The sequence below is a fragment of the Dryobates pubescens genome, chromosome 17 (assembly GCF_014839835.1).
Source record: "Dryobates pubescens isolate bDryPub1 chromosome 17, bDryPub1.pri, whole genome shotgun sequence".
NCBI classification, from domain to species: Eukaryota; Metazoa; Chordata; class Aves; order Piciformes; family Picidae; genus Dryobates; species Dryobates pubescens.
The window spans coordinates 12,781,225-12,915,270 of NC_071628.1; the positions used below are offsets into that span (position 1 = coordinate 12,781,225).

The 134,046-nt window shown below is 39.6% G+C and overlaps 4 protein-coding genes across 6 annotated transcripts; 1 reads left to right on the plus strand and 3 right to left on the minus strand.

The window, feature by feature from the left end:
• Window positions 1–1,031: 1,031 nt before the first annotated feature.
• On the minus strand, window positions 1,032–46,235 carry SLC12A1 (solute carrier family 12 member 1). Of its 2 annotated transcripts, none has more exons than XM_009897251.2 (26): window positions 45,750–46,235; window positions 40,406–40,540; window positions 40,122–40,197; window positions 34,689–34,784; window positions 33,887–34,026; window positions 33,285–33,395; window positions 32,270–32,381; window positions 31,664–31,791; window positions 28,890–28,974; window positions 27,123–27,271; window positions 25,191–25,298; window positions 24,641–24,764; window positions 23,684–23,785; window positions 21,719–21,874; window positions 19,923–20,022; window positions 19,722–19,833; window positions 15,845–15,985; window positions 13,877–13,983; window positions 13,019–13,101; window positions 11,237–11,380; window positions 9,411–9,542; window positions 9,082–9,193; window positions 7,202–7,288; window positions 4,484–4,619; window positions 2,325–2,392; window positions 1,032–1,167 (listed from the first exon to the last, which is right to left on the minus strand). In XM_009897251.2, exons 1-26 carry the CDS (start codon window positions 46,158–46,160, stop codon window positions 1,032–1,034), a joined length of 3,291 nt encoding a protein of 1,096 aa, XP_009895553.1. In that variant the 5' UTR covers window positions 46,161–46,235. The 2 variants fall into 2 exon arrangements, with proteins under 2 accessions (XP_009895553.1, XP_009895552.1); XM_009897250.2 differs by lacking the exon at window positions 34,689–34,784 and adding an exon at window positions 35,400–35,495.
• Window positions 46,236–52,337: 6,102 nt separating this feature from the next.
• Window positions 52,338–57,250, minus strand: CTXN2 (cortexin 2). Its single transcript, XM_009897249.2, has 2 exons — window positions 57,078–57,250; window positions 52,338–52,784 (listed from the first exon to the last, which is right to left on the minus strand). The coding sequence occupies exon 2, from the start codon at window positions 52,728–52,730 to the stop codon at window positions 52,482–52,484; it is 249 nt and encodes an 82-aa protein (XP_009895551.1). The 5' UTR covers window positions 52,731–52,784; window positions 57,078–57,250; the 3' UTR covers window positions 52,338–52,481.
• An 8,122-nt stretch (window positions 57,251–65,372) lies between these two features.
• On the plus strand, window positions 65,373–82,905 carry MYEF2 (myelin expression factor 2). 2 transcript variants are annotated; one of them, XM_054168743.1, is made up of 17 exons: window positions 65,373–65,581; window positions 69,847–70,076; window positions 71,285–71,337; window positions 72,648–72,655; window positions 72,776–72,869; window positions 73,704–73,895; window positions 74,498–74,651; window positions 75,027–75,076; window positions 75,177–75,240; window positions 75,392–75,493; window positions 75,693–75,743; window positions 75,819–75,887; window positions 76,170–76,268; window positions 78,976–79,047; window positions 80,246–80,448; window positions 80,570–80,621; window positions 82,339–82,905. In XM_054168743.1, exons 1-17 carry the CDS (start codon window positions 65,376–65,378, stop codon window positions 82,500–82,502), a joined length of 1,863 nt encoding a protein of 620 aa, XP_054024718.1. In that variant the 5' UTR covers window positions 65,373–65,375; the 3' UTR covers window positions 82,503–82,905. The 2 variants fall into 2 exon arrangements, with proteins under 2 accessions (XP_054024718.1, XP_054024719.1); XM_054168744.1 differs by lacking the exon at window positions 78,976–79,047.
• A 132-nt stretch (window positions 82,906–83,037) lies between these two features.
• Window positions 83,038–91,346, minus strand: SLC24A5 (solute carrier family 24 member 5). The gene is made up of 8 exons (XM_009897248.2): window positions 91,180–91,346; window positions 89,839–89,922; window positions 89,646–89,749; window positions 89,227–89,327; window positions 88,183–88,466; window positions 87,212–87,418; window positions 84,112–84,213; window positions 83,038–83,561 (listed from the first exon to the last, which is right to left on the minus strand). Exons 1-8 carry the CDS (start codon window positions 91,244–91,246, stop codon window positions 83,239–83,241), a joined length of 1,272 nt encoding a protein of 423 aa, XP_009895550.1. The 5' UTR covers window positions 91,247–91,346; the 3' UTR covers window positions 83,038–83,238.
• Between the last annotated feature and the right edge of the window lie 42,700 nt (window positions 91,347–134,046).

Genomic DNA, 134,046 nt, shown 5'->3' on the forward strand with positions numbered 1-134,046 from the left:
ACTAACAGCTGAAATTATGAAGTACTATAATGTTGCAGAATAGAAAATGGAAACATAACACAATGTAATGGATTGCTTTTATTTTAAGTTAGTGTATAATGAATACTATTTAGCAAGTCAGTGAAATATTTCTCTTATTTTTAGAAATCAAAATACAAGGCATTCAACTCAGCTAATGGAGTTTTTGTTGTTTTCTAATCACATAATCACTGTCTGTGTTATCCCAAAGTACGATGTCAGATTAGTTTAACCTCAACATTCATAGCAAAAATTGTCTGAAAATTATTTTACTAATTTCTTTGTGAAATTTGCTTAACATTTTTAATTGTTGCAATCATGCATTCCATGTCAGAGCTTGAAACTTCATTATCAAGTCTTGTCATATAAAGTCCGTATTTATATATATGTAACCTTTTTTTGGCACTTAATTAGAAGCATTTTAATTAATATAAATAGCAGGACAATTTAAGTAAAAGCATCTGCTGTATAATTTGGCAATATTATAATTAAAAAGCATCACTTACATTATATCAGTTAATGATTTTGACATGATAGATACCATGCAGGGGTTTTTTCCCCCTCTTCCAAGTTGATGCATTTTATTGCAATCCTCCTGTGTGTCTGTTAGCAACTATGACTGCAATTTGAGAGAAGTATTTATTTACAGATTTAATACATTTGGTATTATAGCAGTTAATTAGGATTTCCTAGATAAATAGAAGAGGCATTTTCAGTATCTTCTAGAATTGGTGGAATTTTTTCTTTGTGTGTTCAAAATATTTACTGTCTCATGATGTGTACATATATATAAGTAGATTTTCCTGCTTTGGCCTGTTCTGGAGTATAACATCAGCAGGTACCACTTGCATATTTTTGTGTAACTCTTCACTGTGTTGCTTTGGAATTTTGAACAATTTTCTGTCAGTTAAGTTTTAGTTGTGTATTAGATAAGTGTGTCTTTAATAAATCATTGCCATTATAAATGTAGATGTTGAAATCAAGCAAGGGATATTCTAGGCAGTGATGTTTTCCTAAGAATAGAAAGTCAGTACATTTTTGTGGTTGCCCCTGACCATTAAGGTTGGAGGAAGGTTCTTGGAGAGAATTTCTAGCCAAGCCATATAGAGGTAGTCAGACACTACTCCTTTTCTTGCCACTGGGAGGCTCCTGTTGAGGCAGAACAAAAAATATAAAATTCACATTATGAAGTCCTGATAACACACATCTCACTAACTGCAGTTTGGCCATCCATCAGCTTATTTTCTGATCTCTAATTACTGGGACATTAGACTTTTAACATATGGGCACGTGGATCAATTTATGGTAAATGTTACCTGATGACTTCTTTTTTGGAGACTGAGCTAATAGAGCTAAAGAGGTTTATCTGCACATCACAAATACTAACTAAAAGTTTATTCTGATAATGGCTTATCTTTTATTTTCTTTTCATTGTTCTTTGTTGTCTCTGTAGCTAGTAAGACTAGCCTGCATCAGGAACAGTGTGGCCAGCAGGAGCAGGGAGGTCATTCTGCCCCTGTACAATGCACTGGTTAGGCTGCACCTTGAGTACTGTGTCCAGTTCTGGGCCCCTCAGTTTAGGAAGGATGTTGACTTGCTGGAGCGTGTCCAGAAAAGGGCAACAAGGTTGGTGAGGGGCTTGGAGCACAAGCCCTATGAGGAGAGATTGAGGGAGCTGGGGTTGCTTAGTCTGGAGAAGAGGAGACTCAGGGGTGACCTTATTGCTCTCTACAACTACCTGAAGGGGGGTTGTAGTGAGGCGGAGGTTGGTCTCTTTTCCCAGGCAACCAGTACCAGACCAAGAGGACACAGTCTCAGGCTGCGTCAGGGGAGGTTTAGGCTGGAGGTTAGGAGGAAGTTTTACACAGAGAGAGTGATTGCCCACTGGAATGGGCTGCCTGAGGAGGTGGTGGGGTCGCCGTCGCTGGGGGTCTTCAGGGCGAGGCTTGACAGGATGCTTGGTTGTATGGTTTAGTTGATTGGGTAGTGTTGGATGATAGGTTGGACATGATGATCTTGAAGGTCTCTTCCAACCTGGTTAATACTATTCTATTCTATTCTATTCTATTCTATTCTATTCTATTCTATTCTATTCTATTCTATTCTATTCTATTCTATTCTATTCTATTTTCAGTGTAGTCCCAGAGAGCCATCAGTCCAGATGCAAGTCCTTCAAACAGTACTTTAAAAAATACTGTAAAGATTTTCCCTAAATGGATTAACACAGGTTTTTCTGAAGCTCTAATCCAGAATCCCTTTACACATTAGATTATTCTCTACAGTAGAACCAAGATCTTGCAACTCACAGGACAATGAGGTTAGCTGCCCTCGAATGCTCCTGTAAGAGTTCATTCAGCCGGACTTGGCGGTAACTCTGATTAAAACAAAACAGAGGGAAAAGAAGAAAAATCAGGTAAGTCAGTGATACTCAGTTCTGGTGCCTTGTGGATGTTATACACTTACCCACTGCCCACAAGATTTTCTGCTGTTGCTTTGGCAGTATTGAAAGCCATGCCTGTTCTGTGGGCCAAAGTGATAAAAGATGGTGAAACAGGAGGCTAAGCCATGCTTCTTGATTACTGTAGTTATGTGGGGGCCAGAGATGTTCACTGCTGTGTAAGATTTCCTGGGGATGGGCATTGTTTTTTGTACTGACAGTACCTAAGATGGCTTAGACATAGTTTTAAACTATTTATTTGGTAATGGAATATAGGAACTGTATGGAGCCTCCTTTGCTCCATAGTGTAAGTATATTAATTAATCTGTTTTCTAAATGTCTGGCTGACATACCAGTAGGGCTGAATGTCAGTGGCTGTGTACATATATGAGCACCTTGCCAGAAATTCACCCCTTAAAGAAAAGAGAGGAGTCTGGAGTAAGACTTAGCTGCTTTATGTATTGTGTATATGTATGGACTTACACAAATTAAATGACTGACTGTTATTTTGAAATTCAGCCAAGGCTACTTTGTAGTGAGCTTCAGGCCCTCAAGGCTTTTATAATTTAGCACAAATCATAGAAAACAAGAGACCAGCGCAGGTTTGTGTAGAGGGAGATCGCAGCATGGGAAATAGATGTGTCTTAACTGGTCTTATAAATTATTCTCTCCCTGGAGAAGATAACAAGCTATTTTTTCTTCATTCACACCTTAAATTTTCCTTCTCTACAAACATTTCACTGTTCTTTTATGCATTTTATATAGGTAAGAATCCTCATAATTTAGCCAGTTGTTATCTCACGAGAGTCATCCTGTAACATCACCCTTTATCTGTACTGCCAGGTTTTCCTCTTTTGAATTTTAAATGTGTTCTAATGTCCTCTGTAAAATTCCCAGAACTGCTTTACTTCTGAAGTCAAGGGGCATGCCTTTCCAGGTGTGTAAGCTAAACTTTTTGTTGCTGTCTCTTGATGTATAGAGAGATTCAGCATTTTCATATTGCTGACTGCTTTCAGCCTGTGTGGTGGTTTTTCGTGGTTCCTTAGTTAGTGACCTAGACAAGGCAGCTGACTATCATCACTTTATGTTGGTTATCAAATCTATGAGAAGGGTAATACAGTGAGCAGTCTGTGTTATCTTAAATCACCATTGATTTCAGCTTATGTTAGTATGTCAGACTGTGAACTTTAATGGCTCTGAGATCAGGCTCACAATCCTTGCATTGCTGGGGAAGTTAGTGGCACCATAAAGTGTAGATAACCAAACTCTCAGTGCACTCAGCTTGATCCAACAGGAACCATAAATAAAATTGCTAGATTAACTCTCTGTGAGTTACAGGACAACTTGTCTCTTAAGGGTGGAAGAGTTTGCAGTATCTTTTCAGCACTGACCTGGTGCTGAAGCCTGGTGGTACATTGCTTCAAAGTTACAGTCCCAACAAAATTAAAGGGCAGCTTAGGCTCTAATTCACCTGTTGAACCAGCCAACATCAGCCTTAGAGTGTCCCTAAACTTCAGGAGAGCTCCTGCCATTGTAGCCAGGTGTAGTCTTCACTCTGCCATTGAAGTAAGTATCTGTGTTGGATCTTGTCATTGGAAAATTTCCTAGAGCCAGGATGTGTATTCAGGTCTAAAATTTCCCAAAGTTGTCAATGTCTGGAGCTGCACTTCTTAAGAAGCTGAAGTTCTAAAACAGTGGAGCCATTTAAGAAACCTCTCAGCTCAGGCTCAGCACAGTACTGTGTGGCTTTTGGTTCAGAGGTGGTTTTCATCTGTCTGGCTCTGATGTGGGCTGAGGCTGGAAAATACTGTGTAAAGTTGCCAAGGTCTTAGGGAGGGCTGAATAATGCAATCACAGCACACCTCTGCAGTGTTTAAAATATAAATCCCATTTGTAAATATCAAACACAGGTTTCTACATGTCATGTTCCTAATTCTGTATCTGCTATTTCACATTTTCTTCCTAATCACTTCAAACATCTGGAGTGTCAGAAAAGGTGCAGATGTAAAAAGGAAGGCAAGGCTTTACCTTCTCCTTGAATGCTTCCAGCTCTGCATCTGTAATTTTCCATGGAGTCTCTCGCTTTAATTTCTCAGCAGTTGTTATATCTTTGCAGCTTTCATGGAGGCGATATGGTTCAATCATCTCTTCAAAGAATTTCCAGCTGAAACAGGAATTACAAAGGAGGGCTTGCTGCAGGGTATGAACTCACTAACTTATTGCACAGACACTGTGTATGGCAGGCCTCACTGACTATAATTGTAGCTGAAAACCACACAAAATCCTTAACTATTCTTTGCTACGTTATGCCCCAAGTTATATCTGTACCACTTCAGTTTTGGGGAGGTTATTTGAGGATAATTAAACATTGCCTTTGGCCTGTTACAGTTGCAGAGAATTGTCTGCAGTTTCCTGGTTGTAGCAAAAATATTGAAATGAGTTCTACAGTAACTCCAAACTGCAGTATATTGATTAATAATGTTAACAATTAATATGGGTCTCCTCATAGGCAGTGAGCTTTTATTGCTGTTTTAACTTGAGGTGGAGCAATTATCTGACTGATAGTTTAACTATTACAGTTTTGATGAAGCGGAGAAACAGGTGATGTAGATTTCCTGTGGTAAGAGGCTGAAGGAAAGGCTGCAGGGTTTTTTCCTATGTGAGGGCTCAGATTTGTGTTCATTTCCCAACTGTTCTACAGATTTTTCTCTTGAAATTTCAATTTGTTCCTTGAAGCTTTTGGCTGTCATCTGGAGAAGCTTATCATCCTTCTGTACTTCTCTGCCTGCTCCTTTGTTGAAAGTTCCTACCATCCCACAGAGACCTCAGGGAGTTTCTGTTGTATTAATATAAATGTATTTCTATCAACACTTTATGCTTCAGTCCTCATGGTGAAGTGAAATGGGAAGCTGGGCACCAGCTGGACTTCGTTATAAGGTCAGGAAGTCAAGAGCCTGGTTAAAGGCTGTGACATGCAGCATTTCATGTTGCTGTTGCTAGGTTGCCAGAGTTTGTCAACATCCTTAGTGTCTGTTTCAGTATGTAAAATAATGATAATCCTTTTATTATTAGTGAAAGAAATGGAATGCCAGCTGGGAAAGAGATACAGTGGTCTAGCAAGTGTCTGGCACAGTATTCACTTGTTCTGTTAGATGGAGCTGATGTAGCAAACATGTTTAGTTTTATGTTGATGCCAGATATTTGGGTTTTATATATAGCTTTTATTTATGTTAAAAAAAAAATACATACTACTGAGGAAAAAAAGGTTAACAAGAGAAGTATTCTGGACAGTTCTTAGTGTTTTTTAAATTATGTATCTGAAAGATCAAGGTAGCCCTAGTAAGTGACTTTAGGTATATAGTAATAAAATCTTGATATTCCTTGCTCTATATTCTTTGTTACATATCCTATGTAAAAATCTCCAATGAACTGTAGAAACACTGGTGAGTCTAACATTGCTTTTGCAAAATTATGTGTGCTTGGAGAAATGTGATACAGGAGGATTAAGAGACTAACTTGAGATTGTACCTGAAGGGAGGTTGTAGCCAGGTAGGGGTTGGTCTCTCCTCCCAGGCAACCAGCCCCAGAACAAGAGTCTCAAGCTGTGCCAGGGGAGGTTTAGGCTGGATGTTAGGAAGAAGTTCTTCACAGAAAGAGTGATTAGCCATTGGAATGGGCTGCCCAGGGAGATGGTGGAGTCACCATCACTGGAGGTGTTTAAGAAGAGACTGGATGAGGCACTTGGTGCCATGGTTTAGTTGATTAGATGGTGTTGGGTGATAGGTTGAACTTGATGATTTTGATGGTCTTTTCCAACCTGTTTTATTCTGTTCTGTTCTATTGAACTCAGAGGAAAGGCTTTGGGAGGAGAAGAGGAGCCCTTTGAGTTTGAAGTAGCTATGGACCTAGCAGGAGGGCAGTAAGGGGTAGGATGGAAGAAAGCATAGCAAGGTTGAGAATTGAGTGAGTTGTGAATGGAGTTAGGATTTTGTTACTCCCTGAGCAACCTGCTATATGCTTTTTTCTACACAAAGTAGAAGAAATCGGTGATTTCTACAGAGATAGGTTTTAGAAAGCAAGGGCTTGAATGTGTGTTTTGGGAATTTTGGGGGTGGTGGTGTTTTTTTTTTGGTTGGTTGGGTTTTGTACCTAATACAATTGGAGGTGAAGCTTCCTGAACACTGTCTTATGATCTTCCTAACCTCTACCTAGGTTCTGTAGATAAGTTATTTTTTACAAATGTTGAGCTTCATTATCTTTGAGTGATAGGGGAGTACTGTAATACCACGCTCGGGTGACACGAGCGGTATGCCTATGTCTGCCCAGAAAAATGTTCAATTTATGAATTCATGGTAAAACCCAGAAGGCTGACTTGGCAGAGATGGTGAGTTTACAAGAGAACTAGATTGACTAACAGGATGAAATGAAGTCTGTTGCAATCTAAATAGATTTGAAAAGTCATCATGAAATGCCTGTTAAATTCAGTGGCTCATAATTATGGTGTCTAATTAGTCTTTACAACACAAAGAAATAGACTGCCTATAGTTTTGACTCTGAGTTGTAATTGTAAAAAAGGTTCTTTTCTTTTTCCTGCTCTAGGTAGTTTGAAAATTATTGCAATAATATGGCAGTGTTATCCTTTGTGGTGTTGTCTGTCTTTCTGTCTGTCTTTCTTTCCAACATAGAAGAAACAAGCTCGTGACAAAGGCCAGCTGCCAAGTAATGGATTTTGGCAATGTTTCTTACCTCTCTTTGTTGGGCTTTACATTGATATCACAAATGATATTGATATCAGCAAATTTTATTCTGAATTTGCTTAGAAGTGAAGCCATCCTGAAAACAAAAGAGAGAACATTTTATCACTATATTTGAGTGCCTTGCATCAAAGAGCACTCATAAATAAGTTAAGATATCAAATGCAGTTGCCTCATTATCTCTAACTATATGACAAATTGCACTAAATGCTTTAGTGTTTCAGTTTCCAATTACAGAATTGAACTGATGTGATTGCTGTGGAGTAATTCATTTCACTGATGATCAATGAAAATCACAAAAAAAATGAATAGCAGACAGAAGGAAGGGTGTTTACATTTGGGGGAAGAGGTACTACAAATATTTGCATAGGCTTGAATTACAAAGGAAAAATATTCAAAATGCAGTAGGACAGAATCCTCCAGTATTTACAGAGGGCTTCTGTTATTCTCTTATTATCAGATTTCTGTGCATGGAGTATGTACAGGTGTGCGCCTTGCCAAAAAATTAGGTCTGGAAGGTTGATGTGGAAAGGAATATTTTTCATTTGTGAATTTATATTGACCTACTCAAATGTTAACCACTGTGGATTTTCATAAAAGAAAATATTTTGCTTTTCTGTCCAGCTGGCAGGAGGAGTAGTTTATAGCATTGTGTGTATTTGTTTTGAGATTAGAGAGGTTTAGTTAGGTCAGTTTCAGTTCTGGCTTTGGTTGAAGCATGGCTGTGAACTTACATATTTTATCTACAAGCAGTGTATACAGGTACCAGAACTGCCTCTGAAGGTCTGTCATGGTTTGACAAGTCTCATTTGATGTCAAAACCTCCTGCTTCCTCTGAACAAGATTTGGTGACTTGAGTGCTTAGGTCAGGGAGCGATTTGCAGTCCTGACCAGTCAAACTTTGGTAGAGTCTCTAGACATTGCAGAAATAGTTCCCTGCAGGTCCTTGAGCAGCTGTAAACCTTTTTTTACCCAGTGATAAGAATAGCTTGTACAAACACTTGTGACCTTCTTCTACAGAAATATGTTAATTCAAGGGTAGAACCACAGAGGGGTAAGCTTTCCCTTATGTAAAAGCAAAACCCTAAGACAGCATCCTTATGGTAACTGTCTTTTCAAAGCACTGTGTCATAATCCTAGGGATGCTAAATTCTAACTCTTGTTCTTATATCCATGTTGCTTGTTTTTCACTGGAGTTTTGGTGGGATTTTTTTTAACTAGCTATGTGCTGCTGCACTTTATTAAGCATTTAGTGACTTCCATCCCAAATTGGCCTGAGTGGTAAAATGGCTGTGCCTCTAATGTGTAAAGTACTTTGGAAGGAAAGGTCCTATGTGCAGTGATGATAAAAATAAGTTTATAGTAGTACCTTTCATTTGCTTGAAGGGGAATGGTGATTATGAGATCTAGACTTTCTTTTTTTAAAGTCCAATCAACTTGGTCTTAAAGTTGATAAGCTTGCACTTCAACTTCTTTGCATTTTACCACGGTCAATGACATTTATGTGAGCTATCTGTCTATGGTATTTGCATATGAGAAGCTTCATATGCAGTTTCACTTACTGTTAACTGGACAATCTCATGTAAATCCCATAAAACTAATTATATTCTCATTACAGAGTGCAGACTGCTCTTCTTGGAAAAGGGAATATGAGCTGTTAATGGGGGAGAACTGTTGGCTGTGAATTCCTTTGATCCATTTACGCTGAGCCTTGAGGGCTGTGCTATAAGCTCAACACCTCAACAGAATTTTTGTTTATGCTGCCCACAGTACAAGCCAGTTGTGTAGAGATTTTCACAGCTTCCTGGTGCATATGCATTATATTATCAATTCAAACTCTTTAAACAGTGAGACAAGTATAGTTATATTTACACTAGTTTTTCTTCTTCGATCCTATTGACTTTTCCTCCAGTGAAGATCCTTAATTTGCAATTTTTCCACTTCTTCCTTAATGTTAGAATGTAAGGAATTAGGATTGTTAGACCTAGAAGAACATATAAAATTGCAGGAAGATCAAGTTAGTGCATGGTGTGGTAAAAATCCAGTCCTTCACTTTGGCAGTGTTGGACATAAGTTAATGTTAAAACATGTAAGCCAGACAGAAAAATTACTCTGTTATCCTAAAAGAAAACAGCTTGTGCCTGTCTTTGTATTTGGTAACACAAAAATCTCTCCCTGCAGTTCTCACTTGAATTCCTTACCTCCATCGTCAAACAGCCACCAAATGTCAATTGTGCCTTTCCCTTGCTTCTTTTTAAATTGAGTGCTGGCTTCTAGCAGCTTCTGATTGAATTCACCCACATGCATTGACTGCATTGTGTTAATGGTGCTCTCTGTAATGAAAAAGCAAAAATGTGGAAGGATTTCTGACAAGTGAGGCAACAAGTAGCTTTAGGGAACCAAGGGGAAAGCAAGCTTCAGGAAAATGTTTCTGACACAATTTCTGATGTTTAAATCTTTCTAAAAATACAGTACAGATGCTATGTACTTTAATATACCAACTTACACAGAAACCAAAGCTTGTGTAATACTTTGTCACTAGATTACAATATCCTGAAAAGGGTTATCTGATGATGATGATTATTATTAATAATAATAGTTGTTCCTTGGTTCCTTTTAGTAAAAAAAGTAAATTTGGGAAGCATCTGATAGATTTTAGAAGTAAATAAGCATTGTTTTGCATTGTTTACAAGCTTGGCTGTGTGTTGTAAAATACAGAGCTCCCTGAAATGACAGTAACGGTGGACAAATTCCTAGTGGGGTACAGCAAAAGCATGAGTGAAGCTAAGACTAGAAGGCAGTAAGTGTATGTGGCAACTTCACTATGCTTGTCAGGGTCATTGTTAATTGAAAATAAACTTTGATTCTTGCCATTTGCTTGGCTGGCTTTAAAAAGTACAGTCTTGCCTGTGTCTTGCCTGTATACTAACAGTGTCTTCTCTCATTCTATCTTTTGAAGCCTGTGGCTTTATTACTGCTTCTCTTTCAATGATTTCAAAGAGATGGTGTCAGAGCACGATTATAAATGGAGCAGACAGGCTTCTTTAGAGGTTTTACTCTGATCTGTTAGGTTCTGAAAATTCTTTGTTTGGTTTTCCTGTATTTCTAGAGTGTGGACAGGATAGTTCTAAGGCAGTTAGAGCTTTTCCTTTACAGTCCCAGCATCTGTGCTGGAAGATGCAATAATTCTGGGGAGCATGTATAAGCAAAGCAGAGAAGCAGGGCTATTTATTAACACCATCTATCTTGTATATAGAGCCAAAGTGTGTAATATATATTTCCTCTATATGTCTGAACTAAATCAAAAAGGGTAGTTGAAACAGGGGGGTGTGCTCTTGTGGTATTTGTTACAAAAATATATGCTGCTGAAGCCTGCGAAATGAACTGAAGTCTGCCAAGTAAAGAATAATGGCATTTTGTGTTTTTAGTCTGTAGATCTTCTTGATACCTGTGAGAGTTGCATGCACAGCCAGATGTAATAGCCTCTGCTGGTGAAAATTCTGAAAAGACTTGTATGTGTTCAAACCTAGCTTCAGGTGGGTCTTGGGTTAACAGAGCCTGCTCTCACAAGCTCCCTCTCTCCCCACGCAGATGGGAGGGAAAGTAACATACAAAAAAACCCCTTCTGTGCTGACGTGAAGGGTTGAGATAGAGTTTTCTTTAAGAAGCGGGGGGAAGGGCCTCTGTTTAAAAACAGAGTACACCATATCAAAGAACCCAACAAATAAAACCCCAGCTTGTTGTGTATTCTTCAGACTTTAAAACTGTCTGCAGTTTTTGACAAATAGAATTCAGTGTAAGCTAAGCTGAGAAGTTCATCTAGCAAAGGGGGAAGGAAGTTTTATTTGTGTTTTTGAAGATAGGTATCCTACTAGCAGAGGATGGTCACTTTGCACAGGGTAGGTCTGGTTCCAGGGCTTTCTGTTTGACTCTAAGGTGAACATTCCTGAGGAAAAGTCCAGTTTGCATATTGGTGAAAATGTGATTCATTAAGGGGTCAGGAAGAAGTTGTTATTTTGGAACTTACCCTTCTTTGTTTCGTGTCTTGAGATACTGAGTGTGCCAGCTTTTCTGAAGAATCCACAGATGCCACGTTTTCCTTCTTCAAAATCATTTTCTTTAATGGTAGCTTCCAGTGCCAATCTCTCCTGCTCCAGCTTCTCTAATTCCTCTGCATATTTGGAAAAATAAAAGAACTGATAACACATCACTTTCTATTGGTAAATTAACTCACTTACTGAAGTAATGTTGGTGATGCAATTGCTGTTGTGGTACTTTGTACACAGTGTAAAGCTTCTGAGATCAAAAATTCTTTTAAAATGATTTTTCCTTGCAAACCAATAGGGAGAAGGAAGCTGAATTTATCTCTGGAGGCTCTGACTTAGGGTGCCTGTGCCTGCAGCAGTGATGTGTACTAAAGCACTGCTCTCAGATTTCCTTTCCCACATCTAATTCAGTATTACTATATTTTATAGTTACATGAGATGCTATTTATTGAGTTATGTTTGTGAATTTGGTTGGTAGGTTTCTTTCCCAAGAATTTGAAAACACATTAGAAAAGCTGTTTTCTTAAAGTGAGAAAGCTGAAGCATTAAGTTCTAGCCCTTGAGTCCCTATTTTAAGAATCATAGAATTGTTAGGGTTGGAAGGGACCTCAAGGATCATCTAGTTCCAGCCCTGCCAGGGACACCTCACACTAGATCAGGTTGCCCAGAGCCCTGTCCTAGAATCCAGCCTGGCCTTAAAAACCTCCAGGGATGGGGCTTCTACCACTTCCCTGGGCAACCTGTTCCAGTGTCTCACCACCCCCATGCTGAAGAGTTTCTTCCTAACATCCAATCTGAATCTACCCATTTCTATTTTTGCTCCATTCCCCCTAGACCTATCACTAGTTCACATCCTAAAAAGTCCCTCACCAGCTTTCCTGTAGGCCCCCTTAAGATAGTAGAAGGCCACAATAAGGTCTCCTCGGAGCCTTCTCTTCTCCAGACTGAATAGCCCCAAGTCTCTAGCTGTTCTTCCCACCAGTTCTGAGCGCAGTTTGTCTGCGAAACTGGGGAGACGCTGAAGGCAGATTTACAGCAGGCGGCAGCAAAGAGTTGCTCGTCTTTTTATGCCTGCTTGTGTTCCTAGTCTACGTAACACAAAACATCTATCCGGTGGGGAGTGTGAGGTACGCTAGAAGTAGTGTCCGGGTTTAGGCTGTATCTCTCTGGTCAGGTGGACAAACTTACAAGAATTGGAAAAATTATTGTGCTTAAAATGTAGAGAATTATTTTGATGGGGTTTTTACATGGAATCATTCCCTCCACAGGGTACCTGAGGAACCAGTAAGAACTCTGTGTCCTCAAGAATTAAAAATGAAGGCCACCGTTTATGTGGCTTCTGGAACCCCTTTCTTCAGGTGCAGCTGCCTTCGTGCGCTGTCTCCCTGCACCTTTTCTACCCAGATGGCATATCTGCCTGAATGGTTGTGGTATGGTGGAAGATTTTCCCTTTGAGATATGCACAGCTAATCTAAGGCAGAATGAACAAGGATGTACAGAAAGAGAGCTCATGTTTCCTGTGAGTACCAGATTTTTTTCAGGGCTGGGAACTTTATGGGCCCCAGCATTCCACAGAGGTGGTACTAGAAGTGCAGCTGGTCTCCTCCTGTCACTGCTTCAGCAAGGATTTCAGACACGATTGAAGCTGCAGAAGCAGGGAGGAACTGTAGCAGTTACAGGTGTAGAAACCAGTGACTTTAAGATTCCTTCTTGTGCTGAGCATATGACCAGCACAGACACGCAGCTATTGGGTCACCACATACCTTGAACCTGAAGGACCTGAGATATATCAAATCCTTGGCTAATTCGAACAATAATCATGCCGAGCTCAAAGTCAAAGGCATCACTGAAAAGAAAGAAAAAGAACAATAAATATAATTTGCGTTATGCATGTCAATAAGGAAAGCTATTTTGAGAAGATCAGTGAAAGCATTAGTGCTTGCAGGGAGGTATTGCAGCCAAGTACTAGATTGTTCTAGGTAAAATCACAGAAGGAATTGCCCAAGAATAAGTAAAGTACTATCAGCTTTCTTCCCTCATTTGAAAAAGAGGCTATGCCTGAAATGGGTCTTTCTGACAATACTGGGGTGGGGTTTGTTGTTCTTTAACTTGCTTCGGCTTTACAGGTGAATTTTGAGCCAGAATCTATGGAAAGCCTGTTTCTAAATAACTGTTTCCTAGCTAAATCTCAACCCACAATGCTGCTGAGCCTTAGGCACACACGGGATTTGAAGCAAGGCTCTTCCTCTATCTCCTAGGCTTAGAAGAAGAATTCCATGATGTTCTCTTATTCCCTAAGTATATGTATTATGGTTGTTTGTTCTCCTGCCCACTAAAAACGGAAAAATGCAGTTCTGCAAAAACACTGCTGAGAACAGTGCTGCTTCTTTGTATATATAGCATTGTCAAGCCACATCAACTCTGACAGTGCCAGATGTTTGCTAAGCAGATCTTGCTAGGTGTGTGAAGCCAAGGACATCTTTTTAACAGGCAGAAATTCCTATCACAGAGCTAGCATGTGTGAAGCTAGATTTGTACGTATTTTCTACACATAAAGTTCTGTGTGAAATACTGTATTAATCTAAGAGGAGTAAAAAGGGAGATGCTGAGCTGTGACTTACTGTATAATGCCCACATAGTTTTCAACTTGTGTGGCAGTGGCACTTCTCCAGTCCTTCTTAAACCCAATCACCAAGGTATTTGGTTTCATTCTGCCCAAGCCTGAGGCCTAATAATATTAAAACACTGCTTGAGAAGGTACACATAGATGCTTTTACTGTAAATGAAAAGTAATGGCAAAAGATAACTGAAGTAATGTTCTGGAGACACTTACAGCTAGATTGCATTTCATGAATGTCCTTCATGCTCACACCCATGCAGAAAGCAGAAAAATTGGCTCTAAATCATTCCAACTAAAACTTTTTAGATGACAGAAATGCAGTTTTGTTAAATTAGCATTCACTTGCATTTATTCTGACATGCTCTCATTAAAATGGTTCAGTAACTTGGAATCAAGACAGACTTCAAACAGTGTTTGTATGCTCGTTCTAACATAATAGTGTAAAGCTTTTATCAGATTTGGAGTACTTAATAGACAAGCCGAGTCTGAAGTCTCTAAAAACACCTCAGATACGTATATCCTCTTAAGACTAATTTTATTTTGCCTTGAAGTTAGAAACTGTTGCTGTTCTGATTGCTGTATTCTTTCCAGAATATTATCCAGAATGACCTGAATATGCTTTATAGATAAGCTTACAGTTTATAAACAGGATGAACAAATGATTTGTCAGGATACTAGATTACCTACAGACCAGGGCCTGGATACTAAAACCTGAACATGTAAAGGTTGTCAGCTCTAGATTCAGCTAACCTAATTTTTATAGACATTTAAATACTCATTGTATTGGGAATCTTCAAGAGGAGAGCCACAAATACACCAGCTTGTCAAGTGCTTACACTTTCCAAGTTTTACTACTAGCAATAAGAAATAGGTAAAAATTGTTGGAACCTTGGGGTGTGTGTTTTTGAGTAACGCTGATCCAACTGCACTATTGACATTGAAATGAGTAGTTGATTGGCAAAGTGATGCAGACATCCTTAGGTTAGAATAATGATGATGTGGTTATCCTTCTGTTTGCTGGAGGGGAATTATGTGTGGTCTGGTAATTGTCTTTGGCAATAGTGTTTAAGCAGTAATGGAAAGGAAGAGATGTTGAGACTGCAAGAGTTCTCAAAGACATTAAAAGAATCTCCTGCTGAGACAATGCATAAACCCAAGATGATGTGTCCTTGTGAGACTTTGATAGAACAAAGGGATATTTATTGATAATATTTTATCTTGCTCCATTCAGCAAGTGTACAAAAAGCCCTGATAGGCTACCAGCGAGTGACTGTTACCCAGAGTATTTTAGTCAATTCCGTAGTGTCTCAGTTTGCATTCATGTATTTTCTGCAGTGTATTTTGTGAAAATGATGGGAGTTTTTTTCCTATGTTTTGCCTCAGTACCTGTATGTTTAAATATTTATATATGTGTGAGAGAGAGCGAGATGGCAAATATGAAAACAGGGCCTCTGTGCCTTCATTAAGGCCATTTTAAATGGACTGTTGGAAATGATCTGCTGTATTTTTACAGTAATAGGAAAATATTGCAGACTATTTAGATGGCCTTCTCTTTGCAGGAAATGTATATGGAGCATTTCAGTTTTCAATTAATGCAAAAATATTCTGAGATACTAAACATGCTTTGTAATAACAGACAATAGAATTGATTTTGAGTGTATCAAGTGTTGGCTGTGCAGACAATCATATGTTGCCCTATAGATGCCTCTCTTTTTTTGACAATAGTGTCTTGTTTGTTTAGGAGAGAATCAGTCTGACTTGTCTCATAATTCCACAGCCCAGAACTAGATCTCTTTATGAAATAACCTGTAATGTAATATACACGTACCCCCAGAATGCCCTTTCTGTGTATAACATCATCCATATATGCAGAGGACTCTTTAAGAAGTAAACAGTAATGGTAATGCTTTACATAAAGGGAAGCTTTGATGTAACAGTCTTCTGTGTGTTGTGTAAACAAAAAGCTTACTTGAAGTAGACTTTTGACTCCATCTCTGAAGCTGTCAGCTGCCACTGCTGCATAAAAGGCTTTTCTTTTGTTCTTTGTGAGCCAGGCCTGTTTTTTTGCCATGCCACTGTTCATCTCCTTAACACACAGCTTGCGTGGTCCCTGCATGATACAATAAAATATTCTTAAGAAGGCTTTGTATTATATATCACACAATGATTTTTCAAGGAGTTATCTAGTCTGCTGTGGGAGCAAATAGAGAGAGTCAGAAAAATGCATTTCCAAAAAGGTTCACATAGATTCAGCCCTTTGGAAAGAACTGTGCTACTAACATAATTCACATTCTGTTTGAGAGCTGAGGCTGTTAATGCTACTTAAATACAGTGATTCTGACAGAAAGAAGGACTACTATGGATTGCAGCATCTTAGAAAAATATCTAAGGTATGCTGAAGTATCTCAGAGTGAATAAAGTTCCTCTGTGACTTGACTACCCAAACAAGTCTCAGCAGATCTAAATATACATAGTTAAGCTCCTGTCTAATAAGAAGAGAAAACAGTTGTTGCCATACGATTAACAATGAAAATGCCTTTGTCACCAGGTTATTCAGGTGATCATCTGCTAATTTAATGAAATAAAAATCCATGACTTGGCAGCAGAGAATAGTGTGGCAGTGGGTGGCCAAAAGAGTAAACTTAGGAAAGCCATCATGTCTGCAAGCACAGCCTTTAAAAAGATTGGGATAAATTTAGGAAGCATGTATTTGGTATTTAATTGATTATAAACATCTCTGCTCTTAAATTTGAGTTTAAGGTTTGCTAGATTTTGTTTATTCCCTTTCATGTTGTCTTTAGGAAGCTAAATCAGTAGTCCAGATTTTCTTCAGCAGTGAAGGTGAAACTCTGAGGGGGTCCCTCAGGAGTCTCAAATATTGGTTTTAGTGTTACCAGCCTGGACAGGTAGTCTTTGGTTTCCAATGCAGAATAGAAGAGCAGAATTTTAAACTGTGGGAGCTTGTCCAGCAGCACCAGAGACAGAAGCAGTAATTAGACTAGACATGCCAGGATAGAAGTGCTTGGAATCCAATTAGTATTTTCCTGTGCCTAACTTGGGAAGTGGTATCAGTCTGGTCTGTTATGAAAAAATCATTTGAACTTAATGGTTTTTGGAAGTTTCATTTTGTACAGAAGTAATTCCTTTATGCTTTTAAAACTGTCGTGTGGTCTTGAGGGTGCTGACAAGTTGCAATTGTGGTTCTAAGAGAACAAATAACTAGAGGAATTGGTAGAAGTTTCCTATATGATATAAAACTAGGAAGGCTTGATAAACTCATGCTGGGGAGACTGTATTTCAATATTCGCATCTGAAGCTTTCACATTTCAATTAAGTTAGTGTATGGTAGGTTTTTGTTTGTTTGTGTTTGGGGTTTATTTTTCCTAAACTGGGAAAATGGTAAAATAATGCTAAGGGAGATTTGATTTATTTTTTTATCCATAGCTGGAAATCTGTTCCCTATTCAAGAACAGTGTAAAACTTGACCATTACAAAATGAAATGTACTTATTTAAAAATCAAATTCTAAACAGTGGTGGTGGATGTAAGGCCCAAATATCCTTTTTTTTTTTTCAACACTTTTCAGCCCTACTGAACCTTTTTTTCTTTTTTTTTAATTGAAAAAAAATGGGATATACTATACATTTATATAGATGCAGAAATAACTGCAATACATTTACTTTCAGTGGACTGGTATTGGCTGAGAGAAAAGGAGACAAGGTCTTCAAAAATGAGCTTTCCAGCTAGTTCATCTAAAACACAGGAAAAAGTAAAGCTGTGAAATAACCTGGCAGATTTCATATGTCATGTTTTCATCTCTGCCCTTTATTTATTTATTTATTTTTATTTAGCATGGTATGTAGATTAAAAAGTGATTTTTGACCTAATCAAAAATAAGCCAAGTTGATGCTCACTCAGGGATTCTCCGTCATGTGTGTTTCTGAGCTCTGTATAAGAAGTACAGAGGGAAAAACGGCAGGGGGGGTTGTGTGTGATCTTCCTTTAATGAGGTCATGCTGCATTCTTGGGTGGTAGTAAATTTACTGGAGTTTGTTGGATTTATTGGATGTAACTTGAGAAGAGTTTAATCATGGTGGTTGGAAGTTCCCTTGCAGGTAAGGACTGAAGTTCCCTTGCAGGTAAGGAAAGGAGGAAAAGGTGTTTTCTGCCTTCCCAGCTTCTTTAAAGAGAGACAGTTTCACAACTGGCTTGCACAATATATTTTTTCTGGCCAAAGGGACAGTCCCACCCTTCTGTGAGGTGATAGCCCTACTCCTCCTTTCTATCAGTGTCAATGTTTGTGCAATTGTACAAGGAGTCCAGCAAATTTGCAGACTGAAGACTAGCCTTGCAAAAATACTTCATGTGAAGGCAGGGAGTAAAATAACAATGCCCCTTTCTACCAGAAACTCAGCCTGTTGAAGCCAACATGTACCCATCACCTCAGAGGCTAATAACTTTTAAATTTTTATGTTCAGTTACCATATTTGTTTTACCTCTCTCTGAACCATCTATCACCATGTTCCGGGGAACATTCTTGCTGCTCTTTGGAGTTAGGAGATGTTCTGCCTGGCATGGTGTCTCAAAACTTCATGCATAGTCAGTTTTTGAGGCAAAATATGCTGGGCATTACATTTAAGACTAAGTAGTCTTGCTGTGCTTGATATATATTGTAGGCTGCTCTTCAGCATGCTCTCTGGGAATTTTACTGTCCACATTTTACCAAAATTTTACAAATCACAAAGGTTCATTACATCATGTTTTTATTACTAACCAGATTAAATTTAGCTGAAGTTGAAGAAATTAGAAAAAAAAGTTGGGAAAATCCTTACACTAGCCAAATAGATTTATTGTTTTGTATGGACAGGAACAAAATCTCAGAAACTTGCTGAATCAACTTTAGGAAGCTGCACAGTCTCAGCACAAACTAACTAGGACCATTCAATCAAATCTATTGATTCATTTGATTTGAGAACAATCACTCTCAGATCTTCTGTACTCCCTTTCTGCAGTGTGGCAGCATCAAATGAATTATTCTTGCACTTCTGTAGAAGGACACATTATCTTGCCTGGACTGACTCTACTTGTTCAATTCTTGCTATGAGCTAGGTTTGGGTTTTGTTTTTCAGTCTCAAAATTAAAAGGTCATTGTAATATTTAAAATACCTTTTCTCCTCTACATCAGAAACCCATCTTATTTTTATTCTGTCCTAATGAGAGACTAGATCTTCATCCTTTCAGTTACATTGTTTCCTGTGTATTTATCACTGGAAATATAGTTTGGTCCTCTCTTTAGATCTCAGAGGAGCATGTTTATCCTCAAAATTAGCATTGTTGCAGCTTTGGAGAAACCACTGCAAAGAGAGCTGAAGTACTCACCAAGACCCAACAACGCAAATCGGTGACAAAGCTGAAAATAGAGCCTGGGTAATATGACATTTGCACTCTGATCCTTCAGGTTTTGGTTCTTTGGTTCTGGGTTGGTGTGGGTTTGTGGGGTTTTTGTTTGTTTTGTTTTGTTTTGTTTTTAAGCCTTGCTGTGTTCATTTAAAAAAACCAAAATTCCTTGTAATGCTTTATTATTTTTTTCAAAACAATTTTTGGTCTGTCTACTGTGAACTCTGAAATGCATCTCAATGAGGCATTTACCAGCAGGCTCTATATCAACCGATAGCTTTCTTGTCAAGACTTATGACAAAATTCATTCTCGGTGCGAATCTCTTTCATGGTGTGCACAGACGCCCATCAGCACCAATGGGAACATTGTGTGCTGAGTGAGAGTGGAATGTGTAATGGAGATCTGCAGCACTGGTGCTGAATTTTCAGATTTATACAAGTTGACCTTACCATGTACACTTCACAACAGATGCACAGCCCGTTGTTCTTTGTGAAAGCATGTGTGATGTCTAGCAGAGCAGGCCTGATCATAGGAGCTCCTGTTAATGCTATGCACTGCGGTCTGTTAGGAGGAGAAGAGAGGTTGTATTTAATTGAGTCAAGTACTTATTCAAAGTAAGCCATTTCACTAAAGGTCACTGAAAACCTTACCTGAAGTTTTTCACATGGTCTTCCACTGTAGTTAATGCCAGAGCGCTGTCTAAGGCATTAACATAGTAAAGAGCCTGTGTAGAAGAGCCCCAGTTTACTTCTGCATAGAAAAAAGATAAAGAATGCATATTAAAACACGGGCTTTTCTCGCTGTTTTATTGTAAAGCTCAGCAACCATGTTGTCTGTGAGCCAAAACATGGTATGTTCTCTCATGCTTCATAGATACAGAGCTATCATTCTTTGTGCCTCACACACAACAAAATGGGCTTTGCTTTTGTGATTAAAAGAAATTAATTTTAAAAATGTAGAGAATGTTCTTCCCTTGCTCACAAATAGTTTTCCTCTCTGATCCATTAACTCTGTATCCTTGTGTGTAAAATGGACAGCCCTGAGTCATGTACTGGGTGTGGAATTTCAGGAAGCTCAAATTAAACCATCAGGAAGGAACACTGCTAGCTCCAATTAGCTCTGTTCTATTATTTAGGTCAAAAGTTGTTCTCAAAAGCCAATTTTGGCATATATAGCTTTTCTCATTATTGTGCAGCTGTTTGGTGGACGGAGGCAGATTAGAAAAGAAAAGGAAAAAGGCTTTCCAGGCTTTCAGATCTGCGCCAATGCTGATCAAGTTCCATTTTACCAAGATACAAAGTTAATACTCAGTGCAACTAAGTGGAGTTTTGTGTAACTATCTTGTGTACCCGTCCAGTCAAAATCAGATGGCTGGCACTAAGATCCAGACCTAGGTTGGTTTAATCCTCAATGTGAATAACCAGTTTGTCTACTCTAGTAGTGGTGCTGTACTGTACGTGTCCAGAGAAGGGCAACAGGGCTGGGGAGAGGCCTTGAGCACAAGCCCTACGAGGAGAGGCTGAGGGAGCTGGGATTGTTTAGCTTGGAGAGGAGACCTCATTGCTGTCTACAACTACCTGAAAGGTGGTTGTAGCCAGGAAGGGGTTGGTCTCTTCTCTCTAGCATCCAGCACCAGAACAAGAGGATGCAGTCTCAAGCTGTGCCAGGGGAAGTTTAGGCTCAAGGTGAGGAGAAAGTTCTTCACTGAGAGAGTCGTTAGCCATTGGAGTGGGCTGCCCAGGAGGAGGTGGAGTCACTATTCCTGGAGGTGTTCAAGAGGGGATTGGACATGGCACTTGGTGCCATGGTCTAGTCATGAGGTCTGTGGAGACAGGTTGGACTTGATGATCTTTGAGGTTTCTTCCAACCTTGGTGATACTGTGATACTGTGATTTCTGAGGACAGGTCCTATGACTTGCTGAGCTACTAAGCAGTTTTGTTTCCAGCAGTAAAGTGTGCTTATCTTTCTTGATCTAATGAGGAATTATAGAGGAATGCTAAAGGATGATCAGTTCATGAGTAGTTCAGTTTGCATTTTTGTTGTGTAGTGGGCAGCAGGTTTACATCCTGAGTGAGGACCCCAGATGAGTCAGCTAAGAGCATAACAAAATTCAGGCAAGGTTTTGCATGTGGATGGAAAAAAATAATCAGTTGTGCTCAAATAAAAGTGCAAATGTAGTAAAGACATGATAGGAATCAAGCAGTGTGCTGGAATGTTTACACAAAACCCCGAACCTCACTTAAAATGCTTGTTAAGCAGGCAAAAATTCACCAGATTATCATCTTTTTTATATAAAGTGAGACTGAATGGGATGCTTCAAACTTCCCTCTAAATAAAAAAGCATTCAATAAAAAATAATGTCTACTTCCGTAAGCAGAATTCATTCCTGTAAAATCAGGCCTAGCTGCATAACATATCCACAGAATAATAGTGTTGTGGCCTTACCTGGCTTCTTATATGTTACATAAATATAGAGAAAGAACTCAATGGCATAAGTGATGAGGGCTGCCCACCAGTTGATGACAAACATGACGCCGCAGCACAAAAGGGCTCCAAAAAGCGACACCCACATGTTATAATATCTGAATGCAGGTCTCCAACCTGTTTAGAAAGAATTGAGGAAACTGGAAGATCACAAAGTACACTGATCAAAGGGTGAGCCGCTGATTTTTATGCATACAATTCCATGTGAAGTTTATTTCAGACTGTCAGAAGGGGTGGTAGTGATATGTACAAATCCTGTCATTGTGATTATCAGCAGATACTTAGCTGACATATCTCTATATGTATAGAGTACTGGGTCTTACAAACTTTGTTTTCTACAAACCCTTTCCCACTACTTTATCCAGCATGGCTTTGAGTAGCCATTTTGTTTATATGTATTTTTGTCAAATTAATGTTTCTTGGTTCACAACTGAGAACTGATTTTCCTGCAACTGCAGGTAATTGGCTACTGTGTCCTTTTGATCCATACACATAGAACTCATTAATGGGAGCTAAACACTTGCTGAGAGTAAATGCACCTGTCTGAAACTTGGAAATTGCCTTGTCTCACTGTGGAAAAATAAAATCATTTACAATTGACTTCAAAAAGAGATGATTCCTGCTGCTCTTCAGCTGTGGTACTGAATCCATCCCCTGCTAGCAATGAAAATGATGAGGCAAGCAGAGAACCTCCATGGTTTGCTGGTCTCTGCCAGGTGTTCTACAGAGCAGACTCTTTGGAGATGGAAAAAACATGGAAAATACAAGAAGAGGCTGAGCAACCCTGTTTTGGATCATGTTTGTAACTAGGGAATGGGAAATACCTGCTGTGAAGAAATTTGCTGTCCTACAGCCTTGCAATTATTATAATCTGTCATTATGAATTGGTTGAAATTAACTGGAGGAAATGAGAAAAGAAAAACGACTGCAGTTTTATGTGAAATGTTAAGTAGTGGCAGAGTAGAGTCAGATGCACGCACGTGAAGTCTATAGAGGTAATTTTTACTTGGCTCCAAGGCCATGTAGAGCAGATCTGCATTTGTTCAGCTGTGCAGATAATTAGTAGCAATGCTAATCTTTTCTGCCCTCTGAACAAACGGCCCCATGTAGATCCATAGGAAGGAAGTTGATGTAGGCATTTATGTCACTATTGCAGTTTCTTCACACTGGAAATCAAAAATTTATTCCTCGCTTCTTGAATTGAATAATTGATTCACAGTGGCAGGAAATTCTTTCCTGTGTGACAAAACCAGTGTTGCTCAGCTCATTGGCTTTAGTTCTTAAGGTGTCACCCCTTCATTCATGGAGATGATGAGAATTATTCTGCTGTGGCAATACGCAAGCCTGAAAGCCAGTAGTAGGTTCCTTTGCTGCACAAAATGTGGGGAGGGACTCTTGAGTTGCACCTGAACAGGACCTCAGTGCATTTCATGTTACAATTCTGCTACTAACCACTGAAGAGCTGTGCTGATGCTGTTGGGTGGACCTGTTCTTGTTCTACATGTTTGCTTCCAGCAGCATAATTTCTAGTGCAAACAATGTTCTTTTGAACATTTGTGGAAGTTTCACTACATTTGGAGGAGAAGGGCATAGTGGCTACCCACTATACCCTGCTTGCTTTACGTGGCTAGAGTTGGCATAGGTTTTTATCCACCTATATTGTGAGAGAGCGAGGGGAAACAAATACCCTGAGGATCCACCAAAGCCTTTTTCATCCAGTACAGCTGTAGGGAATGTAAGAACTAGAGCCATTATTTTTATCTTTTGGAGATAAAATGCCATCATATTCGATGAAAGCAGTAAAGCCTCAGAGGACATAATTTCGATGTTTTACAGGTACCGCAGCTTTCTCTGACATACAGTCAAAAACTTGCAGAGATCAGAATGTGAAGTCCCCATTTAAATCACTGGCAAATGTAGACTCACCTGGAGATTTTGCATACGAGGCATGAAAGCAGGAGAAATTAATCAAAGCATATGAAGCCAGGAAGAAATTGGAGATGATGGGAGCAATGGTATTCAGTTCAGCTGCAAGACACACACAAACAAGTCAGAATAGGCACCAATTTCCTAGACTGTTGGATAGCTTTTTCCTGATGGTGAATTAAATCTGGATGCTGTCTGAATTTGTCATCCAGGGAGATCTTGGGTATTTTCCTGTGGTACTCTTTTAACGCCACCTTGACGTACCTTCAGTCATATTAAGTAGTGTCTGCAAGGTTATACTCAATACTCTGATTTTACAGATTGGCTCTTAATGATGTAGATCTGGCATAAATTTCAGATTTTTTAATGTAGTAAACCCATAATGTTTTGCTTTTTAAATGGCAATCTGAATTTTCTTTACTAAACTTCCCATTTTCTTAGTGTCAGAGTTTGGATCTTGGAAACACTAATTTAAAAATCCCAGTGCCCCTAAATATGGTAGCTGGGTCTTTTTACCACTGCTGCTGGCAAACTGGGATTTGCTTTGGAGCTGGCTGTGGGGAAAGCCTGGCGGAGTAGGCTTCCTAATCATCTCAGAATTATCTCATAGCTACGTGCAATAGAAATTGGAAAGTTGTTTTGAAAGTGATGACTTTGCTATGTTTGGTATAGTTCTAAGCACTGCCATCTTCCAGCAGAGGGAACAGGAATTTCACCTGCTTTTCCTCTTTGAAAATGATGCTGTGGTGGCCTTAGAATGTTACCAGAGTCCTTGTTGGCCTCTTACTGCCTTCTGGTCTCGTTTTGTCTTCTTTAGGAGTAATATAATTGCTTGGGCTTATGTCAGAGTTTGCCTGACTGGAAATTTTTCTAACCACAGCTAATCATTGTGTTAAAATACCAGTTTATATGATTTCAGAACATGAGATTGTAGCAGTTGTGTAGTGATATACAAACCAATCAAAATGAATGCCATAGCAATCACAAAAGTGAGAACATATCCCCTGATGGGTTCATTGTTCTTTCCATATCCTTTGGCAAAGAAGTGGAGTCCTTTGTAGACGTTGTCCTTGCAAAGAGCCTAGTAGACAAATCAGAACTTTAAGCACATCTGCTGCTATAGCACATAAACATTCAACTAAGGTGATAAGTCAGTATGGCACATAAACATTTAAACACAGTGATAAGCCAATATCCTACTACAATGGGAGTCCATATCACACTACAGTGAGAAAATAGAATCACAGGCATATAATACATATTGAGTGCTTTAAAAAGGGATTAACCAGATAGCTAAATAGACTCTAATTTGGAGGAAACTGAAGAGCAAATCAGTGGCATAGTCTAAGCCGTAGAGAGTATCTTTTGGGCCTGTTTTCCTTGCCTCTTCCTCCCATGTGTCACTGCTCTTTAAATATATATCACATTTGGCATGTAGAATTCAACTAAATTTTGTATCTTTGAAGTAAAACCAGAGTATAAGGAAATGTATAAGGTTTAGTTTTACCTGGAAAACTTTGGGTGCGCTTACAAGAGATGCTAGAGCTGATGACAGAGTAGCAGAAAAGATGCCAGCTGTGATGAGAGGACCAAAGCCAGACACCATGCTCATCACCTTTAGGGGAAAAAAAAGCGGGAGGGGGGAAGGGAGGGAAGAATGAGGTGGCTTGTATTTGGATACACTTTTTTGTTCACAGACCCATTTATATACTCTCCACATGCCTCTGCTTTTCATGATTCTAAATCCAATATACTATAAACCAACTGTGAAGCAGGAAAATGCTATTACTCTTGTTTTAGTAAAAAGCAATGGAGGCATAGCCAAATTGGTATACAAGTATGCTGCTGGCTGCTGAGGCAGATTAGTACTCTGTGAGGTTTTCTGACTTCCTTTACTAACTGCTATAAGCAACAGCCTCTACTTCATGGGTAAATAGTCAGCTTGTAGCAAGAAGACAATACAGAAATGACAGGAAAAAGCACCAAAGTATGAAATGCGGTTGGAGGCACTTTCTCTGGCTTGGGTTTTTGCTTGTTTGTTTTTAATTGATTATTTAATATGGCTTAAAAAGAGACAGAACACCTGATTGTGCTGGCTTAACAGCAGCAATGATGACCACTGTCAGGCCTCCCTTAGCCTTTCTATAGGGGCTGCACTGTGACCACTGAAGCAAAAATGTTGTTTAGAAGCACCAAACAAGGAAGCTAAAAGACAAAGTGAACAGATGTGATTGCTAGGTGCTTTTTGGTGTGTAGGAAGTACTTTAGGAAAGAAATCAGTTAATCCTGGGGATTTCTCAGATGAAGACATTTTTTTTTTCCTGGCTTTATTCTGACAAAGATAGATACAATAAAGACAGGCAATTGATTTCTGTCTTTAACATATAGCATACCAAATCTGTGTGTTACCCTGTTACTCAGGAGTGCTCACACTAAGAAGTGAAACTCTGTTTATGGTTCATTTCAAGGGTTGCCCTGTGTCTGAGCAAAACTGAGGTGGGAGTGAGGATGGCAAGTTATCAAGAAAGGAAGGAAAAGTAGTCTGTGACAAGGACAGCATATCTTTTTTAAGGTGGTTATCCAGCCCTATCATTTAGCAGAGCAAGCTGGGAAAAAAGCAAGTGACTTTAAAAGCTACAAATGTCTAGTTGAAAAGCAAGTGCAGGTGGGTGGTGAGCTCCTTTTGCAGACCGTGAAGCACAGGGGCTGAACAGACATCTGGGAGCTGTGGTTGTTAGGCTGCAGAACTGCTTTGCTTTGATGCTTTGCCTAAGCTGTGTTTTGAAGAGTAAAAATGGCAGACAGTCTCTCTTTGGCCTAGGAGAAAGACCCCATTGCTTCTAACTTGATATTTCACTCAGCTATTTTTGGATACTTTCTCAGAAGTCAGATCTCTGGTTTTTGTACAGTGGCACAAACCTTGAACAGTCACCACAGCACCCCTGAGGTAAAATCGCATCCATTTGTAAAGAGCAGTGAGATGAGCTGCTCATCTAACAGGAGTTCCTGAGGTCTCTATTAAGTCTAGATTTTGTGTTTGAAGATGTTACAACATATACTGCTGCATGGTACTTGTAAAGACCCTACCAGAGTGCTGGGAGGCTAGTAATGGGCAGTGTGAAGGTAATGTAGAATGCAGGGGACTTTTCCCTTTGATTATTCCAATAGTTTTTCACTTTTTAAGATAGAAGTGGATGCCATAGAATCATAGAACCATAGAACCATTGAATGGCAGGGGTTGGAAGGGACATTTGAAGATCATCTAGTCCAACCCCGCTGCTAACACAGGTAGAACTAGATCAGGTTATGCAGGAATGCATCAAGGTAAGTTTTGAAAGTCTCCAGAGAAGAAGACAATGTCCTCTAGCATTTAGTTGTCATAAAATAATGATTTGGAACGTTTGTAGTTATGTATCTGTGTATTGCTTATGATTATAACCTGAAAATTATTCATCAGCCCATAATCACATGGCTGACTTGCACATCTGGAAAAATCATAGCCTAGGCTGCAGGCAGATCCATTGCAGCTCATCCCAGGTACCACTGTGTCATTGATGTTCCCAGTAGCATCTCGCACAACGCAGGAGGCTGAGGAAACAAGGATACATTATTATTTTCCTTCCTTGTGACATCAGAAGAGTGTTCTTGGTGCACGTTGTTACTCTGTGCTCATTTTCTACAACTGCTGCCTTCATCTCATCCCAAAGAGCAATGTTTCATGTTTTGGGCAGAGATTACTTCTCTGTAGTGTGGCTTAGTTTCTCATGTCATCTGCTTACTTCTCTTACTTGTAAACTTAGCCAGCCGGTTGACTTCTGAGGACTAGCATATTTCTGAGAGTAGAGAACCAGATAGGCATCAACAGTAAATTAACTCAAAAATAAATTCTTTGCCTGTGACCACTTTTACAAGTGCTGGTATTCAAAGGAAAACAGGTCTGTGAGGGTCATAGGTCTAGGCATACAGTTCTGGGTTTTTTTTGTTAAATGATGACACGTAATTACTTTAGAGACCCAAATCCTCAGCTGTTCAAACTGAAATTGTCATAGCCCTAAAATGGAGAAACTGTCCATATTCTTTCTGCTTTTATTAGTATTTATGCTGTCTTTTTTTTTTTTTTTCCTTGCCACCAAAAACGGGCAGAAACATATGGAGTTAACTTGGAGTGCTGATCTTAACATCTTTAGTGGCCAAAATGTAAGTTTAGATGGTATCTTCATACATATCAAAAACATTGTTGTTGAGACTCCCAAAGTAATCATTATCTTTTTAGCAAATCAATATTAAAACAGAATGATGGGTGGGGGGAAAAGCACTGCAAAATATCTCTAATTGAAATACAGCTATTGCTTGTGAGAACAGAACAATGCATCAACAGTGATTTATAACAGAAAGTGAAGAATGATTAATTCCACTTAATTGCAGGGGTGATTTAGATCCAAATAATGCAATAACTTGAGCTGTAGCTTGAGTATTCTACCTTTTTTATGAAGCACAGGAATCACAGATGTCAAGAATACTTGATATTTGTCTCTCAGGAAAGGAGATACCCTGCAGGACTTTCATGCAGTATTGAGGTATTTGCTCATAAAGAAGAGTGTAATTTACAACACACTTTCTCACAATACTATTAAAATAGCATCTAATAAGGATTTAAATGTATATTCCTCCAATACAGTTCCTGGCTTCAGTACAGGTCTCCTTTTCGCTCTCATGTATGTTTTGTTACTTCACATTCCAATGGTGTAGAGCACCTAGTCAAGCAGTATATTTTTAAAGACAGACAATTGATTTCTGTCTTCAACATATAGCATACAAAATTTATATATTACCCTGTTACTTGTGAGTGTTCAATACAACTAGTGAAGGCAAGTTAAAAGCCATGTTAAATTTCAATGTGAATGAAGAACAAAAGATAGCAGATTAATCAGAGGTTCCTTTAATCTTTACTGTGCTAGTGATCTATGTCACTGGATCAACTACATAAGTAACCATATAAGTTACATGAAAGTCCTGTCTGCCAAACTTTTGTTTTCTGCTGATTGCTGGGGTTTTTTTCCCCACTGCCTTTGCACAGTGAAATCAAAACAACTCTCCATAATAAATCCACAGGATAAAAAAGCAGTGAATTTAAACATTCGTGTGCATACCAGTCTTTCAGATTTTTAACTATAATGAAGACATGAAGCAGAGGTTCTGTACTTACCTGCACATATTGCAACAGCAATGTAGGCAATTGTTGTGATCACAATGGCCAGCATTGTTCCTTTGGGTATTGCACTTTGTGGATCCTGAAAACAAAGCAGTGATTTGGAAAACACTGTGAGTTTTTGTGCTATAGTCTGATTGCAATTGCATGCTAGGGAGTCCTACCATGTTGTGATACAGAGGTCAGATTTTTGTCACATACACTTGCTCAAACATTTCCTGTCTCAGCATGTAGATGGGAAGCAGTCCTGTGGTACAGTGCAACACCAAACTCTATATTGCAATGGGATTTATTTTAATGTTTCATAATATAATGGGTAAATAGTTGCTGAACTAACCATCAAACTCCTGTTGATGACAAGATGAGACCATCTTTGGTTAATGAAAAAGAGAGATGCAGATAGTCACCCTGTACAGGGGGAAGTACTTATGTGGTTAGCAAGTAGTAATTGTTAGTTCTGTTTGACAACGGGCTATTTCCTTTCACTGATTTGACTTCTGATTTAAGTAATTTAATAAGTCTGGATTATAATCCTTACAGACTGGCTCACAGCAATATTGGCTTTGAAACCAAAAATCTGCATTATGCATTGTAAATTTAAAGGGGGCTTCAATAGTAGCAACCTCACAAATTTGTATGCGTTTTGTTTATGCTGAGAAGCACTTTTTATGAATTGCCTTATTAAGCTGGTTTAGCAAAGTTGTTTGTGGTTTTTTTAAGTTAAAGCTGTGTGGGATGCATTTTAAACTGTAGACATTTGTGCTTTTTTAACTATGACTGTCGCATGAAGAAAAAAAGCAAACAAAATACAAATTCAGTGTCCTGTGGAAACTGGATAAATGACTTAGCTGTGTTAATAATTAATGTAATTTTTAAATTACATGAGGATTTATTGAGCTGAGAAATGCAAGGTCACTCCAGCTACAGAAGACCTTTTGCTCTCAGATCATGGTAACTTCATGCAGTTCTTGGGTGTGTTGTTTAGGTCATTGTTCCTGTGGAGTGCTGCAACCTTAAACACTGTGACATTAAATCTTAGAGTTAAAGCTCCTTACAGCTTTACAACTTTTAAATTTTAGCAACAATTAAATACATATTTAATAAGCTCTTAGCTTGCTCTAAAACCTGCTGAAGTCACTAAAAAGATGAGCTGTTTCTGCAAGTAGTCTTTGGACTAGAACACTACTAGAGTGTGTAGCAGCTACAGAAGCAAGTACTTAGGTGTTTGCAACAAATTCTGAAGAAAGTTTGATTGGTCAATTTTACACTTTCCAAATACTTCTTAACTTGTCTTTTACACTTCTGGAGGGGCTGGTTAATTTAATTAGACTTGTGTAATGCATCTAAACATACTCAGTGGGGAATCTTCAGCCTGCAGAATTTGGTTATAGAAATCTGCTTATTGCCAGATTGAAACAACCGCTGAGAGCCAACAGGAGAACTGCTTCTCTTGGTCTGCTCAAAACTCTTTCAAATAGATATGAAAGAAGTGCTACTGCTTTGGGAGCTTGCCGTGTGTAGAGAGCACCATATATGGCAAAAGAATGATTTTTGTTTGACAAAAGGATGGGGATTGTGTGAGACGGAGTTGGTCTCACTGGAGAGAATTGCAGCAGCAGTTCTGCTTTTAATTAAAAATGGAATCTCATAGACAAGACAATGGGTTTATATGATAAAGCCAGATAACTTCATTTGACGTCCTGGGGTTATCAAGGTGCGTGCCACAGCTTTTGGGTGGTGGTTTAAAATTTTATTTCATTTCATTGTTCTAGGGATCTGTGTTTGTTTTATTGTGGTTTGGGGTTTTTTGGGTGGGTTTTTTGTGGTTTGGTTTGGTTTGGTTTTTTAGATTGCAAGACTTGAGTTATGGATACATTGGTGCATTCATTAATTTCTTGTAATATTACAAAGTATTACATTCCTTCACATTTAGCAGAGATGTTTTACGGACTGCTTTTCTGATGCTTCAAATTACTTCACCTTTAAACACTCTTTGCATTAAATGTACTGTGCAAAGCCATGAAAAGTAGAGGACACTCAAAGTGAAAACTAAATTGCTGTTTCTAATTTACCAGTATGTTTAGATATTGGAAATAGTATCTTGTACAACTGCTACACAGCTTGAGGAGAGCGGGGACCTGACAGAGTGGCCACAGCAAGACTGCTGGACACTTGGATACACTTTCCCTTTCTCTTCAGACTCCTTTCTTTTGTCACAGTTGCAAACCTGCATCTTTCCCTTGAAGCAGCAGTAGTGACATGGGATTGGAACATACTTGCTTTCATTAAATGCTCTGTTTGCTCTGCCCTTGCTATGACCCTAAGCTGAAAAAGCCAGTCTGCTGCTGATTTTGAATACAAACCCTGAATCAGTGAGTACAAACATGACTGTGACTGACTGAGAGCTATACAGGTATGCTTTTTGTGATAAACACCAAGAGATACAGATGTAATTTCTCTTATGCCATGTGCTACTAATGGACCATTAATGATATATTATTACAGGTTATTGAAACATGCTTTTAAATTATATATCCAACCAAATCTAAATGCAGTAATTTCTATAAATAACCATAATGCATTATGAGAGAAAATGTGAACTGATGTTTTTAAATAATAAAAGAGATACTTAGAAGTAAGAGTTTTGCTTCCCAAACTAAGACATGGTTTAAAACTGAATACAGTGTTTGATTCATAATTTGTTTTCTTTTTGTGTTTTTTTTTTTTTTTTCAGCCTACAGCTACTATAATGAAGATAATGAAATACATACTTTCAGATCTCCTGAGATATTAGCTCCTGCAAGAATGCCAGTGGCAGCAGGGAAAAAAATGGCAAACACTGAGAAAAATCCTTCTCCACTTCTGAAATCTGGTCCAAAGTTTTCTGCAAATATTGATGCTGCAAATAGAGATGAAATTAAAACATATCACCAGGACGTAGTTCTGAAGTTACTTAATGAAGTAGGTGAATAAAATAGTCTTTCCTGTCTGGATGACCAGGTTTAAATCTGTCTCATACCACAAGCAACATGAATTTGATTTTCTTAATCTGGTCCCCAGTAGGACATGCTTGTTTGCATCTCAGAGCTACAGATCCATATTGAAGTGACAAGGGTGTCACTACAGCGCATAGCTCTGTATAAAAGTGTGTCTGTGCACTGCTGATATATAAATGACTCAAGCAGCAGCTAAGTGTGCTGTCAGCTTCAGCAACAGAGACATTAACTCAAAGATTAAATATATTCCCATGGACTGCAAGCTTAAACTTGGACAGAAGATTCTGGTCTTGTGACCTTTTCCAGTGGAATCCTTAATTCAGTACAAACCCCCAAAAATACAGACTTAACTATTTTATGATAGGTATCAAGGTTACTTGCCTTGGTAATTAAAAAAGCCTCTTGCCTTCTTTTCATTGTTGACAGGAATGACTGTCCCAATAAAGAAGTTTGCAATGGCAATAAGGAGAACAATTAGAAGAATAACTTGAGCCTATTAGTAGAAACAAAAAAAAATTTCCTGATGATTTTAATTTGCATTGACTGTGGAGACAACTACATAATAAATTATGTCTATGAGTTCCTGTGGGAGATTACTAATTTATATAGTATTTCAAAAATACCAGGAATCCAGATAGCCAAATCAGCTAATGTCAACAGCAGGTAGATTTTACTAAGGTGATTATGAAATATATTGTTGTAATTTAATTTTATTTTAGTGTCTTCACAAGAAAAGACAAAATGAAACCTCAAATATATTACTATCAACTATAAGACATTTGTATATTGCTATACAATTTGTTTGGCTGCAGTGAGTTTTCACTTCAAAGATTATAATACCTAATCATTTTTCTGCTGCTTTTTCAAGTAGTTCTAGTCTGCATCACAGCAGAATGTAAAATTGAGGGTGCTATTCTGGACCTGATTTGAATAGCTATATTCTACCCTCTAAAGTATTTGTATCTGAATTTCCATTTTGAACTTTTTTTCCAACAGGTAAATGAATTGCAGAAATCAGTACAGATTAAGGAATATCCAAATAAAGTTCTTCTGCTGAGCAGGGCTTGAAAGAGTACAGTGCTGAAAGCATGTATTGTTTATTCTATCAAGCTGTATCAAAAATAAGGGTAAAAGGGGCATTTAGCCAAGGCTGTAAAGGATGCCATCAATTATAAAAATCAACATTATCAAGTTGTCTGCAGAACATACACTTCCTCTTCCCTTTTGAATGCACCTTGAGGGAAGAGCATGGAGTAATTTTGCTTTCATTGAATGTAATGATTAAATTGCTATTGCTTCTAGGAAGATGAAGCATAAACTTAAACTGAGTGCTTTGAAAATTCTACTCATTGTAGTCTAATATACTGCTTGCTTTCATGTTCTTTTAAAAGTTTACCTTTGCTTCCCATTCCATGCCAGCAACAGAGATGCCGAGAAGACATACAACAGTTATGGTACCTATTATTCTGATGTCATTGGACTCATCTACCATCAGTGTATCACTCTCCTGAAAACAGTAAGAAATATTATTAGAACCAGTCTCTCTCCCCAGCCGGTGGTGGGATCAGGTAGCAAGGTGAAATAGAAAGTAGTGAGCTAGCAACATTTCAGAGATTTCTGAGACCAAGTGTTTGTATTTCATGTTCCAGCTGTCTCTTTGTAGTTGGGGCTGTTTGGTTATCTGATTTGATACCTGTCCTTTTCTGATTTTGAGATACTTGTTGAGAAATGCCTGAAGTATATTCATGAGGCAGAAATAATGAGCACTCAATGGCATTTTTAGCCAGACTGGCTTCTTCCTTGCTAAAGATGTCCTTCAAGCCTCAGCTAAAAATCATTGCCACTTAAACAAATGTACTACATAAAACCAACAAACTAAAAACAAACAAAAAAAAGCCAACCCAACCCCCCCCAACAACAACAAAGAAGCCCCTCAAAACAGAACAAGAAAACCTTTCCAAAACAATGGAATCATGCACATGAAACCTCTACATTTACCTTAAGAAGTTCTACAACTGTTTCAGCAAATCCGACTACATACATAGCCACGGCCACTGCATTGGCAAAAGCAAAGATAAGTCCTATAGATCCACCAAACTCTGGGCCTAGACTTCTTGAGATAAGATAGTATGCTCCACCTGCAGATAGAAATAACTGTTACTTCACCACAACTAAATTTGCAGGTTTTCCTCATATTCTGATATAAATAACACACAAGAATCTCTGCTTTTAGCCTAACAAATATCAATATTTACTCTGTATTAATAGATGCTTGCAGAAAAAAGAATGTGCTTTGTACTGGTTCTGCCTTCAGATTTTTCTGTATGCCTTTCTACTGCAGAAGTCTTTTTAGTGCATATCAGCATGCAAAACTGGACCATCAAATAATTTTGCAGTAACACAGAGCAGAGAGAACCTCACTTCCAGATGGGTTCTAACTTACTTGGTTCTATTCCAATGTTAGCACAAAAGATAATTTTCTGTGACACATGGATAAAACTCCTGCATAGTGATGCAGGGAATCTGCAGTCTTCTTTTTTTACATATATATATCACCATAAATGGAGCATATTACTTTGCCAGTTTGTTATTTCATCTTATCTCACTGGCACTTAATATTTACTGACAAGAAGTCTTTAAGTTTATATACATTTTACTTTACTGTTGAACTGTTTAGAGAGACCATTCCAAATATATTTATTTGGTGCTGTTTTGCGTACTTTGCAGTTATCTCAATTCCATTTTTTTCTAATCCAAATCTGCTGATTTTTGTATTTTTAATGAGATTGTATTCACTTACCTCCTCTTACTACTCCATTAGTGCAAATGGCAGACATGGAGATACCTGTTAATGTTGTTACTACTACACTCAGAGCAATAACTATGATTCCAAGACCTGAAAGATCCAAAAAAGAATGTATATTCAAATACCTGTTGTGCTTAAATGACGGGGTAAGAACTTGCAATTTTCCAGAGGGTAGAGCAGACCACTTATTAAGACTCTGAAATGCACTAAAACTTTGTTTCGTGAAATACCTGGTGTGCACTTTTCCAGCAAAATTTACTCATCTTCCAAGGAGTAGCTGAAATATAAGGAGCTTTATAAAGGTGTTAAATTGAAGATATCCATTGATCTGCAGCAGTCTTTAAAATGAGAGGAAGAGATGCCTCGTGCTTAGTTTGTCCAAGGGTGTCCAACCTGAAATGTTCTGAACAAGAAAGACCTGCTGAAATGTAACAGAAGAACTCCTTGAAGCCAGAAGCCATCTCTTGCTCAGCAGTAGGCAGGAACTTCTGAAACGTGCTTCACGGACCGAACTGAAAACTGGGATTTATTAAAAGTGACAACTCAATGTTGCCATCAATTGTGATTAGAGGTGGCTGGAATTGTTACCTGCCAGTTTCTTCAGATGTACCATTTGGTTAACCGTCCCTCTGCTTTGCCTCATATGAAAATAAAACATAAAGACCTTCTGGGGCTTGAAATCACTAGTAACCCTAAGAATTTTACCTCCACGGACAAACCCATTAGTTGCTATTGCCGAAGTTGACAACCCAGTAATTGAGGTTACCATCGTGGCGAGAAGAATTATGATTACTCCAAGACCTGTTAGTAATAAGAAGATAAAATATTTTACTCATGTCCCATGATTCCTACGAATCATTCTTTTCTTTAAATGGAATTTTCAGGTCAGAAGCAGAAAAATAAACTGTAAAGATGGTTTGCTGACCACTTGCAGATGGCAGAACATTTCTAAGGAGTCCCCATCACAGTGGTAAGTGATTCCCATCAGTCTGCAAGCAGTGATTTTGATAGGAATATCCTATCATGATTTTCAATGGCTGGAGGGAATGAGCAAACAAATGTTGCCTTGGCATGGTTGCTTATTTCTGCCTTTAATATATGCCCTGACTGTGCAAGTGAAGAGATTAACACATTTACCAGAGCTCTTGTAAGAATGCTGCTGTCTTTCATTGGTTAGTTAAACACTGATGAGAGAAAGACTGTATAGTTTCATAATGCACTAGGACAGAGTCTATCAGGAAGAGAGACAAGACCTCACTGCAAGCCTTCTGTATCATTACTTGCCAGGCTATCAAGTGCTGTGCTTCCCCAGTCTCTTCTCATCTCACTCTTTCCCTACAAAAAGTAATTTCACTCCAATACAAGACAAACATTTGAAGGTGGAAATACTGGTTTTTTTAGATGCCATTTACTTTAACAGGTGACCTGCAATATATCATCTTACAGAAGCTGGAATATTTTCTTGTTTTAGCTGCTATAATAAAATTAAATAATTAACCAGAAATAATCAAATGTCTGAAGATCAGTGATAGATGATTTGTTCTAGGTGAACTGAGTTTTAGACTGTGAAAGACAGAAATCTGAGTGTGTTTCCAGTCTTTGGGTATGTGGTCAGGTTTTTGTTAACTTTGTGAAACCATACTAGAAACTGTATGATTTGGAATTGCCTAATATGATTGAGAATCAGAGAAACATTGGTTGGACATAACTTCTGAAGGTCTGTAGTTCAGCTTCCAATCATAGCAGAACTATTGCTGACACAGGGTTAAATCAGTCATGGATTTGGCTAGCTGGATCTTGAAAACCACCGTGGCCTCTTTCAACTACATGATCCAGGGATAGACTACCTGCCCAGTGAAAAAGTTTTGCTTTGTGTACAGACTGGACCTCCCAAGCTTCAATTGCAGCAATGAATTCTGTTATGTTTTCTGACACTACCAAGAAGAGTTTGGCTTTGTAGTTCTATAATGCTTTCTTGTTTCAAGACAGGTGAAGAAATAATACGATCTTTTTCTCTCAACTTTGTTGTTTCTATTCCCATCTGTATCTAGGAGAGGGTGAAAAATTAAAGGGAAAAAAAAAAAACAGAATGAAGGAAAGAAATACGAAAAAGAGAAAATAATTACAGTTAGATGCTAAACATTGCATCAGTTCTTAGTTTTATCTGAACTTTCTAGCACTTCTGCTCTCTTATTTCTGTAAGGTACATAGGTCTTCAGTGTGGAACTGAAGATTATACATTGCTTATAGCAATGTTTATTGACCAGGGCTCATCCAAATTGAAACTTGGATCCTACAACTGACATCCATCTAGGTGTGCTACAAACATATTGATTTATCTGCTGTGTTTCCATCTTCTGGCTTCCAGATCAGACTCCTGACTGCTTCATACTGGATGATTATAGACCTACAATCCTTGAATGCATGTTCTTTGCTACTTTAAATTATAGCGATGTTATCACAGTCCTTTGAGATATAATGTGTGAGATATAAATTGGATGTAAAATAATGGAGGGTATTTAAAGTAATTTGAGCCTCTGATAGCTCATGTTTATCCCACTGATTTCTGAACCCTTACTGTAAGTAGTCATGCACCTATTTTGTAGGCAGATCACTATAAAAAAAATAATCCAAATGGTCATTCCTTTTGGTCAACTACTGTAACAGAAGGATATTGTTAAACATGCAAATCTTAAGTCTGGGAAGTGGCTGAATATGACTTTTAATCAGCTGCTAACTTTTAAATTAAATAAGTGAGACACATGATTCTTAAAGTAATTTCAAAATTATTTGGTAAGTGCATGTGCTCTTATTTTCCCAGGTTTTCTACTGCATATCACAATCATGTTGTTAACATATATATGATAAATACAGTCAAATATTTTGCTAATTCAATTAATAATATCTGCTTGGGAAGGCTTTAATGTTAATTAAAAGTAAGTATGTTAGCATTTAAGAAGAAAATTGCATAAAAGAAAGCTACTCAACCAAAACACCATTGCAATATAATATAGTGTAAGATAATAGTAATGTTTGGGGCCAGACATTCAGTTCACATAAGCTTAGTGTTTTTCCCTACCTTTGGCTAGCCATTCCATCTATAGATACAAATATAGACTTTGTAGAGCCCCCAATGTTAGGTTCCAGGTCTAGAAACTAGCATGGTATTTTCACCTTTCTAGAACCATGCCATCTCTTTTTCACCAGCTGATGATGAACAGACAACCTTGTTGAAACGTTACTTGCTTTTACCCTGCAAGAGCTTTTGCCCAGGACAGTCTATCAAGGTATGAAAATGATTGGGTTTTCTCTCTTTGGCCCTCTAATAATGGGGATATAGATGGTGCCCAGATGGTGGTTTAACTGACTCATTTAATTTCCATGTTAGTAGAAGTACCCAGTGAAATCCCTGAGCCTTGGTGATGATGAGCTTCTATCATTGCTCTCCTTAAGCAGCTTGGTTAAGGGACTTAAAGCTCGTTGCTTATAAGACATTCAGCAAATGCACCGAGAAATTATTCAAATAGAATTTGATGTCTCATTTTCAGAAGTAAAACTAACCTCCTTACATAAGGCATGCAGTTTTAAAAAGCAACAGCAGAGCAATAAAACATAAGAGAAGAGAGTTAGCTTATCAATGAATTAAAATGGTAAAATTAAATGTGAAAGCAGAAAGGCTGTAACTGATGTTGGTGCAAATTAATATTAAAACCCGATTAAAGTTTAGATTGAAAACTAGGCATATGGCTGCTAAGTAAGTTGTTCTAAAATGAATTACTCTAGCCTATGGCTATTCTCACACCTCAAAACAAAGTAATACTTCTTGATGATCTCAATAAGTTACTAAACTGCCCTTAAAAACTAATTTTGCATGAAACCCTAGAGCAAAGTCTTGGCAATATTAAGATGCAGAATTTTCATGGCAAGGCATATACTTACGAGTGCCTTGGGCTGAATGCTCTCATTTAGTATGCATCATAAAATCAGCAAGCACCCCTTTGTCAGGCACAGTGCTAGAGCCATGCATGGAGCACTGCAAAAGTAGTTAAGTTCTTCCGCTTAATTATGGATCTTTTCTTCTTGGGGTGGTTTTCACTTGGTTGTGGGTTTTTTTGGTTGGTTGGTTTGGCTTGTATTTTTCTATTGGTGTGTTTGTAAATTTGGCTAGATTTGTTTTCTTAATATGCATTTCATTTGTTTCACTCTATAAAAATGCAGTCTTGCTCAAGTGAAACTTCTGTGAAGTTACTATGTTTTGCTGGAAATCAGACTTCAACCACATGAAATTTTGGAGAGGTTTTGTTTCAATGTCTCATTTCACTTCTATTAACAAGGAAGTAAATGAAATTTATATTCAATCTGAATTTGAGCACTGAGGTTTAACTGAGACCGGGAGGGTAGACACCCTGAGGCCAGAGTTTTGGACTCCAGATCATGTCTACTGAATATTTCCATTTTGTGACAATGCAAACTGTAATAATAACTATCCACCCTTTGGATTTATATATTTATTTATTTTTAATGACAGCTGGATGCTGGTCAAAGATTAGGTTCCAGTTATTTCTAGCTTGTATGATCATGAAACACAGAGTTACACTGCCGCCACAGTTCGCACTTCTGTGCTTCCCCAGAGCAGCAGCTATAAAAAAGGAAGTTGTACCACACAACCACTGATACACAACACCCTGCTCAGCTGCTCTTCTAGTTGCTGGAGACTCTTAGAGTGTTGTGAGCACTTTCTTGATTTTATTCAGCATTCAACAGCATGCTGGATAGAGGCCTGGAGCCCAGTCTCCCAGGGACTGGGATCTCAGATTTAGATTAGTTAAATTGCACAGTAAAGAAGCAAAGATACAGCACACAATGAGGTGTGGTTAGTTAATGTATGTGAAAGCTATAGCAGAGTTTTTAAAACTTAGTGTTTCATAGTAATTAGCATCCAGTGCTGTGCTATAGCTAAAAATAACAGAATCCTGATGAGACCTCCTTCCAGTTCTGTTTTCATCTTTGCAGAGAAGTGTGAAGAAGTGTTGTTTTTAATATGTAGTGACAAGGTTTGAGATTCACAGATAAGCAAAGTGTGAACTCTTAAAGGTTAACTCTGTATACACATAATAGAAATTGGCCCCAGTCATGAAGTTTACATCTGTTACAGGATCTAACTACAAATTTCACTATAGCTTAGAAATACTCAAATGTGATGATCATATGCACAGTTAACAGATCTATGCCTCTAAGCAGTAATTTGGCTGTGAGTCTGGAAAATTCCAGTAGTTTGGAGGATTAACATCTTTTGCACTGGCAAGCTTTTGAAAACATTATTTAGTGCAATATGTAAATGCACATCTCAGATTATATATTAATCATGCTCATATATAGTTTATCCTCTTTTCCTTTCATTGTTTAAAATTATATTAAGATACATACCAATTCCTGCTTGACCTACAATCCAGGAAAGTCGAATGAAAAGCATCACACCCCAAATATTAAGCATGCATCTTACCTAGGTTTTAAACAAAAATACTGCATTAGTACAACACTGAAAGTGGTAACAACCAGACAGGTGACAGCCTGTATTTGCAGGCTGTTAAAGAGTACCCCAAACATCTCCCTCAAGTCTTCCTCTCTCTTACTTCTTAAAAGACATTAGTGTTGCAGAACTTATCTTAAAGATTATTTTATTTTATTAGAAATGCAGATAAGGTTCTCACCAGCACACCCTTCACCCATCCAAACTTGACAAATCCTGTCTTGCTTTCTTCTTCCTTACTGTCTGTGGTTTCATCTCCAGCGGTGCCTTCTCCATTAGCCACTCTCTCAACTGAGCCAGTGCTCACAACTATGTTCTGAAGGATCACAGAGAAAACAAATGCATTTTTATGCAAGTAGAGGAAACCTGGCTGCGTAAGAGAGACATGGAGTAAAGGAATTCTGAAGAAGATCAGGTTTTACTATCTCTGGAGTAGAGTGCAATATTCTGCTCACCACTGGCATCAGCAGGTGAGCTTGCTAAGAGAGAGAAAAGATGAAAGAATCTCTTAAGCAGAATAAAAACATTATTATCTCGTACTAGCTTGTTTTTATTGTGAACTATATTCAACATATATGTTGTGTTGATGTGTTAGTAAAGCATCTGACTTAATGAGGGTCTCGTGGTTAGCCTCTATGTGCTGCTGCAACAATTTATGAATAACACTAAATGTAGAAACAGGAATAATTGCTCACTAGCTGAGTTCCACATGGCAAAGCTATGTGGTGAACTCTGCTGTTTTCTGTTGTTGCAGCAGAAAATGGGTAACACATTCCTGAAAACAGAGAAATGCCAGTGAAATGTAGTAAATAATGCAGTAAATGAATAATCTTTTCTATGGTTTAACCACCTCTGGTATAGTCATAGTAGATAAGATTAAGAGTTGCCATGTTTGTGGTGTGACCAGAATAAATAGCCCAGAATTTTGTATTGTCCACATCCATAGATCTGTATCTTGTCTCTACAGCTCTTCTGCTCCAGAATCTTTGAGGCAGTTTAGGACCATGCTATTCTTCTTGTGGCTTGAATAGAAATCAGTCATGGTGCTGAGCTTTGTACTCATTGTCATTGCTCTTTTGTTTTTTGGTTTTTTTTTAAAGAAAACCCCAAATTTCCTACTTTGGTTTTGCAAAGAGTTGGTGTTAAATTGCCAGGTATTGTCTCGGTCGTCTGCAAAGGCCTTCAGGAAAGACCATGTACCTTGCCACAGTGTGCAAGAGAAGCAGGAGCACGTGTCACTTCTGGAGAGGAGTCAAGATGGTGTTATGGTTTGGAGGGAGTTTGAAATATTTCCAGATTAACTAAACAGGTCAAGGAGGGGAAACATCTGTGATTCTGCTAAGCCTATGAGTTTTTTTCCTCTTGCTTAAGCTTCAAGGCTATTTCTGTATTTTCTCTACAGACTGAAGAAAGCAAAACAAACAGATGTAAAGACCAACTGTATATGATGCTTATGCTCATGTTTGGACTCCCCCCTCATTGATGGGGCCTCTAGCCACTATGATGCAATGTTGTAGAATGCCTTTGACACAGTGAATTCAGGATTGTGCTCACAAATGAGAAACTATACATTTCAACATGGGTTAAACTTGGTGCCCATGGTGCTTTGCCCCATGTGAAATGGGCATTCAAGATCTATTGAAAGCCTTTGACGGTGAGCTCCAGACAGTTTGACAGTTTGTACTCTAAAATAATAATGACTGTGTTTGCTCAAATGACAGTAAATTAAAGTGAGTTAAGGAAGATTAGCAGAAAAATGTGAGTTGAGATTTTTTTTTTTGCCACAGTGCTTAGAATTTTGAAGAAAAAAACAACAGGTTTGTCTTGGTACGTGAAACAAGTTGTTTCCTGTGTACTTTGAATTAATATGCACTCTCAATGCCATTATCATAAATTATGGCCTTAAACCTTCCATAAATGCATGTCAAATTGGTGTGCTTTAGTGAATGATTTGTTATTTACCAAGCAGCTCTACCTGTACTACTCATGCATTAAGGATGTGGAATTAAAAGAATTAAAAGTGACAGAACATTTTGAAAAGCTACCAAAATTAAAAGTTAACTTATTTTCCTGTTTCTTTTTTTTTTTTTAACAAAAAAAGCCAGCAACAAACAAACAAAAACCAAAACCAACCCCAAACATTTTCCTTTCCTTGTTTCAGAACAGTTTAGTCTTCATCTCTCCTGGGACTAAAGATGATGAGCTCATCAACTCTCTGTAACAAGTGTGGAGAACAGCCAAGATGAAGAAAGGTTAGATGATTTCTTATGTAGGGTAAATATTAAGCCTAAGTAATCACCAGCCATCAGCTGTGAAATAGCACTTAGACTGTTTTTTACAGATTTAATTGGTGATTTGTGGCTTAATGTATGCAAACACTGACATGTCTTGCTAAAAGATGACAAACATCTGACTCCTGCAGTGTGGGAATCAGATATTTGAAGTTCCTTTCAGCCTGCCTTACATTCTGACATTTAAAAAAATTGCATATTAAAAAAGTGTGTTAAATATTAATATTTATCTTCTGATGCAAAGCCCAGAATCAAAGCACAATGGCAATGCTTATGTGATGTTTAGTAATCTAAAGTCAAACATCTGTCACTTCTTATCAGAGCCTGGAAATGGGCTTTCACAGGACAGGTGTCGACAACAATTTGAGTTTCCAAAACGCCAGGAGGGACGGGTGTTAGATTGTCTTGAAATCTGGTGAGGTAGACCCAGATTTTAGTGTTAAAGAAATAAAGCATCTTCTCCAGAGCTGCCCCTTTTTTTTTTTTTTTTTTTCCTATCACTCTAACCCCTGTAGACCCTTCACTGGGTGTCTAATCTCCTCCTTACTGGTGGCTAGAGAGCCCGCTACAGGCTGGGGCTGGTGGATAGGCACCCTACCCAGCTGCCCATACTGCTTGTGCCTCCTGATAGAAGCTCAGCCTTTTCATACCATCTTGATTTTCTTCCATACTAAATTACTCTTCAATGACCTTGTGTTTATTCTTCAGAATAAACTGTAGACCAACGTGATTTGTCCAAGGTCACAAAGTGAGTCCATGGGACAGGCAGGAACAGACTCCAGCCATGCTAATGGCAGGTCGTTTGTTCCAGTGCTGTGGTTAGTGACTCCCAGACAAGGCCTCCAACTAACATAAGGGCACAGTGGGTTGCCAGTGTAGCAAAAATCCCATTGTTTCTGACATTCACCCTCCTATATTGAGAGATAATCAAATTCCCTTTTTGGTTATCTTTTTGTAAGGTGGATACTGGGAAAGGTCTGGGAACTACCAAGCTAGATGACAGTCTTTTCCCCAGCAGTCCCTTCAGTTGACTCTGGGATGGAATCTGCTTTCTTTTTAATCTTCACTTACACATGCTAAATAAAATGATCTGATTTTGTTTTAAATAAGCAAACTATTGAGAGATGCAACAGCAGAAAAATGGCTTTTCTTGTAACAGTCAGAACTGAAAACCCTTAATATATGCTAATGTTTGGTACACGTTCATTCAGCATTAAGTTCAAAGCCAGTACACTATTTTTCTCCTCTCTGGCCATTACTGAAGTAACTTATTCCTGCAAGAGCTTTGTCTGGGCATGGAAATATGCTTAGTCACTTGAGCAGCAGTTTATACAAATGAGTGTGGATACCAGATTCCTGTTCTTCCCTTTTTCACATCCACTTATAATGACCTAGGTAACCTGTTTCTCCTTTCTGTGTAAGCCATTTTATGCTGGCCTGTGAAGACCTTATTTGAAATATCAGGCCAAAACTAGGAAGCTGATCTAATAAGATCCTAAAGAATCAGGCCCTAATTTCCTAATGGCTATTTATTTGCTTGATTCCTGTTTTTTATACTAATCTTCTTTAGGACAGGTGAATTCCCAGAGAAGTGGGTTTTGAATGAGACTAACACACAAAAATCAGGTGCTTTTACAAATTATTTCAACTTCAGATGTAAAACTGAGTGGAGTAATGATGGGAGCACATTTTCTCTGGAGAATTCTCATTCCACTATTACCCAATGCAGAAAAAAAAAAAAAGGGGGGGGTTGCTGCATATTGACACCTTTAATCTGAATTTGACTATAGGGGTGTTGTCTCTCTTTGCAGACTTGCCCTGAGAAGTGCACAATCAAGAACCTCAAAAAAGTTTGGATTTTAATTCTGTAAGTAGATGTATCCTGTGTCTCTCATTTGCTTGTTACAGAGAACTTGGTATTGTGGCGTAAAGAAGAGTCTAATTTTATCAGAGTCAATAGAGTATCATATTCCACTGTTTTGCAGTAGGATTTTTAATAGTTTAACTGTTGCAAAGTGCTTAATCTGGTTGTTCTTGTCCCCAGAAGCTCTCATTTACAAGCTATTTCTGAGCTATTTATTTTGCATGGCAGATTCTTACACGTAGGGAAATCAAGCCTTAATAGGCCTAGCTGCCTATCTAAGTTAGTGAAAATCTGATATTTGAGACAATATTATCAACTTACCAAATTCTTGCTTGTTGAAGTTTAGAGTGTGCTTACTGTAGTGCATATGTGCAAAAAAAAAATAATAGAGGAAACGGGAAGAGTCTGCTAAGGGGAAACTTTTTCCATAAAATCCATTGGTCATATGTATCCATAGTAAACTCCTCCGTGTTAACCAAAAGTAGGCCCACTCAGAAAGGAAGAGAACAAATAGCCCTAGAAAACCTTTCAAAGGCAGGCTAGCCAGTTGTATCTGGTTCAGTAATGCTCTCTGTGTGTTTTACATGGATATAGTCCCATCTATTACGTGAGCAAAGTCTAAACAGCTCTTCTATGTGATAGATTAGGAGGAATTTAGCCAAATTGCTCCTCCATAAATGATTTCTATGTAGTAATTCAAGAGTCTCTTCAGATTCTCTCCAAATTCATTGCTATAATGAGCATGAAAGCCTAAATTAATTCACAGAGTCAGTACCTGAAAACTTGTTTGCTATCCCTCTTCTGAGCAAACACTTTTAACCTCAGCACCCTAGGTCTGGGTTCTTTCTTGCAGTTTGAACGGTTTGCTACAGCAATAAACAGGTAATGCTTTGGGGTTTTGATTAGTTGAAATTGCATTTATTACATATAATGCTTTTTAAAATACTTGTATGTATAAAAATAAATACAACAGAAGAATCAGTGAGACTTAGTTATGCATTGATGTTAGTTTCAAATTTAAAATGTGTGAATTCTGTAGCGTGGGTAAATTATGAGTTGATACTCGTCATGTGCTATCCTAACTCTGAAGTGAAACAGAAGAGATTTAGTAGTTCTATAATTTTAGGACAAGATTAAGCTGTATTTTTCTGCTAATCAAGTACATTACTATCACCTTTTAATAAAAACATTTGCTTTGAGTAGGGTACAGAGGAGAAAACATACTGCAGCTACCAAAGGAAGTATGGTGATTACTTATACTTTTTCTCTTGGGCAAGGTTCATGAATTTAAGGACTTTCTCATATTAATAAACAGAATTAACAGCCTGGAAATGGAATAGAGAAAATTTGTATCTTTCCTCTCCACTTACCTTTGCCAGTTGTTCATGAATTTCTAATAAGCTTGGTCTGTTGAGCTTATTCCCACTGACGCTGCCAGTGTTTCTATAGTAATCAATTTTGGGAACTGGGTCCACTGTGTTATGGCCAAAAGTCTGTAGGTAATACATTTTAGTGTGGGTATCGTAGGGATGTAAACTAGCTTCTGTTTTCTCCCCATTTTGAAGGAAATTGTCATATAATTCTCTCTTTCCTGGTCTGTAACTGATTCTCAGTCTGTTATGTGCTTCATCAGTAAAAGATGTTTCTTCATAATGTGGTGGGTCAGAGCCCACTTCCTCTTGGGATGTTTCGGTGTTGTCTTGACTTTCATTAATTATGTTAACTTGAAACCGGTTTGCATTTGGATCCAAGAACACATTTGGTGGATTATTCATTGACATCTTCAGGGATGCTACAGACTTAGGTCAGGATCTGGCAACTTTTTCTGTGGCTGCAGCAAGGCAGTTGTGGCTACAGCGAAGGGTTTAGTGTAGTGGCATATGAAATCTTTGTTCTCTGAGCAGCAAAGTTCTGAGAAGTTTTTCTTGAAGTCTCTAAGCAGTCTTCCTATCGTTGTCCACTGTGCTTCTGCCATTAAATAAATAAATGAAAACGTTTCTATTAACTTGCATGGTTTGATAAGTTTTGTACCATAAGCTCTCCCCTGCCTCACCAAACATCCATGAGACTGTTATCCTGTGATTTGTGCAGTAGAAAAATAGTTGAGACAGACTGAGTTTGTGGGGATGTTTCCTTCTGAGACTGATGTGCTTGACCCCTTAACCAAACTAATGGTGGTGTGGTACAAGCCTAAGCTGCAAAGGGTCCAAGAACTCTCCTAGTTTCATTCTATTCTCTGGAAAACCACCAAGGAGCAGAGAAACAGTGACCATCAACACGTATCATCTTGGGACACCCTTTGTGCAATTAACCCATGAATAATGGTTTTTCCAATAGTTTTGCAAGGAAGAAATTAAGTTGTGAGTACTATGAGTATCATGTATACTGTTGCATGTGATTCAACTACAAGCCACTTTATTCCATAAGTATGTCAGCCTAAGTGACCCTTCTTTGAGCTCTGCTGGCTAAGAAACTTGTCTGCATGGCCATAAACTCCACTTGAGCTGAGATGCCCTTCAAGATTGCTCCTTGAGGCAGAAACACCTTTTACCAACAGCAGCTCTTTGGTAAGTAACCAATCAATATCACGCATAACCTTGTAATATGGCAAGTATGATTTTGTCTTGATAACTTTGATTTGTGCCTTGGTAGTTTTGAGTCATTGTTCAAAAGGTGATGCTGTACAGCAATACAATGAACCTTGGCATCAAACTCCAGTAAGTCACACTTTTACAACACCACATTAAAACCACTTTTACTAGTACCTGTGGTGATTCTGTAAGTGATCTAAATCACTCATTTGTGACAAGCTGGCACAGTCAGCAGGACCCTAAATCTGGATTTGTGACATAAAATGGGCTTTGGACCAGATCCTGAGTCTCTAAAATTGATTTTCAAATATAGTATTCCTTTTAATAAGGCAGTGTTTGATTGAAGTCAGTGAAAGTGTAGCCAGTACAAGGGAAGTGACACAAGAGTCCATGAAGTTTATGTTCCACTTAAATATTATGATACTATGTGTATTTTGCCCATATTCTGGAATTAAATAATCAGGAAAAACTTGAATCAAATATATTTTTTAAAATTAACTACATAAGCTAGGCTTTGAGTTTTCAGTAGTTCCAGCATGGTGACAATTTATGACCAGGCAATTAAGATACAGCAAATCGTTCATTTCTTATGTGAATAAAATCAGTGTAATATGGAGGAATAAACAGACAACATCCAAAACCAGCATTGAGTTTCCTAAATTATAACAGGGGGAATAAATGGCTATGTAATAGTAATGTTTATGTAGTAGTAATTATTCAGAAGTATTAATAGCAGTCCTAGACATTGTAAACTTCATAGATTTTTACATTCAATTTTACCTCTGTACACTCCAAACACCATTTAAAAATATTTCAAAGAAGTAGCAAGTCACAGAATCATGCAGGTTGGAAGGGACATTGGGAGCTTATCTAGTCCAGCCTCCCACTCAAAGCAGAGGGATCACTGAGTGTAAATAAGGTTACTTAGGGCTATTACTAGTAGTATCAACATCCCCCAAGGACAGAGTCTAAAACCGACCTTGCCAGCCTGTTCTAATGCTTTATTGCTCTCAAGGTGGGTTTTGTTTGTTTTGTTGTTTTGTTTTTCCTGTATATCCAGGTGGAAACTTTGATGTGTCACTCTAAGAGTATCTACTCTCACTCTCCTTCTATGCACCTCTAGTAAACAGCATGGTTCTGCCTTGTCAGTAACCTACTTACATCAAGAGACTGCTTAGGTTCCCCTAATATCTCCCATTTCCTTGTAGGGCCAGTACTCCTAACCCTGACCATCTTGGTGGCCCTCTATCAGACATAAATTCATCAACATCTTGCTTACATGGCCGGGTGGCAGGGGGACAGGTACATGGAAACTGGGTTCCACGTACAGTCTGGTAAGTGCTAGAGGAGAATGATTGCTTTGCTTGATCTAGTGGCTAAGGTCCTGTTAACACCAGGGCATTGTTCACCTTCATTTCTCCCAGGCCTGATGCTGACTGCTCTGTAGCCTGCTGCTCACCAGCCCCCTTCCAAAAAAGTTTCTCCCTATATGGTGCAGGGGTTTAGTCTGTCTGAGGTACAGGATTTGCATTTGTCCTTGCTAAATGTCATGGTATTCCTCGCTGTTCTGTTCCTCCAGCCTGTCTATGTCCCTCTGAGTGGCAGCCCATAGAAATGTAAACATATGACAGCTGTACAATATGCTTCTCACCTCCACTTTCCCATACTGATCCCTTTAAAAAAACTAAGCAAGCAAATAAAAAAACCCAAATCAAAAGGGATACTTATATTTAAGGCCTTTAGTGTGTGTAGGACCCTTGCAGCAATTCACAGGATTGCTCAGCTGGCCCTAAAAGTAGCTGCTGAAACAATGGCAATCCAAATATCTTGAAATGTAACTTTTAGGTATGATAAGGGAGTGTGATTATTTACATCTGTGTAATTCAGTAGGAATCCAGATCTGTTCAAACTGACTAAAACAGAGCATGCATAGCCACTGAAACTCTGCAAGTGCAGAACAAACTCAGAAAGTTTCAAATTATGTCTCTATGAAGGAATATATGAACTAAGACTCTGTGTAAATAAACCAATTAGAAGCTGCTTTGTGTTTTTTTTTAAAGCTGTGTGCTTTCACAAGAGGTTGGACTACATGACCTCCAGAGATTTTTTTCCAATTTAAATTTCCTAGTAATTTTGTGAAATGCATTTGTCCCTTTGGCACTGAAAGATGAAATGCTGCATCAGTATTTATACCTCAGCAATATAAATTTTCTCCAAAATCACATATAAAAATTATCATTTTAAGAACTGATAATCAGATGTCCTCCATCTTCAGTATGAGGTATAGTTAAAGCATATTTTCTCATTTCTTCCATCAGCTATAGATAATATTCTGCTGTCACCGCTCTGCTCTGATAACCACTTTATAATCCCCTCATTTATATTGGTTTTCATGCTTAATGTTTTGTAAGCCTCACAGCAACATGTTACATATATTTAGTTTAGTTTAGTTTACTTCTACTGGGCTTGGATGATCAATATTATTATCACTACTACTCATTTCTGATCATTGATAGTATTCCACTTCTTTTAGCCTTTTAAAGTTGTAATGAAGCGTCTAATCTTCAAGCATGAAGGAGCAAGAACAAATCTTCTGTCATTAAGGTCAATGAAACTAGGTTTGTTTCCATCTCCATGACTGATGATAACAATGAGTAAAATGATTCTGTAATTTCAGTGATTTATTTTCATAATATTACTCTTTTGCTAGTAAAAGAAAAGTCTCTTACCTTTCTGCTGTTCTTGAAAATACTTTGATTTTCACAGTGTATTTCCAGAGGTCTCTCAACTATTATTTGCTATTTGCCATTAATTTTGTGTTTAGCATTCTAGCATTACCCACAAATAATCAAGTTTACCTTATTCAGGATGATTTAACTTACCATTCAATCCTGTGTTTTTAGGGAAGGACAATCTGCCTCTTTTATTCAAGGATAGAGTGAGTCCTTCTCTTTGGGGCGTTACAGACTCTGCCTTATTGGCCAGATTTTTCTCCTGCTTAATATACTGAATAGATCATCCAATCCCTCTCTTTCAAAACATTTCTAGATGGTGATTTAGAGAGGCATTCTAACTTGTTAACTATTAACCAGCAAATGCACCTATCCATTACAATTACTGGCTTTATGGTATTGCAAAATTTCTAAGGGGGGACTGAAAATACTTTTGTTATCTCCATTTTCCTCCCAGCTGTGCCTGATTCTGTGCACAGACCATGATATCACTATTTTTGAGTTCTGCATATATAGTACTGGAGATAATAAGAGTTCAGGCTTCTGCTCAGCACGTTTCATATAGAAGATATTCCAGTGAAGTCAGCAGGATCAGTCATTGATGGCTCCCCTTGTCCCCTACATGTTTTTGAACCATTTGCTCCTAACCCCGTTCTGGGATTTACTCTGTATATTTAAGGAAAACCTTTGAAAATTTGTGCTCTGTGTATTCTTTCTGGGGGTGCAGAGGGTGAGCAGGAAATGATGAAGCTTTGTGATCATAAGAGAACTTAATAATTGCTTCCAGCAATAGATTGCATCAAGAAGAAAAGTAATAAAACAGTATTAGTGTTCTTTGGGCATGTTTGCTGTGTAGTTTAGAGATAACTGAACTATACTTAGATAACCTAAGTACCTTCAGCACTCTAACCTGACAGCACAGAGCTCAGCTGCACTGATTAGGTGCATGTAAAAAGAACAGCAGTGTCAGGTCTCTGCAGTGGATGATCCTACCCAGCAATAACAGATCACATGAATCAGTGTACTGATATCTGCCTTTGATTTTGTATATAAATTAACTAGGATAAATGCAATATAGTGAACCTCTGGCATTTTTTCTTTTGCAGAATCTGATTCACAAAAGTGTTTGTATTTTATAATTCAAATGGACCAATATGGGTTACTGTTGACTGTTACTCCTACATTCACCAGACAAGAGATTCATGTCCTTCCCTGTACAATCAGCTGTTCCAAACAGCACTGGATGTCTGCTGTTCTGCCCACTGCCTCTGCCCAGTAAACAGGGCTCAAGGGACACTGTATTTTTCAGAATGCATGCAAAAGAAACCAACTGCTGGAACTATTCTCCTTGTCTTCACTCCTCATTGCAAACAGAGCTGTTCAGTGAAAGTGACAGTGCTTAAAATTCTAATGCCAACCTTGCTAAAAACTGAATGGAATTTCTCTCAAGTACTGTCACACTTGCTAAACAGCTGTGTGTATGAAGGTGACCTTGAATCCCCAGATTTGAGTCTCTGCTTTCTCAGATCTGCCTTGACCAATTCTTCAGCTTGACAGTCCAGATCATACACTACGCACAGTTGTAGGAGCGCAGGCAGAACCAGCTGTGGAAAGGGGCTGGAGAGTACAGAGACCTTCAGTCAACTCATAGCTGTGACAGTCATGCGGCATACCCATTTGTACCCAGCCCTCAAAAGGGATTATCTCTGCTTTGGCCTTGTCAAACTGATGTAATTGCTGCTGGGAGCTGTTAACCAGACAGTTTAAGTTTCGGGTTTAAACTGAGTCATCTTCTGTAACCTTGTGGAGTAAAAGATTGGCATATCTTAGCCAGTTCTGACAGACTGTAGGATTAGTTACTTAGCATTCACTTCTCTTTTACCTTAATTTTTTTTAATAATGTGAAAGGCACTAGTGGACTAGGACTGTGGTGGACTAGGACTGTGGTGGCATTGATTCATGCTGGAGTTCTGGGCAGATAGTGTGTTTCGTATTGCTGAATATTTGTAGAATCAAAAATTTCCTCAATGATGCTGGTTTTCCTTCTTTTTCTTATCAGAAAAATCCTCTCATACAAGCTACACACTGTTTGTGGAGGACCACATCAGGTGTCACATAGGTGAAACAACGCACACTTTCCTTATAAACAGGCAGTAGTACAGCATCTGCTTATCTTGGAAGGTGAGAGGTGAGTTAGTGACTGACGCGATCTTCAGCTTTCCCATTAGTTCTTTATTATTGGGTGTGTGTGGACTAGCCCTTGTTCCTCATCTCAGCAACATGGACTTGCATCTCCTCCGTGCCAGAACTATTTGTTGTCCACCCCTTCTGGATTCTTAATATACAAGCACAGTCTCTAAGATTCAGAAAATTGTATCAATGAGCAGGGAATGGAGTTACCACGAAAGTGTTCACCATTCATGAGCCTGTCTTTCGTCCTTTGCCTTTCTCTCCAACCTATCATGACAGAGTAGAAATGAGATTTTTCCCCTGAAGAAGTATCATCTGATTCTTAAAGCAGTTTTTGGCCATGATGACTTTCTTAGTGACTTGTTTATTGTAGCATTTCTTTGCTGTTAACTCTTTCTTATCTGGCATTCCACTGTTCTTCAAATAAAAGCAACACGAAGTGCCTTTTGAATTTGCAACAAATATTTATTTAACAAAATGGATGCCACCAACATATGTCCAAAATGCAGGTATGTATAACAAATGTTGTAACAGTTGGTTTCCAAAATGAAATCAACATCAAGTTTAAGGCAGGATATTCTGTGCGTTTTCATGCAAGAGCATACTCAAATGTTCCTTTATCCAGCCCCTCAACTTCATCTTCCCATGTAGAAGAAGGCATACTACTGTAGGGGTCTAGCAAGATTTTGAAACATCTGATAATCAGAAGTCCCAAGAAAACACACAAAATCCCCACAAAGGCAAAGCCAGTTTTTTGCTCTAAAGTCAGATGGAAGGCAGACACTTCGTTGACACTCATGCTGGCTGAAGTGTTGCTGCAGTAATTACTGCTCATCATTGGGCATCACATCCTGGTGACTCTGGGGGATTTTCACCTCTGTTGCTTCTTTGCCTGGATAGAAAAACAGAATTGGTTTGGTTAGATCTAAATGGGGTGTGTGTATCTGAGCTGTAGTATATGAACATTTGAAATTGAAAACCAGCTTGGATTTTAGTAGTGCCCTGTTGTTTATTCAAATGTCAATTAATGTGATATGATTGCAACTTTCAGCCTCTACACACCATCCATTTACTGGCATCTGTTTGGAGACAGCAAATTCACGTTATACTGGCTTTCTATCTCCTCAAAACAAAGCAATTTGAACACGTGGCTGTTGCAAACAGGTTTGTCAAACTGGGCACAAGCCATGTTGATTTGGCAGTGCTCACCAAGGCCTCCACCTGGAGAAAGATGTATGTTTTCTGAAATGGCTTCTTGGTGAAACTGCCCCTGTGGTAACAGAATTCAATTCCTTTCCCCTAAATTTTGCTTTAATTTGTTTCTTCTCCTTGGTATTTCCCATTAAATACATACATATCCTAACATTCTTACAGGCATAGAAAACACCAGGTCTAAACATGCTTCTCATGGAACTCGGAAGACTGACCCTGATGCGTGTCCTGTAGAGGCAGGATGCTTGATCATTTCCACCCTGCCACTGCCACCAGAAGAGCTGTGTGTTTTTCCAGCCAGGAGAGATTTATTTTTGTCTTTTCAAGGAGAGCTTATGTATAGATCTTAGTTGGGGGTTGCTTTATTTTAAAGTTTCCATCAGACACTGAAATCGCATCTCTTTTTTTTGTCTCTATAGACAGCAGGAGAATTGGAAGGATGGGACATCAGAAGTACCAAAGGACAAAGGCGTTTTTATTCTAAGGTTGGAGCTTGAAGGTTTCTGGCTGTGTTAACACCTATTTAACTAAAACACCTCAGGGGGAAACGGAATTCCCAGTATCCATTTATTTTGTGGCAGAGTAATTAGGCCAGGGCTCTGTGCTGCCATGACTACACTGCTTCAGCTACCCGGCACTGCTAGTCCGTGTAAAGAGAACTCCAGTATCTCTGTTCTGTACTATAGTCATGGCTGAAAGTGGCCATAACCTGAGTCAGCCTACAATTAATAATAGAAAAAGTAAAAATAAGACTTGGTATTCCTGAGAAGACAGAAATGTACAGACCTTTAATTTTGTTTGATGTCTCCTTTCTAACTGCTGAATTTGTGGGGGCTTTTAGTATTATCCTAAAGAATGGCGATTTTAAAACAAGGAGTAAAATGGCAATGCACAAGTCTTTTTCTTTTTGCAATAACCCTCAGCATTAGGTATTAAATAATATGGTTTCCTATATTATAGTCTTTACACATTTGCCAGAGTGTAAAACCAAACGTTCTACAGATCTGTGTATGACAGCCTGCCTTGTTTTGAATAATATTCTGCTGTTTGGGTCATGCTGTTTTAACTCCTGTTAAGTTGGACAAAAAGAGATCCAGATATAGCCTATGGGAATTAGTAGTAATGTCAACACCAGTCAATATTTATTTTCTGAAAATATATCATAGATAAATCCCACCTGCTGTATGGATTTTCATTGGGCATACTTCCAATTTTTCTATTAAGTTTGACCTTCTGTAGAAAAAAAATCACAGGAAGTTCAATATCATAAATTTATGTGAAAAAATAGTTGATTTGAACAAGAGCCAGTCAAGGAAAAAAAATTACCTTCCAAAAGTCCTAGAACACTGGGTAATAAAAATTCAATTGAAGGCTTATACAAAAGAACGGTATGTAGACAGGAGAATGATATATAAACACTACCTGGGAAAGCCAGACCCAAAAGGATGGAAACTTGAAAGACATGGAGAGAAATTTTACAGATAGGCTGGTCACGAAGAGCCCTGCATTTCAGGTGAGCCCAGAGAAGTATTTATCTAAGGCAGTATTTCTTCACTGCAGAGGTCTATATTCCATGAATATGACTTCCAGCCTTACAGATTTTGCAGGATACACACTGGAATTAGAGGGATCTGTTTGCACATTATGTGTTTGTCAGGAGACATTATAGGACAGATCAATGTGCAAAGCCTGACTGATGCTGAAACATGGAGAGGTAGGAAATTGGTATCTTAGTCTTCATTTGGCAAGAGTTTGGCTGAACAGCTACATGAGAAAACAGCACGCATTTTGCTTGTGGGGCACTTGGTACTGGAAAACTAATATGCAGCTTTGTGGTGTTCTCTTCCCTGTCCTGAATTACAGAAATTGTAATTGAAACCTTAAAGTTCACAGAACATTTTGTTCTAATTACATATTACCAAAACTGTGGTAATTAGACTGACCTTGAATGCTTTTTCATTGCTTTCACATTTCAGTGCTCCACACAGGTTAGATGTCCTCTCCTGGTTAGTCAGATATCCCCTCTTTTGCTCCAGTCTACATGTCAAGTCATGAGTCAGAAGACTCTGAATACTAACTAATGTGGCCTGGATCCAAAAAACCTTGAAGATAATTTTCAGAGCAGCATGATGGGGACAGGCATTATTATCAGTTAGAATCTGCAGAGTCATTTTGTAGGAGCTGGTCTCAGACTGATCTCTCTCAACCTTTTTTTTTTCCTTATAGGTCAAGACTCTACTCATCATTTGAATAGCTGCCCATATAAAAATACTGGCATAAAGAAAGGATCCTTAATGTCCTGCTGTGAAATAAAAGGCCATTGGAGGCCCTTGTGAAGCCAAAAGAAACAATGTGAGTCCTAGACAAAATAGCAATGAGAAAAATGCTTAGCACACAGACCGCTGAGGTAAGGAGAAGAGAGGTATAAGCTGGGGGTGGTGGCTGAACCTCCGGAGGGTGAAGTAGAACACCATGGGCGCCAAGTATTGTGAGGCAGCTGGAAGACATTGATATTCTTATTCTAGCAGCATCACCAGCCCAACTCTAACAGTATTTGGTGTGAAGATCTCAGCCAGGCTTTTTGATTGTGTGTCACTTTCTTCAGACCTTACGTTAACACTCATGTTTTCAGAGATAGTGAGATATTAAAAAGTATCCAGTAAGTGTTAAATAATTACTTTTCCTTGCATTATGGGGTTCAGTCCTTCCCTCACAGAACCCCCTTATAGTTTTTGTTGATGGTGGTGTTTTGGGTTTTTCTGTAATGGCTCAGTGCCGGAAATGAGCACCTTTTATGTCTGCTCAAGCTGGGAGCATTCATCGTCTGGGCATGATTAAGCCTCAGGTCCCTGAAAACAAAATGGACTGTATCAGTGGCCATCTGCTCTCCTTTTGGATGTCTGCAGCCCAGCTGCTGGTTCACAGGTCTGGTCATTCTGAAGGTACTTCAAATATTTTCAGTCCTGGGTTTGTGTTTGAGTGACAGCAACCTTGACTTGAAAAGGTGTTGGTATGGCTAGGGATATAAATGGGCATCCTCTGGGAGTTTCAGAACCTCCCATTTGCACTTAACTGGTCAAGTAAACTGAACTGTATTCCAGGAATGCTATCATAGGAATTGGGTGTAGGAGGGGATGGTAAGGTGAAATCATTATCTCATTAAGTCTTCACCATTGCTAAAAATCAGCATTAATCTGAAATTCTTCAAAGGGTCCAAGTTATCCAAGTTAACAACACGTGGCCAGAAATGCTGCAGTAAAAGCTCGGTGACCACACAGCCAACCTGTAATGCTCATGTGCACACTGGAAGCCTGTATTCTCTAAATTGCTGTGGAAAAGACTCTCTCTTCAGGGTGAGGTTTCTAAGACAACACACAGAAGTGTAAAGCTAGGAAGGCCAAGATAGGGATGTCCAGCAAATGAAGGCATGGGTTACTGTTCTGCAAGGAGAGCAAGACCTTACCAAAACAGGCATGTTTTGCAGCAAGGTAATTCAGGTTGCAGGCAACAATTTTCCCCCACAAAAAGCATTCCCCTGCAAAGGAGCGGCAGCCAGGCAGTGGCACTTCCAGCCTTCAGACAAACAATGCAATAATTATACACGCCTAGAGTCTCCAGTGGACAAGAGCTCCCGTGCTACGAATTCGTATCTGTAGTCTAGATTCGGATAATACAGAGCGGCACGGCAATAAAGCGGTCGTAGCAACATCCGTAACTTGTGAGCGTGGAGAAGCGCTGCTGCTTCCCCGGGGATGGCGGCTGCGAGACACGAGCACCTGCCGAGCAATTGTTGCTGAAGGGCTGGAAGCACAGCCCGCACTGCCACCGGCCCCACTTCCCCGGGAGGGCATCTTTATGCCTTCGACCGTTCGCCCGCTGGCCCCCTCACCCAGCTGTGTGCCTCCTGCCCGTCCGGGCAGTGCCGCAAGGTCAGGTCCCCCTCCCAGCCCGCCGCGCTGCCCGCGCTACAAACCCTTCTCCTCCGCGCCCGCGCTGCCCATGGTGGCGGAGCGCGGACCTTTCCGCGGCTCCGGGCCCGCTTCGCTGCCTATCCCGGTTTGTCCGGGCTGGAGCCCCGACGGCTCGCCCGGCTTCGGTCTCGGGCGGCGGAGGTTGCTCGCCCGGGCTCCCCTCGCCGCCTGGCGATGCGACCCCTCCAGGAGATTCTCAAACAGCCCTCATTAAAAAATTAAACACGACCGCTCTTGCTACCGCCTCCTCTTCCCCGCCCGCCCCTTTCCACCGCTCTCCAGCCGCGCTCCTCTCAGCCCCCCTGTGCGCGGATTAAACCGAGCAGCGTGGAAACTTCCTGCAAAACAGTACGTGCGGCGCATCGGTAAAGGCCGGCTGCAGGGAGCTTCCTCCTCCCGCTCTCCCTCCGCCCAGGCCGGGTGCCGGGGCCGCAAAGACCGGCTGGTCGCCCGGGAGCGAGACCTGTGGAGCCGCGCTCGGTGTAGCGGGGCCATTCCGCTCGCCGAGAAACTGGCCGCGTGCAGTCAGCGAGCACAATTTTACACTGATGCTGAGCTGCGTTGCGTGATGAGCCAAAAGCCTCTTAGGCTGCACCTGCGGCGTGGCCTCGGCTCCTCTCGGCAGCCCTAACAGTAACAAAGATTAAAGCATAAAGGAATGGTGACATGGGTGGGAGCTGCTGCTGCAGCAGAAGCCAGATCCCACGTCTATGCTTTCACTAGCTGTGTTTACCTGATTATGGCTGTATACTAGAGAGGCTTCCATTTGCTACAACAGCAGGTGTTTTAAGGTGGATAAGGAAAGGGGATTTCTTTCCCCAAAGCTGGATCTGTGTACTGCACTAATAAACAGCAAATCTGTTTTAAATGATAATAATTCCATAGTTGTGTGCCACCCTGGTGAATGTATCCTGACAGGGATGTGCATGGCTCGGTGTAATGGAACTGTATTATCATAGTCATATGCAACATGAGATTGCTGAAGCTGCTATAGAGCTACAAGTAGAATTTATTCTGTAGAAAAATAATTTAACAACTCCATGTTTCTTGCTGAATGCAGTAACACCAGGACAGGTTAAGCCTTTTAATTTTGAATGCAAGATGGGAAAAGGGTCTTGCGTTGCTTCTCATTTTAATGCCTGATTCTTCTGCTGTGTCTGTAATGGGCTTCTAAACTCACTCTCTGGCTAGTAAAACTGGTAGAACTAATGGTTAGACTGATGGTTAACTATGTGCTCACTATTGGTTATTAGTATGATCTTCTAATGTTGCAGCATCAGTCATGTGGTAAACTGTGTGTTGCTGAAATTACAGATCAAGATAATTTTGAAGTGCTTCTCATATTTGAAGATCCATGAAGACTTTATAAATAGATTGTTTTAAATAGTGTAAGATTCTGTTTTCAGAATATGTATATAAGGAGCTTCCTCTGTTCCTAAGGAGTTCTAGTTTTCTTTTTTAGCCCTGTCCCTGATTTATTTGAGGCCTCATGAAGGTCTTTTGCTAGAAGGTAACAGTTATGGTTTGGGATTAACAAACACACAAGGGCACGTAATTTCATAATGCCCCCTCAACCCAGCATGACTTATTTGGAAGAGTGATGAAAATCCAGGCTTTTCCAATAATTGTTGACTACTGCTAAAGTTGGAGAACCTTACTGTAAGTAGTTCTTGTGAGTAGCCACTATGTCTGCCCTGGCTGGGAATGAGGGGCAGTATTGACAGCAGAAATACATAACCTCTGATGGGTGCAGCTTTGCCTCTTCTGTCAGGTTTGGGGCATGAACACTGAGTCTTTCACTACTAGTTTTCCTGCAAAAGATTTACTTTCTTCCAATAGCTACATTCTCCTTTCCTCTCATTGCTCTTGTCAGAGTGGATGTTAAGAGATTATTTTATTATTTTTTTTAACTGTGAAATACATTTTGCACTATGGCATGGCAGAGGTTGCTGAAATCATGTGATTATTTCTACAAATCGGAAACTTATGTTCAATTTTAAAGACTACTTTTGGGTTTATGTGTTGGAGATCCACTTTTCATGGACACAAAACTGGATAAAATAGTGGCAGCCAGCAACAAGGATAAGTCTCCTTTTTTCAGCTACATGTTGTTTGTTTCTCTACAAGATGTTCTATTCTAAAATGGAAAAATGATGGAATGACAATATATTCCTGAATTTCATTGGGTTTTTTCACTTGGAAGTCACTAGTTTTGCTCTTGCACAGGAACAGTGGTATTTTTGTATGGCAAATGGGTTAGCAGTGTCTGTGTGACCATTCTAGATTCATGGACAAATGCCATGTTCACTGCTCTTCGCTTTCCATTTTTTTGTCAGACTCCATGTTCTTTGTATTCAACAGAACAGTAGCTATTACTTCCATCTGATTTCAATCATATTTGCAGTTGATATGATCCTTATTTTAGGAAGTGTTTTGCATTCAGAAAGTAGAACCTTTGAAAAGAGAGATTTTGTAATCACATAGTAATTTGGTACCTTAATCTTGCAAATTCAGATGGCCTAATTTAAGGTCGGGTGAGACACATGAAGCCAAGTAGGTGCCAATGAGTGAAAGGCAATAGGGAACTCTTAGAGCTATTTGCTGGTTAATATTTTCTGAGGCTTAAGTATCATTTGAATGGTATAACTATCAAGAAAATTTAACTATTTTGAAGGGTAAATAATTCCATTGTAACTTGCTTTTCAGTTTAGCTTTAAACATCTCTGTCAGTATGGCTTCACAAGCAAATTAACTCTTCCTTCAGTTGCTAGAGATTTAAATAGGCAGATAAGGGTAGAGTGGGTGAAGAATATTGTGCACAGAAGAAAGATCAAGTTGAAACTCCCCACCTAAGCAAATTTTAGCACGTCAAAGCAAGTTTATGAGAACACACATCATCAGAAGGCAATAGTATATGGGGAAGTTAAAAGCAGTAATAAAGGGGCACAATAAAAGAGGGAGGGTTATATGTTAACTTATGTATTGATCAGAGTTGCAAGTAGGAATTATGTCATGTAATTTAATTCAAAGTACTTAACATTTTGAAAAGGATAAACACCTTTGTTCTGCAATGGGTTTCATTTCTGTAGTCTTAAAAGGTCTGAGTCTCTCTTTGTGCTTGTCCAAGGGCCATGCTCTTAACTAGATACTGATCTCACCAGTGTCTTAAATGTGTGGTCTACAGTCCTGGGGGTCCACAGGATACTCTTCTGACAACTGCCAGGAATAAGGTAGAAAAACAAGTTCTACAAAGCAGTCTCCCTATGTAGAGTATCTGAATAGGACCATTCTTCAAATAGGCAAACTTTAGGGATTCAGAAACTGAGGAAGGTTAAAAATCATGACTTTACAGTACACATCAATGTCAGTGTCGGGCAAGGCGTGAGAATGTATGCATACCATGAAACCCAACAGTGCCCCCTGGTGTGAGTGGGACAGGAGAGTTGGCCGTCAGAAGGGCAAACGTTCCCGTGTACTTCTTCAGCTCATCCACCTCGTGGCTGGGCAAGCCCTTGACCAGCTGGGTGAAGGCAAAGGGCTTCTAAGGCCTTAAGTGGGATGGGTTTTCTTTTTAGATGCAGGAGGTAGGTGTTTTTTGTCTCACTGTGAAGAGAGAGGTGATGGCTATGTTAGGGGCACTCAGCCTTTTAACGGGCATTCTGTGTTGTGGAAGGAAGGACCCAAGTGCAAGCAAGTTGCTCAGATTTTTTTTCCTTTTGTAACTTCAGCAGCTAGATCAATGATTTAGGGGAAGAGAGGGCAATGTTTCAATGTAGGACTAATAGAAATGCTACTAGAAGTCTGGTGTTATGCTGCTTTTTGGCGGTAAAAAATATATTATTAAATTTTAGGCCCTTAAGCTGTGGTCAAGGGTTGCATAACACTGGGGAAGAAATGAAATAAATATGGTAATTAGGGAGATTTTAAGCCTTCGGAGGAGAAAGCGTTAGATCCCTGCAGATCAAGTAGAGCAGGTCTCCTGTGTGACTGATCCCACCCTGCAGGTATAGGATGCTGCACAGTTTTTCTGGTTATAAATATACAATGAGAACAAAAGCCCCAACACAGTTCGCAGTTGCATTGCTGTAGCAGGCATCTGTACAATTTTATTTTTTTTAATCTGAGAAGGGCGGCTGATGTCCGAGCCAGTTACTGCTGTTGAAGGCTTGTTCGGGGTGGGGGAGGAGGAACAAGAAAGAGAAGGCAAAGTAGAAAGGCCTTGGGAGCGCTGGCAGCAGCAACCGGCACGGCGGCTGCAGGTCTCAAGGTCCCTACACTTGGTGGGCTCCGGTTGCGAAATGGCTGCGCTCCGCTGCAGCGAGTCTGAAAGATGCCTGCCGGCCCAGGCTGTTGCACTTAAGCGGTTGCCCTTTTGAAGTGTAAAATGTTTCGTTTTCAACGATTGAAAAAACAACAACACGTTTCTCAGATCGGAAAGATAGTGTTTAATTGTAAAGAAAGCGTTTGGGTAGGGTAATGTTTGCTTTACTTCAGGCACCTTACAGTTAGCCGAAGAGGGTGTCAGTTGCAGAGTAGGGTTAATGCTTTTTAGCACAAAGTAAAGCAGTGTAGGCTGGGTGTAGCGCTTGGCATTGCAGACAGGTTTGGAAACACTTGTGGCTGTGAAAAAAAGGAGTCTTTAAATGAGCTGCAAAAGTCAAATTATTTACAAAGCAAATCTGTTGTCAAAGCAATTCTTCTCTAGCTGTACTCAGGGCTTTCTGGAGAAGGGATAGGACCTAGAAAATGCCAAGCATATTTAGGTGCTGTTGCAAACAAAAGAAAAACACATGCAATACATTCACCATATGAGTTTTCATATAGGTGAGAAGAACTTCTGACTGAAATCAGCCCTTTACCAAATTCAAAACCAAGTGAATGCATTTGAAACGTGTGGCTTAAAAGCTCCATTCTCTCAAGTTCCACACAAACTGACTTTCAGGAACATATAACTTTTTCACAAGTCTGAACCAGTGAAAGGGCTGATGAATGGCTTTTGATCATAATTTGACTGGAAACAAAAACCCCAGTATTGAGATTAAGACCAATTAAGACCAATACTTTCCAAAAGGATAGCAAGTTGAGAGCAATGGCTTGTTCATCAGTGAGAATTTGAGACGAATTTACCACAGAGTTACTGTATTGAAAGGAGTGCTGATAGTTAAATGTAATTATCTCAGGTCCATAACTACTACTTGTACAAGAGATTTCCAAAAGTAGTTCCTTTACAGTTGCTTATATTTCCAGATATATGGAAGGACACTAATGCTATTCCATGATCTTCAACTGCCTTTGTAACATAGTGCTGTCAACTCTGTTCTGCGGAGAGTATGCAGCTACAATGCCACCACCTTACTTATAACTGAGAAGTACTGTTTACTTCAGGGGATGATCAGAGAAATTTGATAGGAGAGAAGATCAAGAACACTTTTAATGGTCTTAAACTAAATGAGGGATCTCCTTGTAACAAGAACATTCCTCAAAGACCACATCTGTCTCTTGTAAGGATATGAACAGCGGTGGAAGAGGTCTTGGAAAGCTGTGTATCAAAAGAGAATTTAAAAATACTCTTGGGAGGGATTTGTTAGTATGAGAGTTTCTCAGCACAAGTACAAGCATAGAAAGATGCTTCTTTCTTCCACCCCTCCCCTCCCCCCAGTATGTAAGCAGATTTTTAAAAACAGTTTTAATTCAATTGTTTTATAAGCAGAAATATTCCAAGGGAAAAACTTTATATTTTTTTTTCAACACAGTTTTGTAAGCCACAAAAATCCCACTTTTTAATCACAATCCATTTGTCAACTCCCTAACAGCTCTTTGTGGCATTGTTTCCCATTTTTATTATTGTTCTTTGAAGACAGAAATATTGAGGAAAGGATGCAAGACTCCCATAAAAATCCTGAAACAAGCAACTGAGGTAAATAAAATGCTATAAATAGGAGTTGTGATGCGAGAGGGACAGGACAAAGCTTGTGTTACTCCTCCAGGTTTCAAGCTAAACTATAACCCTGTGCAACTCTAGTACAAATACCTCTACATTTACAGATGTTTTGACCATATGGATTTCACTGTATGTACAGTCATCAGTATTTGTTGCAAGACACATTGAGTGACAACTGATTTTACTAGTACAAAACTGTGTGTATGATGGGTCAAAACGGCATGCAGACTTCAGACAGTAGCAGATGAAATAGTCCATAGATTATTTAAAACAAGTAGTCAAACTGTGTGTAAGAAAGGCAATATTTCTTCCTATTATCAGCCCCATGGGCATAGGAATTCAGTGTCCTGATACCGGGTGAGGAAGTATGGGATTCTAACACTTGATATACTTGGTGCAATGCACAGTCACACAGAGGTCTGGTAACAGGGTTTAGTAACTCAAACATTAATGACTTCCTTTCATCTTGTGGAAGTCAGAGCTGTAAAATGTGATGACAGCAACTTCAAGTAAACATTAACTATTTAAGTGATGATTGTTATTGCAAATACCAAGTTATTTATCTAATTGTTGTTAATGTGTGAGCCGAATTACATTTCTTGTTAGACCTCTAGATATGCCTTTCTACCTTCATCTGGGATGTGGGTTATTAGGGTGTTTCATAGTATCTTGGAGCTTTTTCCAAAATCTCAAGTGTTACCAACCCTTGGCAATACAGTGATGAGGAGGGACAGACAAAATAAGAGTCCCAGAAGCTCATAAGGAGTTCACTTTCACACTTGTCCATATCAGTGATTTTTAACTATAAGCCATTGGTCTAATTCACTGAAGAGGACTGAGTGGTTTTCCTCATATAATAGGTGTTGATATACTGTTTGGGGACCCCTTTAGATATACTTTGATGCTTGTGGATACTGTGATGATTGAACTTTATCCAAATGATAGAAATTCTCCTTCTCTTTTAAAAATATTGCTTAAAAATATTGCAGAATTACAACTATTAATATTTTTTATTAAAGAGTAAAACAAATGCCCATCTATAAGCTTTCAGTGCTCTAACTGAAGTTGCAGCCTAACCTGCCCAGTAGCTTTATATGTTTATAAATAATCAGATGTTGGCAGCTGGAGAATTTAGGTGCAAGCCAATCACTTTTTAGACAGTACTAGGTATGTCCCAGCACCCCTGAACAGGCTAAGGGTTTTCTCCTATATTTGGTCTGTGAGCTATCTCAGCACAGGTTAAGAAGTAATCTGGGTCCATAGAATTTGGGAGCCTTCATTTCCTTATGAATGTGGGGGTCTTCCTAATGATGGAGATACTGAAATACTTTAAAAAAGGCTATACATCTCATAGGTAGGAGGGGTACTTTACTTGTGCCTGTGCTGATTTTTGGTGGAACAAGGTTATAATACATGTAGGGAAAATGCAAGGAAATTTTTGTTTTAAGAGATCATGATTTCTCAGTCATTGAGTATTCCTAGCATAAAGTTTGAATAATAAGTTATAGTCTGTTTTCTGAAGTAGGGAGAAAGCAGTGACTGCACATATTTACTTTGGAATGCAGATAGCCCCCAAACAGCAGGGATTATGCCTCAAATTAAGGGTCCCGAACCATTTGCTGGGGTGGATGATATTGTTAGAAAAATAAAGGTGAAGAGCTGAGAATGTGCAATAGCTCATCTATTGTTAGCACCCTATGGCTTTGCAGATATTTGTATGCCTTGTGAAACTGGCTTTTGTGAGGTGCCTGTGCTCCTGACAATCGCTTGTCTTGGAACCGCAGAATTTCCTTGGTTGGATGAGAACTTTAAGATCATCGAATCCAACCACTAACCTAAGACTGCTAGGTCATGGTCACTGCTAGTTCTAGATCTCGGTTAGCCTGCAGTTAGCCTGGGCGAGGGTTACTGGCCTTCCAAGAGGTGCATGGTTTCAAATTAGGGGGGTTTGTAGGTGACGGGTAGCGTCGTAGCTGGAGGCAGCCTGTCTAGAGAGGCCGTGGCTCGGTACCGGGGAGCAGGCCTCAGCTTTTGGCAGAGTTGTCCGGCGGAGAACGAGGGGCAGCTGGAGGCTCGGTCTCCGCTGTGGCGACGCCAACCCAGTCACGGCCGGAGAAGGGCCGTGCTGTGCAGCCCCGGCGGGAGAAACGCAGCTGCGAGGCGGACGTAGTGAGCACGGGCACGGCAGCCACCGGCGTCGCCATGGCAACGCGTAAAGCCTCCCGACGCGTCCCTCCCCTCCTCTCGCAGCTGCCGCAAGCCCTGTTCTCGCGAGACTTGGCCGGCCCGGCGCGGCGAGGCCGAGGCGCTCCGGGCTTTTTTCAAACCCGGCGGTAGCGGGGCCCCGGCCCGGCACGAAATGGCAGAGAACGACAAGCCGGAGGCTGCGGCCGCTGCGCCGCAGCGCACAGCCGAGGAGGCTGCTGCTGCCGCCGCCGCCAGCCAGCCGCTGCCGCAACAGCAGCAACAGCCACCGCCGCCACCACAACAGCCACCGCGGGATGAGGAGGCGGCGGGAGCGGCAGCAACCGAGAGCGGCGGAGGCAGCACTAATGGCGTCAAAATGTGTGTGAGGGGCTAGGCCGGGCCGGGTCGGGTCGCGTGAGGTCGGGCGCAGGGTGGGCAGTGCGGCCAGGGGAGTTCGGGGTGCGGCGGGCCCGCCTAGGCCGCGGCAGGGGGACGGCGGCCTGCTCCCTCCTCCCCCGCGTCCTGCCGGGCTCCTCCCCTGCCGAGGAATGGAGTCGCTCCGGCGCGGCCCAAGCGCGGAGTCCCGGTGTGTGCCGGCGTGGGGAGCGGTGGGAGGCCACCGGGACTAAGGCATCTCCGTCCCCGGTAAGCTCCTGCGGAGTGCCCTAAGGAGGCCGCAGCAGCGGCCCAAGGGAAGGGAAAGGGTCTCTGTGAACTCGCAGTCGCTGAGGACGGGGTCTGCGCGGGGAGCCGCCCCAGGGGCGGGAGGCTGAGCTCCAGCCCCGCCGCTGGTGTGAGCCCCGGGCTGCTTAACTGGCTCTGCTCAGTTTTCGCAGGATTCATTTCTGGAAGTGTTCGTAGTAATTTCTGGGTTGGTTTAAGTTTCCCCTTCATACCGTTGTAGTATGTTTTGTAAAGCCTTTGAACTACTCTTTGTTTACGTTGGAATGGTAAGGCGGCCCTTTAGGGATTTACTTTTTAAAACCAAACAAACCTCCCCCATACATGCACAATTTTTACTCGTAAGTAGTAACGTAATCAATCGTATATGGAATTGTGCCTTATATAGCAGGCTTAAAAGGAACATAGTGTAAGGGGGCCAGAAGTAGCAACTCTCTAGAACAGTATTGTGTATAACCTTTTATGGATTTGGTTGTTCTTGATGTCAGGCTTTGAGGTTGTCGTTCTTTACGTGAAATAGGTTTTGGCCTCAAATCCTTGGAATTCCAATAAATTTTCTAATCTTACTGACATCTTGGAGGGAAAAGACAGTTACAGTAGTCTTACTGTTGCAGCACATCAAAGCTGTTGAGATCTGTGGAGTCTTGACATGTTCTAAGCAGCTCAGGTCTGATGCTGCTGTGTTTAAAAAATGCACGTGGGATCAAGTTCAATATAAAGTTGCAAGAATAAAGGCATATTTCATGCCTTTACTTGACTCCCTGTGAAGTTCAAATAGATTAAAATTTATAAACTTAACATTACCATAAACCAGCAGTTAATTTTTTTTCTTGAGCCTGACCCTTAGCTTCCAAGCTACACAAATTGATTGAATTTTCATAGAAAGATTGTGACCCTTTTGCATCTCTGAGGCATATAAGATTTTGTTGCCTTTTGTGGTTGCTACTGTTAAAGTAATGACTTAATTTCTCTGTATGGGAGTTCTCTCAGCAATTTTTTTGTGTTTCCCTCCAAAACTAATCACGAGCAAAGAGTTGTTCTGTGTAGTACAAATCACACCTTTAAGTGTGAAAATAATACAAAAGTCTTGGTAACAGTTTCAAATCTTACTTGTTCACATACAGTTTCCAGCCTTTCCCAAAACACATACAAAGGATTGGGCTATCAGTATGCAGGTACAATGTGTTACTTAAAGAGTTTAAATAAATAAATATCCAGGCTTGCTTAGCACTCAAATTGGGAGAGCAACCCTGGTTTCGACTTGGACACTCTTGTAAGTTTGTTGTATTGAGCAGTGGAACATTTCATCGCAGCGAAGCTAAACTGAGCTGTGTGATTTAGAGTCACACGCTGTGGACTTCTTGCATTTGTGCCACTGCTGGTCTGATGATTTGTATGGATGCTTGCGAGCAGAGGAGTAGCAGCTTATTTAAAAAACCCCAAACAAACTCAGGTTTTAGAGCTTTCATGTGGATTTATCTTGTGCTTATTGTCTTTTAGGCTTCTAGTTTTGTATATGGAAACTTTGTCTTTTTTTTCCTTCCAAAATTTTATGGAAGTTCAAGTGCGTTATTTTTCAAAAGGTAAAAATGGCTCATTCTGATCAATGAGGACCTGTGGTTGTGTTTTTAAAAAGGAATTGATGTAGACATCTCTTTTACAATCTTCAAAATACGCTAATGATTTAATATGCAAATATTAATTAAATTTTAAAAAGTATTAGCTCATACAAAAGTTAAAGGATGGAAACGGCTATTGTTTTTCCCCCCAGAAAATGTCAGTTCATAATTTCTGAGACTGTCTTTTCTGTGGTCCGTAGGTGACTAACGTGACATTTATTTGAATGTATAGTTTGATTGAAATCACTTTTAATACTCAGGGAGGAAAGTAAGAGCTACCTCCACAAAAGGATCTCTGCCTTCAGCATGTTCGCTGGCCCATGTTGGCTTTGGCGGATGAGTTTTGCAAGAAGGATTGTTCTTTTAATTAGTCCTTGATTTTTAGGAGACTGGCTGTCCTCCCCTAAGTGAAGTGTCTTCCTGTCTCCTAAATTTAAGACCTTGTGCCAGATTCATACATTCTTATGCAGTCAGGTCCTGTAGAGCCCAGGGATTCCATATTTGCAGATCTGGTTCTTCATGTACACTGCATCAAGCACCCAGGGGCTGTTTCATAATCCATTAATCAGGAAAGAGCCTCAAAGGCTAAAGAGAATCCATTGCTCTAATCCTAAAACTTAAGGAAGAACTCAGGGTTTTATTAGGGGTCTCATTGGGCAGGAGTTTTGCATTCTCAAATGGGGCTGGATTACAAACAACTGATCTGACTGAAAAACCTGATATTCTGCTCTTTCCCTCCAGCTTCTTCCAGTTCCCTGCCTTGTTCTCTCCATTTCACTTCATTACACAGCCATTAAAGAATTACCTTGCCACAACAGGCAAGATGGGGTGGAGAAGGGATGATGGAGAGGGAAGCTGGAGGATGCTTGAATCAGATAACATGTTGTTGACTTTGAGTGTTTTAAATTTTACAAATGCTTAGCTCAGAGGAGTGTCCATGCATTTCTCAGTTGCTAATCCTCTTCTAATCCACTTGTAAACACAAGGACTGTGAAGTTCGTATCACGCGAGTACTTCAAAATCTGGGAAAAAGTCATGGGAGAAATATGAATGTATTTGAATTTATTTTTCCTTGTAGACTGCCCAAGCTTGAGTGGCTAATGCTGGCTTTTTAAAAGAGAAACCTTTGTGTAAAAGTACTTTTAGTGTTTTTCATTAGCTGTGTGAGATTTGATCTGGACACAAATGTGTACCTCTCAGCAATGTCTGTTTAGAGGATCACATTTGTGTGATATCACTGGATTCTATCAGTTCAGAGGTTCATCCTTTTAAAAAGTAACAATTTGGGCACCTTAATCAGAGCTCTGTTAGCCTAAATCACCTTGTGATAGTTTTACTTATTTAAAGTACTAAAGAGTTTTGAGTATTTAATCTGATTCTGTTGAAAGTGTATAGTTTTATTGAAGTTGAGATCAGGGCTGCTTTAAAAGAGAAGAATCAAATTTTCCTGCCTTTTCATCTAAAAATAAAAAGATTTTAGAAGGAAAGATGCTGCTATTGCTGAATTTTTGAAAGAGAGGCAGAAGTCTATTTTGTTGTTTCTATTGGATAATACCTGGTGACTTAATTATTCTTAGATGCAGAGCATGTCTTAATGCAGCTATTTCCTATGCATTTAGTAAGTTTTCAAGTTCTAGTAGTGTTAAGCAACAAAAGCGAAAGAGCATTTGTTGTTATTAACCGAGTTTCATTTTCTATCTAAAAGAAGTCTGGCACAAATTGTGAATAAAAAATATGTATGTGGGAAATGTAATTGTATTTGGAACCTATTAAAGTTGATTTTAATGTATTATTATTGTCTTGAATGAAGTATAATAAGCTGTTCTGTAAGTTAGACCACTTCAGCTCTCACTTCCGTGGCAAGTATCATGTAACTTGGCCAAGTCCAATGTGAAAATTATTAAAGTACCAGATCACAGACACCATAGCTTGCTTTTCAGCAGAGTCATTTTATTTTGTCATTTGTAATAGTTAATAGTATCATCTGGCTGAATCTTGACCCATTTGGATGTGATCTGCACTAGATTATATCGTCCTGTTCTGGCAGGAGGGGATTGGACTCGATCTCCAGAGGTCTTTTCCAACCTCTAACATCCTGTGATCCTGTGTAATGGAAATGGAATGTAACTTAAATAGCAAGATGTGCTTGCTTTATTTACAGTAGTGAATGAGTCTGTTAAAATATTTGTTTTAGTTCTAGATAAAACAACAACATACTGTGGAGTTAAGACTGGTGACATGGATTTATTTTTCCTAATTTGAAAAGTAGAAACTGTAGTAGCATAGGAGGTCTAGTAGTCTAATGATCCAACACAAGACTAATGTTTGTTTGTTTTAATGTAGGGATAATGATGAGACAGCAAAAGAAGAGAAAGCACCTGTGAAAGAGAAGTATGTTGCAAAACTAAAAGCAATCCCTTCTCTTGGAAATAAGAACAGATTCCACCCCTATTCAAAGGACAAGAATGCAGGCACTGCAGAGAAGAAGACTATTAATCGTAATAGAGTTTTTATTAGCAACATCCCATATGACATGAAATGGCAAGCTATTAAAGACCTTATGAGAGAGAAAGGTAACTTACTTCTTGTAACACACTTCACAGAAAGGGGCAGAATTTAAATGCAATGTGTATGTCCTTTGAGCCACACAGATTTGATCTGACAATTTCTTTTTTCTTTTTGTTGTTGGTTTTTTTTTTTTGGCTTTTACTCGGTACATCTATCTCCCTTCCCCCTCTTTCATCTGAGACAATTGCATTGCAGGGTAGGATGGGTAATGAAGTGCTTACAATCTTCTGCCATTCTACTGTGACAGTAGAGAGTACATGCATGACCTCATGACTTCTGAAAGAGATTGTGTTTTGTCTAGTTGTAGTCTTAGTAGATTTTTTTTTTTTAAGGGCTTTTGTATTTAAGCAGCACATTTAGTGTGTTAACTCAAAAGTTGTTTTGTATTTCTTTGGTGGAATCTGGCTGTGGAATTAACTTTGTCTGCTTTGTCCCTACTGCCATGACTGCTTGTCTGGAGATTTGTATTAAAAGCTTGTTACTATTGTTGCAGCTTTCATAGAGTAATCTTACTACCCCAGGTGTTCTATTTTTAAGTTTGGGGTACAATAATGCTAATATATGAATTCTGTCAAAAGTTAGTTCTGTGTTTTCCTTGAAAAAATTGATTCTTCGAAAGTAATGCAAAGCACACTTGGCTTTTAGGCTGTGAAAAATGCCAAAACTCCCCTTGTGTAACTGCTGGTTTATCTGTTGTAAGGTGACGTGACTATTTGATTGGTTTATTTACTGAAACTTCCTACTTTAGAAAGTGAGTGGCTTGCTGTGAAACATTTGATGTGTAAATTTGGTTATTATTGAAGGTAAACATGACTGAAGACATTCAGGTAGAAAGTCACCTTAAAACAGGTGTTGTGAGTAGGATGACAAATGTAACACTTTCCAGTGAACGTTGATGTTTCATTTGTTAGGCTGAGGGACTGTGTATATCTGAATTTGTTCACCAACTATATCATACTGGCCAAAATATGATCTGTAGTATGAATTAGGTTAAATATAGTTGTGTTTAGCTTTTGAGAATGTGGCTGCTGCATATTTTTGAAAATTAGCTAAATTACATAGCCATTGACAGGAGGTACAGTTGGTCTGGTTTTGATTGTTGGTGAATAATAGGTGCTTCTCTGTAGAGTTGTGCACAGGGGCACAGTAAAGAAAGATACTGGTGTTTAAATGCATTGTCTCTTGGTATTTTCCCTTTGTATGTCTTATGTAGTTGGTGAGGTTACATACGTGGAGCTGTTTAAGGATGCTGAAGGAAAATCAAGGGTAAGTGCCGTGGGCAACAATCTGCTAGAGGTTTAAAAGTTCCTCAGCAGTTTTATTTTTGTATAATACCTGTACCAGTTATTGGAAAGTAAGTTTCATTTTTACACTGATTTTCAATAAGATAGCCCTGAGGATTTTGTATCAGAAGTAGTCTGACACTTTCACACAAACTAGCTGGCTGTAAAGGACAAAATACTTCCGTAAATGTTAACAAGTGGCATTTACTTAATTCTGCTGTTTAGCCAACATCTTTGTTTTGGCACAAATCTGTTTCATGTACAGGACATTCAATAACCCACTGATTGTATTTAAATTCTGATAGTGCAGTATTCTCTTCTGGGGGCCAATGAGTATAAAATGTTAGCGACGAATGTACTGCTTGAAGGGCATGATTTGACAGCTTTGCAGGGTTGGTGCTCTGAACACTGGATTAATGTATTTGCTTTCTTAAAACAAAATGGATGGCGATGGTTGGTAGCCAGCAGAGTGTCAGCAATGAGGCACTAAGAGTGAAGATTGTTAAAGCTCCTTTGTCGTCTTAAAAATAGTCAAAAGTTTGGCCAAGAGTAGCCCTGAACCTGCAGTGAGAACATGAGGAATGCAGGTTTGAGTCTTAACTGAGGTCGTATCAATTGTTGTAAATTTTCTTTAATGCTTGTTAAAACTGAAACATGCTTTCAGCTTTGCTTTGCTTAAAGCACTCTGCAACTCTTTGCTTTATTAGAAGGATTCTGGTGCAGTCAATAGGGTTATTTTCTTCCAAAGTCATTCTCAGTTATGCTAGTAATACTGAAGAGGTATGCAGGCTCTTTGTTCACCATACTGGTATACTTGTAGGTAGATCTGATTTTTGTAGTCAGTGGGCAGCTTTTAATGACACGATGAGTGTCTTGATTGGTTTTCGGTTATGTTTTTTGGTTGTGTTTTGTTTTTCCTTTTTTCTTTTTTTTCCTTTTTTTTTTTCCCCCCTTTCCACCCTTTCCCCCCACCTCCTCTCCCCAGTTGTCCTTCCAGGGATCTGTGTGGCATTTTTCCAATTCTAGTTTGGCTCAAAGAGAATAAAAATTGGTATATTCTCTTGCACTGGAACGGTATGTATGTTGAGAAAGGAGGAGAAATACAGCCTGACTACCAGTAAAGAGCATATATAATGGAATTTGAAGCCGAATATAACTTCAGTAGTTATTTAACAGTGAGATGGGATCTTTAGCTGGAATCTTAAATGCCCTACATATCACATGTGCTGACTGACTTTTTTGTTTTTTTCTTCCCTTCTCTTTACATACGTTGACAAATCATCCTGGATGTAGGGTTGTGGGTGAGTTTCATTTGTTCTGTTTTACTTTTCGCGTGTGGAAACACACTGCTATGTAAATATTCTGTTAATTGTAATATTTTGAACTTTATTTTAATACTGTGAATGGTTTCTTCTCTCAAGTGTGGTGGAATTCAAAGATGAAGAATTCGTTAAGAAAGCATTAGAAACTATGAACAAGTATGATCTCAGTGGAAGACCCCTGAATATTAAAGAGGTATGATTATTGCTGCTGATTTGAATTTGAGATAGTGAAGATACTATAACTACTGAGATTATGATACAGTGTTTGAGCATCTTAGCTGTGTAATCTTCAGTTTTATGTTTTTATGACATTTTCTTAATGGGCTAAACCACCTTTTGGCTTGTGGAAGGTACTATGCCAAGTGAACTGACAAAAAGTGTCAGTTCTAAAGTCAAAATAATCTGTTTTTCTTTAAAACAACTTCATATTCTCACTTTAGTGTCATCAAATCTTTTCCAACCTTAATGATTCTGTTACATTTCTTACCTGCTGCAAAATATGATGCAGAATGAGCTGAATATTGGACTGCTACCTGTGCAAAAATGGGGCTGGAAGTAGAGTACTTGTGCTGACTGCAAAGGGAAATTAACATTTCTATTAGCATTGTAGTATGCAATGGTGTCTGATGCAGTTCGTTTTATCCTGTTACAACGTTAATAATAAAACAAACAAACAGATTACATTGATTCAGTTATTGGAAGAAGGTGCTAGACTGACAGTCCTTTAGATTGAAATCTTTTCTACTTGTCCATAGGCTAGGTACAGCATGTGAAGTGGCAGTGCACGCTTCTTCAACAAGTGCTTTGCCAATGCCAATATGCCTCAACCCTCATCTGAAAGGACCCACCTCTAGAGGTGAGGGAATTAGGTCTCCATGCTAATTCAGTTTTTGATCCCTCTGACACGGACAAGGATATTAGTTGATAATTTGGATGGGTTTCTGTAGAATTTCAAATAGTAACTTTTTCTTTGTTGCCAGTCCTCTCATTGATGATTAAGTTGGCTTTATTTTTTCCCGTGTTTCAGGATCCTGAAGGTGAACATGCTCGTAGGGCATTACAACGTGTAGGAGGACAGTTTCCAGGAGGACATGGACCTGATGTGGCACCTGGAATAGTGAATTTACCACCTTCTATTCTCAATAATCCAAACATTCCTCCTGAGGTTATCAGTAACTTGCAGGCAGGCAGGCTTGGGTCCACTATTTTTGTTGCTAATGTAAGTTTAAAACTGTATTTTTATATCTGTAATATTTGATTTTAGTAAAACATCTCTATTCCTGCATAATTCTATTTTAATATAAAGAGGGTATTGGAAATGCTAGTTCACAATTAGTATAGTTAACCTGAATGCTGGATATGTGTTCAGATTTTGGATGTAAAAGATATGTTAAGCTCTTGAAACTGACGTGCACTTTTAATTGTTGCACAGCCATCTCTTGATCCAAAAATATTTTATACAACTTTTCACTCTCTATTTACAAATGTATTTCCTTAAGTTAAATGCACACTTCAGTTTATCTTGATAGTTACTTTAGCTTAACATTTATTAGAGGCGCTTCTTTGTTTGCAAAAAAGGCTGCTATGTCTTGAAATTGTGCAGCTGCTTCTGATCAATATCCATGCATTTCTTAATGTTAGTATGTTAATTGAAATAAATATATGTAGTATAAATTGTTGCTGTTGATGTTTCGTACTTGGTTGCAGTGTGTGTATTACAAGCGTTGTGTGAAGCTGGGGAGTTGTAACAGTGCAGAAAATCTCTTTTGAATATAATGGCAGAATAGAAATGTGAACTGAAATTGTATTTCTTTGTGTAAGCTTGACTTCAAAGTTGGCTGGAAGAAACTCAAGGAGGTATTCAGCATTGCTGGAACTGTAAAGCGTGCAGACATCAAAGAAGACAAAGATGGCAAGAGTCGAGGAATGGGAACAGTTACCTTTGAACAAGCAATTGAAGCTGTTCAAGCAATATGTATCCTTGATTTCAAAAAATATTAATCAAATATGGTTTAGTCTTTAAAGGCTTCTCACAGCATCATTTTGCAAGTGCCTTTTAGTGTAATATTGTGCAGATTACATGTTTGATACTGACTGAATTTACTGCTAGAGTCTAAAATGGTGTTCCTGGTTATGTTGAACAAGCTTACTGTATGTGGGAATGTGATGTGTGAAACTTTTGTATACACATAACAGCTTATGTAGCCTTTTCTGACCTTTGATTTGAAATTCTAAAGATTGGGTACAGAAAGAGAAGTCTCCTAAAAATAGTACAAAAATAAAATAGTGATTCTTCTGCAGTGGTTAAATTGTCTTCGGTAGTTAGTGCCCTTAATTTGCATTTCTTCAGCTATGTTCAATGGGCAGTTCCTGTTTGATAGACCCATGCATGTAAAAATGGTAAGTTTCTTACATTTCTACCTTACATGTCTCTGCCAAAGCACTGAAAGAATCATAGTGTAACATCCTTTTGTTTTTTGTTTTGTGTTTTTTTTTTCAGGATGACAAATCAGTTCCTCATGAAGATTTCCGTGTTGCTGACAACAAAACCTCACAATTACCTCGTGAGTATATGCTCTTGTTTTCTACTCCTTGCCCTTGGTACGTGTTGATGCAGAGCCTTGAAACAGTTCAGTAGTACTTTTGCTTACTGTGGTCTCTTTATGATACAGACTGAAGTCTTTCTTCTGGTGATACTTATTTTTTGTTTTCAAGGTGGTCTCGGTGGCATTGGTATGGGACTTGGACCAGGTGGACAGCCCATTAGTGCAACACAATTGAGCATGGGTGGTGGAATGGGGAGCATGGGTCCAGGAGGTAAATCTTCATTCTTCATTTTTAAATTTTGCAGAGCTTTAAGTTTAAAATTGTCACTTCTGTGTTTGGAGGAATGAGATACTCTTGAAAAAGCAAGCCTTCTGTGCTTTTGAGATGTCAACTGTCTCTCCATTTAAAAAAATCCATTAGGATCTCTTTGCTTGTCTTCTAAAAGGTGTTTTGTCTTCTTGGTTTACAGGTATGGGAATAGATGGTCCAGGCTTTGGTGGAATGAACAGAATGGGAGGCGGTACGTGCAGTGAAGTTCTCTGCATTACGTCTGTTGTTTAATATTGTATAGAAAGCATTTTTCCTTATTTTAAAGGACTTGCTGGATTTCGTGGAATTGAAGGAATGCCTAATATGGGAGGATTTGGGGTCAACCGAATGGGAGGTAGGTGAAGACTGTTCCCATTGAGTGGAATTAAGTTTACTAATGCTGATTTATTGAAAGTTCTTCCTTTAGCGATGGGTAATGTAGATGAGAAGTAGTACAATCAGTGGCATGAATGAAGGCATGATAGGAACTGGCATGGTGGCTTACATATTTAAGTGCCTCTGACTTGTGTGTTAAACCTACTTCTGTTTAAACAAACAACTGTGAAATAAGGATTGTATGAACATCAGCTTAAATGTATAATAGAATAATTATGAGTTTTTGCTTTGTTCTCTACAGAAATGTTCCGTGGTGGGATGGGAGGAAACATGGACCGCGATTTTGGTCGCAGTGACATGGCACTGAACCGTGGTTTTGGAGAGTCTTTTGGAAGAATGGGTATGGTAACTTGCATTTCTGTTGCAGTGGCAACACAGTATCAGAAGAGCTATACTTGAAGAAAAGGAGGCCTACTTTTGTTTGGCCAACTTACCCTGTCTCCTTTCACCTAATCATTACTATAAGGATGAATTCTGAGTGCTTATTATAGCCATCACTTAGGAGGGGGATAATGTGTCCAGGGTTTGTTCCCTTCTCTAGAACAGAAATAAAATAGGGATTTGAGGAAAGCATTTAGCTTCTTACTGCTAACTTTGCAGGGAGGGTTTTAATTTTTTTGGCTATTAAAATACATGCTTCTGGTGACCATGAGCAAGCTGTCCATGTACCACCTTTAACTTCCATGCTGGTAGAGTTTTTACTGCAAATTACATAGTATTGGATAGGAAAGGTGAATTTTTGTGCTCTCTTTTTTTCCCTGCTTTCTGAGTTCTAGTAGCTCAATGACATTTATTGGCATCATCTGTAACTGAGCCAGCTTTGGTTTGTTCCTGGATGATGTCTTGTTGACAGTTCATTTTGCTACTTTTAGGTTCCCTCAAATGAGACACTTTGCTGGAAGTGCTTAAGAGTAAAGTTGTCTTGCACTTTGTTACTGTGCTGTTACCTAGATGAAAACACAACAGGTCACAGAGTTTCTTCCCCCTCCTCTGTTTTTTTTCCCTTAATTTCCTGCTATGATAGAGAAGAACTAAGGGAATAAAATTAATCTGGTCTAAAAGTTGAATTTATTAAAAATTATTTTTTTACTTTGGGCAATTCATAACAAAGGACAACTGTTGAGTGCTTCTCTTTGAGCACTGGTAGTTGTGTAGTCATGTCTTGGAACTAATGTCTTAGAAATCAAGCGTATGCTTTCACTCTGTCACTTGTGACATAGGATAAACATGTGACAATCCAAAGCCACTTCAGTTAAAAATGTTCAAGCGAGTGATATGTTTCTGAATTTTCTGGTTGCACACATTGGTTTTGAAACACATGAAGGTGGCCACTGTGAGGAACTGATGTGTGAATCATTCATTCAGTAGATCAAGCAAGCTTCAACTCATAAAGTGTTATCAGTCTTACCTTTTAAATACTATTCTGAGAACCAGGATAAGAATGTCCTAGTTTATCCTTAAATAATGGAAAGAAATCATAGGTATTTACAACTATAGTAGTTAATTGGTATTATGTTTAATCAGAGAAGACCCTAGTGTACTTCTGTTACAATATTTAGGTTAATGGTATCTCAAAAGGAAATGCTGTGAGTGTATTTGGTTTAATACCCTGCCAGTTTCAAGGAGGGTAACTCAAGACAGTTTTTGGGCTATGGCATCAATTGGTGAAAATGAGGATGTTTTATTTGCATCAGAATTGAGTTGCTGGAATTTAAAAGTTGTTTAAACTGCTAAAAACTTGTAGTATCAGGAGTGTCAAAGGTCTTGTCAGAGCATCTGAGCAGATGGTTTTTGTTGGTGAAAAGCCAGTGGTGGTAAAACTACAGATGAAAGATGTCTCTAAGGTCAGAAACAGGCCAACCAAACATTAGGATTAGCTGAGTTTTCAGGGTTTTTTAGGGGTGGAGGATTTTGTCTGTTTGGGGATTTTTAGTGCATTTTACACTGTTAGGGTCTTTTTAATAGTAAAACCAGTCATGCTGACAGCATTCTCAACTTTTGACTTGGTGTTTCATTGCAAGACCCTCTCTGGCCTTCTGGATAAGTATTAATATATTCCTCACATGCAAGCTATTGGCTGAAGTACTGGGAGTAATCCTGCTGGTGTTGAAAATTGGTAGGTTTTTTTTAACAGGCTAGTCAATGTTTTTTGAAGTCTTGGTATGGCTATGACAGCCTCTTGTCTAAGAGGAGACAAAAACTTCTGACAAGAGACTGGCAGGGAGCAATTGTTGCTGTTACGAACTGTATGGAGAAAATTAATCCAATGGAAGACTCAGCAGTGACCTTTTGTAGATATTAAAACAATTGGTACCTTGCCTAAAGACAACAGTTATTGATCTATTTTGCCATAAGTAAAAACTGAACTCTTACTTCTAGGTATGAAAATTAAGTAAGAAAAGTGCAGTTGACAGTTCTGCAGTGACAGGAATGTAGTTACTTTAAATTTTCGACAATTCTAGGAGCCCTTTGGGATTACTTTGCTGAATGTTGGCACTTCAATGAGAAGAACTATTTTTACCCCATTCTGGAATCAGTCTCTGATACCATTCTGGAGATTCTGCCAAGTAGCTTTTATTAAGTGTTGATTCCCTTTCTTTTTCCCCTTTTCCCACCAAATTCTACTAATTCACTCTGCATATGCACTAAAGAAAGACATTGGGAGAGCTGCTCCTAGCTTTTGCATTTGTTTCATAAAAATGGGAGAAACTACTCTAGTTTCTGTACTAAGATCAACACTTCAATTTTGAGGGTGTTCTTCCCAATGTGGGAAATGTCTCATTTAGTTTTAAGATGCTTATGTTGCTGTCAGAGAGGAGAAAAGCTGAGTAGAAATCAGAATAGCTTAAAATCCCCTAACAGAGGAAGAGTAATTAATGTTATTTCCTGGATGTTTCCTATGAAGTTTTGAATAATAAAGGCACAATTTTAAGCTTTTACAGAAGAGAATTGCCAGGTAACATTGAGATCAGTGCACTTCATCAGCATGTGCTTTGTTATTGTCACTGGTGGTTCGGTGTATGTCACTTCATTCTTCTTCTGTTTAGGTGGTGCAATGATTGGTGTTTTTGCAGGAGGAATGGGAGCACCTAGCATGGGCCCAGTAAGATCTGGAATGAGTAGGTTAACTTGTTTCAATAGTGTGTAAATGACTAGGCCACATGATGATACTGTGTACATGTAACTGTATCTCAGGGTTGCAATGCAGTGTAGTGTCTTGCCAGTGTTGGAAGAAGTAGAATTCTGATGCATGGGACTGCAAATTTTTAAAGCTGTTTTGTTGAGGTAAAAGTTCAGAGGATAACTTGGTAATACAGCCTTTCCCTTAATCATAGTTTTGAAATGATTTTAACTTCTGTTTTGGAAGGAGAAGTGATTCAAACAAAGTTGTGTTCCAGAAAACAAAGCAAATAGGCACTGCTACTGTGTGAACTTAATCAAGCTGAACTTCAGTAATCTCTCATAACCGAAATAAAAATCAGCCCTGAATTTCAGATTTTTACTCAGTTTTGTACAGAGCTCTGAGTTTTTATTACAGCAAACATCTGAGTTCCTCAGGCTGGAATGGATGAGAAACTAAAGTCTTTCTAGTGGCAGCCTTGAGAGGCATAAGGCTTAAAGAGAAGATCCCTTGTGAATGATCTTGATAGATTTGCTTTACGTGAATTTTTAATTATGAATCCAGAATGACTGTAAGCAGATACCTGAATCCCATTGATTTTAGGTCTTTAAATAATATACATTAATATATTTAATTACATGTATCATGGGAAAATCTATGCTCTGCACTGTACTTGTAACGTCAACTGTTCTCTGCAAAATATGCTTTCTCTAGAAGATTGTGCCATTAAGTGTGGCTGCATCAAATAAAGCTGAATGTGAACACAGGAAGCAAAATTAACAATAGTGTATGTGGTCAAATTATCTGTATCTTAACGTTGCCACAGTTATTTATTTGATCTCTCTTTGGTACATGGTATTGGGCTTCTATTAATTGCAATGGACAGCCTATAAATCTTGATTTTTTTCACTTATTTTCAGCATTTTGCAGCATTAGATGGTGTGACTGATAGCTTGATTCAGGCAGTATTTTATTTTAGAACTGACACTTTTTATCTTCTAACACTTTGATTTAAAATATTAGCCATGCTACTGGATAGATCACTGTGCATTTATGATGTTGTGTCTTGTACTGTAGTGGGTTTGTTAAAGCTTGGGGTTTTTTTCTTGACACAAAAGAATTGATTTTAACAAAATGCTTCTGTTTACTACTAAAAAAAGATGTTCATATTATCCTTGTCTTCTTTCTCTGTGTAGGTGGTGGAATGGGTGGTATGAACAGTATGCCTATGGGAATGGGGATGGATCGGATGAGTTCTGGTTTTGATCGAGTGGGACCAGCTATGGGTGGAGGTTTGGAGAGGAGCATCGACATTGATCGAGGATTTGTGCCTGGCCCAATGGGAGGTGCCATGAGAGAGAGATTAGGCTCTAAAGGCAACCAGATATTTGTGAGAAATGTAAGCATTTGAATACAGAGAAACTGTGAGTTTATTTTGTGTGCATGTTTGCCATGCTCTTCTTATTTTTGTAATATGTTAATAATGTGGGGGTTTTATTTTGTTTGTTTTAAAATTCTAGCTTCCTTTTGACTTGACCTGGCAGAAGCTAAAGGAGAAATTCAGTCAATGCGGTATGTATATGAATCTTATCCCTTCTCAGCTCCATCAGCTTTTCATGTTTTATATGATGTATGTTAGATAAGGGCGGGAAGACAAGGGTTTTGCTTTATCCTGAGGAAGAGTCTGACAAGCCTAATCTTTCTTAGCTTCCCCTGCTGGAAGTGGCAGGTATTGCGTATCCTCAGGCCAATGTGGAGTATATACTGTAGCATTTACTTTGAGGCAAGTATTTGCAGGAGACAGGGCCTTTCTTGGTTGTTCATTAGTTCCAGAAATGATGCTGCATCAAATCAAAGTTTAGTAAGTTTGCTAAAGTGGCAGATTTGTTTCTATACAAATAGGTGGTCCTGATTAGCATATTTGCAGGCTGTAATGCTGCTCCTTCACATTAAAAAATAAAAGCCCTTTTTATGTAAGATAAAGCATTGCTACAAATATCCAAGAATTCTTTTTATCTAACTCAGAACAGTTGTATTTTTGCAGAAGTGATTGAAAAATGAAGCTTGGGAATAGAACTGTAAGATTGTTTTGAAAATGCACTTTCAGAATGGAAAGCTTTAACTGAATTACAGGATGGCTTTTCTTATTTTGGAATGACAGAAAAGAAATATAATTTAAAACAAAGTACTGATACCTAAGACAAGCTTCATACAGCTATTTGCAGATTTGATACAAATAAGAACTCATAGTTCAGTTATGAATTACTTTTTTTGTTGTTGTTGTAGCAGCTGGAGGATATAGCCAAACAGGTTCTCTGTTTTGTTATTTTTTTGTTTTAAGTCTTATCTGCCTGGGCACCTTTCAGGTGGTTCAGGATTATTTTTTTTTCATTATCTCCTCAGCAACTGCAATTGTTATGTTGTTATGCAGTAATTATGTTGAATTGTTTCTTAAGAATTAAAACTGCAAGTATAAGCAACAGCCCTCCTAAGGAAATACATCACGTCTTCCTATGTTCAGTTTCTTTCAGTAAAAGGCTGATCTTCTGTTATATGATACTTAAAAAGCTCTGTATTTTAAGGAGAAGTTTCCTGTTCTTAATGGCATCTGGGGGCTCAGGAGTGGTGTGCTAAAACATATAAGCAAAAAGTCATTAGCTTCAGGCATGGAACATTCTCTTGAGATGCCAAGACATGCACATAAAAACCTTGCCTCGTGAATTTAGTGTCCAACCTTAAAGAAGCACTGCAGGCACTCAATAGCACAGGCTGATTTTCCACCACTCCTAACCTGGTAACTTTTATTGTTTTAAAGGCTCTAATTTTGCTCTGCAGCTTCTTTACAAACTTGCTTGATTGCCACAATTGCTTGACACTGCTGTGGCAAATACAGTGGTCTGAACTGAACTGTAATTGAACTGTAATTGAATTAATGCCTGTCAGTAGTCATGCTTCTGGCAGTGTTGATAAACGAAACACACAACTTTCCTTCAGCCTTGCAGAGAGCCTGTGGTTTCAAACCTGTGATCAAATACAGGTGTACTTCATCTTGCACTAATGTGAAGGAAAGATTTGAAACATTGTACTTAAATTTGGCTTCTTCACTGCTGTTTTGACCTGTGCCTCTTTCCCTGATTGAATGAATAATGCTATCAGTCTGAAAGTGCTAATTTCATATGTCTCCATAGACCATATTTAAAAATGCTATTTTTTATCACTTCTGATGAGTTCTTTAAGTTGATAGTGCACTGAAAACTTGAAATAACTGCTGTTCAACTTATTTATTCAGGTCATGTAATGTTTGCAGAAATAAAAATGGAGAATGGAAAATCAAAGGGCTGTGGAACAGTCAGATTTGACTCACCAGAATCTGCTGAAAAGGCCTGTAGGATAATGAACGGCATAAAAATCAGTGGCAGAGAAATTGATGTACGTTTGGATCGCAATGCATAATTTAAAACTGTGTGTTCAGGAACATTCCTATGTCTGTTTAGCTTCTCTCTCTCCTAGTAAGTCATTTTTAGTAACATTGTATGCTTACAAAAGCTGTAAAAACGAACTTTTAAATCCCACCAGCCTTTAACAGTATAGTGTTTAATATACTGTGATACTTGTTAACTGAATCTTATGATGTTTGGTTTTTAAAGACAATTTGCCTGATTTTTGTTGTTTTTTTAGAGGCACTGAGCACCTGCAGGTCCATGGAGACTGCAGAAACTTTCGATGCTCAGTGTCTTTGGAAAATTAGGCCAAGTGTCTCTAGTCATTCAGTTTAAATGAATGGTTATACTGTTTTTAATAAAATAAGCCATTTTCTCTGTTAATCTCAAAATTGCATAGTGGGATTTTTTTTTAGTGTTTTCTGATTTTTATTTTTCCTCCATGTGTATCAACGTTGAAATGTAAAAACTAGATGTTCTTTTTTTTTTCCCCAGAGTTTTTGTTTTATATGTGTGTTGTAGTCATACTGTAATTCTTTAAGAAAAAAAAAAAAAAAAAAAAGGGCTCCAATTAGGCTGTGATGTTTTTGTTCTACTTAATATTAGTTTAATGACATGACTCAGTTCTGTAAATAAGACTTAGAGCCCATTGGGAGTTAGGAATATTTTTTATTTTGACTAAATGAGGAAACTGATCTTTCTTTCTTGCTTTTATTTTCTTTTTCATCAGTTTCAATCACTGATTAAAACTAGTTACCACAGACCCTCGTGGGATTGTTCCCTATGATGCCAAGTTCATATAAAATTGATAATAGAGTAAATACTAAGTACAATACAAGAGAAATTGCTCCAAATTTTTTATCTATTTTCCAGCCATTCAGGTGAACTGCCAGAAAAATAAAAACAACAGAACAGATGAGAGAAATGGCTGTGTATGTCAAACCACTGCTGTTCACTTCTATAGGTCCTGATGTGTTTATGAAGGCAGTTCTTATGAACCAGGGTATTCCCAGACACAGCATATCAAATACATTGGATCCTACAATGTTAGACATAGCCATATCTCCATTTCCTGTAAAAGAAAAATACAAATAAGTCTGCTTAATTGTATGAAATTGCCAAACTGTTTTGGAGGAACAGACTGTCAGCCCTCCATTTCTCACAGAACACCATTTTCAGGCTTTTCATTAAAACAGCTGTTATAGTCATGATTCTACAGAACATGGTTTTGGGTACCACAAGCATAAAGAAAAGTTTCCCTAAATCACCAGCATCTGCACAATTGCACTTAAAATAAACTACACAGGTTATTTTGAAATCCAGTTATGTTTAAAATACCAAAACCTACAGTTGTGTTTCGCAGTGAAACTGTAACACTTGATCAACAACAAATCAAACCAACCTACAATACTTCTCTGAGATACTCTGAGAGGCTTTTAAATGTCTGAGCCACAGCCTCTTCAGGTAAGCTATTTCTTTTAGTAGTAAACGTAAGCTCTACATTCTGGAGCAAAAATGTTGAAGTTACTCCTTCAATTTCTGGAAATGTTGATAGAATTGCTTTTTTTGATTGGAATCATCCGAAATTTCACTGGAATGTTCCTAAATACTAAAATCTTTACCTTTTTGAGCCACCAGCACACTGGTAACTGTATCTGGTACGCTTGTTCCTGCTGCTAGTAACGTGAGACCCATTATTGACTCTGGAATTCCCAGTGTTTCACCTGCAGTTGATAAATAACAGTAGAAAATGCAAGTATGTTTTTAGCGTGTCATCCAAAGAAATTACTTTGGACTTAGGTGGAGAAAGGATTAAATTGTACAGTAGTTTCAAAAGGAATCTGTAAGCTAACTTGAATAAATATGAAGTGAATGAATCAGAAAAGTAGCTAAAAAAAAAAGATCATCCTGTCCTTGTTCTTCAAGCAAATAAAAAAGGAACTGTAGTAGAGTAACCACCTAACAAGTTTCTCAAAAATCTGAGTGGAATGTCTCCAGTGCTCAAGACAATACTAATGATGAATTTTTTTCTTCAGATACAGTAAAAATCTAGGTATTTAACAATTTACTCTTTTCCTTCTTCTTTCTTTCTCTCTTTTTTCTTTTCTTTTTTTTTTTTTTTTCCTCTTTCCCCCTCAACTTTTGGAAAAATATAATGAGTCTTCTATGTTTTTGGGCATTTTGTTGTTAGTGCTCAAAAGTCTCATGAAGCAATAAGCACCCACTCTTTAAAGGAGGAGGGAGAAAAGCACATGATTTTCTTGGGGAGGAGGGCCACTATGATGATCACTAAAAGAGTCAGCTACACGGCTTCACCATTTCATTCCAATTAGTTCTCTTGTTGCATTTGGAAGAATCAAAATGCAGAATTCTTACATGGCTTTTAAGTGCAAATAATCCTTCTGAAGTGTAAGTTTCTGCAGGTAAACACTGGTTTAATTTAAGAAAAGTTTTATATTATTACTTATTTTTTCTCCACTTTCTTTTTAGCCCCATAAGTCTGGTAAGTGCATTCGTTTATCATTTTAAAATACAGAGATTTAGATCTTCAAAACTGTTTTATCAGTTCCACAATTCATAAGCACCAATATACTGAAGTATTTGATATTTCTATGTAAACCAAGTAGTTTTTCTTAGACTTTTTTGTTAACTAAAATACCTGAATTTTGTTGTTGAAATGAGTTGTTACTTGCAATATTTGGACACTAAGAAGAACAGTTTTCTTAAAATAAGAGTCAGTACTCTCTAAGCTAGCAATGCTTGACTCATTTATACCTACTCAGTCTCTACATCAGTCCAGTAAATTTACATTGGAAACTGTTTGTTGGTTCAGAGGGACTAACATGATCCTGTTACAGCATTTGTACTCATATTTATACTTCCATCGCTCCTAATGTAAGAGATTTGTAGGATGAGTGACCAGCAAGATCACCTTCTGTATACATCTAGGCTGGAAAGTAATGGTTCATGCCAAGCAAAACAAGGTGAAATACGAATGAAAGCAGCCATATGTACCCAACAGTAGCTTTCTGGTCCTCTGAAGGTTGTAAGATAGAATCTGAACTCAGGTAAATAGTTTTTCTTAAATAAATTTTTCTTCTATTTAATGTGTAGGGTTTGTTTTTGTTGTTGTTTTTGTGATTTTGTTGTTGGGGGGTTAGTTGTGGGGGGTTTGTGGTGTGGTTTGGTTTTTTTGTTTGTTGGTTTGTTTGTTTTTTTTTCCTAGCAAGTGATCACAAGGAGAAAATGGTGTTCTTTTTCTAGTCTTTAATTTTGTGTATCAGTAGCAATATTATGCTGGAAATAGTCAGGTTTTCTTTGCTAGCAACAAAAACATGTATTAATTTAGGCTTGTTCTTGACCATCAAAATTTAGTCCCCAGCTATAATACCTTTGTGACATTCTGATAGGCTCTTTATGCAACAGTAGAATCTTTGAGTCCTTCATGAAAGAACTTGGACTTGAACATACTGTGTGAGACTTTTAGTGTTTTAACATGTAAATAGAACATATTTGACCTAGAAGTAGTGGGCCAAAGGCCCCAATACTGCTTGTGATGACTCTTCAAAATGGACTAACACTAGTACACTATTTGAATCTACAGTGTACCTGCTTTTATATGAATTAGTGCTTTGTCTAGTAAAACAGCAATAACTTTCATTTGATTCCTGTTTCAAAAGGCTTCTAGTATTCAGACAGTAAGCCCTTGCTCTTTAGTTACAAGCAGAAAATTATTTGACCAGGGAGTGAACCTGGTGAGTGTTGCATCCAGTGATCTACTAGTAATTTCACAAAGATTTACCAAAGGTGGAGGTCTGTTTCTGCACAGAAACAAGGAGTTATTCATTGAACTTACATTGAAAATAAGTTTAGGATGCTGAACTAGCAGAATACTTGAATAGGATTAGTAAGCTATAATGTGAAAATGGCAAGCTTTGTAACTTTTTCTTGTTTAGAGGTTTGTTTTCTGCTTGTTCTTAAAATTAAAAACTGGATTATTCTCAAGATGACTGGGGAAACAGTGAAATGAAGAGCCCTTTAGTATCTTATTTTTAAGAGAATGTTTTTACACCCAAGTTCATACCCCTTCTCATTACATGCAATTATTTTAGTGCTTCACCTGATAATACAGATTTGCAAGAGGTACACATACACACAGTAAGAATGTTTTACAAACACACACCACTGTAGCTGAAATAAAATAGTACAAAAATTTGGGAGGGTTTTATGGCAGTTAATTTTCTGCTAAATGTCTTACTGTTCTGTTAAGAAAAATACAGATACAGAAATAATGGCTCTTGTGCAGAACCCTGAACCTTTCATGCTAGTCTTAGTGGATTCTGTTTGTCAGATTTCAGCTTGACAAGTTTGTGGCTGTCTACCTTGTTGTTTCACTTAATGAAGCAGCTTAATGCAAATGTCTTTTTAAATAAAGGCTGGGATGCTTTTTGTAGCTATGTAAACAAATTCTTTCACGTGATGGTACGCACTCTGAAGCAGCTGCAGTGGTTTTCAATAGATGGAAGAAGGTGGCAAACTAAGCAGTCAGACATAAGTTTCTTTGGGTTTTTTTGTTGCATTTTCTACAGCAAAGTATGTGTTGCTAATCTGACTGTTAATTGTGGAAAGGAAAATTCTTCACAGGGAGAAAATTGTTGGGTTTTTTTCCCAGTGATTCCTAACTGGCTGATTCTGTATAGCAGCAGTACTTTAGGTACCTACCTGCTATTGTTACCATCCATACAAGAACGTAAGTTATTGCAGAAATCCATGCTGCTGAAATTAAAAAAGTCACCATGAACCAGTTCCTCCAAAACTGTTTTCTGCAGTCTGGTATAGTCAAATATAGTAGTGTGATAATAGGAAGGGATAACACCCACAAAATTCTCTTCATATCTGCTTCAGGCATGGTGAAGACACTGGGATGATCTGTTTGAAGAAAGGGTAACTATTTTAAATTGTAGCATTAAGTTTGAATCCATAGCATAGGCATGTTACTGGCCTCTACTTGTGGGAACACTGAAAAAAGGTAAATACTTCCAGTTCTAGCTGTAGTCTTACCCAGCACCTAGATCACACTGGACAAAATTCTGAAATCAATTGTTCTTTATTACCACATCACTAGGAGAAAACTAAGATGGATGAAAAATTAACTTTTCTATAAAGGTTTGTACAAAACGTTTACCGAGAGCAAGTACCAACTGCTGTGTTTTGCCTAAGTAAAGAGGAAATTGATCATCTGTGAGCATCTTGTAACTATTCATTTACTCTGATGTCATGCATAATTTGGGCTATGAAACTGCCATTGTCATAATAGAAGTATATATGTTGTTACAGTGCCAGTGTCTCTCTTAGCAGATAATACACTTCACAGGCAGTGTTGCTGGAAAGTTTCAAATGTGCACAGTGAAGATTGATGTATGTTGGCTGTTCCAGTATGGCACAAATGAGGAACCCTAACATTCCTCGAGCCACTAATGTCACTACTCCGATTTTGCTTTGTTATATTCCAGGGAAGAATAATGATTGACTTAAATACTTGGCTGGGGATCTGTGGTGAACAAAATGTTAATAATATCCTGGAATCTGGATAATAATATCCAGATAATAATAATCTGGATAATAATCTGTTAATAATATCCTGGAACTGATGCAGACAGGCATGCAGAGTGCTAGAGGTAACTGTAATATACCTTCAGAGATTTCATTGAGCCCATGCAAGCTTGATGAAAGCTGAGAGTAGTCTAGGTCATCTTGAAAAATTCCACTATCTGTTCTTGACTGCTGACGAATTAGAGGTCCGCCCTCTTCCCTCCATCCAACCAGTGGCTGCTGCTCAGCATTCTCTTCCATAGCTTTTGTGAAACACATACAGCAGGGACTGAACTTCTTCATGAGGTATTGGCTGATTTTAATGTCAAAACACAGTACCAGAATATAACACCCATATATCAATAATAAGGATGCACTCTCATACCTAGAATGAAAAACAGGTATTTTGTTTTTGCGTAGCATGTAATAAAAAAATACCCAACACTAACTTTATTAAATGGCTGGTGTAAGGGGAGAGAAGAGAGGAAATTTACATGACTACCAAAAGAAAAAACACACAAAAGCATCCATTTGCAGTTGTATGGCTATGTCATGGAAGCCTATCAGTGTCCCTCTATCTTTTGGAAGTTTGATTAATTCCCCTCTGCAAAATCTTCTTTTAGTGTATTGTGTAGCTGCATGTTTTCCAGGAGGTCTTACTAATCGAACATCTTTCTTACATTTGTCTTCATGTAACGGTTAAAGAGAGGGATAGCATGTTCTAGTTGGAGTTAGGAAGTTGGAGATTTAGTGCTGGATCTGACGGACTTGAGGCAGCAGGAGCTGAGCGTTAAAACATCAGAAGCTCATGATCTGCTTCTGCCAGACAGTTTCTTAACAGTGGTGTTATCACATGAGTCTTAAAAGGGGTAAACTATGAAGACTAGTTGCTATGCTAAAACAGTTCTGATACAAATTGCAAAGTCTGTGCAGACAAACCTATGCAGATCAAGCTTTATAAATAGTGAGGGTTAGGTAATAGTCTTTACAGGAATTCTGTTTTTTTTTAAAAGCCAACAGGTCGTTTGTTTCATTTAGTGAATGGCAGTTCAGACTGCTTAAATTCTGGTTTTTGGGGTTGTTTTTCAAAACACTGTCTTGCTAATCTCCAGTCACCATGAATTCAACGCTACTTGTGCTCTTACCAGTAAATTTTGTTGTCAGATATCATCGCAAGGACCGCCGCTGCACTAACTGTGTATGCCAGACAGTCTCTGAACAGAGGCCAACACGATAGCCTTGAAACCTGCAGATTACAGATTCATTTACTTTTCTTAAACTTGTCTGTAATACTTTCACAAAGTGCTGTAAATGCTGCATCAATATGTTGTTTCTATATTATGTAAAGATTGAAGATTCTTAGGAATGACTGAAGTATGATATTTAACAAGTTAGTGTTTTTAAAAACTTTCATAGCAAGTTACCTTAAAACTGATTACATGCTGGTTTTGCTACTAAATAATAAACTTGGCAGTTGTCATAGAAAGTCTCTTGGCTTTTTTGGCAAATCAAAAAGGATAACCATTTGGCTCTTAGAAGCAGAACTATCAAAGCTGATACATACCACACTGGAAAGCAGCCCACAAGCTGCAGAAATACCAAGAAGATTATAGATTGCCGATCCAAGGATGGTGCTGACACCAATATCTCCCTTTGTCACGAAGACTCCTGTAAGCAAAATGACTCTCTGGTGTGTTTCAGTTTGGCATGCAAGGAAAGGAGGTCTAGATTATGAGGAGTGAAAATATGTTTCTTACCTAGAAAAGCAGTGACGAGCTCTGGAGCAGAGCTTCCAGCAGCCATAAAAGTTGCTCCAGCAACATCCTGAGAAAGGCCAAGGCCTGAGGGTAGAGCAGAAGAATTACTTTATGTAAATAAATAGTCTGTACACTTCACTTGCATTAGGAAATAATGTTAGAAGCTACTATAGTTTCATAAAATTAACATTGCCTGCTTTCAATGTATTTACTTGAAATTGGCAAAACAATATATTGAAAACATCTTCATTTACTGGGCTTTATTGTTCTTAACTTTATTACAGAAATTAGTTCATAGGCCAGAAAAGAAGCACTTACAATACAAGAGATTTGGGCATGATCTCAAAATGTAAAATAGGCATGTATGTGTGGGCTTTAACTCTCTTTCCTATGGATGATAATTGAAGGGAAAGGCCCTGGACTCTAGTTGATACTGCTACCTGATCCATGTGAAGTTTACCTTGTGGGGAAACCCATGCTACTGTGTCTTCACAAACCAGAAATACTAGTTAATTCAAACCAGTGCTGCAATCTTAAAACTAAATTTTCACTTTGCATGGACAGTCTTGCTTGAATGAAATGAGATTTCTTTTTTCTGGTAAGTTGGCTAGTTCTGATCTGTGGATCAAGTTCTGCACATCAAAACCGGAGACATACAGTTAATGATAAAGTCTCACAAATGCTTACATATCATCAATAAATCAGCTTTACAGGAACGCCTAAGCTTGCATTTTTTTGTAGATGTTTCGGTCAGGAGAAAGATTTTCATTGTTCAGGGAGGAGTATCCCTCGGCAACTTTTCTTAATTTTTAGAAAGCTGAACTTTCAGCCTAGACCATCTGAAGCCAGTGGAATTATTACAGGTACTGGATTTCACAGAGCATTTACAACTGTGGTAGTCCCATCTTCTGTCATATCTTTAGTATGTAAACAGTAGATCATTCTGATCTAATATTCACTATTTTGAGAGAAATTCAGAAGCTTGAACAAGGTACTTAATTCCTACATTTTAATGGAGGGAGAACTTTGGTGTCTTCTACCAACTTTTTTCTTTTACTAGTAACCTGGACATACAGCTGCTCACCCTAAAGTTGCATCATCAGTTTAGTTAGTAATGAGGAAATGTTAAGATTTTTGCTTTCCTTGTCCCCACAGGAAATTCTAAACAAGAGTGTAATTTCAATAGAGTATTGAATTTCTGTGTTGTTAAGTCTGGCTATGCACAGAGATTCTAAAACTTCTTTACTTTTGTCTCCAGAGCACTCCAAAGCTTTTTCCAAAACGGTATCTAACATCTAAACTGCCCAGTTTTCCAGGAAAAAGCTCGGGATATTCACTTACATTCACTGATGATCTCTAGCGAAGGTAGAAAGTAATCATCGCACACGATGGACACAGCCAAAAACATGTAAAGTATGATTAAGAAGTAAATAACAATTCCTCCATCCTTTCTCTCCTGTGGTGTAAAAAATCCTTCAGGAAACTCCGATGAAGAAGAAAGGACACAACCTGTCCTATTTTCTGAAAATGGAGTAAAAAGGTGTTACATCCTCATACCTTTCTACGTTCCAGGCTGTAGGAACGTGGATTAGAACTGCAACGGGAGAGGGACTGCGGTGGATTCTGTCCCTCGGAGTTGTCTTTCATCTGGGGCCAATGACAGCTGCAGCAATGTCATCTAAGCATTGCTCACCCGAAGTGTGAGAGGGGTAAAACAGCTAGCCGGCGATGCTGGGCTGCCTAGCCCAGCGGGACGATCCCCCAGGACGGCTCCTTACCTGTGTCCGCGGCGAGGCGCTGAGCCCTCGCTCCCCGCGGCGGCGGCTGCCAGGCCGCCAGTGAGAGCAGCAGCAGCGGCAGCACCGTCCGCCGGCGCCCGCGCGCTCCCCAGCGCATCTCGGCGGCCCCGACAGCTCTGAGCGCGAGAGGCGGCGGGGAGCGATAGGGCCGGCAGGGTCACGTGGCGGCCGCGCCTCCTGCGCCGGGCTCAGGGCTGCTGTCTGGGCTCTCCTCGGGGTTCCCGGCCCCAGCCGGGCTGCGCCGGACATCTGAGGGGCCTGGCAGGGCAGCTTTCGCCTCGGGCTCCCGGCGTTGCGGGCAGGGTCTCCCGGGGCTGGCTCGTGCCTGAGGAGCCAGTCCCGGTGTCGCTCTCCGGCTGTGGCCATCTCCCGCGCTGTGTCTGGGGCAGGACGCGAGGCTCTGGCCATCGCGAGCGCGCTTCTGGCGCAAGCTGCGGACCGCGTTGCCCGGGGGCCGTGCGAGTTTGAAGACGCAGAAAGTGAATTTAAGCTTACTCCTCGGTATTTTTTTTTTAAAATTACTATTTTTTGGTGCTCCGATAGTTCCTGTTTATTCCCACTGATCTGCCAAAGTGCCGTGCTGGGTTGTACAAGCACCACTCCTGCCCTTCACTAGGGCAGATGTTCATTCTATTTAGGTGAAGAATTCGTCAAGAACAAAGCTGAAACCTACCACAGTCCCTCCCTTCAGACCCAGTTCACTGCACTTCTTTGTCTAGTGACCTTTCCACAGTGAAGTCATGTGTGTAATTGAGGATTAAATAGTAAAATACAGTCTTTTAGCAAGATGGCTTTGTAAAGTCTTTCCCCCCACTCCTTCCCAGTCACTGGTTTCTCAGAAAAAAGAGTTGTGTTTCCATCAAACATTTTGAACCCCACTATGCCCATGCTATTACTAATATTTTTTTTTAGGTGCTGGGTTGGTGCTTTACAGTTGTGATAAAGAAGTGCAAACTGAAAAATTCTTCACTTGCATCTAATCCCTCTAATCCCTTCTTGTCCCTTGCATAAATGGTATTTGGCTAATGCAGGATCAGCTGCTCTCTAGGACATGAGATAAAATTTAAAAAGTAGGTATTTTTATTCTAGATTTAATCAAACAGAACCATATGGCCACCATTAGACTATGAACACTGGCTCTCAGAGAAAAAAAAATTGGGAACAACAAATTCTGTAACAATTGCTGTTGCCTATTTCTGACCTTCTAGAATGCTTTCTACTAGAGCAATAACAACTCTAATGGTCCAGATTTTTAGGGGAGACAACTAACTTTCAGAAATGAGTCATCTATGCTCTCTGAAAACCAGACTATATCAGGGTTATGGCAGCTACTGCTTCTCCTGCTTTACAGGAGAAAATAAATCATTCTGATCTTGAAAGATTGAAGGATTTTCTTCTGAATCCCACTTTCCACCAGAATAAAACAGTAGGAATTTTCCTGTCAAAATTACTGGTGATTCTTTCCTTACATAGGTCAACAGTAAGGGCTTTGTTATCAAGGTAAGTGGCTTCCTTGACACTGGCTCTGTTTCTTAGAGCTTATCATTTGCCTACTCTTAAAACCTCAGCATACTTTCCCAATATCAGCTGCTTCACTTCAGTTGAGATTTTTTGTTTTCCATATGGTATGCTCCTTTTTTTATTGATTTAAATTACTTATGAGCTTGCCATTCTGAGGGGAATGAGGTCTCCTGTACAGCAATGGGCTTGCTGTGTAGTTAGGAAAGCTCTGTCATGTGATTTCAGGATTTGAAGGTTGCACTGTGCTCTGGTTTTGCTCTGTTCAAGCTCTAATTCCTTTCTATAGGGACTCTCCATGCATAGCTGAAACAAAGCCAGATCTCTCACTGAAGTCTGAAGCCCACTTAGTTTGCTGAGAAGTTGTGAATGAGCTTGCTGCTCTCACACCCTCCATGCCAAACACGGCCTTGGAGAGACCGTGAAACAGAAAAAACCACCCCATAGTCTCCTAGCGTGAGGAAGCACGCGCTACGTATCTGCATGCTTGACTGGGTGCAAAATTACTCTCAGCCAGACTGTGTTTTGGCCTCAGTATGGCTGACTGCCTGGTCTGGGCTATTTGAGCCTCAGATATCATTCTGCAAAGCAGAGGTGGGTCAACTAATAGTGCAGAGTTACTGTGTGCTTCTGCATTTTTTGGCTGCTGTTAAGGTAAAGCCCTACTCTGTTTAGTAGTAAAAATAATAGACAAATGAATTTTTCAGAGCTTCTGAAGGAGAGAGTAGGGTGGCTGTTGGGTACTCAGGTTGCTAAGATTAATATGATGGAAGAGTCCTAGGCAATCCAAGCACACATCTCTTAAAGGGTAAGGCAGCATCAAACTTCAGCAGTTGTAGCTCCGAGTGACCATCTTCTCATGTGATCTACTATACTGAATACCTTGTTCAGTTGTTTTGTTGCTCTTTGGGGCACAAGGAGGCTGGGCTGTCTTATTTCAGCTGGGTCTTGTTTTGGGGATAGGTGGAAGAAAATGTTTATTGGGACCAGCTGTGTCTTATTTTGGGGATAGGTGGGAGAAAATGTTGATTGGGACAAGCTGTGTCTTATTTTGGGGATAGGTGGGAGAAAATGTTGATTGGGACAAGCTGTGTTGCTGCACAGTAGGTACTCATTTTCTTGTGAGTGTAGGACTTCAGTACTTCTGTGGAAGTCCAAGAAGGAGGGTTTTTTTCTATAAGCTGTGGTTATGATGTCAGAAGACAGGACATACGATGAGGAAAAAAGCAGGTGAGTTTATCAGAACTTAAGGAGGACTTGAATTCTTGTGGGTAGGATCCAGTTCTCAGAAAAGATATGAAGATGGCATGAGGGATCCATGACTAGCTTAAAACAACAAAAAGAATATGTTTTTGTGGGGGCTGGGCTCCTGTCTTACTAAGATCTCTACCTCTTTGTTCTTCCCTGAGCAAAGGATCTGTATCTGGACTAGGCATAGGTGATCACTGTTCCTGAACATAGCAAGAAAACTCCCTAAGACAAATGAGGTATTAGGAAGCAGACATTTCTTTATGTGCCTGGCACATAGGGGATCCTTCCACCTAATTGTACCAAAGCCAATAAAATTCAGAGGATATCTGCTTGCATCTCATATATAATGATATTTTTTCTAAGAAGTGGTTAGCATATTCATATTGGTTCATAGAATTTGTTATGTATATAAATCTCTTGCATGTATGCTCATTACATACTGTGGGAGTTCCCTGGTGGTCATTTGGGGTGTCCATTCTCTTCCTTTCTATGGCCTTTAGCTGAACTTCTTTGCACATGCTCTCTAAGCTGTCTGATAAGGTTGATGAGACAAACTGACCACTCTAAACCAGTTTGCTCTTCTTAACTTCTTTCTCAAGCCCGGTTACAATTTCTTATTGTTTACAGAGTTAATGATGCTCAGTTTACACAACAGATAAATTCTATGAGGATTACATATTCCTAAATGTCCTGAGTTAGTATACTATCAATCATATATACTTGTACAGGAATGCTGAGTTTCCCTGCCCACTTTAATTACAAATGAACTTGCAGTTTTCCTTCTAACTCAAGCAGCAACCTGCTGTTTTAATAACAGTTTGGTGTTTGATCCTTGTGGCTGTGGTTTTGGGGTTGTCTTTGCTTGTTTGTTTGGTTGGGATTTTTGGTAGTGGTCTGGAGAAAACTAGCTCAGTCTGGGTTTGGATTCATATATTGGACAGCCCCGGCCAGGTTTAATAGGAGTGCAGCTTAGTGTTAGCTGTACCCTTGTGTTATGGCTCATGTCCTGTTGTGTGGACCCTGTGCACAGCTGTGCTTTTATCATGTGATGGTCTGTGCATGTGTGCAACATTTTATGCTCCCAGTTACAAGAGCTAATGTGCTGAGAAACAAAATAAATGAAGACATTGCCATCTTTAAAACAAAAACTGAACACAAACTCCAAAACCCCAACATTTTTGTGCTAATCTGGTGTTATCCCTATTTGGCAGAAAATAAGACGGAGATGAAAAGGCAACTGAGGACCTGGCCTGCTGCTGTGAAGGGAGGCTGTGCTGATGCTGTTTGGAAGGTCAGTTTCCACGTTCCCTTTCTTCTGTTTGTGAGGCTCATCTGGCTTCTTTGGAGGCTAGAGTAACTGTCTTAAAACAGTGGTCTCTAAAAGAGCTGATAGAATAAATTCTCTTGCCCTAAGGTGCTCAGATATCACCTTAAGGTGATGAGATTTTAACTTTGCAATGGTAAAGTATCTGTGACTCTCTTTGGTGTAACCCCATTATTCTTCATTTAAAAGATAAATATACCATCATTGTCAGACCAGATATTCCCCTTTGTCAGCATTACATGGCTCACTTCCTGGATCTAGATAGATTGATGATGGCTGTTTAATATTCTTTTCTCCATAACCAGTCATTTGAGAGTTGCCAACTCTCATGATGGTGCTGTTTTTCGTAAAGCATCCGCTTGATGTACATTAACAACACAAGAATCATATCTTGCTTTCTCTTCCTTTCAAATAAATAGTTGTAGAGAAAGCTTGAAAAAGAGGATCTGAACATCTAATGCTGGAGGCAAACCAACATATGACAAATTCTTTTCAAGCTAATCTCATGACCTGAGGAAGGAGTGATAAGTTATATCATGCCTTTAGAACAATGTCAAAGAGAAGGATTTGATTTCTGACCCTTAGCTCCCTGAAGTACACAAGAGATCCATGCTCTTGCTATGAACACATCTGAAGATCCACTGTCAGATACAATTCAACTGCAATCTCTGGTGACAACCAGGGAAGCTGCTGAACTGTGAAGGAATGATGTGTGGTAACCAGCTCTTGTGAGTCAAATTTATTACAGGACTCTTGGTCTTGATGTTCTGACCTTGCACATATGATGAACAATTTTTATTGACTCTAAGCTGTGAAGTTGTGCACAGTGTAAGGTTTTAGGTGATACATAATTAGACTTCAGTGTTAACACGTCTGTGAGCTAAAGGAGAGAAGCTTCCAGCTTTTCAGTTGTTCAGTCTGGCTGCCTCCAGCTGTGTTTCAGTCACTAAGAGGGAGCCATGAGGTTATTTCTGGCAGGCAGATCATGGAAGCGTTCAGGTTATGTGGTCAATGGGAGGTAGGTGAAGGTGGGGAGTTGTTGACACTGCTCTCTTCTGTGGGGATTGCAGTTGTGGAATGTCTTTCATGTAAGCTGTGGAATCAAGTCCCTCCCTGTGATTGTGTGGATTGTATCCTGAAAAAGCCATAGCTTAATGTGGGGCTACTCACAACATGAAAAAAGCTAGAAACTTCTTGGCTGGATGTTTTGCTTTCTTGTTCTCAAGTGAATGCCTAATGAAAGGAGAATGTACTGTTGCTAGTTGGAGAAGATCGCTAGACTAGCGACATCAGAAAACCTTGCTGCAAAGGCTAGATAGACCTATATATACTGCCTATTTATACTCCTCATATGCAAATACACCTACATTTGCTAGGAGAGGAGTGCTATTGCTAGACAGTAATAATGCTGTAGAGAAGCTTCTTTGTTTAGTTCTTTTTTGGTATCTCAATATACCCAGTGTCTTTAGAACATCTTAAGGCTGTGATGCTCAGAGGCTGCATGTAGTCTAAAAATACAGAAAATTATGGATGCTTCAAGCATGTGTCAGCTGCTTGTATGCAGAATAGACAAAAAATGGAGGGAAATATTGAGGCTTGTGTGTGGAGACCTATGGATAATAACAACATTGCATCATGATCACTTGAGGTTGCTCTGTTCCATCCCTCCAGCTGTTTGTGAACAGACACAGTCAATTCTATATCTAATGCACTGTTACATCAGTGGAGCAGGTAAATACACTCCAAAACATACAGGACAATAGATATTGGCAATGAGTGAGTCACACAGCTCTTTGATAAAAGCTTGTATGGTTTGTTTTCTGGTTTTCGGTTTGTTTGGTTTGGTTTTCCCCTCTCTTCCAACTAGGCAAAGTCATGCTTCTGTGGACAAAGGAAAACTAGAGAAGAGAAAACTGCTTCCTTGCCTCCATTTTCTGAGCTTGTCTTTTCCTGGCAGTGTTGTGCACCAAGGAGTTCTGGTCCCTCTCAGTGACTTTTGCTTCCACTTGTTTTCTTCCTCTTCCCGTTGACACAGACACTCCAACAGTTGTGCTTGTACTCACTCTGGAGTAGATGCTTGTTTTTCACACTCCTTCAAGCCCATTTGCCATGGCTTTTTTTAACTTCATCTCCCACTCTGGCTGTCTTGAGGCTTGGCTTCATCTGTTGCCTGACATCCTTTCAGTGCACTTCTCTTGAACCAGTTTAGAGGTCAAGACGTGTGCAGAAGCTGCGTGTCACAGCCTCTGTGGTCTTCTGGGTCCATTAAAGTTTTGCTGCTGCTTTTCATTGTATTGCTAATGAAACAGTCTAGCTGCTCTGGAAACTTTCAGCTGACCTTGAGTTTGCAAGTGCTTAGGAGTCTACAATCTGAATAAAAGGGAAATTATTATTCTTATAATATTATTCTTAGGTTGTTGCCTGCAAATTCTGTAACCTCAGTGGTATCTGAGGAGAGAAACTCAGTATGTAAGCATCTGTATGTAAACAACATCAAATCATGTTTTCCCCAATGCAATTGTATCTTTTCATGTATTCCTGTAACTGAACAAGCATTACAAAAGTAATTATTATTGACATACTAGAGAAGAGACACATTTAATTCTGTCTTACAGGCTATCAAGTAGTTTCACTGGATGACATCAGCATGTACTAATGTTATTTACAGTGTAATAGTTGTTGTTGGTTTGAGGATATTTCTGTTTTAGAAATTGATTGCTAAAAGACAGTCCATTTGAAAATGTTACTTGTGTAGGTTGTGTTGTGTTGCTGTGCATCAGCATAGCGCAGACTTCTTGCATTTCAAAGCACCTTCAGGTTTTGGTGCAGTATCTGTGGTGCTAACCTTTTGTTACTTTGTGCATGTTGGAAATTCTGTCTTTCTCCCCTCACCCCTGTGCAGCCTTAGGGGTGAGGCCAGTAGGGAAAAGAAGAGCTTTGTTGCTTTTTGATTGTGTTTGCTGAGGAGAGGAGAAAGTAGGGAGTGGAGAACGGTTTTCTCGGGAGATGGAGCAGAAATCTTTGTGGCAGCCTGGCTAGAGAGTGAAGAGGCCTAAGTCTTTTGTGTGTTCTGCAATGAGGAGGGGGGACAACGAACTGAAGAGCAGAAACTTCTAGTAAAACATAGCTGAATGGTTGCATGCCAAAAAGATGGTCTAGAGAGATAGCTCTTGTGAGTCTGGAGTTTATGAAAACTGAAATTCAGCTGGAACTTCTTTATATACACACACACACATCTTTCCTCTGGAAACACTGTAAGCTTTATATGAGGATGAAGGAACAAATCAATTCTGTGCTTTTGTTGAGGAGATGACAGGACTATTACTGCTCAAACTGAGCAGTGCAGACAACTAAAGCATAACATCTTTGCAAACTCTGAGTATGTGTCTCGTTAGAGAGCCTCGGTGCAGTCCCCCACTGCTTCCTCATGAGATATCTTGTCACCACAAATACAGTGTTTTGTCAGAGGACTTAGCATCTCCTAGGCTTGCATACACTGCTGGTGAGTTACTACTGATTAGAGTTATTGTTGTGAAGGAATAAAAAGATCCACTGTGAAATGGAGAATATTTAAATCTCACACATTTAATAGTAACTTCGGTGTTGCTGTATATGCTGGAACATAACATCTTTAGTATTCTAGGGGAACTTTCAAGTTTCTATCAGACCTTAAAAAAAGGAACACATTGATGTTGTAATTGCTAGCACAGCATATATAGATAAAACTGTGTCTTTCACAAGAAGCATGTGCCCACAAAGAAACTAATGGGATTGAGCTGAAAACTTTTTCCCCTCAGGATAAACTGTTATGTCCTTATTGTCACTAAAACTGGTTTCTCAATTCTTGCATATCATGAACTCTGTGATTTACAATTTGCTCCTCCATTAGAATAGAACAGAATAAACCAGGTTGGAAGAGACCTTCAAGATCGTCACGTCCAACCTATCAACTAATTCAACCCACCTAATCAACTAAACCATGCAACAAAGCACCCTATCAAATCTCCTCCTGAACACCTCCAATTATGGTGACTCCACCACCTCCCCAGGCAGCCCATTCCAATGGGCAGTCACTCTCTCTGTGTAGAGCTTCTTCCTAACATCCAGCCGAAACCTCCCCTGGTGCAGCCTGAGACTGTGTCCTCTTGTTCTGGTGCTGGCTGCCTGGGAGAAGAGACCAACATCCACCTGTCTACAACCTCCCTTCAGGTAGTTGTAGAGAGCAATAAAGTCACCCCTGAGTCTCCTCTTCTCCAGGCTAAGCAACCCCAGCTCCCTCAGTGTGTCCTCACAGGGCTTGTGTTCCAAACCCCTCACCAACTTTGTTGGCCTTCTTTGGACACACTCCAGCAAGTCAACATCCTTCCTAAACTGAGGAGCCCAGAACTGGACACAGTACTCAAGGTGTGGCCTAACCAGTGCAGCGTACAGGGGGAGAATGACCTCCCTGCTCCTGCTGGCCACACTGTTCCTGATGCAGGCCAGGATGCCATTGGTCCCCTTGGCTGCCTGGGCACACTGTATAGTATATGGAGGTTTACGTGGCTTCTTTGGTTTTATTTTTCCCTTTTTCTCTTGAAGTTACCATTGAGTGGGCCCACTTTGATCCTTCTACTCAGTTGAGCAGTTCCTACTTGTGAAGACTCCGCTAATTCAAAGTGAGGGATGCTGTCCTTACAGCATGAACTCTGTATTCTTCAGTTCCTTTCCATTTAAAGGTGTCTTGAAAGACTTCCTTGAAATTTTTTTGTCTAGTTTAATCTTCTGCTTACCTGAATAGTTGATGCTTTTGGTAAGATACCTTGCACAGTCTCTAATCTTCAAGGCAGGACCAACAATTGTCAGTGTAAGACTCAAGACTTTTAAAAGCCTTGCATGGAAAGGCTTCTTTCATATGCTTTGTGATTTAAACATTTCTTTCAATTTTATAGAAGCAATAAAGAAAATTATATTAATTTAAACAGGCTTTTAAAATGTTCCATTTAATTGTCCTTAAGATACTGAATGCTGAATCTGCTTAATGGGAAATCTGCTGTCCGCAAATCCAGATATGTTGTAGACTGCAGTCCAGTTCCATAACTGAACATTTGACTTTTGGATACCTGAGGGTATCCTACCTGCTTTCCATCTGGCACCTTGAAATAGGTCCTGCTATGTCTGCTAGCCTTATGTTGAGTATCTTGGCCACTCAAGGGTTCCACTGCTACTCAAGATAACAAATGTTTAGGTATCTGAGTTGAGCACTGAAGTTATTGTTTCTATTTGAGGAGAGGGTTTTTTTTGTTTGTTTGTTTTGGTTGTTTTAAGATAATCTGTTTTTACTCTCCTTGCTGTTCTGATGAATGAAACAGCATTATGGATAGGACCTTGTTTGCAGCAAAAAATTGTTCTTATGAACTGCTGTCATCTTTTGGAGCTGTGAGGCCATTTCTGTTCAAATCAGCTTATGGCTGTGAAGTTGTGCCAGCTCTGACCAAATCACAATTGCATTGTTAAATATTATACATTTTTTCAGTGAGTTCCTGTATCCCTTTTTACTGTTCTTCCATCTCCTCAGGTTCTAAATGTTAAAATCCATCCTCAGGTTGGATCCAGTAGCTCTAACCTACTTTGGCAGTTCTCTTAGAGCAGATGCAGAGTAGAGAGGCTTAGGGAATAGAAAGAGTATTGCTGCAAGCTTGCACAAACAGAAATGTTCTTGCTTTTGATAGCACTATTTAGAATACCTTTTCCCTCCCTTCCTTTTTTAAATTCTGCATTTGGGAATGTTACATATTTTTCTGACTGAATTAGAAAGTAGAAATATGCTTGCCCCTGCACTCAAATCTGAGGCCAAGCAGACTGTGACTCTTGGCTGATTGAAATATAAATCCTGGTGTCTGGAAAATCTAGGTCTAAGTACAGCCCTAAAGACCTATCAGTGCAGGATTCATAGCACCAGAGTGGTGTGGGGGGAGGGAGAAAAATATCATTGTTATTTTCATAGATGCTAAAGCTAATGGAAAATGCTGAGGAAAGAAAATTTAAAGCCCTCAGACAATGCTCTTACTCGGGTATTTCCTGAAACTATATTGAAACAAAACATTTTAAAGCTTAGTCTGTCAACCTTGTGCTGGCAGGACACTGAAGACAGCAAAGTAAATCCATATGGCTTGTATTCCTAATGTGCAAGCAGGGGTACAAAAAAAGAATGTGGTTACTGCTTACTGACTTGCTATCTTGCATGCATTTGACTGACTTTAATAGGAGCATGGTTGCCTCTTACTGTCTTTGTTACATATCAAGAGGATGCATTGGTGCATTTGTATTTGCATAACCTATTGTGGCAAGACAGCAGCCTCTATTCACACGCTTACCTACTGCTAGTGCTGGTGTTATATACTCTAAATGCAGCTCATGTATTATGGTTATGTGGTTATGTAGTGCTTTGCTTGGGCAGTATATTTAGCAAATTGTGTAGTCAAATGATTATGTTAGACTGAATGGCTGACGTCTAGTACACAAATAATTGTGACACTAAACTTACTATGTATGAGCTGGAGCCATAGCTGATTTCAGTGACAGATGGAAAACTCCACTGAACCTTTTATTGGCCATATGCCATTTCTGACTGTTGGCCAACAACAAGATTTGTTGCTAATATATAATGATTTAAACAGTAAAAAGAGCAGCTGCACTTTGATTTTTGGTGCCTTTACTACAGGTTTTCCTGGAGCTTTTGAATATCTACTACCGTTTTCTAATGCAAAGCTGTCACTTCTAGTCTGTGAGAAGAGACTTTATCTTCTCAGCGCTCTCTGTGGTGGAATTTTATTTTTTGATACTTACAACTAAAGCTCTCCTCTGCCTTTTAGTGCATTATTAAGTTGACAGTATAAAAATCTCCCTGCAACATGAGGCTGGCAATGGCTTGTAAGAAGCTGGCTTTGTTGTGTGGTACGACAGTAGAGCTTTTATTTCAGGCTGTCAGTAGATCTTCTGTGGCCTGCCTGTGGACTGGGAGCTAGCTGTTGAGAGAAGACAACTTTCAAAGCTTAGTTCATTGAGAGGAAGCACATGTGACGTGCATCGTATTACCAGGCCAGTGTTTGCACGTATAGGTGAATATAGCTGCAACCATTATCTATGCAGAACATGCCATAGTGTGTCTGCTACCGCGGCGGAGCACAAAACTCGCTGCCATACAATGCTTTCACCTTCACTCCTTCTGAATGGAGTTTCAGTGTGTTGTCCTTTGTCAATCTGCTCACTCCAGTACTCATCCAGAGAAAACCAAGATTGGAATCTGGAAAGCAGAAGTGCCCTGGGCCCAGCAGCAAAGAGCATGTTAAGGAAGGCACAAGTCAAGAAAGCACATTCCAGTAGAGCTTCATGTATGATGTTTTTGTGGAAAAAGAGCACACGGGTGCATAAAACTTGTGTTGTGCAAGCTTGAGTACAAATAAAAGTGTCCAAATATCTGACTATCCTGGACAGCATCAGTATGCACTTCATTGTGAAGTACTCCAGAGGTTTCAAGGATGTGTGTGTCAGATAGAAGTCATCATGTTCCTTCTGTGCCAAGGGAGGCATGAAGTGGTTGTTGCATAAAGTATTTCCTTGCAGAAGGCAAGCAGATAGGGAAGAAAGCAGCTTACACCCATATGCTTCTTGCAACTCCTTGCAAATGAGCAAGAAATGAGATTAAAAAAACCTCTCCCCTTTCTGAGATGGTTTGGATGGAGACACTTACAAGGACTCATCTAGGTTCCTACAACTATGGTTTGGTTCCTGGTGGGCTGGTGAACATGCTGTGGGTTGGACTGGCTTGTAGTCTGGCTGTGGCTGAGCACTGCTCTGCATGGCTGGGCTGCCTCTGGGTCTTAAGCCTGGCTGCTGATGTGCTGTTATGATGCTGTCTGTAGTGCTAATATCCTCTTGCATTGCATCAAAGGCTAATTTCTTGTCTGCCGATGTGTCCTGCCATCTGCTTCTAGAGCAGTTGTTCCTAAAATAGTAAAAAGCAGCCAAAGGAAGGGCCTCTGTGCATTTAATGCATCCTTCACCTTTCTTTGTGGTGTTTACTTTCAAATTGCCTCCAGCTTTTGCATGTTGGTTTGGTCGCTCATGGCTGTATGCTCTCAAAGTGTCAGTCTGTTGGCCCCGCTCATCCCTTCCTTTAACAAACCAATGTTTTGTTGTGTTTGTTTATTTATCTTGTATCTCTTCCTTTAGCTTTGGAAAGCAGCCACATAATGCTGGCTGCAGGCAGGTTGTTTCTTCATAGCTAATAGCCTGTCTGTTGTAGTTTGAGTGTTTGTTGAGATGCTTTGTATCTATGTCATAGTTTTCCTCTCTTGTCAGATTCCTTCTACACCCCTCTTTGATCTTACCTGTAGCAAGCTTTCTGTCTCCAATAGTCAAGACAGCTGTACAAAATATTCATAAACTGATACAGATATTTCCCACTTTGTCATGTCTTGCAGAGTGTTGGACCCATGTGAAACCCACATCAGTCATAGGAAGAGAGCAGTGTAATTTTTGTTAGTATTGGAACTGAGAAGTAAATGATTCTGAGAGGTTTATAGATGGCTGTGTTATCAGTCTGAAATGGTACCTACTGGGGAATAATGTTCCCAGTTATGTGGATGCTCTTAGTGTTATCATCTGTGAGCTGTGTGCTCTTGCAGAGCATCCTGAGCATGTTTTTATCTTGTACAGCTAGTGCATGACACCTTGCACAGCACAGGCCAAACACCCTCTTCCGTTCCTGACTATGTTTTCACGTTTTTGCTGCCATCTTCCTCTGGTGTCTTGTGATAAATCCATCTGGTCTAATTCATATGTGGAAGAGCTGCCTTGTTTGTTGTTTTGATGATGGGGTATTTTTGGGTTGGTTTTCCAGTGTGGTGGTGTTTTTGTTGTTTTTTTTTGGTTGAAAGAATCTCTTATCTAGGTGTTTGTCATTAGGGGCAAACATGATCACAGGGTACTTGGGCTTTCCTTATGCTGTACAATTCCCTAATGCCAATTAATAGCACTGACTGCATCATCTGCCCTCTTTGTAATATTTGCTTGCATCAATGCATGTTGCTCTGAAAATAGTTTAATGAGGTAGCATCCTTTGTTATAAAGCCATTTTTCAGATAATTTATGTTCAAATCAAGTGTCCAAAACTAAGGGTGGAAAGGGTTATTTTAAAAGCTGTTGGGAAGATTAGTGAAGGAATAGAATAGACCAGGTTGGAAGAGACCTTCAAGATCATCATGTCCAACCTATCATCCAACACAACCTAATCAACTAAACCATGCAACCAAGCACCCTATCAAATTTCCTCCTAAGCACCTCCAATGATGGTGACTCCACCACCTCCATGGGCAGTGCATTCCAATGGGCAATCACTCTCTCTGTGTAGAATTTCTTCCTAACCTCCAGCCTGACCCTCCCCTGGCACAGCTTTAGACTGTGTCCTCTTGTTCTGGTGCTGGCTGCCTGGGAGAAGAGACCAACCTCTGCCTGTCTACAACCTCCCTTCAGGTAGTTGTAGAGAGCAATAAGGTCACCCCTGAGTCTCCTCTTCTCCAGGCTAAGCAACCCCAGCTCCCTCAGTGTGTCCTCACAGGGCTTGTGTTCCAAACCCCTCATCAACTTTGTTGCCTGTCTCTGGACACACTCCAGCAAGTCAACATCCTTCCTAAACTGAGGAGCCCAGAACTGGACACAGTACTCAAGGTGTGGCCTAACCAGTGCAGCGTACAGGGGGAGAATGACCTCCCTGCTCCTGCTGGCCACACTGTTCCTGATACAGGCCACTGGATTTCTCCCCACTCTTCCCCAGCTGTTGTTGTGTACTTCCCATTGATGTTTATAGGCAGTTGTGTGTGCAGTCAACCAGGAAAAAAATCAGATAACAGAAAATGATTATGGAAGCAATAAACTTCTGCACTTTCCTTTTTTTTCTTCCCCCCCCCCCCCCCCCAATAAATCTGTTCTTGCTTCATATAAAAAAATAAATGTTTTTTCTGACAGGTGTACTGTGGGTAGTGTTTAGCTGTGGTTAGCAAGATCTCTTCAAGGTGTTATTGACTAGCAAGACCAGAGATTTACAAGTTCAAGATAAGGGTCTTTGGCACCATCATCACAATGTATGAAGCAATTAAAAATGTGGTGATTCTTGAGATGACAAGTACAGAAATGGAAGCACTTTGCTAGAAAGCAGAACTTGCTGGTGTCAGCTGCTGATTAGTGGTTGTTGTTTTAAAGGCCCAAGGTTATATTGCAGTCTTGTCTTTTTCAAGGCAGCAAGTTCTCAGTGTGATGGGCACGATTCATCCTTGGCTGAGCGCTGTGGCTGCAATTTCTGTTCAGCTGGTACTCATGCAGAATGATTGTGTTAAGATCTTCAGCCAGATCTTGTTGAGCAGTCATGCCAAGCATGTCTTTAAACCCCAGCACTGGGAGTAGAGACTTAGACTGTTGCTTTACCTGTCATATGGTAACTGTAATTAGTGTACTTTGACTTCTGTAAGTTGGGAAGAGTTTTCTGTATTGAAGATCTGGGATGACTTGAAGAAGGGTGAAAAATAGTTCATATTATCTTTTGTGACTTTTCTACATCCACTGTGATTTCTGGGGTTTGTGCTATTAGCAGCCTTCACTTGGCAGGTTAACAGTGGGAAGCAGGTCCCTGAAGCAGTGCTGTGTAGAAGCCAACTGGTGTTTGCTCCAGGCATGTGTATTATCTAGCTTATTCCTGAGCAGATCTGTTGTCTCCTTGCCTTTTGGCAGCTCACCCCATTGTTTCCTTGTGTGTTTTATTATACAACTGCTACACAGATATGTGCAGTGTGAGCCTATACATGTGCAGGTGGATACTTTGCAGTGACCACACAAGACACAGAGAGCAGTGTGATAAACAAACTGCCATTGCTAGATGGGACCCAGGAGCATAGTTACTTGGCTCTGCTAATGACTGACTCGAAGAGTTTAGCAATTCCTTCCCATATCTGTGGCCTTTAAAATGAGGACAGTGTCAATATTGTGTGTAGGGGTAAAACAATTGTAATGTCTAAAGATAGATGTTACTCAAGTAGTAATTTTCTTGATTATGCTGTACATGGCAAACAAAACAGGAGTAAATGATCTAGTGTTTTCTAATAGCTTTGACAGGAGGTGGCATCTGTTGAAATCCAGGTGGATTTATTAGTGCAGGAACCCTGTCTCCCCAGAGCTTGCTGCTGTCACATGCTGCCTTATTCTGTGTTCCTTACTGGAGTGCATACGAGTGCAGTGTGCAAATGATTTCATTTTGCTAACAGATATAAGGAAAAATACTAGTTTCTTAGTTCGATACCAGACACATCCGTATAGATAGACACTTAAGCATGTATGGTTTTGTAGAGTAGCTATAGCAAACAGGAAATATGATCAGATTCCTGCATTCAAGTACCTTACTTTGATTTCATTCTCCTGCACTGAATGTGATATGGTATATAATTAAAATATTTTATGGGAGAATATATTGCAAACTAAACCCTGGTGACCTTTAGTTCCTAATCTCAAAGCTGCCGATAGAGATCCAGACGCCTGGGAGCCGTGTCCCTCTGCAGACAAATCATGGGTGCAAGCAGAGCAGTTATTGATCAGCAGCTGTGCTTAGCAACATTTGTAGTGAGTCAGACTTTGTAACCATGTGGGATTAAGAGAGGCAGAAAAGCATCTTTTTTTTTTAATTTGGACAATAGTAGGATTTAAAAAATGACCAGTGTGGGAATACTGCTCTCCTCTGTTGCCTGGCATCTTACACTATGTGCATGGCGGTGTTGACAGTGGGACTTGATGACTTCATGATCTTGGAGTTTTTTTTCCAGCTGGAACAATTCTATGATTCTAAATCAGACTCTGACACTCTGAGAATGTTCACCTGTAACTGAAGTGATAGGTCCTGTGCATTTGCAACAGAAAGAACCATGGTCTGATGTTCTATCAAGTCCTAATTAGACATTATCTATTCTGTTGTTAAAATTCTAGGTCATTGTGGATCTAGCAGTTTATTTATGTGTGTCAATTACTGCCATAATACTGTTTGAAATAGAAGCAATCACATCCAGATGCCCTTAAATATTTTGTTCTTAACTGCCCTGTTTGACTGGACAGTAAGGCTGCAGTTGTAAAATAGATGAGGGGGTTTTGAGGTTTCTATTTGCTTCAGGTGTGTATCTATCATTGCATGCCCATCTGGGGTATTTAAGAGGACATCTGGGGATTTTAAGAGCTTTTGGAAACCAAATGTTCTGTCACAACTAATATTCTCCTCCTGCTGGTGACCATACCTCAGGATATCAAAACGAATGGCATAAAAGAAAGCAAAATAGCATTCATTTGACCAACAGTGTTGAGTATCAATGTGTGTGCTTAAGATTTTTCTTGATTTCAACAAATGTTTGATTCCTTTCTTCTGTTGACCTTGAAAGTACTAGTTATTTATTAGTTTAATGTGGCTGCATATCTATCAGCAGCATTTAAGATGAAAATGGAAACCTTGCAATAATTTGGCTAAAGCCTACTAGAGCCAGCAGTCAAAATTTTAAGAGAAACCATATTAAGCAAAACCAAGCTGTAGCTGTTTAACTGATGTCTGAACAGTCAGCATAGCTACCTGGGTAGATGGCACTTTGGCTGGCTTAATTTGCTGGCTGTAGATATGAATTATTAGCAAAATGCAATTTGGTGACACCTATTGGCTGTGGATACTTCTCAGTCCACATGTGCAGCTTGTATTACAGCCAAATTAGATGTATTTAGAATTCATTCTCTCACACATACTCTTGATCCCTGATCTGCACAGTCTGTATTTGTAACTTACATGGACTAGACTTTGCTGATTATGTTTCCAGGACAGCATCACTTACTATCACCTGATGGATTCCTTATATATTTATGTAGCTAAGAACGGACTGAAAACTCCTGGCAGAAATAACAGCAACAGTACTGTTACCTAAAATGTGACCATAGTTTGTTTAAAGGGTGGGCTTTACCTTTGGAAAACAAACCAAACCCCCAAACATTCTGTTTTTGATGTGGATGACTAAATGATGTGGATGCTGATTCTCAGTGGGCCAGTGCAGCCGTCAAGAGCCAGAACTGCCTATTATCCTTTCCTGGATCTTAAAAGTAATTCATTGTTCAGGCAGAAGCAGTCAGTAGTATTGGTAAGTAATTATTTTGCTTTATTTGTATTTGTTTTCCTTCATAATATAAATTGTAAAAGTTGAATGTCTGTTGACAGCTTTAAATCTGTCAAAACCATTGTATTCTCAGAACCTTTGAAGGTGTGTGCAGCCTTGATGAGTTGCATTTTGCAGTTATCTTACGTGGTTTCTGTCTGCAGAATGTGTGTCTGATGTAAACATTTACAGCAGACATATGGACAAGTTTCCTTCTTTGGTAAAGTTGCACTTAATTACCTACACAGTAGTGTGAGGAAAGAGTCCCACTCTGTTCCAGAGTCTTTCCTGAGATTGAAAAACCCTGAACTGTTCTGTGGTCAGGGAGAGTTGGGTATCTGAGCAGGGGAAAATAGCTCTAAAGCTTTTGTATTGTATGTAGTGATTCTGGTACAGGTTTCAGTGGTTTGTTTTGGTTTGAATTTTTGTTTGGTTTTTAGTTTGTTTGAATTTTTTTTGGGTGGATTTGGGTTGTTTATTTACTTATTTGTTTACTTTGAAATGGAAAATCCACGCAAGCGTGGTGTTTAACTCTGTAACTAGCAATGTAAATGCCGTTGCGTTTCTCTTGCATGTTTCATATTGTCCCTCTGAAATGCTACATACTGAGTGCTCTAAACATGGTAATTTCCTTAGAAACACTTACTGCATTTTTGTTTCAAAACACTAGCAGAATATGCAATGTGTCATAAACATTTTGGTCTTTTTCTCAAACAATCTCTAATGCTGTATCAAAAATTTTAATATTTGGAAATCAATTCTGAACTGGACAGAAAGTCTTGTATCAACAGAGCATGACCATAAGTTTTCTGTTGCACAACATTTCTTTTTTAAGTTCTTGACGTGCCACTATTTTAATATGATGTGGCAAAACCAGCACTGAAGCCTGTTAAATGATCCTTTTACATCCTATGAAGCTTAGATTTGAGAGAATGAGAAGGGAAAAAAAGCAGGAAACAAAAGATAAGCTATTAGTGACTAAGCAGTCTAGGGAACTGGTTCTCATTGCTGGTACCTGTTCCTGAAACCAGCTCAGATGGCTTTAACCTCTCAAGATAGTGGGGAATTAGAGGTGGTTCCAAACAATAAATGTGGATTAGGGTGTTAACTGTGGGATTACAGCTCTAGAGCTCAGAGAAGATATATATTGTATTTTCACTTCATTCTACCATTAATGTGTCGTGATATATAACATGTCTGAATGAGCAACTGAACCTTGCCTTTTTTTCTTCTTCCCTGCCTAAAAAAATTGCGTTCACTATTGAACCCTAACTTTGCTTTCACCTTGGCTCTGGTTGAGATTACAGTACAGACCATTTTGTTGAGAGGTTTTTAAAACAGGCCTTAATCCTGCAATGTGGTGCAGAGGAAATGGTGGCTGAGCTCATTCAGAGCAATGTAGATGTCATTGTCCTGCAGTGATTTTTCTACTGTCCCTCTGCTAAAGGTTGTCTTCTTGCAGCAGAGCTGGTGTAAGGGAACATAGGCACTCCGTTTTACAGTCTAGCATCTTGGAACAATTCACTTTTAGATCAAACAAATCCATGTCCATGTGTTTCATACAGGGATGTATGTAGTTCTCTGAACTACAGGGTAAGGATAAAGGCTTGGAACAATGAGATCCATGTTAAAGCAGCTTCAGCCCATAGGCTGTGTGGTTGTAGAGAAAGGAGGATCACTGCCACAGTAAAGCATTTGGGAGGCACTGGTAGTACATCTGTGCTACTTTGAGTGCTTGCAAAGTCAGTTAGCACTTTGGGAACCCAAAGAAAGCTTTTCATTGCAGTCAGATTCTACTTCTTTCTGCGTGATATTCAAAGGATGCTTCCAGATATGACCACTAAAGTGTGTGACTGACGAATTTCTGGCTCCCTGGGAGCTTGTTGAATTAACAGTAATCTCAGCTCCCATCCAGTGTGCATTGTCCCTTGGCTTCTCTTACCTGGCAGCATTTGGGGATTCACAAGAATTCTCCCTGCTGGTTTCAACACTTTGTTCATTCATAAAAACTGGACCTGGCAGGGAGATTTGAAATATGGTAGGAGCTGCATGCATCTATCTGTGATTAAAACAGATTCTGTATCCTGGAAGTCCTCCAGCCAGCAGGATAGGATCTGGTGAGTTTTGTAATTCCTCTCCCACGGCTCTGCACTCCCTCTCCCACAAGCAGTCTCCTAGCAGAGTGCAGTAGGCTGAGCCATCCTAAACTAGTACAACTCCAAACATAGCAGCTGAATGAAGGTAGGGCTGTACAGCAGTTCCACCCCCCCCAAGCTTGGCACCTCTGACAATGCTTTCAAAAGAGGGAGTTTCATAATGAAAGTCACTTTTTCAAGGCAAAGGCTGCTTACCCATTGGCTGTGTGTGGTCTACTAGGGTGATTAATCTGGCCAGCTTCCCAGGATAATTTAGAACAGGTCTGTAGGCAAAAGAAGTGCTTCTTTAGCTGGGATAAGCTCTCAAGACATCTCCTTTCTGCTATCCTTCCTCCTTATCGTGTTATTGTGTGTGAGCAGCATTTGTTTATGATGGGGGAGGGAAGATTGAAGCATGGGGCCCTGCATTTAATTAGTGTCATATAATGGCTGGGCAAAACTGGACTGGGTTAGTCAGGAGACTTCTGTTGTTCTTCTGACTAGTTGCAAGCAATGCAAACAGGATGTGCATCAAATTTCACCCTTCCAAAATGTCAGGAAAACACTGAAATTATAATTGGCATAAATGTATTTTGTCTGCCAATGAGGAGTAGGATATTCATTCAGATGAATGCTACTTACCTGCACAGGAGGTGTGTTTTCTCTCACATCAACACATCTGTTCCTTAGGCATACAGAAGCACCTTTCAGGTGTGGGCAGAATCTAAGCCTGAGCCAGTGATGTCTTCCCATGATTTCAGTGCTGGTATTTCCCTCCATGCAGCAGTTTTCAAAACAAAGAATAGTTTTAGTTTATCTCCTTATTTTTTTTTAACTCTCTAGACAAAGACTGTTACCTTCCTGCTTGGGAAAGGTGTTAAGTTATTTGGCTTTCATAAGCCAGAAAGGTGAGCTGGCTCTGAGCAGTATAGATGATCTATTCCTGTTGCAGCAGTGGAGTCCAAGGAAAGGCCCTTCCCTCTCTTTGCTCTGAGTACTTGATGGTATCAACAACTGGAGAGAGTTTCTTCCCGTGTGCATATGAGAGTGCAGGTTCATTGATGCTGCTGAGACTTCATGCTTCCCCATGTATGAAATGTTCTGTCTTTTGCAAATTCTAGAAAATAATGAACCCCTGAGCTGGACAAAACCAGCTCCAGCCTACTGTATCTATTGAGAGGGAATCATGCAGCTAAGGAAGAGGTCACACTTAATCAGAGATATGGTCTTAAATTACTTGTCACCGTCATGAAGTTCTGCGCATTCCCTTTCTGAATTGCCTGATGTGGAGGCTACAAGCAGCTTGTGTGCCTTGGAGACTGGGTCAGCAATCTGTAACGTTGACTGACCTTACCCACCTGATTCCTCCCACCCCCATATCTGGGTGAAATGACTGCTTCACCCCAAACCACTGTCAACCAGAGTCTTAGGGGACAGGTTGCAGCTGGTGTCTGTTCTTTTTTCTCTAGGGGTATATGGCTGTGAGCCTGAAGCTGTCCAGTTTTTCTGGGCAGGTGCTAAGTGGTGCAGACCCCTTGCATCTTGCATGTGGATCCATATTGTGCTATATATGAAGTCTCCCAGACTGTAGAGAAGCCTCCCTCAATTCCTCTGAATGCCCTCTCACCGGATTGCCTACTGGTAGTTATGGGCTGTTCAGCTCATGCAAATCTAGTTAATTATTGATTTAGAATTAAAGTGGTTATAATTTGATTGAGTTCCTTTTGCAAGTAGGTTAATACTTTACTTTTGATTGAGAGTGTTTGCAGAGGGGCTATGTTTAATGATTCAGTTTTGAAAGCTAAATCAGGCTAATATTCTTCAGTATGTGTTGTTCCTCCCTTCCTGTCCTGTATGCATGCCTGGGATTTTAATTCTTGCAATGTAGGAAAAGCCTGAAATAATGAACCTTAGCCTGAGACAGCAAAAGCAGAAAAGATTTGAGAGTAGTGAGAAAATGTTTTTGCTAACCCCATATTCACCTCCTGATACTGGATAAATTGCATGTCTGTGGACCCATCTGCCACTGCAAGGGAGTAATATCCTTTATGACAAAGACATTTTACTTAAGGTTTTCTTCCAGCTCTGGTCCAGAAGGGGAAAATTGATTTAGCCTGTGATGTTAAAAACCAAAATCAAGGAGCGTTGAGACAAAGGGCGAGCTGCACTGTGACACCTTCTCTGCATTCAGACGAGAAATAAGATCCTTTCCTCTTCATATCTCTTGCTCCCTTCTTATTCAGACACATGTGAAGTCACATGTACTATGCTGACAGCACTGCAACTGTTCTCCCGGAATCAAAGGACTCCTCATATGAGCTTCTCTGCTCTTGCTGTAAATGCCAGCCCACAGGGGACAAAGCTCTGGACTTATTTAATCCTGGGAGGAAGCCTTTAGAAGAAAAAGGCTTTTTGCTGTGAGGGTTTGGGAGCAGTATCCTGAGGGGAAATACTTGTTTTTTTCTTACACTGATGCCAGTCTGACTTGCTTTTGTAGCTGGCAACAGTTCCTGTAAAGATGGTACTTCTGAGCAAGAGGATGACAACCTTTGAGAAGTTTGGTTTAGACCCTTTACCTCACATGGGAAAGTGGGACACAGTAACTAGATAGTGCCTGTTGTTGCATCTGATGTGTAAAATAATAATAGCATATTTTTAAAGTGCCAGAGGCTGTAGTCCATTCCTCAGTAGAAGATTAGGGCTTAAAAATACTAGGTTTTGAGGTTGCGGTCACTGGTTATTCCTTGGAGACACCTTCATATTACTTGTGAATGCTGTGTGGCTTCATGGCCAAGAACTTCTCTGATTTGGTTGTTGGAAGCTCCCTGTGGAGCAGAAGGGCTGCCCAGCCAACGATCATGTCTGGACTGAGCTTCTAGAGGAAGGCTCTTGTTTTAATTTCTTTTCCCTCATTTGGGTTTATGTAGCTCATGTGGTTTCTTCTCTCCAGTAACCAACAACCACAATGTTCATGACAGTAGTGTATCAGCTCTTATTTCTGGGGAGTAATAGGTCTGCCAAAGCAAGTCCAAGACTGACAGAAGCGTGGTTTCTAGGGGTAAGTGCTTCATATGAACCAAAATGTCTTGCCAAGTTCAGTTGATAAGGGACATTGTTTTGGAAGAAAGCTGGAAAAAATTCTGGTGATGTCATTCCTGTCTCACCTTTTGGGAATTGAGAGTTATTTTCTTCATTGCATTCCCTCCTCCCTCCCCCCTCTCCCCTCTTTTTTTTTTTTTTTTTTTTCATTCTAAATTGGTAGCAGCTTTTCATTCTAGAAGGTTTCTTTTGTGCGTGTACAGCATATAAGTGAAGTGAAAAACAGACATTTACACTGAGCTGTAATAATTTTACAGGAAACTGTCCCATAAATTTCCATTCAGATTTGGCAGAAAGCTGAAGGTTTGAAAGCTCAGAACCTTTCATGAAAACAAACTTCCGTTCTCCACACAGATTTCACTCTTGTCCCTGTGGTGCCTTCCACCTAGGTTATTACAGTAGACTGCAGTAAGGAATCCATGTGCAGATTGGCAAAGGCTTCAGTGTGAATTGTCTGGCCCTCTCCATGTGAACACCTGTATTTTCACTTGTGTGATGCTGAAGTTTGGCAGTGACTATCAGATGATAATATGATCCTGTGGCTGGCTGATGAGCCTGTCAGAATTATGGATTGTCATGCATGGGGTATGAATGAAGTATTTAGTGATTATTTTAAGCAGTCATATGATATGAAGTTTGAAAAATCCCTATCTCTACAAGGCAGGCTCATTCAGATTTAAGTGCAGTGCTGAAAGTGCACCGAAGGAGAACTCATCTAAATGAGGAGCTGAAGCTGACTTTCTATGCTATTAAAGTCCGTGAATTTTTGCCTCTTGAAGCTTGGACTTTGCTTGTGAAAGTTGTTTCACATGGTATGCAAGTGGAACTTATTCCACAACTTTTCTGGGAGTTACTCTGATGGATAATTATTAATATTCATATGTGTCTCTTTTTATTTGATGAAGAAATCTCACTTTTATTTTTTCTTTTCTTCATGTATGGTAGGTTCCCCCAAAACTTCAGGGTAACAAAATACACACTAAAGCAGGTATGATTGTTTATGCCTGCTGTCACAAATACTCCCCTGAAAAATCATAATGGGAAGGATGAAGATTAGTGCATTCATTAGGAGAAGCAGCTTGCTAGCAGCAAAACATGATGGGGAACCTCCTCCTCCTCAAGGCTGATAGTTAACATGCAATTGCACATTTATACTCTCTGAGGGATTAAAAAAAAAGACTCCCAAAAGGCCGGGATACCCATTAGGAAGCTATCAGGCTGGAAAGCTGCCATTTAGAAGATTTATATGAGCCTGGTCAATTTTTCAAGACATACGTTCCAAAAAAACCTCAGTGTCTGGTGTATCATGTTTTCAGAGTGCTTTCAGCCATTCATGAAATTCTCCTCAGAGATATGAAAGAGGTGCTTAAGCAGAATTTGGAGAAGGTTAGTGCAGGATTTATTTAGTCACTGTAGAAACCAGTCAGACTCCTGTTCTTGACCATTTTAAACTTTCTTCCTTTCTCTTTGTTCCTGCTGTCATCCGTTTTTGAGACTTGTAAACACAGTGGGAGGTGCCCAAGTGATCCACTGCTGCAGAGCCATTAGGAGAAGGTGGCAAGGCAGAGGTCGTGGTTAATAGGACTGGATGGGAGAGGTGCCCTGCAGAAGAGGGTTAGTAACCTTCCTCGTCCAGTTTGGCTTAATTTTCCTGTCTCTGGGGGCATCCAGTGCGGCCTCTTAGGCTTGCCTGAGGCAAAAGTACTCTGCTTTTGCTCTTGCTTTAGACTTCTCACTGTCCTCATTTTCAACTTATTCTTTCATTTAGAAATAAGGAACAGGGACAGGTGGCAGGGCAGGCAGCCACTCTGTCACATGAGGCCAGAAAGGTACCTGGAATGCCACCAAGCCAGGAGGTATATGGGTGGAAAAATCAGTAAAGGGGCTTAAGGTGTTGCCATCCCCTCTAGATGTTCCCTGGTTTTCCTGCTGCATTTCATCTTCGCAGCTGCTTCTGGCTTGGCTCTGCTGACGCCCAGATACAGCTTTGGTCTGCTGCTTCTGTGTCAGCGTAATGAATTCCGTAGCTGTGCGAGTGCAGCCGTGTCCAGCAGGGAGCAGAGCAGTAGAGACGGGCTGACCTTTCATTGCACGTTCCCTTGCAGCGCATGAGGGAATGAAAAATAACCCAACAACATCAAATGACGTCTGGCACAAAGCACACTTTGCTTTAGCAGTTGCCCTTATTTTGGCGTTAATGGATTGGGAGAAAAACAGTGAGGGCATTGGAATATGAACTTAAAGATCTGAAAAGTGGAAAAATGATGCTTCAGGTGACAATGAGAAAGGGAATTTGAAGCCTGAATACAATTTTTAAGGCTGTTTGGGTTAATTAATTGTGTTCTTTTCATTTTGTAAAATGATACACAGGTTAGAGATTGGCAAGCTCCTTTCTCACAGGTTTAGCCATTTAACATAAACACTTTACAGATGAACTGGGAGTTTTGCTTTGCCTAAGAAAGTTGGCACCACGAGAAGTTTTTATGAACATTTTCCCCTACATGTTTAGAATAGCAATAAGCATATAGTGTTTAATCCTGTTATAAGGGTCTGGATGTGGATGCTTCAAAATACAACCCCTTGGGAAAATCTCACACTGCTAAATGTGTTTGCATTCTATATCCGACCCTCCTCTCCAGCCCTTTCCTCTGAGTTCTAAGTTTTCCCCTTGAATGGAAAGCAATTTTTGAGACATTAAATATTTTACTAATGTAAAATAATAAATAAAATCTTATGGTTTTGGTACAACTGAAAATCAAATCACTAGAACAAAACAACAAAAATTTCTTGCTTCAGGACTTATTGTCAAGGGAGTTCACTCACTGAACTCTTCTTGCAAAAATCTTTAGACTTCTGCTAAAACTGTTTCTCACAGAAAAGGTAGTTCTGGTTCACTTTGGCTTTCCAAGACTAGCGCTAGCCAACTGCAAGCCATTTGACTTTGCCTAAGATCTGGGCTAGAGTTTAAAGCAAGAGCTTTGGTGTGTTTGTGTACTTCCGAGAATGATGCTTTATATAACTTCAGGGACCTTATCAGCAAGAAAGAACAGAGAAACTGAAACAACTGTGGGCTGCTGAACGGAGTGATTTATAAAGCAGAGACAACAGCAATATTGTGTATTGAAAGCATTGGCAAGTGTGACTTTTATTTGAAATTGTGTTTTAGTGTTGTAGTAGCAAAAATTCATGCTTTTATGCATTGTGATAGTTGAAACCATTTATTGATTTGGCATTCTGAGTGATAAGGAGAAAAATAATTGATCTGTAATAGCAAAAATGAGCAGTCTTGGATCTTAGCTGGTGGCAGTATTATTTTATGCCTGATGCAGGTTACGGATTCTGGTCCATTCATTCTGTAAGCCTATTTTTTTATTGCTAGCATATCTTTATGCCTTCTCTTTATTTTAATTTGAAGACTTAGAACAATATTTTTACTGTCCATAAATGAGTGTTTCTTTCAAATATGGCCTGATGTAAAATGCTGAGAGGGTTAGCTTTGGCTTTTTTCTTTACCTACTGTATACTTTTCCTGACATGTTAGATTAACTTTCAGCCGCAGGCCAATCTGTCAAAGAAACAGGGAATGTCTCCTGCTATGACAGATTTGCCAGAGGCTGAGGTTTGAAACAAGCTGGGTATTGCTTCTTACACAAAAGTAATTTCTCCCTGCTGAAGAGAGCTATCACTGAATCAGCTGAACAGAAGCCTCTGACTTGCATTACTAGGTTCTGATCAGAAAATCTGCAACAGGCTTTTTTGCACACCTCCCCCCCCCCCCCCCTTTTTTTTTTTTTAATAAACTTATATGCCACGAAGGACCTCTGACAGTATAACTGTGGGAGAACTTTCAGCAATATAAGGTCAAAATAATTTCCTCGAGGATATCAGGAATCCAATCTATGTTTAAAAACTTTCCCTGGTTGACTTCAGTATTGTTATCATGTTGGATGAATATACTGCTGCAAAGATAGACCCATAGGTCAGACTTTAACATACAGGCAGGACCTGTACTATCATCCTAGCATCTGCTCCAGAAATAACCACTCCACTCTTTAAACCTGACTCAATTTACTGTATGAGCTTAATGAAATTGTGTCCTCTGTGCCCCAGTTTTTCCTTGGCTGTAGTGCTGGGGGACTAAAAGATGCTGTGTATCTTGATCTTCCCTTTGCAGCATAGCTTCTTCCAAGGGGTTATCAATAGCCAGCTCTCAAAGCAAATCCAGATATGTAACTGAGACCTTTGCTTCTTAGGGGACACCTGTAATAGGTATTCTTGCTCAACCATTTTTGCAATCTAGACAATTGTTCAACAGCTATGCTGCTGCTGTGCCGCTGACAGAGTGAAACGAAGTTGTGGTTTGTTCAGCTGGCCTCCCTTTGTGGTGAACTGCTGGTTTTTTTTCAGGACTGGCTGGAAGAAGGTGTGCAAACAACACAGGGAGCATTACAAGAGAAAAGCGAAGATTGGGCTTGGAGCTCTTGCTGCCTCTTTTGCCTTCCATGATATGGATATTTGACACTGGAGAAGGCTGAGGGGGGAATCTTATCAATATTAATAGTGTAGGACTCAAGGGGATGGGCCCGGTCTCTTCAGTGGTGCACTGTGATAGGACAACGGGCACAAATTAGGACACAGGAAACTCCACCTAGATAAAAGGAAAAATTTTTCTTTGAGTATGAGCCCTGGAACGGGCTGCCCAAACAGGTTGTTGTTTCCTTCTGTGGAGGCTTTAAAACCCCATGTGGACACATTCCTGTGCAACCTGTTGTAGATGAACCTGCTTTAATCAGGGACCCTGGATTAGAGAATCCCCAGAGATCCCTTCCAGCCCCTACCATTCTGTTAATCTGTGAGATCAAGAGCAATGCACTATATAAACTGGGAATATAGCATCAGCCTTTCGCTCTATCAGACTTTAGTACCTCTTCAATGCAAGCCAGACTCTGGGATAGTATAAGACAAATGTTTTATTTGGCTTGATGAAGGAATTAATAAGTATCCTCCTCAGGAGTGTCCTAAAAAAGAACTGACTTAGACATCCATAACAGACCCCTTCTGGCATTGGAATAAGCTGTGCCCATTTCCACAGACTTAATTGAAGCCTGTACGTCTGTATTAGGTTTTGCCAGCCAAGAATCTGACCCAATTAAATAGGAATAAGAAGTCATGCTAATTTTAAGACTTTCTCCAGAAATGCATATCCCTGTTCTATTACCTAATGATCACAAAGTCCATAAGCTGCTGTTGGTAATTTAAATTCCCCCTTATAAAGTAGAATCCCTGTTTGGATTTTACTTTAAAAAAATAAATAATCGATGTTAGCAACATTTACAAATAGATGATAACGTTAATTTATATTATCATAGTTGCCAGAGGTTCTCATCTCTTACAGCTGCAGAAAATCACAACATAGTTCAGAGGGCTCAAGTACAGCTCAATGCTATTTCTTTACTAAAGTTCTTATGCCAGGTGGTGTCCCTGGGTATGTTTTATGAAGAAAAAACACAGTCCATTTGTTGACATGCAGTGGGAGTAAGAAAGCCTAGAAGCTTGCAGGTTTAAAAGTTCAAGGAATGCCAAACCCAGAGTTCACATCAACTTGAAGTCACAGAGAATGAAGTGTCAGGGCTAGAGATCTCCTGCCGGCTTGCCTCATGGGCCCCTGCAGTGTAACTGGATGTCATAGAAGAGGTGCAGGAAAAGAGGATGTCTCTTGGCTTTTCTTCTGAGGTGACCAAAATATAAGCAACAGAAATAAGCAAGAGCATGTTTCCACTCTGAAAGCTGGTTCAGCTTTGGTACCTTGCAGTATTCTTGGCAATATAAAAATACAGCAATCTGCAGGACAAAGGAAAAAAAAAAGATAGGGGACAGGAGATGGAATGTTTTCAACCTACAGGAAAGAACTGCTGGAAGATCATATCAAGGGACTTTGACAGAATCATGTAGGGCCATTTCATTTTGAAAATGTGCAGGGCTTTAATTACAGCTCTAAAGGAATGTGTTTGCAAAAGAGATATCATAGGAAATGTGTGGTAGCTTGTTTTAAGGATGTGCCACCAGATGCTGAGGGAGTAAGACTTCACAGTGGAACAGCTTTGAAGGCAGATGACTTTGGGCATGTTGAGAGTACAACAAGGCAAAAAGATCCCCAACAAATATGTAGGACAGCAAAGAGTGGAGTAAAGTTTGGCTTCAGTTACTTTTGTTCCCTTTATTTAAGTTAGGACACAGATGAGAAAACTCTTCACTTGCCTAGAAGGAGCTAAGAAACTGTCAGCTGGCTGGGGTCTTGGTTTGGGCTCCTCAACAGAAAGGTGTGTGCTCTAGGATTCTGGAATGTGTTCAATGCTGGAAGTGGAGAAAAGCAGAAAGCTTAATATGGCCTTTCCATAAAGAAGATGTGTAGAGAATAGCATCTTGCTGTGGAACAGATTAGTTCAAAAGGCAGGACAGGGAAGAGCCTTTTCTCTGGGTTCTGATACAAGTTGAGGGAAGTGCCTCTAAAGGGCCAGGTCCTCAATACAAAATGCATTTTTTCTGATTGTTGGGCTAATTTATACTAGCCTGATTTTAAGGGTCCAGGTGTAGAAGAGATGTCTAAAAGGGCTACTGCAGCCATTAAGTTTAGCAGAAGAGACAATACCTCACTCTTTATCTGGTCTACAGGAGAGCTGGCAAAAGATCTCCCATTTGACTTGAGGGCATATAGATGTGCCTTCATGCAGCTAAAGTTTTCAGTCCTCTGCTAGTATATGTATGTCTGCAGTCACAGCTGGGCAGTGCAGGCCATCTTGCTGACAGACAAACTGACCCAGAAATTGTCCTGTATGTCAGAGCTTCTTAGTATTAAAAAAACCCAGCAGAGAGAGGAGACAGAAGAACAAAATTACCTGAATTTGATGTACATATTAAATCCTTGATGCAAAATACATACTGTGAAAATGTCTCCAGCCTTGCAAAGATGCAAACTTGATAGGTCTCATGACACTCCTTGTTCATATATCCCCAGTTCTTTGCAGATTTACTAACTGCTATCAGAACAGGAGAGAGACACAGCTAGACCTTGATACTGTGACTCTGCCCTCTTCATTGCATTGCAGACTATCTGCACGTGGCCTTTTAATCTTTATATAAATTTACTTACATCAGAATTAACCAACAGGTAAGCTATACTGACATGGTTGAGCCTAAACTCTTTGTGGTGACTTCTACTGTAAGAATAGTTAATTGCTTTTGGCAAATCCTGATTGCTGTTGGTTGAAATGTTGAGCATTTCACGTCTGCTTGTGGACTGGAAGGCACCTTACTCATCTGCAGATATTCAGTGTGGCTGCACTGCTTATGTTCAGGCTTCAGCACATAGCAGTGGTACCACTGTGGTTTATATTCTCCTGACTGTGTCTATGACCACAGCCTTAGTTCTTCAAACAAGCTGAAAGGACAGGATTGTAAAACCCAACAGACGTTGGTGGAGGCTTTTGTGCTTGTTCTGTCTGCTGCTTTCAGTGGTAAGCTGTGGAGTGTTAGGAGACTAAATTACCCTTTTGAAACATAATTCACCCAAGTGAATGATGTGCTGTGATATCCTTGACTGGGCTTTTTAGTAGTGTTTGTTTGCTTGCTTGCTAATTTGCAAAATCTGGTAATTTGACCTCCCAATTGTTAGCTTGAATTAGTGCAGCTCTGTTATATCAGAGGGACTAGCAACTCAAAAAGAAAAAGAGAAGTACCTCATGTTAATGAATCTGTAAGATAATGGCTTGAATGTCTTTGCACTGTTGATGTGGTATTTATGTTAAAATTATTTCATATTAGTTTAGTCCTTAGTTCATTCACTTGTATGAAATTAACTGTCCAGAAAAGAAAAGTCTCTCCTAGTCTTTAGTGAAGGTGATGTCTTGTTATTGTTTATTTGCATGCTTCCACTGTGGGCCTTTTATCATTTTTATGATGGTATAAGAAATGTGTCATCTATGTAGCATCTGCACAAGGTTTGCTGAAAGTTAAGCTGCTTTAGAGCATTATATTTCAAATCTGTCACAGCGTTTTCAGTGGTGGTGTTCTTTCATTTTAAGCAAATTATTCTGAGGGGTTTATGCATTTGGGCTTCTTTTTTGCTTGCTTGTTTGCTTATGGTTCTGGGTTTTCTTGAGGGAGAAAAGATGGGGAATGTTATCTCTTGACAAAGTCCTTAAAAGATTCAGCCTGAAAGTCAGTACTGTTATTGTCCTATGAAATTTCTTTGGCTTTTGAAAAACACTAGTGGACAGCAGTTCCTGTGTCCCATTGCCAAGCTGCTCCTCCCTGACACTTTTTATGAAAATCAGCCATAAACATAGTGATGAGAGCTCTCAAAAGTTGATTTTCCAACATTTCCTAGTTTTCCTTGCACACCCTGGAAAGGTCATTTGTTATCATAACCTTTAAAGGAAAATGTTGTTTCAAAGTAAGACATTAAGTAATCATTCTTTATCATGTTTAAGTGGTTTATAAAATGAAGATCTCTTAAGTTTCAATCTGTGATTGCATAGTGAATAAACTAGACACAACCACATCTCTACGAAGTCAGTCCTGTCTTGCTGGAATCCAAGAAAATAGTTGCTGCTTTTTCTCTCAAGAACAAGAGCCATTGATGGAATGAGTCTCTGGACACTGTTTATCCTGTAAGAAAAGAGGAAGAGTGGAATAACATATCTGAGGGAACAGAATCAGTAGAATCAGATGTTGTCCTTGCCTTGAAATTATCACTGCCAATAAAAGTGAATTTGTTAATGTCTTTCTTTCCCCCTTTCCTTTTTACTGTTTCAGAACCTTCTAATTGAAGTTTGTGCTTCTGAGCCTAGTGACAGACAAGGTTATCCAGTGTTTGGAGATGGTTCCTCTTTCCATCTGTCACATGATCCTATGTACCTAAAGATGCCAGATGAATATTTCTTGTTAATTTTCTAACTCCTTTTATTCCATAATATGCTGGTGCATCGTTTAATCTTTAAAATTCCTAATATGCTATAAAGCAGCTTGAATACAGAATACATTTTATTGAGGAGCAACTTTATTTTCAGCTGACTAAGGAAGAAGACAGTAAGGTGAATTTTTTTCAGGGACACAGGAAGACACAGAAAGATTCTTTCCCTTCTCCTCTAAGGCTGGTTATTGGCTGGTTTACACAGGTTTTACTGCCCTTATTTGTGGTTTTACAGTTTAAGGTTCCCCTTTGTTCATGGTTCATGGACAGAAGTAGGGTTCTACTGATACAGGTAATTTTGTATCTGTTGCAAACTGTGAGCACCTGGGAAAAAAAGAGGATGAGCTGTAATCTACTGTTAAAATTGCACTGGAAAATGTTTTGGCTTTAGCAAGAGATAGCTGGGAGATTTTTCTGTTTCGGAATGAGCTAGACTGTTTCATTGCTGCCGTATGTCTTAGCTGCTTCTTAGCCTTATTATCCAACCTCCATTATCACAGTATCTAAATGATGTGCATTTACTAATATACTGTTTATACCATTTATCTGCAAGGCCATTATAAAGGTGGAAAACAGGATTACTTGACTGGTTAAGGGCCAAGTTTGGATCACCTGATAGATATGTCTGGATTAGGTGCCAACTAATACCAAATTTAAATGCAGGAAAACAGTCCATGGTTGAAATTGGCAGACACAGATTGTCTGCAGGCAAGGAACAAACTAGTCTAGGGGTCCCAGGTGGGAGGTTGATTTGACTTCTCAAAGATTTCTGTAGTGCCATGTGAGTGAGAAACCTTTAGTACATGGTCTGTGCAGTGTCTTGACCTCAGTCTCAGCCATGTGTTCTCTTGATGGAGTAGAGGCTTAAACTTGAGTACATGTGTGTGAATGTCAGAACATCCATCTTGTCTTGGTAAGCTTGTCATGTCTAACTTCCTTTTATTTTTTATATCAAAGAGGAGGATGGGGTTGTCTGGTTACATTCCTTGAACAAGGTGCAGGGTGTGTTTTTCCTGTAGTGACGTATATATTATGTTCTCCTTTTCCATATCTGGACTGAAACTTTGTGCTGAGGCTTTTCTCTGGGTCCCCATAAAACTGCAGGTTAATCTGTCAGGATGACAAAGAATTGTCAATTTTATTTAATGAAAAAATAAATAAAAAAAAATCAGTGGTATGTGGTACTCAGAGGACATGTTTCACAAAAGCCTGCAGGAAATCACCAGGCTTTCACTAAGCTTGAGAGGAAACGGGACTGGGTTATGGTGGATGTCACAGAGCTTTTGATTCCTCGCTGCAAAGGCAATCAGGGCAGCCCAGGGCACTGGGGAACAGAAATGCTCAGTGAATGCAGATTTCTAAATGAAATTGTTTTACACATGCCTTCAGGAAGAAGATGGGCTAAAATTCACCTTCACAATGGCTGTCTGAATTGCTGGATTGCTCATTGTGTGTGCAGCATGTCTCCAGGGAATAATTTTTTCTTGCAATGAGAAGCATTGCCAGATTCAATCAGCCCTTAACCTAAGTTAGACAAGTATATAGGTGTGTGTATATGTAGATATAAAATGTGTGTATCCATACAATTATTGTTCCACTCCTGTTTGCAGGCATTATAACACTTCCTGCTGCACCACATCAATATTACCGTGGTGTTTACCCAAGTACTTATATTACCAGGGTTATTCCTCTCTTTGTGTGACTTTGTTGTAAACCTGCCTCGTCTGCATAGCTGTTTCTTTATCCCATCAGCCTACACCCATCCTGACACTTTCTTTGTCCTTTGCAAAAATGTACTGGGAACCATTTCATTAAACTGTAATCCTGCCCAGTCTGTAAATGTCCTGTTCTAATGTCCTGGTATCTCAGGTTGGTTTGAACAGGCTTTGGACACCTGCTGCTGTTCTGTGGGTTCAGAGAACGATGCTGCTTCCAAGCCAGGCTTGGAATAACTTTCTCTATTCAGATGAAATATATTAAGATGTGAAATGGTATTATTCTGTATGACTGACCTCAAAAGATGAGAGGAAAAAACATCACTGTTAAAATAGTGTGAAACTCCTGTGCAACATATCTGCCAGCTTTTGGTTTCTTCTTAGTTTAGCTCTGATTTGCTTACCATTGCAGGGATATTGTTATAATGCCTGAGGCAATGTGATGGTCTGGGGATGATCAGGGGAATAATTCCCTATTTTGTCCCTTGAGGAGATGCTGTCTGTCCTGCAAGTTCTTCAGGAAGCATTTGTACAAGAAAAGCTACTTTTTATTTTTTTGGGCTTTATTTTTAATTCAAAGATGAGCTGCATTAATGGCCTTGGCAGGGAAATAGTTTATTGTTTTGTTTTGTTTTCTTCCATATATATATATATCTATGGTTTCAAAAAACTCTGCATTATCCCTGGTAGTTTTTCTGGGTGATATTTTAACCATTCAAAAGTCACTTTTACTGTTCAGGGACTGTGATACTGTGATACTCATGTGATATGTAATGCCAGTCATGTCACCAGTAGTCACTAAATTTAATGCACTTCTCAAATTTGTCTGCCACTGGCCTCGCTTCCAAGGGTATTACAAATTTTAGTTAATATTTGCGGAGTATTTCCAGGTTCTGAATTCCAGAGGGGCAATGTAAATGCCTCCTGAAAAGGATGTCTGTGAACTTTAAGTGCCTGGATCCCATTAGAGAGATTTGAGAAGACTTCCTTTCCTCAGAAGGAACCAAACAAAAACTTTTTTCCCCAACCAAGGACAGTTTAGCATTTCTATTAGCATGCTTTAGACAATGGATAGCTTGACATCTGAGGTCATAAATTTTTTGAAGTAGCTATACTGTGTCATGTTTCTTTTTGATCTGCTCTTAAATTTTCATTTACTTTTATATATTGCTGGCTGAGGGCAACTAGTTTTCTAACATGAGAAATGGTTGCTGAATTAGATTTGCCCTTTTTTGTTGTTGTTGGTTGGTTGTGGATTTTTTTTTGTTTTCCCCAGCTCTGAAGAGATGTGCATTATCAAAGTAGGTGTTCGGTTCAGAATAAGAGAGGAGATGGTTCTGCAGGGAATACTCTTAGCAAAGCAATGCCATAAATAGGTCTTGTGTCAGTGTTTGCTGTAATGTCTTGATATGTGTCATCATGAATTATATATTATTTCAGATTTATCGCTGCTTTGACTGATAAGGGACATTGCTGCTTTGAGTGAGTTTTCTTCATGGCTTAGAAGATTTACTGATACATTGAAATTCCCTGTATTGGAGATTCAGATGAACTTTGGAAACTTGAGATAAGAACTATAAATCTGCTCTAAACTAGGAAGCCATTTCTCAAAGTGTGTATTTATTGACAGAGTTTGTACTATCTTATTCTTCTGCTTCTCATTTGTGTGCATCAGAAGAGATTTTCTTTCAAGTATGAACAAACAGTGAAAAACTTAGTGTGGGTTGTACAGTTTATGGGCAATTTGTCAACAGTGTAGTAGTCTTCATTAGAGCATTACCAGATATTGCCTCGAAGGAGTAATTTGGGAAAGGGTATTCTCTCACGTCTTGAGTACTGCTTTCAGGTTTTGTTCTTTTGAAATGCTGTGCCACTGGGGATGGTTTTAAATACATGTCTAGACTTAAGTTATTAAAAATTCTAGGCTAGACAGCTTCATTCAGTTTTAAGTTCTGTATGCAAAGTTGGCTTAATTTAGGCACATTTGAAAATATGGTAACTTAGAAGATGGAATAAGGGCAGCAGGCAGGGAAGCCACTATACACCTTTCATTGAAAAAAACCAACTCTACTCTTCAGATGGAAGGAGACATAGAATATCCTTAATCTAACCTGCAAAGACCTAACCTGCAGGATCTATCCAAGATCTAATTTGCATGGGAGAGCATCTGAGACAGTATTAGACCATATGACCTGCCACTGGATCCCCAACAAGAAATTATACCTGAGGAGACAGATGTGTAAGCAAGATCCTGAATTCCAGACCTTGAGCAGATTCATGCAAAGAAATTCTGAAAGCCATGTGAAATTATTTCTCTTTTCTAGCATTAGTAGGATTTTAATCAGTGTAAAGCTACTGAAAATTATATACCTGAACTTGATTATTCAAATCCTAAGCTTTAAAAAAAAATTAAAATTAAGATTTGCCTGTAGAAATGAATGAGTGAAGAAGATCTCATTTCTAGCAGCCATTTTTCTTTGATCTCTTCCAAGTTGCTTTTTTCTCTTCCTTCTAGCTCCTTTTATTTTGCAAAATATCGACACACATATTGATATTGAAATTATGTAACAGAATTTCATAACAAGTAGTTTAGATGCTGAATCTTTCTGTTGTTCAGGTCTGCTTTTATCTCGTTTTATGATTCAACTGAGTTGAAGATAATACTCAGATGATGTCCTATGGGGGTATATTAGATCCAGATAGAGACTTCTCAGCATCACTTCCCTGCCTATTACCCAGGGGCAGATTAGGGGCTGTTTTACCTTATTTTACTAACACAGCTGTGAACAATAGTTTCACTTTTACCCACTGCAGAGGTGCTTTTTATTACTGTGACTTCACCTGGCCACTGAAGAAGTATCAAGGTAGTGTTTTAACTTTGTTCATATTGCCAGAATGAAAACTCTTTCAGGCAATATAAGCCGCAAGACAAAACCCCAATATTGAATCAGTAAGTCTCCCTTTTCATGCCACTCTCTCTCCTCCATGTACTCAATCATTTATTAGCTGACATGACCATTATGGACAAATCTATTGAAACTTGGAGTCGCCTTGTGAAATGCATGTACAGAACAGAGAGATTCTCCATTAGAGTTGTAGGATCATTCAGGTAAGTCATCCTTGCTCCAATTGTACAGTGGGGAGGAATGAGTAGAAATGTGAGTGAGTGTGTGTTGAAGAATCCTTCAACCATCACTGGAAGTGTTCAGGATGAGACTTGGTAGGGTGCTTGGTAGCATGGTTTAGTTGATTAGGTGGTGTTGGATGATAGGTTGGACACGATGATCTTGAGGGTCTCTTCCAACCTGGTATATTCTATTCTAACCAAGCAGCTCATAGTATGAAGAAAAAGAATGTAGCATCCAGAGGCTAAAATCCAAAGCTTTCAGATTCTGGCTATTTATCTATGAGACTTTAAAGGACAGACAGTACTGATTAAATATTGAAGCAATCTAAATCAAGGTATCATAGGTTCCTGAACTTTCTAGTTACAAAAGGCCTGACTCTTCATCAGCAGCACTGGATTTCTTGGCATCTGTGCAAATTGTCCAAAGAAAGCATCAGCAGCTCTAAGGTGCTACTGTTCAGCTTGGGTGCAGCCTCCCTGAATGCATTTCAGTAATTTTCAGAGCTGAACTAGCTCCTGCCTGGCCAATTTGGCATGTGCGCATCTCCCCACAGATGTGAGGTTACTGCCTGCGCTTCGGTGTGTGCTGTCAGCCCTTGCAGTGCTTGTCAAGTCCAGGGCTGTCACTACATGTAGATCTTCCCCCAGTTCCAGAAGCCTCTTATTTCCATAATTTAGGGTTGGATTGGGTTTTGCTTCTCAAAATAACATCACAGTCTGCTGGGAATTCCAAACTGCACTTGCAAAGTTTGGATGAATGGAGGTTTTCTGATTTTAAGTGTCAGTCTCATATTTCAGAAGAGGGCAAACTGTGAGGGATGGCTGAATCTTGGGCAGTCATGATCCAGCATCCCGTTTGCTCTTCAGTTGGGAATGAGTGGTAAGCTTTTAGTGATGGGGCATCACTATATGTAAGAATGCTGATGCTATCTTTTACTACAATAACAACACTTAGATGGCCCTGTGTTGCTAAATGGTACTAAATGATAGACAGAATAAAGACGTTTTGATATTTTAGTGTGTCTCGCTGAACTACAAAGCTAGAATGGTTAAGCTCTTTGGAGCTTTAGATCACAGACTGAATGGCTGCTGGGATCAGGAGGAATTGATTTTTTTTTGCTACAGTAGGTGTCATAAGAAGCAAACAAGGATGTTTTCTTTCTGCAATTGGTTATAAAGGATGAAAGCACTCGGTGATGTACAGCAATGAATTGAACTAGTGGTGAATTCTTATGTGTGTCTGAATATGTGGTGTGGGTAGAAATGCAAGCAAAAGAAAGTCTCCTTCTTTGGGGGAGTGGAGAGGGGCTGGTGGGTGGGTTTGTTTTGTGTGTGTGTGTGTAGGGTTGTTCTGTTTTGCTGCAGATCTAAATCCAGCTGAGTTTACAAGGATGTCTTTTGACATGGTCTTGTCTCAGACATCCCAGCTCAGACCTAGATTAATCAAAGCTGGTTTTACTCTTTCTGTAAAAATTTTTGACTGTGACTCAGACCACTGTGTCTGCATGAGTCTTCTGCCAGACTGTATAGAGCTGCTTCCAATATCAGGACCTGTATTTTTTCATTTTGTCTTCCATAATTGGAAATAAATCCTCTAGATTGAAAATAGAATGTATTGCTTGCTGCATATGGGGAGAAGTCTGACCGATGTAACAGTGCTGTATTTTTATATTTGCTGAGATAAATTGATTCACTTTCTTGCATTTCATTTGCGGAGTTACTTTCCAGCTCTGCTCAGCTGGACGAGGAGAATGGTATCCAAGCAGGAATTCTCTTACCCAAATTTGTGAGCTGTTTTCAGCATTGCTGATGTGCAAGCTGCTGTTTTGTTCCCACACAATGTATGCGAGTTTAAAAGCAGAATTTGTTATCCCGATTTTTGGTGTGCTATATTTCTATGCATCAAGCCTGATTCTTTTTTGACTTCATGCCAATGAACCTGGCAGCTTCACCCAATCCAGGGTTCACTCATCAGTAATTACTTTGATGAGAATCAGAAAAGTGTCTCTTTCCCCCTACATGTACTTGCTTTTCTAGTGTATTAATAGCACTGATGCCTTTGTGTGGATCTTGATAAATGCAGCGAAATAAAACTTACGTATGAGAATTAAACCTCAACAATGGCTGTAGGTTTAATTACTTTGACCAGCAAGATATAATTTGCACATGGAGCCCATTGGCATGAATGTATTTTAGGTAGTTGTCTGTCTGATACAGAAGGCGTGATTTATTAGGGCCACTAGAAACAAGCCTTAGTGCTATATTCAAATGGATGCAGCATGTGCTTTTAGCTATGGAGGTCCCTAGTGTGCAGCATGTGGGTGGCAGTTGTCTATTGGTGTCAGATATTTTTTAAGCAGTGTGAAGGGGAGTACATTGAACTGTGGGACAAAATGTGTGTGTTATTGAATGTCAATTCATCCTTTGCAGTAGTGAACAGAAACCAGTAAAAACAAAGCAAGCGTGTCACAAACTGACACACAACTGATGTCCTGGCATTTGGGCAGACTGTCCTGCAGGTGCACCCAGAAAGAGCATCTGTGGGATTCAAAGCAGACATAGCTGCTGCTTGCCCAGGTCAGCATACAGGCAAACTGTTCCACACATCTATCTCCTTGCAAGAGTGCTATTAATGCTGCTAGTCTCTGGAGTGCTTGTGAAGTCCAGATTGCCTCTGCAGGTAGGACTCATTCAATCTTAGGAGTCTCCCTGCCACCATAAAAATTAGGACCAGGGCTAGATTTGTTTGTTTCTTAAAATTAAGACTTAGAGCAGAAGATGTTGCTGTTGTTGCAGATGAAGCTTCAGTGACTGTCCTAGCTCAATCACTGTTTCTACACAATGGAATATTTTGTCTGTGTTAGTTTGAAACAGGCAATGTGGGAGGAAGGTGCCCTCTGCATTACTTGTTTTATTTTCTTTCACAGTGGTGATGGTTGTTGGTGTTATGTAAGATATCAATTAATCAGACAGAACCCACAGGAGTCAGAGAAGTTCAAAGCACAGCTACTTTCAAGAGACCCCCTAGCACCTTGAGGGAGTAAAGTTTGGCAGACATTGTAGGTTTACTCTGTCCCTAGTCAAAATGTTGTGATGGTTGGCATGCTGATGGGAGTATTATTGAGTAAACATAATAGAGTAACTTCACTCTGATTAAAAAGGAGGAAAATTAAAAAGGCAAATACCCAGTTCAGAAAAAAATGCTCTGATAATAGGAACTTTGTGTTGTTGTTGTGGGGTTTTGTTTGTTTTCTCCAAGACCTCCCATTTTATTTGTATTTACTACTAGTATTGCATGGCTGTGGGAATGTAAACTTTCCATATTTCACTGAGAGTTCTGTAAAATGGAGACCTTCCAAATCTCCTCCTCAAATATGGTAGCTACAAGCCAAACCTCTCATTCTGCGTGAACCATTGTCATAGACTACTTTCTTCCTCCATCATACCAAGGACTTTTTGTATTGTTTCAAGCCTCTTCTAAAACACTTTCTCAGTTTACCCTTTTGAGCTCTCTTTATAAAGAACTAATATATAAACCCACCATGGAACTAAGTATGCAAAGCATTTCCATAATTTGCAAACCAAAAGCAGTTGTGTGTGGTGTTTTGACCTCTCTGAATGTTGACATCCTGGTCTTAGATAAAGACTCATGGACTTATTTATAAGATTAACTTACTTTAATCTTCGCAACATGGGAGTGGAAGTGTCATGCAGCAAGGTGCTGCATCTCCTGCAGTGGACACTTGCACTCCACAAAACAATACTTCCCCCCAACCCCCCCCCCCCCCCCCCCCCCCCCCCCCCCCCCCCCCCCCCCCCTCCCCCCGTGCCTGTGTTACTCTCTGAACAATAAAAATAGTGAAAGAAAGTTAAAAGATAGGATGAAGTGTCACTGTGACAAGTATTATGTGCCATGGGTTTGTGGCCTGACTGCAGTGCTGCTTTCTGCCCAAGGTGGGGACCCAGCGCTGGGCAGTGGTGCCTTCCTGGCACTCGCACCTGTAGGTGGCAGCATCTTCCTGTTCCATGCATCTGGTGGCCAGTTCCCAGGTTTCCAGTGTGATTGAGAAACTGAAAATGAAAAGCAGGATATTCCCGCCTCCTTTTTAAAGGTTAACCTTCTCCTTTTCTAAGATGTAAATGCAAGGCAGGGCTTGTTCGACGCCTCTGTCGCACAGGCTTCTTGTTTCTCCATTCACTTTAAACATGGCTTCTCCCTTATGTTCTGGGCCAGGTTTTATCCTTGTGTTTTAATCTGCTTGGTTCTCAGACTTCCAAATTTAAGATCTGTCTGAAGGTAGAAGAAAGGGCTTGGAGAAGTACTCTCTGAAATGCTGTACTTAGTAAGAAGAGAAGTTAATGGATATTGAGAAAACAGCAGAATTTGTATTCCTGTTAAAATACAGGTAGTGGTGTTGGACCCTGAAAAGGTCCAAAATAGCTGGAAACAAATCAAGCAATGTTTTGACTTTTAATGTTCTGATTTCCTTAGGATCTTTGTTCTCTGAATTAAGGCTGCTAGAAGAGAGGCTTTTTTTATCAGCTTGAGTAATAAGTATGTTGCATTAATATGTGAATATTAATAAGAGCAATTAAATAAAAAGAGACTTAAATTTGTTCCAGCAAGATAAAAAGCCAACAGAGCAATTGCAAAACAGTGGATCTGAATAGCAAGAGAACTAGTTCTAGAAATAATGGGAGGAGTGAGGATATAATTGCATTACTACTATTAAACTTAGGCTGCTTTCTCATGAAAACATTGTTTAATCTTTAGCTTGTCTCAAGAGAGAGTTCAGAACTCCTCTACCATCACGGCACACTCTCATAAGGATCATCTTCCAGAAAAGACAAAGGGCAACTGCTGCTGCATCTCATCACTGGGTGTTTAAATTGTAGCCTGCAAGAGGACCAAGTGTAGGAAATGGCCAGAGACAGAGGAGATGGAAAGATGCTCACGTGCACACTCACGATAAGCCCAGTCAGCCAAGGAAGAGCTGGAAGCAGGTGTCCAATGCCTCTTGTATTGGTTTTCTCTGTCTAGGGATTCCCTTTTCATGGAAGATTCACAGCTACACAATTAGAGCAGCCTTCCAGTGCATGAAGCAGCTACAGAAGGCTTCAATCTTCTGTGTTTCTCTACTAGTAGTAGGTAAAGGTAGTATTCCAGGAGGACACTACCAATATTGCTTCAGATAATACTGTCTGCCTCGCTGCTGTCCAGTAACTGCTGCTTATCTCAGCAACGATATCAGGCTGCATCTTTAGATTTGCCCATTACATTGGAAAGTGAGGCCCATGGGTGTTCTCTGTGTATCTGGGATCATATACAAACTAAAGCTTTTCTCAAAAGGAATGTGAACAGCACCCTTTTCTTGTGCAAAGGATCGCCTCTAATACTTTTCTTCTCTTAGCTGAAACTGTATCTGCGTCTAAACTATGGTGGTAGCTCTATCACCTGATCACCCTTCCCCAGCAGAGAAGAGGAATCCAGAAAATGCAAGGAGACCCAAGGGCTGAAGTGAAAATAGATTTATTGAACAACAAATTGGATAGCAATGACAATATCATAGAATGCTTTGGGTTGGAAGGAACCTTTAATGGTCATCTAGTTCAACCCCTCCAGTATAAAGTATATAGTTATCCCAGCAAAGGTGCAGCGGTCACACTAAATGGTAAGGCAGTCCTCAGGAGCAGGAAGCTAAGCAAGAGACTCCCCTTCCTTTAGTGAGGGTGATGTTTATGGTATGGGATACACCTGTGAGCCAGCTCTGGCCATTTGCCCTGCCTGACTCAAAACTGCTAATGGCCTCCAGACTGTGACTGATCTAGGATTCTGTCCCAACAAAACCAGGACACAATTTTAGATGTCTAACTCATCTATCTTCATAATGATGTCAAAGATAATAATCCAAAATACATTGTTCAAGCTCTTGGGGAATGGCAGTACATTTATGACAGGCTCAGCCTACAAAATTCAAGTGTCATGCCTTCTAGAAAGATGCAGGGTATGCCACAGAACACTGGCTGTGGGTAGAAAGCATTGTTGACTAATGCAACTCAATCT

What these genes read in the sequence shown, in the direction of transcription:
- CTXN2 (XM_009897249.2), bottom strand. Translation starts at nt 52,730, where the DNA reads ATGATGAGCAGTAATTACTGCAGCAACACTTCAGCCAGCATGAGTGTC.
- SLC24A5 (XM_009897248.2), bottom strand. Translation starts at nt 91,246, where the DNA reads ATGTTTTTGGCTGTGTCCATCGTGTGCGATGATTACTTTCTACCTTCG. An exon ending in GCTAGAGATCATCAGTGAAT is followed by an intron (nt 89,923 to 91,179) that starts GTAAGTGAATAT and finishes CTCTACCCTCAG; the next exon opens with GCCTTGGCCTTTCTCAGGAT. An exon ending in ATGGATGGTAACAATAGCAG is followed by an intron (nt 84,214 to 87,211) that starts GTAGGTACCTAA and finishes TATCAACTGCAG; the next exon opens with GTGAAACACTGGGAATTCCA.
- SLC12A1 (XM_009897251.2), bottom strand. Translation starts at nt 46,160, where the DNA reads ATGTCAATGAATAATCCACCAAATGTGTTCTTGGATCCAAATGCAAAC. An exon ending in AGGCTTTTTTAATTACCAAG is followed by an intron (nt 31,792 to 32,269) that starts GCAAGTAACCTT and finishes CTCTATTTGCAG; the next exon opens with CATCAATATTTGCAGAAAAC. An exon ending in TGCTGTTGCAATATGTGCAG is followed by an intron (nt 27,272 to 28,889) that starts GTAAGTACAGAA and finishes TTGTTTCCTCAG; the next exon opens with CCTCCTGCGTTGTGCGAGAT.
- MYEF2 (XM_054168743.1), top strand. Translation starts at nt 65,376, where the DNA reads ATGGCAGAGAACGACAAGCCGGAGGCTGCGGCCGCTGCGCCGCAGCGC. An exon ending in TGAAGCTGTTCAAGCAATAT is followed by an intron (nt 74,652 to 75,026) that starts GTATCCTTGATT and finishes GCATTTCTTCAG; the next exon opens with CTATGTTCAATGGGCAGTTC. An exon ending in AGAGTCTTTTGGAAGAATGG is followed by an intron (nt 76,269 to 78,975) that starts GTATGGTAACTT and finishes TCTTCTGTTTAG; the next exon opens with GTGGTGCAATGATTGGTGTT.